Below are 142,714 nucleotides of genomic sequence, written 5' to 3' on the forward strand. Positions count from 1 at the left end.
GCCCGGGCAGGAAAGTCCATGAGACTTTCGCACTGTCCCTGAGTTCAAGCCCCAGGACTGGCAAAAATAAAAATAAAAAACAGGGCTGGGTAGGTGGCTTAGTGGGCTTAGTGGTAGAGTGCTTGCCTAGCATGCATGAAGCCCTGGGTTCGATTCCTCAGTACCATATATTCAGAAAAAGCCAGAAGTGATGCTGTGGCTCAAGTGGTAGAGTGTTAGCCTTAAACAAAAGAAGCTCAGGGACAATGCCCAGGCCTTGAGTTCAAGTGTCCCTTCCCCCCAAAAAAATTCAGCTTAGGACATGCCAACCAGCATCTACCTGTGCCTGGGAGCTGGACTAGAGGTTGCTTTCTGACCTGCAGGATGGCCCTGAAGATGGTTTACTTGTGGGGTTTGTGTGTGTGTGTGTGTGTTATTGTTGCTGAAGCCTCTGGAATCAACACTTACAAAAGCTAGGAGAAACTGTGGGTTGTAGAACGTGGGCCAGGGTTCACGTCTGAAGGTTAGATGGCTACCGGCTGTTTGGAGTCTCAAGAAAATGCATGCATCCAGGCAGTGACACATCCCCTTTTCTCTACCCCTGCCTGACCTTGCACTGGCTGTCTGAGGTTCCTGCTGGTGAGGGGAGCCCTCCAGTCCTCCCTACTGCTCCTCTGCATGCCCCACAGCCCAGGGAGGCACCTGAGGGTCAGAGAAAAAGAGCAAAACAAAACCACACAGCCAGGAGCTAATGGAGAAAGGCACAATTTATTGGTCTTGCAGACTGTGGCTCATGGAATTGAGGGGTATGTGTGTATCCTTCTACTCTAGCAGTTTCTGGGTTTAGTTTCCTATATTCACTCTTTTTTCTTTCTTGTTTCTTTTTGTTTGTTCGTTTTTTAAGACAGGGTCTCCCTCTATAGTTCAGGCTAGCCTGGAACTTGCTGTGAGGCCCAGGCTGGCCTTTTATGATCCTTCCACCTCAGCCTCCTGAGTGCTGGGATTACTTGCAGATGGAAACCACCATACCCAGCAAGAATTCTATTCTACCAACCTCACAACCCAACATCTCACAACATCACTAGTTAGTACTAGGATCCAAAGATATAGGGCTGAAAGTCATAGAGTACGGAGAGGAGGCTGAGTTATTTAAGAGCCTGAGTCCAGAGGCCTACGCTGGTTATCTGCCAGGCTAGAGGGTGACCAACAGTAGAAATCCTTCCTTCGTGGGACAGTGGTGCGGGGCTCCAGTCAGCCCGGGGCATGGCTGCATCCAGCACTGCACAGGGAGCCTGGGCCATTGGCCAGGGGCTTACAATCTCTCCAATGGGGAGTTGGAGCCTCCATGCAAGCAGATCCCTGTCCTCCACGTGGGCTGTGTTGGACCTCCAGGCCTTAGCTACAGCAGGTGGAATCAGGGACGCAGGACAGGGTCACTTGAGACTCTTCAGCCACCTCCAGCTGAGCCCCAGACTGGCGCCAGCACCACAAGTCCTCTTAATGCTTTGTCTACACCATCAGGACACACAGCCTTCTTGAGCTGGTGCTCCTGGCTGGCTAGAGCCTCAGCTCAACATCACGGTAGACAATGTCTGTAAAGTACTTTGCATTGCAATTGGCCCACAGTGAGCATGCCACTGATGTGGGCGAACGATTATTATTATTATTAATATTATTAATATTATTATTTCTATCTCCACCATCAGAGGGTTCTTCAGTTCTTTTCATCAACAGAGTGACTTGAACTGGCCTCTGAGGTCCCAAGTACCACATCTAAGCAGGGACCTGGGGGGCGCGGCTGTGCACTGCCTGGCTGGGGTGGTTTCCTTTTGGCCTCAACCCAGTGTCCAGTGTCCAGTGTCCAGCCAGCCAGCAAGCTCCTCGGCCCCACAGAAGCAGGGCCCTTCACAAAAAAAAAAAAAAGAAGAAGAAGAAGAAGAAAGCTTGCAGAGGAAGTCAGGTAGGAGGGGCCAGGAGGACCCGGGGGAGGCTCTGATTGGCTCCTGCTGCTCTTCTGGGTTCCGTGGCCGCTGCTCACAGAGGGCTTCACTGTAGGATGAGGAGAGAGAGGGGTGTTCAGAGCCTCATTCGACTAGGCGGCCTCCTACTACCAAAGACCCATGTTGTGGGCTGGGCAGACTCCCTTGGACATGAAAAGTCAGCCTATGCTGTTCTAAGTACTTTAAACATATACTTATCTATTTATTTATCATCAGTTGTGGGGCTTAAACTCTGAGCCTGGGCGCTACCCCTGAGCGAGCACTCTACCACTTGAGCCACAGTGCCACTTCTGGTTTTCTGGTGGTTAATTGGAGATAAGAGTCTCAAAGACTTTCTTGCCCAGGCTGGCTTGGAACTGCGATCTTCAGATCTCAGCCTCCTGAGTAGCTAGGATTACAGGCTAGAGTCATGGGTTTTGTCCCTGAGCTTTTTTGCTGGAGGCTAGTGCTCTATCACTGAGCCACAGTGGCATTTCTGGTTTTCTGGTAGTTAATTGAAGGTAAGAGTTTCACAGACTTTCCTGCATGGGCTGGCTTTGAACCATGATCCTCAGATCTCAGTCTCCTGAGTAGCTAAGATTACAGACCTGAGACACCAATGTGCAGCTCTTTAAACATATTCTAATTCATTTGCATGTTATTTGCAATTAATATGAAATTACTGGTAGCATAGATAACATATGAACTGAGAAATGCATAATTACATAAAAATGACAATATAGAGCTGGTTGCTCAGGTCTGTAATCTTAGCTACTCAGAAGGCTGAGATCTACAGGACCACGGTTCCAAGCCAGCCCAGGCAGAAAAGACCATGAGATTCTCATCTCCTTGAGCAAAGAAGATAGGCAAAGCTGGGCACTGAGGATTGAGGTTCAAAGCCAGCACTGGCAAGAAAATCTACGAGACTCTTATCTCCAATTAACTAGCAAAAAACCTTGAGCAAGAAAGACAAGCAAGGCGTGAAACCCTAAATTCAAATACCAATAACAGCCCAAAGAAAGACCTAAGTGTGAATGTGAAGTCCTAAGTTCAGGCCCTAATACAGGCACACACACAAAAATAGCTAGTATACAATAATAATACCAGATGTGATAATAATCCTAATTCTCCCCATAAATCTGTAAGACAGATACTATTAATAGCCCCATTTTACAGATAAATAAACTGAGGTTTAAGCCACAGAGTCAGGAAGAGCGCAGAAATTTAAATCCAATACAGCACTGGGGGTCTGTAGCTCAGTGTCTAATGTGCATAAAACCCTACGTTTGACCCCAGCAACTGGAAAGAAATGAACAAGTTTTTTTTGTTTTGTTTTTGCTTGTTTGTCAGTCACGGGGCTTAAACTCTGGCCCTGGGCGCTGTCCCTCAGCTCTTCAGCTCAAGGCGAGTCTTTACCATTTGAGCCACAGCACCACTTCTGGTTTTCTGGTAGTTCATTGGAGATCAGAATCTCAAGGACTTTCCTGCCTGGGCTGGCTTTGAACTGTGATCCTCAGATCTCCGCCTCCTGAGTAGCTAGGATGACAGTGTGAGCCACTCTTCTCCTTTTCTTTGTTCAGTGCTGGGTATTAAAGTCAGGATTTGAGCATGCTCAGCAGGAGCTCTGTCAGCACACTGCATGCCAGCTCCCAGAGTCTATTCTGAAGCATTTAGTTTTACTCAGATTTAAAAAACAAAAAAACAGGCTGGGAATGTGGCTCAGTGGTAGAGTGCTTGCCTAGCATGCATGAAGCCCTGGGTTCGATTTCTCAGTACCATATAAACAGAAAAAGCCAGAAGTGGTGCTGTGGCTCAAAGTGGAAGAGCACTAGCCTTGAGTGAAACAGCTCAGGGACAGCGCCCTGGCCCTGAGTTCAAGCCTCATAACTGGCCAAAATGAAAAAAAAAAAATCCATGGGGCTGGCAAAGTGTCTCAAGCAGTCAAGTGGCAGGACCCTGACTTCCAACCCCTCAGCAAATGAATCATAAATAATCTAGGCTCATTTCCTTCCAATTAGCCTCTTCCTTGGGGTCTGGTTCGGTCCCTCCTCAATCACAGCTTTTCAATCACAGTGCAGGCATTGTGAGGTCAATGCCCCTTGGGACAAATGGCCTGAGTTCAAATCCTGACTCCAAACCCAAGGACCACACATACATACACATGCATGCACATCTATGTTCACGCATTCGAACACACCTGCATGGCAGTCCTGCCAAGTACCGCATCTTCAGGCCGGTGCTTGTGGTGTGGGAGCTCTGTGTTGTCGCGGTAGTCACGGGCCTTGGAATGCTGCAGCTGCAGGACAGCCAGGCTCTTGGCGGGCAGTGGAGGCCGAGGCGCTGGGGTCGGGGTCCCCTGCTGGCTCATGTCTGACCTGGAAGGCTTGATGGGCCTCTTGGCTGGCACTGGGGCTTGGGAGACGGCTAGGGTCTTGGGCTTCCCTTGGTTCTTGTCCCCGCTGGTCATCCTGCCCTCAGTGGTAGAGGAGGAGCAGGTGAAGGAGCGGAGCCTGGGCGCAGGGCTGAGGAAGGGCGTGGGGGCTTGCTTGCTACCCTCCGTCTCCTGGGCTTTGGTGAGCAAGATGCTGGGTGATGCGATGCCAGGGTCTGGGCAGGGTGGAGGCTCTTTCGGCAGCATCTTGGAGGTCTCTTGCTCTTTCCTGGTTACCAGCTTAGGGAAAGAACTCACAGATCCATACAACGGGTTCTCAAACATCTCCGGCTTGGTGAGCTGCGGGTCCTCCTGCAGCTGAGTGTCAGTGGACCTAGAGCTGTGAGGAAGAGGAGGGAAGCGAGCAGGGAAGAAAGGTACTCAGAAGACTGGACGCGAGAAGTCAATGCTTCATGGGTCTGGGCTTTTAGCTTGGGCTGCTAAAAAGGTTCTGAACTAAACAGAGGCAGTGGTTGTGTAGATTGTATGTTTATTGTACATAGTAAATGTACAGAATGTACCAAATTGCTCATTATCTATGAATTGCGCCTCAATAACAGATTTGAACGTTGTAAGATAACTAAGAGGAAACAGTAGCGTGTGAGTCTGTGTCCTCACAGACAAACTCAGTTCTGGCCTGAGCCGTTTCCACAACAGTCCACACCAGAGTGAGGGGCCTTCGGTAGATGTCTTGTAGAAAGGAAAAGGTAAATTTACATGACACCCTATCCTCCATAAACAAGCTGGCCTGCCCTGTCCTCAGTGCTGACAGACCTCTCTTGTGGCTCTTCCAGGATACTCACAGCCATTTCTCTGCTCTCCCTGGCAATTCTGCTCAGCCCCTCACCTGCATGGATGCTCAAGGAACCAAAGCCTGGCAAAGGATGAGCGGCCATTGGCTCCCTATCAGCAAGCACTGTGCTATTCGAGGAGGTGGAGGGCAGATGCTCCTTCTGGCAAACCCGCAGCAAGCTGCCTATGTAGGAGATGCTCCCAAAGAAAGCAAAGCTGCCAGACCCCAGAGAACAAAACCTGTGATCGTGTAGCTGATTTTGGAGTAACATAGAACTCCTTCCAATGGCATAAAGTCCTCTCCTCAGAGGCCCTTGGGAATGTAGTTTCCTTCATCTCATTGAGTTCAGAGCAAGGGAGAACAAAAAGCAGATGGTGCAAAATCAAAGGACACTTGGCGAGCTGCAAGTACTGAGGAAACAAAGACCAGTGGCAGGAGAGAGATCCAGCTGATTGGTGGGTAGAGAAAGAACAGAATTCTTCCCGGAAACCCAAAGGAGATGGACATGGCCGTTTTTCTCCTGCCTCTGCTTTTTTCTGACTCATCACAATGCTGGCTTGCGGTAACTTCCTGTTGAGCAATTTATGAGAACAGGAAATGGGAGCAGTTTACTTTCTGGCCAATGGCATCATCTCCTGGAGCAGTGTTCTGGGTTCTGCTTATTGAAAGAATTCCATCTGAAGCACATGTGGGTTCCTGGTCCCCTGTCCAGCTATGACGCTCATTACTGAGGGGCTGTTGGGAAGTACTGCTCAGAATTGTCCTGTGGCTCAGAATTGTCCTGTGGGGCTCTAGGGACAGGGCAGGAAGTCCTCACACAGGTACAAAAGAGAAGAGAGGCATGGTGGTTTCCAGGAAGGCCAGCCCGAGGGGCATGCTGCAGGAGTTCACTGCAGCCTGAGGGGGATTTGCTCTGACTTTCTGGTAACACCTAGAAGCCATTGCATGATTAGAAATGTGAAAGCCTTGACATAGTTCTGGAAGGCAGCCCCCAGTCTCCAGTGGCCTCCTGCAGCCTGCCTGGATCCTTTGTAGATCTATACTTCTGTGGCAAGTGATTGAACACCAACCTTGGGCAAAATAGCTAAGTGATAGCACCCAGGTTCCGAGTTCAAGTCCCAGTACCAATACACACACACAAGTGGCACCAGTTAGAACATGTAAAGTTCCAACAGCAGGTCCCAGGTGCTAGCGGTGGACAGAGACCCAATCCCTTCCTCAAGGCTGCCATTCTGAAGGAAATAGCCAGGGGGCGCCCGTGAGCAGCAAAGGATTCTCACCTTGACTCCTGTGCTCTGGGGCAGAGACCCCTGTTTGCTGTGGAGGATGAAAACTTCTTGGGTGATAGGGGTGGTTGGGAGGGAGGGGTAAGGGGACCCTCTCCTCTCCCAGGCCCCAGGGAGGGGTCCTTGGGCTGCTGATCGTAGCTCCAGGCTGTGAGCTGTTGGTCAGGAGAAAGGCTCTGTTTCCCATGCAGGGGCTGCCCGAAGCGTCCCACACCCATGTAGTTGGGGTTGATGATCTCCGTGAAACCGGAGGCACCGCTTGGAGGGGCCCTGTGGGAGGAGGAAGAGGCAGCTCTTAGCACCAGCCTGAGGATGGGGTCCTCCCTGCGATCCCTCATGCAAATATGCATGAAATGCATGGACTATAGTAGTTGCTAAGGGCCAATAAGCTCCAGCCTTGGGCCAGGGGGAGGGAAAAAGGTCATGGACAAGGCAGCCATTGCCTCTGTTCTCAGGGAACTCACAGCAACCAAGTTCAGTGGCATTTCCACTGTGCTGAGGTTTGATTAACAGGAACAACAGGCAGGGTTAAGATAAGCAGGGCAGAAGGGGGTTGGATGTGGACATTTGAGGAGATGGTCCTTGAGCTGATTAGAAGGTACTCGGGCCGGCACTGGTGGCTCACGCCTGTAATCCTAGCTACTGCAGAGGCTGAGATCTGAGGATCGCCAGCTGGGGAAGGAAAGTCCATGGGCCTCTTATCTCCAATTAACCACCAGGAAAATCGGGAGTGGTGCTGTGGCTCAAAGTGGTAGAATATGGCTGGGAAGGTGGCTCAGTGGTAGAATGCTTGCCTAGCATGCGTGAAGCTGTGGGTTCGATTCCTCAGTACCACATACACAGAAAAAAGCCAGAAGTGGCACTGTGGCTCAAGTGGTAGAGTGCTAGCCTTGAGCAAAACAAGCTCAGGGACAGTGCCCAGGCTCTGAGTTCAAGTCCCAGGACTGGCAAAAAAAAAAAAAGTGGTAGAGTGCTAGCCATGAATGAAAAAGCTCAGGGATAGTACCCAGGCCTAGTTCATGCCCTACAACTGACCAAAAAAATAAAAGATACACAGAAAAGAGAGAAAGGAGGATGTTGTCACTAGTGGCTAAGAGCAAGCACGAGAGCCCAGAGGTAGAGGGGGCTCAGCCTGCCCAAGCTGATCTGAAGGCCAGCCATCCTACAGCAGAGTGGAAAGAGAAGCTGGCAGGAGGGGTGGTGGACAGGAGTGGGGTGGAAGGAGGGCATGGGTGGGCCCCATTGGGACTTGTCAGCCATCAGAATGGAGATGGTGGAGGTGCCAACAAGAGCTGGTAGTGGGGATGGTTAGCTTAGCCCTGTGGAGAAGGTCCAGACCCGGGTGAGGGAAACCCTCTCAGCCCCACACGTGCTGCATACCACCCCTGCACCACCAGTGGGACCAGCAACAGGAGCCGAGGCACAGGCTGGAAGGAATCCTCTGCAGCCCCATCTACCCGAGCAGACCGGTCCCACACTTGTCCAATACCCGCTTAAGAGGTAAGTGCTAGTTCTAATGCTAGTCTGCATATGGAAGAATTCATTCACCTCACAGAGCCTGCCTGTGGGACCTGACAGCAAGGCTGTCTTCCATGACAGGATAAGGGAGGATGACTGAGAGGGAGAATGTCAGCACCCAAGGCTGGGAGCAGGAGAGCTAAAATGGACCAGGGACTGGCTTAGAGATGGGAGACGCTGTGTACAACAGAGCTGAGGGCTGGAGGGACACGTGGCGTGGACATGGAAGAGAGGAAAGGGACAGGCTGGGCCTGTTTCCTGCTTGGCCTCTGCTCCATTAGTTGGCAAAGAATCTAGAATGCTTGTTGGCTTCATTCTGGAACTCAAGACCACACCAGCAAATTGAGGTGACCCTAGTATTGGGGACTGCAGCCCTTCAGATATCTATCTCTCTCTCTCTCTGTCTCCACACACACACACACACACACACACACACACACACACACACACACACACACACACACGCTTGCTGGTCCTAGAACTCTGGGCCTGGGTGTTGTCATTGAGCTGCTTTTCTTTTGTTCAAGGCAAGCGCTCTACCACTTGAGTCATAGTGCCACTTCCGCTTTGAGTAGTTTATTGGAGATAAGAGTCTCAAGGACTTTCCTGCCCTGACTGGCTTCAAACCGTGATACCCTGAGTAGCTCGGATTATAGGCACGAGCTACCAGCACCCAGAATATCACTGATCTTTAACATCCAGTCTCTGTCAAGGTGCACCTGGGTGCACCTTCCTCTGTATTTTTTCACTGTTAGTGATTTTTCATGGGGCTCCAGGGGCTGCTGATGCCCTGGGATCATGGATCCTTCTATTAGGTTATGGTAGGTTCCTAGGTGGGGGACTGCATCTGAGCTGCCTTGATTTCTCTACAGCCCAACCCGTAGTAGGTGTTCCATAAGACTTCTTTTTCCTCTGCTTTAGCTTCTTTGGGTTCTTCCTTACCTTCTCCTCCTCCCCCATGGCCATGCTAGTCTGCAGTGAATCCCGTGCCTTTCTCTCCCCTGGGCCCTACCCCACTCTACCTGCTGGGAGGCTCCCACTGCTTCACGGGGTCATGGCTGGTGAGGCTCTTCAGGCACTTGGTCCCACTGGACTCGTCTCGCTCCGTCTTTACAAAGTCTGGAAAAAAGGTCCAGAAAAGGGTACCTGAGGGCCAGGTCCCCAGAGTTTGGGCCAAGGGATGGCAAAGTAGTGTCTATTTGCAGACTGATGCTGGACAGTAATTAGTGGTACTGGGACAGAAATATTTTAAACAATACTCTAAAGCCTGAGAACTGTCAGGTTCAGCAATCGATTGGTTATGCCTGCCTGGGATCCAGCATTAGAAGAGTGAGCACTTGTGATCCATAGTTGTCATTTAATGTGAAGGTGGGTCAGGGTGCCCAAAATTCGCTCTTGTTTTTTTTCCCCCATTGTTCTAGAGAGAGTCTTGGTATGTAGTAGCCTTGAACTCAAGATCCTTCTGTTTCACATCTCCTGAGTGCTAGGATCACAGGGACATACCACTGTGTGTGCCTTTGATGGATCTTGTCTAAAAGGGATCTATTCTGAGACCACAGCAGAAAGAACCATCCATGGCTTGGCTGAGAGAAACCATTTACCTGTCCCTCATGCCGCTGTCTGTCAGGAGGGCAAAGAATGGGCTTGCTTACCATACAGCTTCTCTCTCTTCTTGCCCTGCGAGGTCTGCAGCTTGATTTCCCCTCGGAAGTGGCCCATCATCTCTCCGTGGTGGGTGAGAGACGTGTAGATGGGCATCTGAGTCTCTATAGCTTCCAAACGAAGGGCAATGCAGCCCTCACCTGCGGGGAGGGGAGATGACAGTCCCCATCAAGACCTGGCCACCAAGGACTGAGCTCTATGGCTGCAAGAGTCCTTTGAAACCATTGCACAGGCCAGGGGATTAGTTGGTAAACCCTCTGGACTGCACCTCAGCAATTGGGGCACACAGCTTAAACCTCACAGCAAAAGAAACTCTTGGTGGATTAGTCAATGTGAAAAGAAAAATGAAATCCGAGAAAAATCCATCAGCAAAACAGACTTAAATGCTAATCTGATTGCTCTAGGAGCGGCTAAAGTCCCAGGGTTTGGAACACTATAAACCTTGTTTCAACAAATAAGATGATAAGTTGAAAACTTTTGCAGAGGGCTGGGAAGGTGGCTCAGTGGTAGAGTGCTTGCCAAGTTATACATGAAGCCCTGGGTTCGATTCCTCAGTACCATATAAACAGAAAAGGCTGGAAGTGGCACTATGGCTCAAGTGATAGAATGCTAGCCTTGAGCAAAAGAAGCTCAGGGACAGTGCCAAGGTCATGAGTTCAAGCCCCAGGACTTGCAACACAAACAAACAAGCAAAAAGCAAAAGTAAAATGTAAACTGTCTGGAGTGGTGAGCAGCCATCTGGGAGAGGCTTACAGCTTTGTACTGTCAGCTAGGAACTGACTAGACATAAGAGAGGCACAACTCACAGAGGCCCTGTTTATTGTTGTTTTATTTGTGTGCTGGTCCTAGAGCTGGAACTCAGAGCCTGGGCACCGTCCCCTAGCATTTTCATTCAAGGCTGACGCTTATACAATCCTTGAGTCATAGCTCTACTTCTGGCTGTTGGCTGATTCATTGGAGATAAGCGTCATGTGACCCAGGCTGGCTTTCAACCTCAACCCTCAGATCTCAGCCTCCCCAGTAGCTAGGATGACAGGTGTGGAGCCAGACCTGGGTTCAGTGAAATGTGGCAAGGCACCTGACTTCTCTAGGCCTCAGTGCACTTGCTCATCTGTATAGGGAGCAGGACCTGCTTTGTAAGGCCTGGCCAGGATTAAATCAGTACCTGCCATGGATCTGACACATAGGAAAGGCTTACTAAGTAGAAGTCCATGGGGCAGGAATGATAAAGGTCCTTACAACAGTCTCCCAATGGGGCGGAGGAGAGGCAGGAGGGTGGGATGGGTTGGAGAGGCAGGAGGGTGGGATGGGGCGGAGCAGGTGGGTTCTCCCCAGGGTAGATGCTACCACCTCAGTCACTTCAGAAGCAGGTGTGGTACCTGTGGACACTTACCATAGGATTCATCACTGTCAGAGGACTTAATGCTAATCAGGATATGTTGGTCCAGTAGGTACTCAGGGTCAGAGATCATAGGCTTCAGCTGCAGAGAGGAGGCACTGGATTAGAGTCTACAGGGGCAAGCAAGCGAGGACACAGGTGGAGGGCCACTGGTCTCCACGGGGGAAATAAGTAGGATTAAAGATGTCCTTATCAACCAGACTCCAGTCTCTGCTCCTCAAGTGCCTGGTAGCAGGTGCACTTGCGTACTCTGCTGGCTCAAGTGGGGTTAACTTTCTGCTCTGTCCCCCACCACCCGAACCCCAGGCCTCCTATACTGGGCTGAGCAACTTAGCTGGGCTGACAGACACAGACCCCCAGGTTCCCAGGAGGAACCTCGAGGCACACACCAGCTCCTATGTGCTAGAGAAACTCAGGCCATTTTCCAGCCCCTCTACCACAGATGGGCTTCGGATCAGGCCACAAGCTGCTCTACGCTGTTTCTTCTCTTCCACACACTGGGGAAAGGCTCTGAGGTCATGTTTGGACATCAGGATGGATTTGGATTTGCACTTCCTCTGTTCCAGAGGGAATATCTGGAAATCGCTTGGGGACAATCTGGGTTTTGGGGACTGCAGAGTTCTGGGGAGTGGGGGTGGGGACAGCAGGAAGACAGGAGGCGCTGAGAGACTCCTGAGGGAGGGGAGGGGACAGCGGCAAGAGGAACAGCGGGACCTGGACGCCACCTCCCAATGTGTCTCCTGTGGCCGTGCTCTGTCCCAGCGTGAACATGGCCCAGGGACCAGCATGCTGGTGTCTCTGAACACCAAAGGAGGAAACACTAATTCAAGCCTTGTGTGGGAAAGGAAAACTAGAGGACAGGGTCCAGCTGGGTGGGGTGCAGACAGCTCGTGGGAGGCCAGAGTCTTGAGGATGTGGAGGTCTGACATGTCCCCAGTCAGAGCCATCCGAACAAGCTGAGCGCACAAGTAATTGGAATTGCACCCAGATCAGAGAATTCTAAAGCTCTGGCCTCTGTCTCTGCTCTTGAGAAAATATGGCCTCCTTACAGAGCAAGAGCTGGGTCGGGTCAATGCTTCACGGTAGCCTAGGAAGCCAACCCCACGAACCTGCCTATGACCCGTCCCAGCCCCAGGAGAGGCTGAGTCTTTCCACCCGAATACGGTTATCCTTTATTATTTTGGGCTGGTGAGACAGGCTTTGACTATGGAGCCCAGACCAGCCTCCTCCTGCCCCGCCTCCCCAGTGCCAAGCTTAGAGGCACACCCCACTACATCCAGCTTAAAGGCCATCCGTTAAAATTCACTTAAAGTGCTGGGTACTGGAGACTCAGGGCTATAATCCTAGCTACTCAGGAGGCTGAGCTCTGAGAACTGCAGTTCAAAGCCAGGCTGTCAGGAAAGTCCATGAGACTCTTATCTCCACTTAACCACCAAAAAGTTAAAGTGGCGCTGTGGCTCACATTGTAGAGTGAAAAAAATAAAAATAAAAAAGTGGAGGGGCAGCAACCAGGCCCTGAGATCAAGCACCAGTACCGACAGGAAAAGCAATCAAGGTAGGCCCGTTTCATTCTGGGTGGTACCTGTGAGTGAACATGGCAGGGGAGCCCCAGGGGAGCCTCTGAGCCCCCGCCTCTGGCGATGGGTCCCCCCACTTCCTTGTACCCCTTCAGTATGATGTGTAAAACAGTCTAGAGCACAACCTCCAGTGTCACAACGGAAAGCTGGTATTCAATGAAGACAAACCCAAACCCCACACTGCCAATTTAGCATTTCCAAAGCAGTTTAGGTAGAAAGCAACTTTTCTGCAAAACCACAACTGTGTTCTAGCAGAGGCCTGTGTCGATGTGGGCTACAGACAAGGACTTTGACCTTCACCAAGTGTGCTTACCTTTACTCGATCTCACAAGCCAGTGCTGAACAGGTAAATGGATGCTGAGAAGGGAATGGACTGTTTTGAGGCTGAGGTTTGGGTCTGTCACTACAAGTGTATGAGCACAATTGACTCTCTCCATGTTATACTTCGGTTTCCTTCTTTTCTTTTCTGTGTGTGTGTGTGTGTGTGTTGGTATTGAGGCTTGAACTCAGAGCCTAGGCGCTGTCCCTGCATTTTTTTTTTTTTTTTGCTCAAGGCTAGCACACAATCATCTGAGCCCCAGCTCTACTTCTGGCTTTTTTGGGGGGAGGTTAATTGGAGGTAAAAGTCTCACGGACTTTCCTGCCTGAGCTGGCTTGGAACTGCAATCCTCAGATCTCAGCCTCCTGAGTAGCTAGGTTTACAGGAGTGAGTCATCAGCACCTAGTTCCAGTCTCCATCTTTTGCAAAAGAATAGATGAGGTGAGTGCTGATCTGTCTAGGATCCATTAGGGTAGGGCTGGCAATGTCTAGGCCTGGCCCACACAACCATTTAGTCTGGTCCTACTACCAAGGTAAGCACAGACAGTGCTTGAAATCCAGTAAATCTAAAAGCTCCTTTCCGTCTTCTCTTCCTTCCTTAGTTGGTACCAAGAGACTTGAACTTAGAGCCCTGCATTCTTTTTTTTTTTTTTTTTTAGTCAGTCAAGGGACCTGGGCACTGATCTTCAGCTCTTCAGCTCAAGGCTAGAGTTCTACCACTTGAGCCACAGCGCCACTTCTGGCCTTTTCTGCTTATGTGGTGCTGAGGAATGGAACCCAGGGCCCCATGCCTGCAAGGCAAGCGCTCTACCACTGAGCCACCTTCTTAGTCTGAACCCTGCATTCTTGCTTGACATTTTTTTTTTTGGGGTCCAGTTGTGGGGCCTGAACTCTGGGCCTGGGCACTGTCCCTCAGCTCTTCAGCTCAAGGCTAGCACTCTACCACTTGAGCCACAGCATTACTTCTGGCTTTTTTTCTTTTTGCTTATGTGGTGCTGAGGAATCGAACCTAGGGCCTTATGCATGCAAGGCAAGCACTCTACCACTGAGCCACCTTCCCAGCCCTTGCTTGACATTTTTGCTCAAGGATGGTACTCTACCACTTGAACCACACTTCCCACATCTGGATTTTTGCTGGAGATAAAGTGTCTTGGCTATGTCTGCTTGGGTTGATTGCAAACCTCAACGATCAGATTTCAGCCTCTTAAAGTGGCTAAGATTACAGGCGTGAGCTACCAGCACCCAGTTTTCTCGGAGGTTTTATTTTCAAAGCAAAATTCAATAAACATAGTCTACAAATACTGTTATGAATATCCCAATGCCCGTGGCATTTGAAACTCCCCCCCCCCCCGCCCCGCCCCTCCTGCACTAGAGGAGAGGAGGAACATCAGGGTCTCTTATGGTCCTGTTGAAAAGCAGGCAGCAAGCCACCTTGGGAGCTAGTTCTGGGCCTCCTGTACAATGGTGCCTCCCTCTACTCTGGCCCAGCCTCAGCAGTGAATTACCTTGGGAAGGGTCTCATCAAACCTCACCACCAGCTCTCCTTCATGTCCCTCTTCATTCTCTCCTTCCTGACTCTTGACAAAACCTGTTGGAGGACAAGAAGAATAAGGATCTGATGCAAAAGACTCCCAGGGGTCCTCTTCCCTGAATGAAGCAAGATCTCTCCCCTCCTGCTAAGTCTTGGGGTGGAGGAAGGGCACCAGTAGCTCAGGCCTATATAATCCCAGCTACTCAGGAGGCTGAGATCTGAGGATCATGGTTTGAAGCCAGCTAGGGCAGTTTGTGAGAGTCTTATCTCCAACTAACCCCTAAAAACCTAGAAGTAGAGTAGTGGCTCAAGTGGTAGAGTGCTAGCCTTGACCCAAAAATGCTCTAGGATAGCACCCAGGCCCTGAGTTAAAGCTCAAGGACTGGCACGCGCACACATGCACAGACGCACGCGTGTGCACACACACACACACACACACACACACACACACACACACACACACACACAAAATCTTTGGGGGTTCTTTAATGCCATATAGGAATCAGGCTTGCTGGGGAATTCTGTGTTTGCGCCGGGGAAGGGGGTGGTGTTGGTGGAGGGGGATGGTCATTTGCCAATACTGTCTAATTATTTTTAGGAAAATCAAAGAAAGGCCTCGTTCTTTTCGGCTCCTCTTTGCAATAAACCAGGCCATGAAGAAGTCATCACATGGCAGGCAAGATTGGGAAGCTTGACAGCTTGTCCCAGCCACTCAAGATAGCAGCCTTTTGAAATTCTAATTTAAGCTTCCTAATGTGCTGTTTCCATAGAAATGTATGCAAATGTCTCCACCGTTTATTAAAAACACCCGCATGAAAACGTTTTCATCCTTTTTGGAACTGCTTTGACCCTGCCTGCTGGTTTTAGGGATTTGGTGGCAAAGGTTGTTCTACTCCCAGGACTGAGGCCAACTGAGTCAGAGAAGGAAGGGATGAAGGGACACAGCTCAGGGCGCTCCCCATTTCTGGAAGCTTCGTTCACATCCATGCCTCTGTCTGCAGAGGTGGCTTCTCCTCCCTGTACCTCTCCACACCATCCCAGTGAGAACTGGGAACTGTGGAGACTGAAGTACTATGCCCAGAAATGCTGTCCAGAGAGGGTGCTTCCTAAACACAGTGCGTGCTGAACACTGCTGGCTGAGAAGGTACTGTCCAACCCTGGATGCCGCAGGTCACCCGAAGAAGGGGCTGTGGGGTCAAAAGGGATGAGGCTCACAGCTCTGGGGTGTCCTCTTGCCTGTCCTCCTGCAACTCAATTCTTTTTGTGCCGGTCCTGGGGCTTGAACTTGGGGCCTAGGTGCTGTCCTTGAATTCTTGCTGCTCAAGGCTAGCACTTGATCACTTAAGCCACAACTCCACTTCTGGCTTTTTTGGTACTTAATTGGAGATAAATAAGAGTCTCACAGACTTGCCGGGAGCCGGTGGCTCATGTCTATAATCCTAGCTACTCAGGAGGCTGAGATCTGAGGAGCGCAGTTCAAAACCAGCCCAGGCAGAAAAGTCCGTGAGACTCTTATCTCTAATAAACCACTAGAAAACTGGAAGTGGTGCTGTGGCTCAAGTGGTAGAGCACTTGTCTTGAGCTGAAGAGCACAGGGACAGCGCCCAGGCCCAGAGTTCAAGCCCCACGACCGACAAAAAAAAAAAAAAATAGTCTCACAGACTTTTCTTGTTGGGGCTGGCTTCAAACTGTGATCCTCAGATCTCAGCCTTCTGACTAGCTAGGATTACAGGAGTGAACCACTGGTGCCCGGCCTGCAGCCCACTTCTATGGAGGCCCACCTTCGAGTCCTTTGCAGAAGGCAGAAATGGGGAGAGACACCATTTCCAAGAATGGTGGCCTTCCCTACCCAAAGGGCAGTTCAAGGGCAACTTACTCTCTAAGCAGCTCGAGTGGAACTCCAGGTAAAACTTGGTCTGGGATTTGGTCTTCAGCGTGGCACAGCACGCGATGAACTCGATCTGCCCTTGGCTGTTCACAGTGCCAGGCCCTGGAACAGGGGAGAATAGCAGTTCAACGGCACAGCCTGCCTGGAGAGGAAGCATCTTCTAGCAGTTTCTGTTTCCTCTCGGAGCTCACTGCCCTTGCTGAGCTGCTCCCAGGGTCTGAGGAAGGAGAGTCTTCGGGTGGAAGGAATTTTCCTTGAAGCAACGCTGCCTTGTCTCCCCCTCCCCGCCCCCGCCTCGGAGCGTACCCCATCGCTACAGCTTTTCTCATCAGCCACAGGCTGGCCAGGGGGAGCGGGTGAAAGGGTACAGTTACTTCAAGGAGCCAAGACCGGACCTCAGCTTCGCCACCGAAGCCACGTGACTTCCTCAGTGGTCTCCCCACTATCTTTGCTGTCTCCCTCTGTTCCGATAGAACCATCAGAAGCCTGTTCTGATGGAGAGTGTGTACAATGGCTCAGACATTCAACTCTGTCCAGTTCCTGAGTCCAGGTAGAAGAGGCATGGTTTTTATTTTTCTCCCCCCCCTTCCCCCCCCCCCCCCCCCAGTCATGGGGCTTGAACTCAGGGTCCAGGTGCTGTCCCTGAACTCTGAACACATTTTGCTCAAGGCTGGCACTCTACCACGTGGTGCTACAGCTCTACTTCTGGCTTGGGGTTGGTTAGTTGTAGATAAAAGTTTCACAGACTTTCCTGCCCGGGCTGGTTTCAAGCCGTAATCCACAGATCTCAGCCTCCTGAGTTGCTAGGTTACGGGTGTGAACCACCAGCACCTGGCTGGTCTTTCTCCGTAGGTATGGTCTTAACTAGTCCTCACTGGGCTCCAGAAACTCACTGGCAGTGCAGCTAACGTGCTGCATTGGGCAACCCAGCTAACTGGGTTAATTCAGGTGGTGCTCTTATAGGCGCCCATTCTCAAGCTGGCTTTAAACAAGTGTTCTGTCCTCTGTATTAATTCTAAGCCAGCCAAGAGTGAGAAGAAACATTTTCTTCCTCTTTCCCTTCAATTCTTCCTTCTTTCCTTTCTCCTTCCAAATACTAGAATAGCACCTGGGATGGCTTCTTCTCAAGCCAAGCTGGGCACCAGTGGCTCATGCCTGTAATCCTAGCTACTCAGGAGGCTGAGATCTGTAGATTGCAGTTCAAAGCCAGCCCAGACATTTAAATCCACGAGACTCTTATCTCCACTTAACTGCCAAAAAAAAAAAAAAAAAAGGCCAGAAATAGAGCTGTGCTCAGGTGATAGAACACAGCGAAGGGACAGTGCCCAGGATCTGAATTCAAGCCCCAGTACTGGCACATACACAAGCAACAAGAAAAATTCTCTGCACTGAAACTGAGGTGTCACCTGGACACGACATGATCTGATTTGATTGATACACTATGGACTTCCCAGAATGGTGGACCTTCTCCAAAACAAACAGCTGATTGCTACAACTGGAGACAAGTGTTCAAAGTCTTGTCACTGGGGGAAAGGCCACTTCTTACTGCTTACCGTTCTTGGAGACAAACTGGGAGGTGACTCCTGCCTCAAACGTGGCAAATACAGGGCTGTGGTCGCTGGTCATGATGTCACTGGTGCAGCCTGCAGGGCATGAAAAGCATTTCTGAGTAGGGATGGATTAGTTCTTCTAGTCAAGGCCTCGTTGGCAAACTCAGGGCCAGGGGCAGGCTGAGATCTACAGCTGGCAACTTTGAGACCAGGAAGCAAAGAAGTCTGAACTAGCCTGCTGGGTCACATGAGTTGGCACCACCACCCCGGCCACCCCCACATCTGAATGTCTCCTAACTGATGCAGAAGCAGCCCACCCCACAGGACAGGCTGTTTTAAGACACTGGCTTGCAAGATAGTTTATTAGGTAACAGTGGACAAAGCTGGGTCGGTAGCTCTAAGTCCCACATCCAGGACAGCCTGAGTTCCTAAGTTCTGGACTCCTTTTTCCTTTTTTTTCTTTTTGCTTATGTGGTGCTGGGGAATCGAACCCAGGGCCTCATGCATGCAAGGCAAGCGCTCTACCACTGAGCCACCTTCCCAGCCCCTGGACTCCCTTTTCTTTCCCATCTTCTTGCTTCCCTCCATTGCAAACTCATCAAATTGATACTTTGCCTTCAGGCATTTAAGGAAAATGCTGTCTCTTCGGCCTTCTCTTCATACTCTAAGCCTGGACCTCCATGAAGGATTTCAGCCTCATGGATGGGGGAATGGGGGGCTTTTCTCTGTGTCTCTGACGTCTCCTGGCTCTCTGGTGTGATGGAGGCAGGTCCTAGAGGCAGGACTCAGCAGCATCTGGGCAGGAGGATTTTGCTGTGACTAGCTCTGTGCCTGATGGGGAAGGGGACATGGGCATGGACAGCTCAAATGTGGGAGAGGAGAGGGAGGAGGCGGCAGGCAGAAGGTGGGAAGTAGGCATTTCAGAGTTGCAGGGTGGGTGATGTCTTGGCTGGGGCTGGGAGGGACGCTGCCATTCTGCACAGCTAAAGGTGTAGCGTGGGGTCACTTCTGGGAGTCTGAGCTCTAGAGCAGAGGGAATGAAGGGTGAATAGGCTAACCTGTCCCCCAGGTGGTTGCTCTGGTCCTTTCTGATAGCAGTGATGAAGAGATGGAAAATGGGGCTACCTTGTAGGACCACAGTTCTATGTAGGGATTTGCTGATCTCCAGAAATTATCTTAGAGGTTGTGAGTCCAAAGGTGACCTTTGAGTGGTGGCAAGATTTCCCTCTTCCACATCTCCTCACTCTGAGGGGTGAGATGGGGCTGGTGACCCAGATGGACAGGCCTAGGGTCATGAGCTGCCCGTCAGCAGCCCCTGAGCCATGTGTTGCGCATGTGTGATGCATCATGGGAGCAGAGCAGCCTTTCTTGCAGATACCAATGTCTGGGGATGTGCAATGCTTTAAATATATACTGTGATACTCAGTAAAAGCCTTTTTCTCCAAAAGTAATTTCACTTGGAATAGTTAAAATCTTACTCAGCAAGAACTGGGAACTTGTGCTAAAAGGTTCTTAAGAATAAACACACAAAACCTGTGGCTCACGCCTGTAATCCTAGCTACTCAGGAGGCTGAGATCTGAGGATCTCGGTTCAAAGCCAGCCCGGGCAGGAGAGACGGTGAGACTCCTATCTCCAATAAACCACCAGAAAACCAGAAGTGGCGCTGTAGCTCAAGTGGGAGAGTGCTCGCCTTGAGCTGAAGAGCTGAGGGACAGCGCCCAGGCCCAGAGTTCAAGCCCCACGACCGACAAAAAAAAAAAAAAATAAACACACAAGTCATTAAAAATTCCAGCTTCCTTTAGAGTTCAGGGTCAACAATGATTTCATTCTTCTTGTTTTTTTTTTAAATGATTGGTTGTGGGGCTTGAACTCTGGGCCCGGGCTCTGTCCCTCTTTAGCTCAAGGTGAGCACTCTACCACTTGAGCCACAGTGCCACTTCTGGCTTTCTGAGTGGTTTATTGGAGATAAGAGTCTGCTGCCTGGGCTGGCTTTGAATCGTGATCCTCAGATCTCAGCCTGCTGAGTAGCTAGGATTACAGGCGTAAGCCACCAGTGCCCAGCTTAACAATGATTTCTTAATTACCTTGAGAACTTATACCACAATCATTCACTTACAATGGAATGTTATGTCTTCCTCATCAACTTAACTCAGCCTGACTCTACACCTTCTCAAGTATATATGTGTTCACTGAGGACATGACTTCTCCTGTCCTAGCTGAATGTTCCCAGCCTTTGAAAGCCAGATCTAATATGGTTCTTCTCAAAAGAAATAATGTGCCACCTTTTCTTGGTACCAGTCCTGGTGCTTGAACTCAGGGCCTGGACACTGTCCCTGAGTTTCGGTGCTCAAGGCTAGTGCTCACTTTGAGCGATAATATGATTTCTGGCTTTTTGGTGATTAATTCAAACATCTCCCAAACAGGGCTCCTATCCCCATTGTGGCTCACGGTAAAGGGGGTGGAACAACTCTCTCAGGTCCTAAGGTCAGCACTGCAGAGCCCCCCCCGACCTTGCAGACAAGCACTCAGAAGCAGTCCTGACTCCGGCTCTCCCTCAGGGTCACTCACCGTAGGACTGACACACCACGTGCACCAGTGGGTAAGACTTCCAGAGCACACGGTCACACCAGGAGGGCAGGTTGTACTTCATCTGCAAATAAAAGTCATGGCTTTCTACAGTGCCTGCTACTTTAAAAAAGAGAGAAAGAGAGAGAAAGAATAAATAAATGGCACTGGTAGCTCATGCTATAATCCTTGCTACTCAGGAGGCTGAGATCTGAGGAGTGCAATTAGAAGCCAGCCAGGGCAGGAAAGTCCTGAGAGACTCATATCAAATTAACTACCAAAAAGCCAGAAGTGGAGCTGTGGCTCAAGTGGCTAGCCTTCAGGGACAGTGCCCAGGGCCCAAGTTCAAGCCCCAGTATTGGCATTAAAACAGAAAGGAAAAGATCAATTCGCTTTACTGTGTTCTGCACCAGGCTTCCCCATTGCTCAGTGTCTTGTCTATCTATCTTCTCTTTCTTTCTTTTTTTTTTTTTTTGCTTTGTATCGGTATTGGGACTTGAACTCAGGGCCTGGGTGCTGTCCCTGAGCTTTTCTTCTCAAGGCTAATGCTCTACCACTTGAACCATAGCTCTACTTCAGGCTTTTTGGAAGTTAGTTGGAGAGTGACTTTCCTGCTCAAGTTGGCTTCAAACTCCACCCTTTACATCCTTAGAGCTCAGCTTCCTCAGTTGCTATACGTGTGAGCCACCAGTGCCCAACTTTTCTCTTCTCCTCTTTTCTCTTTTCCTGTCTTCTCCTCTCCACTCCTGTTAATTGCCCTTCCCTTCTCTACTCTCTCCTTCCTCCCATTCTGTGTGTGTGTGTGTGTGTGTGTGTGTGTGTGTGTGTGTGTGTGTGTGTGTATTGGAGCTTGAATTTAGGGCCATCTCAACCAATGAAAGCTGGGCATGATGCTGTTATCACATCTACATGAGAAGCATAAATAGTAGGATCATGGTTTGGGCTAGCACAACACATAAATTCAAGACACCATTAGAAAACCAAGCACCAGAGGTTCATGTCTGTAATCCTAGCCAACCTTTTGAAACCAGCCTGGGCAGACAAGTCCACGGCACTCTTTCCTCTAATCAGCAAAAAAGCCAGAAGTGGAAGTATGGCTCAAATGAGCCACAGAAACAGCCTTGAGAGAGAGAGGAAAAAAAGCTAAGCAGGAGCACAAGGACTAGTGTGTAAGCCACGGTACCAGCACAGACGAAACAAAATAGAAAAAAAAAAGATAATCCAGAAATAGAGGCAGTGAAAAGGAATTGTGTGTGTGTGTGTGTGTGTTGTGGTGTGTGTGTGCGCGCACGCACACGGGTGTGTGTGCATGTGCTGTCCTAGTGCTTGAACTCAGGCTGATCCTGAGATTTTTTGGCTCAAGGCTAGTGCTCTACCAGCTGAGCCACAGTTCCACTTTCAGCTGCTTTTGGTGGCTAATTGGAGATAAGAATCTCACAGACGGCTGGGAAGGTGGCTCAGTGGTAGAGCACTTGCCTTGCATGCTCGAGGCCCTGGGTTCGATTCCTCAGCACCACATAAGAAAAAAGCCGGAAGTGGCGCTGTGGCTCAAGTGGTAGAGTGCTAGCCTTGAGCTGAAGAGCTGAGGGACAGCGCCCAGGCCCAGAGTTCAGGCCCCACGACCGGACCCCCTCCCCCTCCCCCCAAAAAAAAAAAAAAAAAAAGAATCTCACAGACTTTTCTGCCTGGGCTGTCTTCAAACCACAATCCTTAAATCTTGGCCTCCTGAGTAGCTAAGATTATAGGTATGAGCCACTGGTACCTGGCTTAGAGAACATTATTGAACAAATTTGTTAAATAAAGTGATTAGATTTTTTTTTTGATGGGTACTCTTATGTTTATAAGCAGGAAAGGAAGAACCTAAGGGAGTGAGGATATAGATTATGGAATGCTCTCTCCCAAATCTGAAAATCTAGCTTGACATTTTTGCTTTTTTGTGTGTCTTGGGTTTCAACTGCCTTCTGGGAAGTAAATAGTAAGGGTCATTATTAGCTTAGTTCTTAGTTCTGGGCAGCCAGGTTTTGTGTGTGACACAAGTCAACGTGCTATTATTACTATTTAATTTAAAATTCTCTTAATTTTTTTTCTGGTTCCAAGGTCTGAACTCAGGGGCTCATACTTGTTTGGCTAACACTCTACTACTTGAGCTATGTCTTCAGTCTGACTTTTTTGCTGGTTATTGCTGACATAGAATCTTCTGTTCAGATTGACTTCAAACTGCAATCCTCCAGATCTCAGCCTCTCTAATAACTACCATTACAGGCATGAGCCACTGTGCCTGGCTTCAACTTGTGATTTTTAAGTACTGTTCTTTCTGTTTTGTTGCTGTTGTGATGGAGGATGCTTTCATCTCTGGTCTTCCCCCCACCCCCTTCGGTCATGGAGCTTGAACTCTGGGCCTGGGGGCTGTCCCTCAGCTCTTCAGCTCAAGGAGAGCGCCCTACCACTTGAGCCACAGCGCCACTTCCAGTTTTCTGGTGGTTCATTGGAAATAAGAATCTCATGGCCTTTCCTTGCCCGGGCTGGCTTTGAACAGCAATCCTCCTAAGTAGCTAGGATTACAGGTGTGAGCTACTAGCGTCCGGCAATTCTCTGGAATTTTTTGAACAGACTCCTCAGGTGTGAGATGGGCAAAGGAAGTAAGGCCCGGATGGGGAGCGCTGGCTCTGAGACTCACCCCTGTGGCTTTCTGCTTTGTGTAGGCGTATTTGTCCCGAGTTAGCCTTTCAAATCGGTAGGTGGGCGCAAATGTGATCTCTTCCTCTTCTGAAAAAGACACACCTGGGTTCTAGTTTTGATTCCCAGACATCTACCCTCTCCTGAAGACCATCCTTGCCCCAGAAGGACATCTGGGAGGCAGCAAGATGGCTGGAAAGGGCTTAAGGAGAGGCTGTGTTCTCACCAAAGTGCAGGAAAACCTTCCGCTCCCTTCGCTCTGTAAGCAGCTGGTCATGGGCCAGCAGATCCGCAAACTGCTGCTGCTTGATCTTCTGGATGATGGCTTCTGCCTCCTGGAATGAGGACAGGCACAGTGGGGCTCTTCCTCCCTTTCTTCCTCCCTAGTGGGCCCGGATCTCTGCTGTAGCTCAGCCCTGGTCCCACCCAGGGCTGCTTCCTTGTGCTCAACCACTTCCCAAAGAAACCAGGAGAGCCGGGCACTGGAGGCTTACATTTGTAATCCCAGCTACTCAGAAAACTGAGGATCTCAGTTCCAAGCCAGTCGGGGCAGGAAAGTCCATGAGACCCTTTATCTCCAATTAAACAGCAAGAAGCCGGAAGTAGAGCTGTGGCTCAAGTGGTAGAGCACCAGCCTTAAGGGAAAAAACCAGGCATAATTGCAAGGTCTTGAGTTCAAGCTCCAGTATGGCAGACACCCCCCAAATAACTCACGCCCCCCAAAAAAAAATCTCTAGAGAGCACTATAGTTATTAATCTAATATCTTAGGGTTGGTCCAAATTTGCATGTGGACCTGTTAGCTTTCATACTGACTCTCTAGTATGGATTTTATTTTATTTTTTTGCCATTTGTGGGGCTTGAACTTGGCCTGGATGCTGTCCCTCAGCTCTTTTGCTCAAGGCTCGTGCTCTGCCATTTTGAGCCACAGCTCCACTTCCAGTTTTAGGGTGGTTAATTGGATCTAAGTCTCATGGATTTATAGCCTGGGCTGGCTTTGAACTGCAATCCTCAGATCTCAGCCTCCTGAGTATCCAGGATTACAGGTGTGAGCCACCAGTGCCCGGCTCTGTGAGGACAGGTGGGTGCCTGTGTGGCTGCACTGGAACAGAGGCCCCATCCCAAATCTCCTTCATCCTGGCTGTTCTGCCCAGACTATCGGATGTCGTAGTCTTGGAGTCCTCTCTCCTGCCGCTTCTGTGACCTCAAACGAGGCTCTGAGACTCTGCATGGGTGAGTGAGTGGCTGTGCTGTCCTTCCTCGGGGAGCCAGAAGGACCCTTCCCACCCGTCTTGGGAAGAAGGCATGGCTGGGCATCAGCTAGAGCCCACCCTCAGCCTCCAGAGAGCTGTGAGGATAGCCAGAGGAACAGAGGTGGTCGAGGGGTGTGGGTTAGGTGGGGAGATGGCCGGGGTGTCGGGGATGGTGCCCCTGGGCACCCCCAGATCTCCTTCCCTTCACAGAACTGCAATGGTAAAATGTGAGAGTCCTGCCCACCCCAGGAGGGGTGACACCGTCGGTCAATGCCAAGTCTCTGGGCAGAAGCAAGCATGTGGGTTGTAGATGCTTCCTGTGGTCCCGCCTGCCCATCCACCCTCAGGACCAGGAGTGGGCATCCAGCATCAGAGTCTTTCACTGGATGGTGAGTACACCACTCCCTTCTTACACCCGGCCTGGCTGGCTGAGATACCCAAGCAACAGTGTCTGGAGGACAGGCGTCTACCCCAGGCGCATGGGAAGTGGACAGAAGCAAGCTTAACAAGAGGAAGCAGCCCAGAGAGCTGCTGCCTTTTCCCAGCTCTGTGTCCGTATGTCTCCATGGCCGTCTGTCCTGAGCAGATTCCTACCAAGTCTCAGTCCCTGACTGCCGCAGCCCCAGGCGACGCCTCTTACGCAGGTGGGCAGCTCCACACGGTAGTTGAGGTCCCCAAGCCAGAAGAGGTGGGTGAAGCGGTGGGTGATGTTGAACGGACTCAGCTTCTTGTCTCCCAGGGCCAAGAACCGCAGGATGTTCATATAGTTCTGGTTTCGTCTAATTCAAGGGAAAAAGCAAGGTGTTGCTGGCACGCACCCCACCACAACAGGAAGCCAAGGGGTCGTGTGGGGAGGGGAAACTGAGATCTCTAGTCCCTCCCTAGTGACCACTTGAGTATGCCAGAGGGCAGGAAAGTGAGGCTTCTGAGAGCCAGAGCCTGAGCAGCAATGGCCCAGCAGGGAACTGGAACCAGAAGTGCCCCCATGGCTGACATCATGACTGGGCTGGGGGTGTGGGCTTTGATCTGTAAGATTTCCCTTTAGGAAGGGAGCAATCTCTAGGAGTTTGCTGGTGGAGTTGCCTGTGTTGAGAATATGGAAGTCCAGAAAGTTCCAGGCTAGGGCTGAAGGCATCAGGATGGGCAGGTAGAGAGGTAGGCAAGGTTACCTGGGCAAATGAATGTCTGCACGGGCTCTAGAAGGAATGACTCTATTACCTGAGTTTCTTTTCACTTCCAGAAGTCAGGTGGCTGTTAACAAACCCCAAGGAAGTGCCATTGAACATGAACGACACGCCCACGGCTCCCTTATTCCCTAAGGGAGGGAAGAGAAAGACGACTCAAAAAGACAAAACAAAACAGGCAAGGTCAGCATGCCATGGTAGCACAGGCCTGTAATCTGAGAACTGGAGAGACAAAGGGATCGTGAGTTCAACGCCAGTCTGGGCTCCCTAAGAAGGCTCTGTCTCCATTATGAAGGGATAACAAAGCAAAGGAAGGTGAAAAATAGTCATGGTATTAATAAGAAGGAGAGAAGCAGGCCGGGAAGGGAGAAGAAAGCAGTCACGCGGGTGGGGGTGACTGCAGATAGCCAGCAGCCTTGGACTTCTCCACAGGGCATAGGAAGGAAGATGCTGTCGCCCACTCTGGTCACCTCCCATTAGAGGAGGGAAGGGGAGAGGTCAGTGGCCACTGGGCCAAGCAGACAGGGGACGGAGAGCATCAAGGAAGATTAGGGAGGAGGTACCCCTGTCTGGCTGGACGCCCTCCTTCCTGGCTACCTCAGTGTTCTCAGTGAGAACATCGAAGACCCTCATTGAGATCATACCCTTCCTTCCCAGTATCTTGCTCTGTTCTAGACCAAGTGTGTTCCTTGGTCCAGCAGCAGCTCCAGGGAACTTGCTGGAAAGGTAAATACCAGACGACCAAACCAGAGATTGTGGGATCAAGAGTAGGTGCCTGGCAAACTCACGAAGGCAGGGGCGGGCAAATGCAGGCCACTGCCAACTCGAAGTGGGTTTTACATTTGTGTGTGTGTGTGTGTGTGTGTGTGTGTGTGTGTGTGTGTGTGTGTGTGTGTGCGCGCGCGCGCCACTATTGAGACTCACAGGGTCTGGGTTCTGTCCTTACCTTTTTCACTCAAGGCTGAGGCATTACCTCTACTTCTGGCCTTTTGCTGGTTAATTGGGGATAAGAGTCTCTTGGATTTGTCTGCACAGGCTGCGTTTGAACCATGATTTCGGTCTCCAGAGTAGATAGGATTACAAGTGTGAGCCACTGGTGTCAGGCAGGCTGTTACATTTTTAAATAGTTGGAGGAGAATCAAAAGAAAAGCAGTCTTAGCTGGGTACCAGTAGCTCATGCCTATAATCCTAGATACTCAGGAGGCTGAGATCTGAGGATCACAGTTCAAAGCCAGCCTGAGCAGGAAAGGCCATGAAACTCTTATCTCCAATAAACCACCAGAAGACAGGAAGTGGCGCTGCAACTCAAGTGGTAGAGCGCTAGCCTTGAGCTGAAGAGCTGAGGGACAGCGCCCAGGCCCAGAGTTCAAGCCCCACAACCGACAAAAATAGAAAAGCAGTCTTTCATAACGTAATAAAATGTAAAATTCTAGTTACTCAGGAGTCTGAGATCTGAGGATTGTGGGGCAGGAAAGTCCATGAAACTCTGACCTCCAACAACGGACTCAAAACACACACACAAAAGCTAGAAGTGGAGTTGTGGATCAAGTGGTAGAGTACTAACTCTGAGCAAAACTGCTCAGGGACAGCACTCAGGCCCTGAGTTCAAGCCCCAGGAACAGCACCAAAAAAAACAAATAAATAACACACACAGGACAAAAAGCCAGAAGGTGGATGCTGCTGGTGCCTCATGCCTATAATCCCAGCCACTTGGGAGGCTGAGCTGTGAGGATCACGGTTCTGAGCAAGGCTGGCAGAAAAGTCTATGCGACCTCAGGAGGAATGGAGACCTGGACAGTACACCAGCAATGGTGACCAGAGGAGGGGCTGGGATGCACTTCCAGCCCTCCCTTTCCTTTCCTGCCTTTTCTCCATGCAGGGCGGCTCTGGTGCTGCCTAACCAGGGCCTGAAGTGGGGTCCACCACTCATCCCCGGGCCTCAGGCAAGGTAAGGCATCGCCACAGCCCACTCCCACAGGTGCCTGTGGCAAACGACATAGGACCAATGGAACTTCAGCCACTCAGACTGGGCTAGGTCCACTCTCAGTGGACCTCGTGGTTCTTGGGGTATGGACTCGCGACCCTCCAAAGGTTGCAGAGTCTAGCCTCTGTGCAGGCCTCCTGAGAGGTCCCTAGACCTCCCCTTCAGCGGTGTCCTGTTTGCTCATAGGCTGTGGGTGAAATCCAGGCGAGCAGTGTTGAGAGCCCTGCAGGGAGTCTCTCTGCATGATAAGCTTGACTATCTCGCTGGAACATCTCTCAAGGCTATTTACAGAATCTGGTCTTTGCATCCTGCCCCAAACAAAGACCAGGTAGCTGCTATTGACCACCTTTTCACATTGCCCTAAGCAAGCATCCTGCAGCTGCTAGCCCAATGAAAAAGCTTCCTTATTCTAAGCATATAAATACCCCTGTGTGAAAAATAAAATTTGGCAGCTTGATCAGAATCCTTGTCTTGCTGTCCTTCTTCGTGTCTCTTGTCCCTTCATTCCTTCTCGCTTAGGTTCACCGCCCTCGTTGAAGTCCTGCGGGTCGGGACAACTGGCGCCCAACGTGGGGCACGAGCCTCTGACTGAGGAAGGAACGCCGTCCTCCGGGAAAACTTGGCCAAGTACAGTCCGAGATCGCCTCGACAGACCCCGCCGAGAGACAGATCCAGGAGGAGAGTGGGGACGGCGCATGGTGAGTGACCCACTATGGGACAAGCAATTCGTCACATGATCTATTTCTGTCAGACCTCAGGGAGGCCTTCAAGACACGAGGAACGCGGGTTAAGAAAAAGGATTTAGAATTATTTTTCTCATTCATAGAGGACTTGTGTCCTTGGTTCTCCTTTGAAGGAATCATAGATGCAAAAAGCTGGCAAAGAGTAGGAGATTGTTTAAAAGATTATTATGAAACCTTTGGTTCAGAAAAGGTTCCTGCTACGGCCTTTTCCTATTGGAATTTGATTAATGACATTTTAAAATGTTCTCTGTTTGATAGTGGAATTTTAAAACTTGTAAAAACAGGAGAGGAGGTTCTCCCACATGCCTCTAGGCCCCCCTCGGCTTGCCCATCAGTTGTATTAGATATGACTGCTGGTCAATTTACTGAAAATCCCTTCCTTTTGTGGCCCAGCCCTTCAAGGGGCCCACTACCCCTCCAGATCCAGATGTTTTTTCTCCCCCCCTTTTACCTAACCTGGCACCTTTACGCGAGACTCTTCAACATAGGCGAGAACACCTTCAACTTTTAAAAGAACTGCGGTCCCTTGATTATGAACTCCGCATACTGGCCTTGGCCGATACGCCAAAAACGCCTGATAAAATTAAGGTTAGATCAGGCCATCAATCAGTTCTCGCCTTTCCAGTAACTCGGAGCCAGACAGATAGGGCCTCAGAGGGTGAGGAGGATGAATCAGAAGAGGAGGAAAAGGAGGATGAAGAGCAGGATACTGGGGATGAAGAGGAACAACCCACCCAGGGAAAAGGCCAACAAGAGTATAAGAGGCTTAGCCTCCGGTTTGTTGAAAAGCTTAAAAATGCATGTGCCCAATATGGCCCGACTGCCCCTTATACGTTAGCCTTGTTAGAAAACCAAAGTGCGCGCTGGCTCACCCCTAATGATTGGAAGTTCCTGGCCCGCGCCACCCTTAGTGGGGGTGATTTTGTTTTATGGAATGCGGACTTTAAGGAACAATGTAGAGAGACCGCGCAAAAAAATTTGGCTAAAACATCTTCAAAAACCTGGACCTATACTAAACTTTTGGGTAATGCGCCCTTTGATACCAATGCTAAACAGGCACGCTTTCCTACTGGACTTTTGGCACAAATTCAAAACGCTGGCCTTTATGCTTGGAAGCGTCTCCCTCAAAAGGGATCGGCTACTACTTCCCTGGTAAAGGTTAGACAGGGGCCAGAGGAACCCTACAGTGACTTTGTCTCGCGGCTTAACTTGGCTGCAGAAAGGCTTCTTGGGCCAAGTGAAAGTGAAAGTGCCTTTGTTAAACATCTTGCCTTTGAAAATGCTAATCCGGCATGTCAAGATGTCCTCCGACCACATAAAAACTAGGGTGACCTCTCTGAGTTCGTCAGGCTTTGTGCTGGAGTAGGAACCGCTCACACTATGGGGCTCGCCATAGGTGCTGCCTTTACCAAGGCATTTCAAGGTTCAGTCCCCAGCTCGCATGCTTGCTTTAATTGTAAACAACCTGGTCACTTTGCACGTGAATGTCCCTTCGGCAAACAAAGCCAAGGGGCAATGCCCTCCCAAGCTACAGGTAGACCACTCCCTGCCACTCTTTGTCCCAAATGTGGTAAGGGCCAATGAATGTAGATCCAAAACAAATGCCCTTGGACAGCCCATTCTCTCTCGTTTTTCGGGAAACTTCCCTCGGGGCCAGCCCCTGGCCCCGACCATCCCCCAAGACAAGCCCAGGGGCAATAGGGTTTGTCCCCTCCCAAACTCCCAGTCCTACACAAGCCCCCCACCTCTCTCCGCAATTGCCTCCCTCCAGCGGGCAACCCCAGGCAGTGCAGGACTGGACCTCTGTGCCGCCACCGACACAGTACTAGACTCTATACAAGGACCTCAAATAATACCCACTGGGACCCTGGGACCCCCTCCGTCTCATATGTGTGCCCTTATTCTTGGAAGAGCCTCTGCTACCTTACAAGGTGGCCAAGTTTTTCCTGGTATTATTGATAATGATTATACAGGAGAAATAAAAATTTTGGCCACGGCCATTAATGGGATTGCAGCTATTCCAGCTGGAACTAGGCTTGCACAATTGATACTGCTCCCATTAAATTCAGGGGGTTCTTCCACTGCTCAGACCACACCGCGAGGAACTGCTTCTTTGGGGTCTTCTGATGCGTATTGGGTTCAGCCTATCACTCAAAAAAGACCCACCCTCACCCTGCGAATTGAAGGAAAGGAGTTTCAGGGAATTTTGGACACTGGTGCAGATGCCACAATTATTTCCCAAAAATATTGGCCACCAAGTTGGCCCCTTACCCCGTCCCTAACTGACCTTAAAGGCATAGGGCAGTCAAAAAACCCTTTGGTAAGCTCCAGGGTTCTTAATTGGACTGACAAAGAGGGCAATAAGGGAACTGTTACTCCTTTTGTTGTTCCTGACCTCCCTGTTAACCTATGGGGTCGGGATATCTTGACCCAGATGAAAGTTATCCTTGCTAGTCCCAATTCTGTGGTTACACATCAAATGCTCCGTATGGATTTTGTCCCTGGTACAGGTCTTGGGAAATCAGGAGAAGGAATCGTTGAGCCCATCCAAGCTACCCAAAAAACAGATAAACATGGGCTTGGGTATTCGGATTTTTAGTATCGGCCCCTGACCCTCCTGTGCCCCATGCAGATAAAATCATTTGGGAATCCCAAACGCCTGTGTGGGTGGATCAGTGGCCCCTTACCCAAGAAAAATTGGAGGCTGCCTCCATGTTAGTACAGGAACAGCTGGTGGCAGGCCATATAGAGCCCTCTACTTCACCATGGAATACTCCTATTTTTGTTATAAAGAAAAAATCAGGCAAATGGCGCCTTTTACAAGATCTACGCGCCGTTAATAAAGCTATGCGCCCAATGGGAGCTCTACAGCCAGGCATTCCCACACCGGTGGCTATTCCCAGGGATTATTACAAAATGGTTATTGATTTAAAAGATTGTTTTTTTACCATTCCCCTACATCCTGAGGACAGACCCTATTTTGCCTTTAGCCTTCCTCGCATTAACTTTCAAGGCCCCATGCAAAGATTTCAATGGAAGGTACTTCCTCAAGGTATGGCTAATAGCCCTAGCCTTTGTCAAAAATATGTTGCCCAGGCAGTGGACCCTGTGAGAAAACGATGGCAGCGCGTCTATATATTACATTATATGGATGACTTGTTGCTTGCTGCACCTGACACCCACGAACTTAGAAACTGCTATTTAGACCTTTATAAAGCCCTTACTGCCCTGGGACTACAGGTTGCCCCCGATAAAGTTCAAACACAGGATCCCTATACTTATTTGGGTCTAGAACTCCAAAATAATCAAATTCGGGTTCCTCAAATTCAACTTCGTTTAGACCATCTTCACACCCTTAATGATTTTCAAAAGCTGCTTGGAGATATTCAATGGCTTAGGCCATACCTAAGGTTGCCCACCAGCGTGCTTTTGCCTCTTAATGAGATTTTAAAAGGGGATTCTGACCCCTCCTCTCCTCGCAAGCTTACTCCCAATGCTCGAAATGCTTTAACCCAAGTTACTGAGGCCATTGCCCAGCAGTTTGTTACACAGATTTCCTATAATCTTCCTCTGGTCTTAATTATTTTACATACCCCTCATACACCCACAGGATTGTTTTGGCAACAGATTCTTCACTCCAATAATAAGGGCAGCCCCCTGCTTTGGGTCCATTTACCCACCACATCCCCCAAGGTTATTGCTGTTTACCCTGCCCAGGTAGCCTCTATCATTATCAAAGGTCGCTTGCTTTCTCGACAATATTTCGGTAAGGACCCTGATACCATTTTAATTCCATACACCAAAGACCAGACTCAATTTTTACTTCAGACTGGGGATGAATGGGGCATCGCCCTGTCAGGATTTTTAGGACTAATTGATAATCATCTCCCCAATGATCCCCTTTTACACTTCGCCCAGCTACATCCATTTGTTTTTCCCAAGGTTACTCAAAAGGCTCCCATTCCTCAAGCCCTCACTGTCTTTACAGATGGCTCAAGCAATGGCCGTGTGGCCTTTGTTGTTAACAACCATACCACCACCTTTGATGCCCCTTACCAATCAGCCCAGCTTGTGGAGTTATTTGCTATAACACAGGTTTTTATGACGTTTTTTGATAAGCCTATTAATATTTATACAGATAGTGCTTACATTGCTCATTCTGTTCCCTTGCTAGAAATTTCGCCCGCAATTAAAACTTCTTCCAATGCGGCATTTTTATTTACTCAGCTTCAACAGCTAATTCAGGCCAGGAGACATCCGTTTTTTCTGGGACACATTAGGGCACATTCTGATCTCCCTGGCCCTCTTACACAGGGTAACGCTCAAGCTGATGCGGCCACTCGTTCCATTTTTCCGGTTTTTGTTGGGTCTGTCCAAAAGGCTACAGAATTACATAATCTCCACCATCTAAACTCCCAGAGCCTTCGATTGCTTTGTAAAATTACTAGACAACAAGCACGGGAGATAGTAAAGGCATGCCCTGCCTGTGTTGTCTCCCTTCCTGTACAACATCTGGGTGTTAACCCCCGTGGACTGCTACCCAATCAAATCTGGCAAATGGATGTTACCCATTTTCCTGAATTTGGAAAAACAAGATATATACATGTCTCCATAGACACATTTAGCGGGTTTGTTTTTGCTTCACCACACTCAGGAGAAACTGCCAAAGATGTTCTCTCTCACCTTGTTCTAGCCTTTTCTGTAATGGGAAAACCAGCCCACATAAAGACAGACAATGGCCCAGCCTATACCAGTGCCAAGTTTAAACAGTTTTGTGCTATTTTCCAGATTTGTCATACTACTGGGATTCCCTATAACCCCCAAGGTCAGGGCATTGTAGAACGAGCCCACCACACCCTAAAAACCTGGCTTACTCGCCTCAAAGCCTCTGCCTTTTCATTTTCCACTCCTAGGGATCGCCTTAGTCACACATTGTTCGCCCTTAATTTTCTAACTCTAGACAATGAAGGCCACTCGGCAGCTGACAGGCATTGGCACCCATCTTCCAGTTCTGCCCGCCCGTCTGTCATGTGGCGAGACCCCCTTACAGGCAAATGGAAGGGCCCAGATCCTGTTCTTATCTGGGGGCGAGGTTCAGCCTGTATTTTAGATCAAGAACAAGCGGCCCCAAGGTGGCTGCCAGAACGCCTGATAAAACAGGTGAATGGCTTACCACAACCCAGGGGAAGCCTTCCCCCCGAGGATGATGCCTTTTCTCTTGCAGATGCAGCTAGAACTCCAGACATGGACCATCCTGTTTAAATTTATTAAATAACAGATTAATCTCTTGGCTTCTAAGCCCATACAGGTTCATCACCATCGCCTTGATATGGCAGACGCCTTGATATGGCAGACCGCAGCATCGAGATCTAGGATTGACCCCAGGCTTTTAATTAGTGTTTTGCCATGAGCTTGTTCCAGTGGGAAACAGCCCTCCCTTTTTTTTCTTATTTAGAAAACCCTCCTTATTCATAACTCCTGACCATTCAACGGGCAAGACCTATTGCCATAAGGGATAGGTTCGCCCCTCCTCCTATAGGCCCCTCCGCTTGGGGGAGGATGCACCTATGGGAGGAAGAAAAAATGCTCTAATCAAGGGTGCAGGTAAGACTGCAGGGGGATGGATCCGCGAGATCCCAAAACCCAAGACCCCTGAGTGGCAAGCTCTGGTGCATGACGGTTGGCATGCATACCCACAAGCCGTCTCCTCAAAAAACAGGCCAAGGCCTGTAAAATTCCCCTCCCCGAGTGAGGACGCTCGCTCGGAGCGGAGAAAAACCCTGGGCCCTTAGAGGAACAGAGCCTCTGTCACCCCCTCAAAAAGAGCACCAACAATTAATGGTCAATTTTCTAAATAAGAAAGGGGGAGATGTTGAGAGCCCTGCAGGGAGTCTCTCTGCATGATAAGCTTGACTATCTCGCTGGAACATCTCTCAAGGCTATTTACAGAATCTGGTCTTTGCATCCTGCCCCAAACAAAGACCAGGTAGCTGCTATTGACCACCTTTTCACATTGCCCTAAGCAAGCATCCTGCAGCTGCTAGCCCAATGAAAAAGCTTCCTTATTCTAAGCATATAAATACCCCTGTGTGAAAAATAAAATTTGGCAGCTTGATCAGAATCCTTGTCTTGCTGTCCTTCTTCGTGTCTCTTGTCCCTTCATTCCTTCTCGCTTAGGTTCACTGCCCTGGTTGAAGTCCTGCGGGTCGGGACAGAGCAGGGCTCCCGTTTTCCCCAAAACCAGCCTGGAGCTGGACTCCGGCATGCCATGGAGGTCACTGGAGGCGAGGCCTGGCTCAGGAGGTGAAGCAGAATTGTGCAATAGAAGGATTGAGCAAATGTGTGCAGTGGGGCAGGGGCTGCAGGGAGAGGCAGGAAGCCCAGGGAGGCATCAGCTGCAGACGAGGGGAAGTTCTGGGCTTAGAGGCCATGCCAACCCCACCGTTCCACTGCCACAGGAAGGAAGGAGGGCGAGCGGGTGTGGACACCCACTTTGAAGTTCATCAGCAAAAAAGTAGAAAGCTTGTCCCATTCCATTGTAGCAGCTGGCTTCCTGTGGGCTCGGGGACCCGGTCTTATCCTTAGCACTAATGACCAGGAACCACTGGCCTGGCTGAGACTCCACCCACAGCTCCACACATGTTCAGTCCCTCCAATGCACACACGCATGCACGTGTGTGCACACGCACACACACAGATGTGAGGCAGGGTCACACAGACTCACACAGACATAGACTCACAAGCACACACTCACAGTGAAAGGGGGCAAGGGGAGGGGGCGGAGGAATGGAGAGGAAGAGGGATTGAGAGACGGGGGAGAACAATGGAAAGGGTGGCGTTGAGCAAGCTGCATTGTGCTGGGCTGGGAAGGTGCTCAGTGGTGGAGCGCTTGCCTTGCATGCATGAAGCCCTAGGTTTGATTCCCCAGCACCACATAAGCAGAAAAGGCTGGAAGCGGTGCTGTGGCTCAAGTGGGTACAGTGCTAGCCTTGAGCAAAAGAAGCTCAGGGGCAGTGCCAGGCTCTGAGTTCAAGCCCCAGGACTAGCAAGGAAAAAATAAAAAGGTGCATTGTACTCACACGCTGAGATGTTGAATCAAAACCCCTGTCTACAACTACTTAGAGATAATTAAAGAATTAAAAAAAATCCTAAATGTAAGATCCAGGTGAACTTAATCAAAATAGAACATATTTGTGCTTCAAAAAACACAAAAACACACAGCCTCGCTAATTTCACAGTCAACCACACTCTGACGAGTCTACTCTTTCTTTTCTTTCCTTTTTTTTTTTCTTTTCTTTTTTCTTTTCTGTGTGTGTGTGTGTGTGTGTGTGTGTGTGTGTGTGTATCCTGGGGCTTAAACTTAGGGCTTGAACACTGACCCTGAGCTTTTTTGTTCAAGGTTAGAACTGTACCACTTGGGCCATAGCTCCACTTGTGGCTTTTTAGTGGCTAATTGGAGACGAGAGTCTCATCGGCTTCCCTGCCTGGGCTGGCTTTGAACTTTGATCCTCAGATCTCAGCCTCGTGAGCAGCTAGGATTATAGGCATGAACCACTGGCACCAGGCTCAGTCCACGCATTTCTACCTCCATTCTCTGAAGCAGCCTACTGCATCAGAGCTAGAATCAACATTTCCAATGTGGTCTACACCCAGCCTGGCATCTGACTCCTGTCCTAGTTTCTGGCTACTCAAATACTCAAAAGTGGGATCCCTAGACTGACCAACAGCAGTGCAGTCTCCTGGGAGTTTGCAGGACAAGGAGTCTTGGGCTCCACCTGAAACCTAATGAGTCACAGACAGGCAGGCAGGCAGGCAGAGAGACAGACAGACAGACAGACAGACAGACACACACACACATACACACACACACCCCAGGAGAAAGGTGAAGCAGAGCATGCTGGGAGAACATGCTCCCTCCCACTCACCCAGGGTGTTGGCGATGCCTGTCTTCACGTTGTCCGTGCAGATGTGGCTGATGCGGTTCTCATGCTCCGGCTTGGCTAGCACCACGATGCGGATGTTCCAGAGTGTGTGGATGGCCATCTGGCAGAGAGGAACATGTGACACTCAGCTGAGTTGGAGTGGTTGATGCCAGAGCACAACCCCAGCCCTCTGGGATGAGGAGCCCTGTCTGTGGTTGCTGGCCTTCGAGGGACTTCTAAAGATGCCCAGACACAGGATGAGGCATCTCAGAGGTGAGAGGCCTGGGCTACTGCTACTTCCATTATCTACAACAAGCCAGAGTGGGGAAGGGAGGGGGGATTTTTGGCAACAGCCCTTGGATCTAGATGCATCTTTCTGGTTTTTGAAGCTGGGGACCACTGTTTAATTTTTTTTTTTACTGGCCTTGAACTCAGGGCCTTGTCCTCTTGCTTGGCTGTTTTTGCTCAAGGCACTCTACTGCTTGAGTCACAGCTCCACTTCTGGCTTTTTGTTGGTTAACCGGAGATCAAGGTCTCTCAGGCTTTCCTGCCTGAGCTGGCTTTGAACCTCAATCCTCGGATCTCAGCCTCCTGAGAGGCTAGGAGTAATCGGAGTGAGCACCGGCACCCAGCTAGCCCCACGAGGTGGAGAGAGGATAGGCCGAGTGTGCCCTGGCCTCTGAGATGCTTCTGACCCAGCCCAGTGCTGTGGATCCCCTCTGTCTGTCCATCCGCCCATCTGTCTCAACCCCGCCCCGCCCCACCCCCTCCGTCTTCCCTGGGCTCACTGTTTTGAAGGTGATGCTGGTGATCTCTTGCAGGGAGTGTCGCAGGATCTCCAGCCACTCCTTCTCCCCCAGGGGGTCTTCCTGGGTGCCAATGACGTAGATGTCGTGGGGGATGTAGTCCGCCGAGTCGTCCCGCGTCTTCCCCTGCCCCTTGGAGAGAAACCAGGACGTGATCTTCTTGGGAGGGGGGGCGTTACCTTCAACAGCAAAACCCAACACCAAGTGAGTCAAAGGCACATCAGGTCGGCAGCGTCGGGGGATTCAACATGGGTTTTGTGGGGGGCGGGTAATGAAGGAAGGGGCCTTCGGAGGGGAGGGAGCCCCCTGCCCTTGTGTAAGAGGTCAGCCCTGCCATCTCTAACCAAAAGATCTCTGCTGGCAAAGGGTAGATGGAAAGCACCCTGTGCCACAGAATGGATTCTTGAGGCCAGGTGTAGAAGGAATCTGGAGATCAGGTGAGACCGAAAGGGCCAGAAGAGGACACAGGACCCCCACGACACGGGCTGGGGCTCTACTCCAGTGCTGCAGTGACCCTAAAACATATGGTCACAGCATGGCAAGCTGGGGGCAGGGGGTGAATGAAGGCTGATGCCCAGGAGTCCCTGGACCTCCCATCTCCTCCTGGAGCCTGGACCCTCAGCACTGCCCTTTTCTCTGTGTCCCCACCTTCCTCCAGCTTGACTCTGCCCAGGACAAAGTTAAATTGAACTTGAGATCCACGAGCAAGTCTTTGTGTGTGTGCCAGTACTGGGGCTTGAACTCTCAGGGTCTGGATGCTGTCCCAGAGCTTTTTTGCTCAAGCTGGAACTCTACCATTTAAGTCACAGTTCAACTTCTGTTCATTTGTTTGTTTTTCTTTTAGCTGCTTAATTAGAGAAGAGTCCCATAGACTTTCCTGCCCAGGCTGGATTCAAACCTCTAATCCTAGATTTCAGCCTCCTGTGTAGTAGGATTACAGGCGTGAGGCACTGGCACCTAACCCATAGGTAAGTCTTAGGTAAGTAGGCCTCATGCCTACTTAGATCTGCACCCAAGATTCAGATTAATGATATTTCTACCTTATTGTGTATTCCTAGTTGAATACTTAAATGAAATTTTGTTTAGCATAACAAAATCAGTACAATATACGTATTTAGCATATTAACCTATACTAGTAATAAATACTATACACACACATATATATGTATATATGTATGTAATATGTATATATCCCACTGCATATTTCTAGTTAAGTGCTTAAAATTATGTATTTAGTATATAAACTATATTAGAATACAATATATATTTGGTATTATATATAATTTGGAATCTATTTTCTTTCTAGCTAAAGACCTATACTAAAAACTACCTTGTTTGGGCTGGGAAGGTGGCTTAGTGGTAGAGTGCTTGCCTAGCATTCATGAAGCTAGATACCATAGAAACAGAAAAAGCTGGAAGTGGCTCTATGGCTCAGGTGGTAGAGTGCTTGCTAGTCTTGAGCAAAAGAAGCTCAGGGACAGTGCCCGGGCCCTGAGTTCAAGCCTAGGATTGGTAAAAACAACAACAACTACCTGGTTGGTAGGAAATTCAATTTTTTTTTTTGGGGGGGGGGGGGGGGGGTCCTATCGCGGGGCCTGAACTCTGGGCCTGGGCGCTGTCCCTCAGCTCTTCAGCTCCAGCCTAGCACTCTACCACTTTAGCCACAGCACCACTTCCGGCTTTTTTCTTTTTGCTTATGTGGTGCTGAGGAATCGAACCCAGGGCAAATGCTCTGCCACTGAGCCACCTTCCCAGCCTCGGAAATTCAATTTAATTTGTATCCTACATCCTATCTACCTGCCAACCTCAACCCCCCCCCCCCCCCCAGATAAGTCAGAGTGCACATGACCCCATCACCTACATATTCAGATTCCTCCTCCCCCCAAAAACCCCTCTCAGTTTGGACATGCAAAAAGTAGCACCAGCTACTTTTAGGGTCCAGAGCCTATTTTTCTTCTCATCTCAGGAGCAGGGTGGCATTCCCTAGAAAGGAGGCTAAGCAGATGGTCTGGAGGCTGGCTGGGGCTGGAAGAGGAGGGGAAAGGAAGGGAGAGGAGGAGAGGGGAGGGGAGGGACCAGTGGGAGGGGCGCAGGACCCACCCATGTTCCAGGTGCCGATGAAGATGGTGATCATGTCCGGCTCTGGCTGCTCCGAGTGCTTGTTCTTCATTTGCTGCAGGAGCTGGCAGAAACCTTCTCTCTTCTGGAGATGGAAGGACAGACGGGCTGAGGAAGGCCCTGCCTCCTGTCTGCCTATCACACGCTGCCAAGGCCTCGCCAGCTTCAAAGCACTGAGGGGACTGGCAACCAGTGCAGACACCCAGGTGGGCAATTGGAGACGTGGGCCTAAAGCCAGGAGGGGGGGCCTCCTGACCCGCCATGCCATCGCAAGGGCGAGACGTGAAGGAAACCAGAAACTGCACCAACACCCACCCCTGGCAGCACACCTGCCAATCCAGAAAAGCTCAGATGCAATCTTCACATCTTACTCACGTCTTACTGTGGACCATCCACGAACTAGTGCCAAAGCATTTTTAAAATTAAACAGGAAATGGAGGTATAGCTCAAGTGGTAGAGTGTCAGCCTTGAGCAAAAAAGCTAAGAGACCACCATACCCAGGCACTAAATTCAAGCCCACCCCAAAAAAATCTAGTGAGTACGAGGCCCCAAGTTCTTTTGGGGGGAGTGAGTTGTGGGGCTTGAACTCAGGGTCTGAGTTCAAGCTTTTGTGCTCCAGGCTAGTTCTCTACCACATTGAGCCACAGCTCCACTTCTAGTTTTCTGGTGGTTACTTAGAGATAGGAGTCTCACAGACTTTCCTGCCCAGGCTGGCTTTGAACCAGAATCATCTGACCTCAGCCTCCTGAGTAGCTAGGATCACAGGCGTGAGCCATCAGTGCCAACTGGAGTTCAGTCTTTGCCACTACTACTACCAGAAAAAAGAAAAACAAAAAAAAAGGTGGTTGACACTTACTTTAGAGTCAGCAAAGACATACTCCTTCCGTAAGGTCTTCTCCTTTTCTGTCTCCACCAAAATCACCAGCTTGTTCAGAAACTTCTGTGATTTGATGAGTTGTAGGACTAAAGGAAAACCATGTTGATGGATTTGTTTCCAAGTGGCAGGGTGTGTCCAGCCCCACCTCACCTAGCCCTTGCCTTCTCCTAGGCTGAGCCTTGGTCGGCTTCTAGGATGTCCTCCAGGATCCGTGCTATGCATTTTCCAGAATGAATTAGAGGTGGGGTGGCCAGAGACAGTGATCATGACCTAGCTTCTCATCTTTCTCCCTCGGCTCCCTTTTTCTGCTTTTTATTTACACTTAAATTTCAAAGTTTTACTCAATTATTAGTTTCACTGATTCTAAGCGTTATACTTTTACCACTTTTAAGTTTCGTACATGTATATATTAATGAGCATTGATCATATTTACCCTCCATTATTCCCCTTTTTCTCCTTTCCCTGGGGTATCTTTCCTCTTTCCTAATAGTTTCTCTTCTATTTTCTCTGTGTGTGTGTGTTGGTGTTGGGCCTTGAACTTAGGACCTAGGCACTGTCCCTGGACTTTTTGGTAAGGCTAGTGCTCTACTACTTGAGCCACAGCTCTACTTCAGGGTTTTTTGGTGCTTAATTGGATAAGAAATGTACTCATGGGGCTGGGAAGGTGGCTCAGTGGTAGAGCGCTTGCCTTGCATGCTCGAGACCCTGGGTTCGATTCCTCAGCACCACATAAGCAAAAAGAAAAAAGCCGGAAGTGGCGCTGTGGCTCAAGTGGTAGAGCGCTAGCCTTGAGCTGAAGAGCTGAGGGACAGCGCCCAGGCCCAGAGTTCAGGCCCCACGACTGGACCAAGAAAAAAAAATGTACTCGTTATCTTGCCCATGTAATTGTAACCCCTCTGTATGGTATTTTCACAATAAAATATATAAATAAATAAAATAAGTCTAGACTCCATATATGGAAGAAAACATGCTACTTGTCTTTCGTTGTCTTGGCTTATTTTGTTTAACATGATATTTTGTTTAACATGATATTTTGTTTAACATGATCTCCAGTTCTATGCATTTTCCTGTGAACAACTTTTCTTTTCTTTCTTCCTTTCTTTCATTTTTCTTTCTTTCTTTTTTTTTTTTGTTGGTCATGAGGCTTGAACTCTGGGCCTGAGCTCTTCAGCTCAAGTGGTAGAGCGCTAGCCTTCAGCTCAAGGCTAGCGCTCTACCACTTGAGCTACTGTGCCAGTTTTCTGGTGGTTTATTGGAGATAAGAGTTTCATGGATTTTCCTGTCCGGGCTTGCTTTGAACCGTGATCCTCAGATCTCAGCTTTCTGAGTAGCTAGGATTTGGCCACCAGCACCTGGCCAAATTTTCTTGTCTTTACCTTTTACCCTGCTGGTACTAGGGCTTTAACTCAGGGCAGGGGAACTGTCCCTTAACTTTTTCACTCAAGGCTGGTACTCTACCACTTGAGCTTTTTGGGGTTTAATTGGAGATGAGAGGTCTCCTACCTGGGCTAACTTTGAATTACATTCAGACCTCAGCCTCCTGGGTATATAGGATCAGGGGCACGAAGGCCGAATATCATATATTTGCTATATATGCCACATTTTCTTTATCCATTTATCTGCCAATGAGCATGTAGGCCAATTCCATAGTGTGGTCATTATGATTAGTATCATGAGAGACATGAATGTTTGGATGCTTGCATTGTTTGCTGCTTGTTTCTTCTGGGTAAATATCCAGAAGTGGTATAGCTGGATCATGTGTTGGCTTTAATGTTAGTGTTTTAAAGAACCTCCATACTGATTTCCAGGGTAGTTGCACTAATTGACAACTGTCCTAACCATATATAAAGGTTCCTTTTGTCCGGCATTAGTTCTTGTTTTCTTTCTTCTGACGGGGCAGTTTTAATTTGAATTTCTCTGATAGTTAAAGATGTTGGACAATACTTCATGCTTTTTATTGATCATTTATATTTGAGAGCTCTCTGGTCAATTCACTTACTCATTTATTGATTTATTTGTTCTTTTGATATGTTTGAGTTCTTTATATTCTGGTATTAATCCCATCAGATGAATAGCTGCCAGCATTCTATCTTTCTACTATAGTAATTGCTTCCTTTGCTGTGCGGAGGTTTGTTAACGATGGCAACTGCATTGGCCAGCTCTTGCTCATATTTTCTGAGCTATTACAATTGTCTTCAGAAAACCTTGTTGGTATTGATATTTAGCCCTATAATCCTAACCACCTAGGAGGCTGAGATTGGGAGGATTCAGCTTCAGGGCTGGTGCTCTATCACATGAGCCACAGATCCACTTGTGGTTTTGTTTTTCAGTAGTTAATTGGAGTTAAGCATCTCACAGATTTGTGGTTCAAAGGAGAACTCCTAGACTTAAAGGAATGTGATCCACTGGTACCTGGCTGATATAACCATCTTACAGATGGAATGAGGCACAGAGAGGCTAAGTAACTAGGCCAACAGGACTCAGCAGACAGGTTGCAGAGTCTGGATTTGAACCTGGTCAGTCTCAAACCACAGGGTGGAACACTTATCCACAGTCACCTCCCTCCCCCAAGATCTTAGCTCAACAACACTCAAGCCTGGCACTTCCGATCTTGCTTCACCGTTTCCCAAAGCCTGCCTGGCATCTGAGATAACATCTAAGCTGTCCAACACACCCCGCTCTCCAGCACTGGTTCCCCGCCCCGAGCTCCCCTCCGTGAGGGGGGGTCTGCACAGCTGTTCCTGCGGAGCGCTCTTTCCTCAGCCCTGGTCACTTCCACCTTGCGGTGGAGCTCATGTGCCTGTGGCTCAGAGGAGCCCTCAGTAGCTCAAACCACTGGAGTGATCCATTTACATGAACATGTCTTGGCCAGTCAAGGCACCATGATCAAAAGTGAGGTAAGAATGGGGGGACTGGGCTGAGCGCTGGTGGCTTGTCCCTGTCATCCTAGTTACTCAAGAGGCTGGGATCTGAGGATTGCAGTTTAAAGCCAGTGTAAGCAAGAAAGTCAGGGAGCCAAGGCTCAAGGGGCTGATCCCAAAGGTGTTGCTGGGGGCTGGGCTCTGTTCTGTATAGTTCTGTCCTCCTCCTCAGAGGAGACTGAGACCCAGAGAAGATAGTTTGGTCTGCATCTGGATCTATTGGCTATGCCAATTGGTAGCTATGAGCACCATGCTATTTGGGACAAGAACACACACACACACACACACACACACACACACACACACACATACACACACACACACGCATACACGCACACAGAGCACACACACAGAGCACAGAGCATAGCATGTACATATACAAAACTAGTGCTGGGGCAGGACATGCTAAGGTGACACGTACAATCATTTCTAGGGGTTCTACAGCAGGGAGAGAATTCAGGGAAGGCCCCAAGGTGACCTTGGGGTAGGGCAGGAATGGTGTAGCAAGGTGAGCTGGGGTTGTCCACAGTGCTGGAGTCTGGCCTGGCCTTTCCTGAGTCCGGCCCGGGCTGCTTATTCCATATGCCCTGCGGGGAATCAGGGCACAGGGCCTTACTTTTCTTGTGGCTGTAGAATTTGTCTTCAGACCCGTCCTTGGACTTCTTCACGATCAGTTTCCCGGACTCCACGTCCACTTTGAGGTGTATTTTCTGTGGAATTCCCAGAGACTCGGACTTCACCTTCACAGAGAAAGAGAGGCAGTCCAGTAACTTTGTGGGTGGGATTTTGTGACGCCAGCCCATGAGGCCCTTAGCATCCGGCTGGGCAACGCTGGACCAGTAGCCCAAGGGCCATTGAGCTGTCCCCCAGCCTCTCCCACTCACCCCACAGCCCCCAACATGCACACTCCAGTGTCCTCAAGAATGAAAGCCCAGTACTAGCGGCTCACAGCTGTCATTCTAGCTACCCAAGAGGCTGGGATCTGAGGATCATGGTTCCAAGCCCCAGCCTGGGCAGGAATTCTGGTGAGACTTTTCTCTCCAATAAACCTCTCAGAAAAAGCTAAAAGTGGCGCTGTGGCTCAAGTGGTAGAGTGCTAGCCTTGAGGCCAAAGAGGCTCAAGGACAGTGTCCAAGCCCTGAGTTCAAGCCCCAGAATCAGAAGAAAAAAAAAAAGCCAAGCAAGAGCACGAGGATTTGAGTTCAACATAGTGTCCACACGAGAGAGAGAGAGAGAGAGAGAGAGAGAGAGAGAGAGAGAGAGAGAGAAAATGGGTGGGCACCCACTATGTACCCCAGATGTTTTAAGCAGGTGGAGACAACAGATGAACCTCTGAGAAATAGTTCATTCATCGAGTCCTTTGACAACACATTCATTGGATGTGTCATCTTCTTCTAGAAAGAATTTGGGCCTTGTTACAACCACTAATTAAATATTTATGAATAATAATTGAAAAAAAGATACTTACATACTCAGAAAACAGAAATATGTCTTTTAGGGAATCATTTCAGGATAGAGGAAAGTTGGGGGTGGAGAGCTGGGATGTCTCATGCTATGTTTCTGAACGTGGGGCCAGGCTGGCTGGTTCGGGATTAAAGAGAGACACATTGCCACGCGCCGGGCAGAGAGGATCGCAGCCTGAGAGGAAAGCTTGAGCCAAACGGTTAGCAAGACCCCTACCTCAGCCAAGAAGTTGGATGCGGCCGTCAAGTCTGTAAATCTCAGCTACAAGGAGGTGTAGGTGGGAGGATCATGAATTTAATCCCCAGTAGAGAGATGAAGGAAAGAGGGAAGGGAGGGAAGGAGGGAAGGAGGGAGGGAGGAAGGAAGGAAGGAAGGAAGGAAGGAAGGAAGGAAGGAAGGAAGGAAGGAAGGAAGGAAGGGAGGGAGGGAAGGAGGGAGGAAGGGAGGGAGGGAGGGAGGGAAGGGTTTGAACACAGATCCTGGACTCTGTCCCTTAGCTTTTTTGCTCAAGGTTGGTGCTCTCCACTTGAGCCACAGCTCTAGTTTGAGCTGTGGTGGGTTTTTTTTGGTGGTTAATGGACAATCAGATTCTTAAGACTTTCCTGTAACTGTGATCCTCACATCTCAGCCTTCCTGAGAAGCTGGGATTGCAGGCATGCCCCCTTGCGCCTGATCATGAAGGGGACTTACAGAAGCCTCTAGGCTTTTCTTTTTCTTTCTCTCTGGGCCTGGGCGCTGTCCCTGAGCTCTTCAGTGCAAGGCTAGTGCTCTACCACTTGAGCCATAGCACCACTTCCAGCCTTTTCTGCTTATGTGGTGCTGAGGAATCGAACCCAGGGCCTCATGGATGTGAGGCCAGCACTCTACCACTGAGCCACCTTCCCAGTCCTTATTCTTTTCTTTTTTGGTTGGTCATGGGGTTTGAACTCTGGGCCTGGGCGCTGTCCCTCAGCTCTTCAGCTCAAGGCTAGCAGCTCTACCACTTGAGCCCCAGCACCACTTCCGGTTTTCTGGTGGTTGATTGGAGATGAGAGTCTCACAGACTTTCCTGCCCAGGGCTGGCTTTGAACCGTGATCCTCAGATCTCAGCTTCCTGAGTAGTTAGGATGACAGGTGTGAGCCGCCAGTGCCCAGCTCTAATGCCTCAATTCTAACATACTACCACCTTCCTAGCAAGGTGCTTCTGCCCACTGCCATCCTCCACCAGGGGACTTCAAAATCCCTTCTTCCACAGGCAGCAAGGTGGAGCCAGAGCAGGCCCTGCCGTCCCGCCCCACTTACCTCAAAGGTGACTGGGGGGATGAGGGAACGCCGGTGGGGGGCCTCCGAGCCCTCATGCAGTAAGGCCTTCACCTGTGGGTGGCAGGGAGGGGGTGAGAGGGTGCAGAGCCTGGGCCTGGCATTCTCCTTGCAGAGGGAACCCCAGCAAAGTCAAGAGGCGCCGCAGGGCCCCCCTCCGCTCCCCCAGCAGGTACCTTATCTTCAATGGAGGACAGCAGACCCATCAGTTGGCTGAGCTTGGCCACCATGGTGATGGGACTGGCCTCGCCTGGCGCCTGGAAGATGAAGATGGTGCCTCAGCTGAGTGCAAACCACAGGGAGGTGTCATGAGGAGCCCCCCACCCCCATGGCTCCTCATCCCATGCTCCCAGCAACTCCACGGGCACCACTACCATCCCCTGCACACGAGGACACCAGCCTCCCCATGTCTTCAGAGCCCAAAAAGCTCAGCGCTTCTTCCATCTAAATCCAACTCTACACGGCTTCCCCTGCTCCCACTCAGCTACTTAAAACTTCCGTGACGCTGGGCGCCAATGGCTCAGGCCTATAGTCTTAGCTACTCAGAAGGCTGAGATCCGAGGATGGAGGTTCAAAGCCAGCCTAGGTAAGAATGTCTGTGAGACTCTTTTTTTTTTTTTTTTGGTCTGGTTGTGGGGCCTGAACTCTGGGCATGGGCAGCTCACTTGAGCCACAGCGCCACTTCCAGCTTTTTTCTTTTTGCTTATGTGGTGCTGAGGAATCGAACCCAGGGCCTCATGCATGCAAGGCAAGCGCTCTACCACTGAGCCACCTTCCCAGACCCTGTCTGTGAGACTCTTATCTCCACGGAACCACCAAAAAGCTGGAAGTGGCACTGTAGCTCAAAGTGATAAGTGCTAACCTTGGGCAAATGAGCTCAGGAACAGCACCCAGGCCCTGAGATCAAGCCCTGGAGATAAGAGTCTCACAGACTTTCCTGCCCAGTGGCTTTGAACCATGATTCGCAGATTTCAGCCTCCCGAGTAGCTAGGATTACAGGCGTGAGCCACTGGTGCCTGGGCTGCCTTGGTGGTCACCTCTCTTTCCTCCGACTTCCCCTGAATTAGTGCATCTGTTCTGCTTCTACCACACACCCACTTTTACCGCTTAATCCCCCCCCCCCCCCACCAGCTGAAGGAAGAGCTCTGTGGAAACCCTGGCCCTTCTAGAAGGCCCCATGCGACCTGGTGCCCTCGCCCTGAGTCACGCTCAGCCTCATTTCAGATCCACTGTGAGTCACACACTGAGACTTGGATTCCACCTGGCGCCAACACTTCCCTGTGGCTCAGGTCTCAGACCCACCAAGAGCTGTCCCCAACTACTCCAGGGAAAAGCCACCAAGCCATCTCTGTCAATCCACCCTGCTCTGTCGCCACCACCCAGAGTCACGGCCTTCATTTATGAGCTGACCGTGTGCTTCCCTGGCTAGAACACGGCATGGTGAGGATTGAGCCTCAGAGCTCTGTGCTCAGCAGCGCAACCCGGGCGCTTGGAACAGGGGCCTGTGAAGATGCTTAGTGGAGTTGTTTGGTGGACACAGCGGCGCAGAGGCCTCAGGCCTTGTAAACATCTGCCTGGCGGTGGGTCTATGTTCTCAAGCATTTATTTATAGAAGACATGTCTGCCAGGCTGGGGCTGTGGCTGGGTAATGGAGTGATTACCTAGCACGCGTACTGAGTTCCACCAACAGCACAACAAACAAAAACGGTAAAAGAAAAGCACAGAAGCCAGGTGCACCGGTGGCTCATGCCTGTTATCCTAGCTACTCAGGAGGCTGAGACATGAGGATCACGGTTCAAAGCCAGCCTGGGCAGGAAAAGTCCGTGAGACTCTTATCTCCAATAAACCATTCAGAAAACCGGAAGTGGCGCTGTGGCTCAAGTGGTAGAGCACTGGCCTTGAGCTGAAGAGCTGAGGGACAGCGCCTAGGCCCAATGTTCAAGCCCCACAACCGACAAAAAAAGAAAAAAGAAAAAAAGAAAATCGCAGAATATCTACTCTATGGCAGAATTTGTCAATAAGACCCCATCCCTGAGGGAATGAGAGACTCAGACACATGTATGACTCATGAAGCAGAATGGAGAATTACATTACCAGGCTATACCTCCCCTCCCCACCCTCCCTTCCCTCCCCTCCCCTCCCCTCCCTCCCTTCCCCTCTCCTTTCTTTCTTTCTTTTGGCAGTACTATGTGTGAACACAGGGCCTCACTTGATTCACCTGCCTGGCAGTTTCGCCTTAATTATTTTCTAATAGGGTTTGGGGTTTATGGCAGGACTACTTGGGACAGCAGTCTTCTTACTTGTGGTTCCTGCAGAGCTGGGGAAACAGGTCTGTCCACCACACCCAGCTACTGGTTGAGATTGGACCTCTCAATTTTTTTTTTTTTTTTGCCTAGGCCAGCCTCAAATTGACATCCTCTCATTCTCTGCCTCCAGTATAGCTAGGATTATAGGTATGAGCCATGAGCACCCAGCTCTGCTGGCTTTCTTTTTGGTTGTTGGTGATTTTGTTTGATTTTGGTTGTTGCTATTTCTTTCTTTCTTTCTTTTCTTTTGTTGGTCGTGGGGCTTGAACTCTAGGTCTAGGCGCTGTCCTTCAGCTCTTCAGCTCAAGGTCAGTGCTCTACCACTTGAGCCACATCGCCACTTCCAGCTTTTTCTGCTTATGTGGTGCTGAGGAATCGAACCCTGGGCCTCATGAATGCAAGGCAAGCGCTCTACCACTGAGCCACCTTCCCAGCCACATTGTTGCTGTTTCTTTTAGAAGAGTCTTACTATGTAGACAAGGCTGGTCTTTAACTCCCGATCCTCCCACTTCAGCTTCCAGAGTGCAATTATGCTTTTTGCACCACCACAACTAGTTACTCTTGCTTTTTTTTTTTTTTTGGTTGGTCATGAGGCTTGAACTCTGGGCCTGGGCGCTGTCCCTCAGCTCTTCAGCTTAAGGCAAGCGCTCTACCACTTGAGCCACTTCTGGTTTTCTGGTGGTTAATTGGAGATAAGAGTCTCACTAACTTTCCTGCCTGGGCTGGTGTTGAACCACGATCCTCAGATCTCAGCCTCCTGAGTAGCTGGGATTAAAGGTGTGAGCCACTGGCGCCTGGCTTACTCTTGCTTTTGACCTCAATTTTCTACTTAGCTATTCTAAGTAGAGCAATTCTGCCATTACCATCTCCACTGTCATCTCTACCACCACCATTAATAGCATCAAAACTCTTACAACCAATACCACTGCCACCAGTATCACCACTACCAGTACCACCACCACCAGTATTATCATACCAATACCATCACCAATATCACCACCATCAATACTTCCACCTCATCAATACCATCACCAGTATTATCACACCAATACTGTCACCATCATCAATATCACCATCACTATCTCCACCTCAGTACTACCATCACCAATTCCACCACCACCAGGACCACCACACCGTACTCAGACTATCTCTCCTACCACCACCACCATCAGTACCATTGCCACCAGTATTACCACCACAAATACAACTATCATCTATACTACCACCGCCAGTACCATCACCACCACCATAACTAATATCACCACTACTAGTATCACTTCCATCAATGCTACCACCAGAACCACACCTGTAATCCCAGCTACTCAGGAGGCTGAGATCTGAGCATCAAGTTTAGCCCAGGCAGGAGAAGCCCATAAGACTCATCTCCAATTAACAAGCAAAAAATGTCAGCCTTGAGTGAAAAAGCCCAGGGACCGTACCCAAGCCCTGAGTTCAAGCCCCAGGACCAGCACAGAAAAACCAGAAAAAACTTGTCAGCATTGTCACCATTGTCACAAGCCACAATATCTCCATGTCCACCATGCACCAATGAAGGTGTTATTCCTCCCACCCCAAGTTCATGTGCTGGAAAACGAATCCCCTAAATGGTAGCTAGTGATTAGATTGCTTTGGTCTGGGAGCTGGATGAATCTGTGAGCAGGTTCTTAAGGAAATGGTTCTTTGCCTGCTAGCTCTCTCTGCAAAGGTAGCGCTGCGCTCTAGACCCTCCCGACTTCCACACCCACAGGCTGGAATAAACCTTTTTATTTGTTTATTTATTTATTTTTGATGCTGGTCCTGGAGCTTGAACTCAGGGCTTGGAACCTGTCCCTGAGCTTTCTTGCTCAAGGCTTAGCACTCTACTACTTGAGCCACAGCTCCTCTTCAGGTTTTTTGAGTCATTTATTAGAGATGAGAGTCTCCCAGATTCCATGATTCTCAGATCTCAGCCTCCTGAGTAGTGAGGATGACAGGCAGGAGCCACTGGTGCCCAGCTCAAGTCTCTATTCTTTATAACTCATGTGCTTGGGGTATTTTGTTACAGCCACAGCAAGGTACTGGATCACAGCCATACCATGCCCAAGGCCATTCCCATCCCTGGCACTCCCAACCACCTGCCACCATCTCACCATCTTAATGCCTAGCAGTGCCTTCTCTAACTACGGTGTAGTTTTTCCTTCCTCCGTAATAATCTTCACAATCTGCCTGCAGTTATTTTTTTTTTAAATTCCAACATGTTTTATTTGTGAATAAAGTCAAAGCGGGAAACTTGTTTCACAAATCTATAGGTAAATGCAAAGGACTAAGAACTGGCAATGTGAATGTGCAGAAACAAACCACGACTAGAGGAATGGCTCTATCAGAGAGCAAAGCCAACCGTTATTCATCAGGGAAGGTGCCTGCAGGAATGGACCCAGACGCAAGCAAAGGCAGAGCCGAAATGCTGCCTGCTGGCCAGTAGATGGGGCTGTTTTGAGGCAGGGGCACCTGAAATCACGCCTCTCCCCCTCTTTGGCTGTATGACTTTGGGGAGATCTGAGGGAATACTACAAAGCACCAAGGAAATGGCTGCCAAAGACGGAGTTCTTGGAACAAAGAGTTTACAGAAATATTGGAACTTTCCCTATCGTTCTGCATACGAATGGCAATGGCTGGAGAAATCCTTCCGAGCACAAGTTCACTTAAAATGCGCGGCTCCTCTAGTCTTCGTTTTGCTTCAGGAGAGCAGGAAACAGTGCTGACTGAGTTCACAGCTCGGGGATACCTGAGATGTACTGTTCAAAGTCTTGTTCGATGGCTCTGCTGGTGGCAAATTTGGGAGCATTTCTGGCTGTCTTAAGTGGAGGAGGCTAACGCATCCTATGGAGAGAGAGTGGGCTGTGTCCTGCGGTGCACGGCTGAGTCAGCCCCAACAAAGAACAGCCCAGGCCAAATGTCAGTGATACGGAGGCTCAGGGCACAATTCACAGCGCAGCCCGTTACTGTTGCTGGGTGGGTGGGTATGGGTGTCACATGGAGGACTTGAACTCCTGCTATTCCCTTTGCTTTCTCCCCCTGAACTCCAGTACTGGTTTTTGTTTTTTCTGTCATGGGGAACTCTGGGCCTGGGCGCTGTCCCTGAGCTCTTCAGCTGAAGGTGAGCGCTCTACCACTTGAGCCACAGCACCACCTCTAGTTTTCGGGTGGTTTATTGGAGATAAGAGTCTCATGAACTTTCCTGCATGGGCTGGCTTTGAACCGGGATCCTCACATCTCAGGCTCCTGAGTAGCTAGGATTACAGATGTGAGCCACCAGCACCCACCTCGGGCAGATATTCTTAACACTGAGTTATGCCTCCAGCCCTGATTTTTGATCCATTTATTTATTTATGTTGGTTCTGGGGCTTGAACTCTGGGCCTGGGCGCGGTCCCTCAGCTCTTCAGCTCAAGGCGAGCGCTCTACCACTTCTTTGCTCCTTATTTCTGAGATAGGGTCTTGGTTCCTGCCTGTGTGTGTGTGCTTCCAGGTAGCTAGGATAACATTACTGTGTTCAGCTCTTCCTTAAGAAAAAGGATCTCAAAAACTCTTTTTTCCAACCCGGCTAGTTAGCCTTGAACTTCAAGCTCAACTATCTCAGTCTCCAAAGTAACTAGGAAGACAAGCGTGAGCCCCTGGGGTCTGGTTTCCCTTTTGCTTTTTAGCTGCACCTTTAAAGGAGAAAGCAGGCTCCAGGGAAGGTAAACAAACCCTTTCTCACGTGCAGACCCCACCCCAGGCTCTCGCGGCCCACTGGCCAGCAATTATTTAGACTAAGCTTCATATTGTGCCCACCCAAAGCCCTTTCTCCCTACTGGGCTGGAAGTCCTCCCCCCCCTCCCACAGATGTCAGCACACGCCCAGCCATCCCCACCCCCTCAGTGTGGGACTTCCTGGCCAAAGCACAGGTGAGGAGATGAGGGGCGGAGCCAGATGGTGGTGGTGGTGGTGGTGGTGGTGAGTCAGCACTGAATTCAGTCCCGGGCTTCTTGCTTCTACTCCGCAGCCTGAGAATGCCTCTCTTGATCATGGATTTCAAAGGCACATCAAAAATGACAACCAGCGCTGGTGGGTCACACCTGTAATGCTAACTACTCAGGTGGCTCACAGCTAAGGAGCTCAGTTCAAAGGCAGCCCAGTGGGGAAAGCCCAGGTGATCCTTATCTCCAATCAACCACCCAAAAGCCAGAAGTGGAGCTGTGGCTGTAGGAGTGGAGTGCTAGCCTTGAGGGGGAAGCTCAGGGACAGCGCCCACGCCTGCGGGCAAGCCCTAGGACTGGCGCGGAAAAAGAAAAACCAAAAAAGACAATTAGTAGGCTTTGGTGGCTCACACCGGTAACTCTAGCTATCCAGGAGGCTGAGATCTGAGGATCCCAGTTCTAAGCTAGTCCAGGCAGATAAATCCAAGAGACTCTCACTTCCAATTAACCATCAAAGAGCTGGAAGTGGAAGTTTGGCTCAAGTTGTAAAGTGCCTGCCTGAAGTGGACAAATGCTAAGCAAGAGAGGCCCTGAATTCAAAGCTCTGGTACTGGCACAGGAGAGAGGGAGAGAGAGAATGACATTCTCAGCACGGTACTTAGAGCTGAATCCGTAATTTTAGCTTCTCAAGAGGCTGATATCTGAGGATCACAGTTTGGAGCCAGCCCAAGCAGATAAATCCAGGATACCTTTTTTTTTTTTTGGCTTGAACTCAGGGCCTGGACACTGTTCCTGCGCCTCTCTGCTCAAGGCTAGCACTCTACCATTTGAGCCCCAACGCCACTTCCAGAGGAATCGAACCCCGAACTTCTACCACTAAGCCATATTCCCAGCCCCAATCCTGGATACTTTTACCTACAATTAGCTAGCAAAACAATTGGCAGTGGAGGCGTGGCTCAAGTGAAAAACACCAAGCGAAAGCAGGAGGCCCTTAGTTCAAGAGCCAGTACCCCAAATAACAAACGACAACTACAAAACAACAACAAAACAACTCTCCCCAAATCTGTTTCCTTTCAAGACTCGGGGTCTGACGGGCTGAGGAACAAGACTCATTCACCACGCCATGTCTACTTGTGCCTCCGCCCTGTCTCTGTGGCTCTGTGGCACCTCTCAAGACAGACACTTTGTCCTCTGCCAGGTAGCTCCATTTTCCTGACAGCCGCAGGGCCATCTCTGGAGGGCTCCTCTCCTAGTGTACTTCAAAGATTTGGGGGTGTGGTCTTCCATTCAAACCAATTAAATTCTGCTATCTGCCAAGGCCCTTGTTTTGTCTATACTTGCTTTTACTTTCTTAGAAATTAATCCATCATTCACTTCAAAGAAAGCAAAAACAAAAATTTTCTTCATGAATTTTTTTTGGCAGTTATATAAATAGAACACAAATGTGTTTTTTTCTTGAAAAAAAAAATTAAACCACGGTGGAAGACCAAAATAGGCTGTCTCAAAATATTCTGTGGCATATTTCAGGATGGCTATTCAGAGAAACTGCAATCCTGCAAATAGCTGTGAAAAGCTGTAGAAGACATCTGTGGCCATCCCTATTAGGAAGATCAGAATCCAGCAGGAGAAGCTCTCGGCCATCCCCTCCCTCACCCGCCGTCTGGGAAGCTAGGAAGGCTGCACGGACAAGACACTTGGCAGGAGAGGCTTTAGCATGACCTTGAGCTTCTGGGCTCAGGGGGCCAGCCTAAGCCTCTTGAATAACCCGGATTACATGCATAGACCACACCACTTGGCTCGATTATTCTTTAGAAGGCGGCTATCTGACAGACCTGCAATCAGAAGGCCACCTTCCTTTCCAGGGCACTTCCTGTTTCTCCCTACATAACTTGCAAGTTCAAAGTGGTACCACCAAGATGAAATCCAAGCCCCCCCCCCCCGAGTCTTTTCTTTTGCCTAGAGGTGGTACAAAAACTTCAATATGGGGTCTTTCTTTGAGCCCCACAATTTGGGAGTCTCTCAAGAGTATTTGTGCAAATACTAAACATGAATGCCCTTTCTCCTCTTACCGAGCTATTGTTTGTTCCAGAGGTTTAAACTACGGAACCTATACACAGTGAAAGAAAAGATTTGTCAGGTGCCTCATGCCTTTAATCCTAACTATGCAGGAGGCTGAGATCTGGAGACTGTGATTTGAAGCCAGCGAAGGGCAGGGAAGTCCAGGAGACTCTTAATCTCCAATGAACTCTTCAGAAAAAGCCAAAAGTGGCGCTGTGGCTCAAGTGACAAAGCGCTAGCCTTGAACACATTACATTCCCTTTTCCTCAATCCCACACGGCCTCACTAGGTTCAGATCCTTCTGTCTTGGATGTGGAGGTATGGCTCAAGTGATAAGAGCTCCAGCTTTGAGTGGAAAAGCTCAAGGTCCTGAATTCAAGCCTCAGTACTGCACATACACTTGCCTTAAGCCTTCCATTAGTCTCCATGTTGTGGTAGCATTTGTTCTTTTCACTTGGCAAACATGCCTAGAAAAGTCATCTGGCTTGTTGGGGGTGGGGGGGGGGCTGCACACGCGATCCCTACCCCTTAGCTTTTTTTGGCTAAAGGCTGGTACTTTATCACCTGAGCCACAACTCCACGTTCAGCTTTTTGGTGGTTAATTGCAGATCAGAGTCTCACAGACTTTCCTTTCCAGGCTGGCTTTGAACCAGGGACCGAAGATCTTAACCTCCTGAGTAGCTAGGATTACAGGCGTGAGCCACCAGCGCACATAAGACTTCAAGAATCTATTCTTAAAGAATAACTTGACCTTTGGAAAAAGGCATGAAGGAAGGACACCTTCACCCTCCTCCCCTCTGCTCTGGTAGGGGAGCTTGAATCTAGACTTCTTGTAGTTTTCTTTCTGTTTCCGATGAGAAATGTTGGGACCGGGCCCGGCATTTTTCTTCTCATTCAACACTGAGGACTTTGATTGGCAGGTGTATAATTTGAAAAACTGATTTCTCAGATCTATAGCTGGCAGTGGGAAATGCCTTTTCCAGATGAGAAGGATGCAGGGGTCCCCACCCCACCCCAGCGTACCTGACACCCCAACAAACATGGGGGCCCGATGTACCTGACTCCCCAGCAAACATGGGGTGGGTGGTGCGCCCTCCCTCATCTCCCAATCATGGTGATGAATGTCACATTTCCAACCCCGAGACCCTTTACCTGAAGACGAGAGCGAAGACCTGGGGACAGCTGCTGGTCAAACAGCCTCTGTAGCGACTCCAGGGAAGGCAGAGTCCGGGTGACTTCCCTGCAGGTGAGGGGGGCCGGAGAGCAGCAAGGGTTAGTGAGGAGCGACCGACGGCGAGTCCCAGGCCGCACACGCCCCAGCAGGAGAGCTGGCCCACACCCGCCTGGCACGCAGGTGATCCTGCCTCCCGTAAGGACAAGCCCGGGCAAAGGTCAATCTGCTCAGCGCTTGGCCCACCCACCTACCCAGACCCCCACCGTTCCCCAGCCCTATCACACTACATTGGTGATGACCACAGCTCAGTTTACCTGGTTTGGCTTAGTGCCAGATTAAATTAAAATCTATAAGCACAAAACTTGGAAATCACTTAGGGATCCACGGATCCCAACCTTTGGTTTTTATAGCACACACACACACACACACACACACACACACACACACACACACACACACACACACAATGCAAATTTTTGGACTCCAGCCTCCAAATGGAATCTGCATTTTAAATAAAAGGCTTTCTGGGACTGGAGGGTTCCTGGAATTCCGATGCAAATCCTTTCTTAGCGCTTTGGGGGCAGGGCAGGGGCTTTTTCCATTGACAATGTCAATTCTAGGACTTGGATTCTTAGTCCACCCTCTTCTCTCTTTAAAATAAAAAAAAATTAAGTGGTTGCACGGGCAGGTTCAGTTCCGCAAGTCAGATGATGAGTGTAATGCATTTTGATCAATGTCACCCCCTTCCATCCTCCTCCTCCGCCTTTTCTCTCATCTCTTTCAAATATGATGAGTAATTTTGCATTTATTTGTCCACTTATTTCATCAAAATTGCTCATGGCTAGATGCCCGTAGCACACGCCTGTAATCCTAGCTTCTCAGGAGGCTTAGATCTGAGGATCGATGTTCAAAGTTAGCATGGGTACAAAAGCCTGTGAGACTCTTAACCAATCCACTGGAAGAAGGGAGAGGATTCGTGTCTTAAATGGTAGAGCCTTGAGAGAAAAAGCTAAATGACCTAGGCAGGTACCAGTGGCCCATGCCTGTCATCCTAGCTTCTCAGGAGGCTGAGATCTGAAGATGGTAGGTTAAAGCAGACCCTGGCAGGGAAGTCCATGAGACTTTTATTTACAATTAAACACCAACACCCCCGCCCCTCCCAAGAAGTAGAGCTGTGGCTCAAGTGGTAGATTACTAGCCTCCAGCAAAAACAAGAGCTCAGAGCCCAGGCCTTAGGTTCAAGACCCAGGACCAACATAAAAAAATGTTTTTTAAAAAATAAAAAACTAGGGCTGGGAAGGTGGCTCAGTGGTAGAGCGCTTGCCTTGCATGCATGAGGCCCTGGGTTCGATTCCTCAGCACCACATAAGCAGGAAAAAAGAAAAGGCCAGAAGTGGTGCTGTGGCTCAAGTGGTAGAGCGCTAGCCTTGAGCTGAAGAGCTGAGGGACAGCGCCCAGGCCCAGAGTTCTTGCCCCACGACTGGATCCCCTCCCCCCCAAAAAAATAAAAAATAAAAAAACTATAGCTCATGTCAGTACCAGAAGATGGCTGAATATGATGAGCTTAAGAACTGTCTTCTCATGGCTACAGGTGATGTGTAACAACTCTTTCTCTGATTTCTATCAGGGCTCTTTATTTAGCATACAGGGGTAGGAGTGTGGAACTCCTGGAGTTTGGGTCTAGGGTCTAAAACTGGTTTCAATGTACCAGTGACGGGCACACCAGGACTGTTCAGACATGCGGATCCAATGTCTTATCTGCATTTTTAAAAAATTTCTTTTTTTTCTCTGTGTGTGTGTGTGTGTGTGTGTGTATGTGTGCCAGTATCATGCTTTGAACTAATGGACTCCTGCTTGCTTGGCTTGTTTGCTCATGTCTGCTACTCTATTACTTGAGTCACTACTCCAGTCCAGCTTTTTTCTGGTTCTTTTGGAGATAGGATCTCATACATGTTTCTGCTGGGCCGGCCTCTACCTACCGTCTTCTCCATCCTCTAGATGTCACCTTCCTGGGTAGCTAGGATTACAGGCATGAGCCATTGGTGCCTGGTTCTCTTCTTTTTTGGCTGGTCCTGGGGCTTGAACTCAGGGCCTGGGCACTGTCCCTGAGTCTCTTTGTGCTTAAGGTTATAGCGCTTTACCACTTGAGCCACAGCACCAGTTCTGGCTTTTTCTGAGTAGTTTTGTTGGAGATAAGAGTCTTACAGGCTTTCTTATCTGGCTGACTTCAAACCATGAAGTCAGTCTCCTGAGTAGCTAGGATTACAGGCTTGAGCCACTGACCCCAGCTCTCTTCTTTTAATGTGAATAGCAGTAAACATTAATACTGATGACTACAACATGTCTGAAGCCTTGAATGTACCTGAATTTGTGGGGTGTGTGTGTGTGTGTGTGTGTGTGTGTGTGTGTGTATGCTGGTCCTGGGGCTTGAACTCAGGGCCCTGGGCTCTGTCCCTTAGCTTGAAAATTGCAGTCTGAAATCAGCCCAGGCAGGAAAGTAATTGAGAATCTTGCCCCCAATTAACCATCAAAAACTAGAAGTAGAGTTGTGGCTCAAGTGGTAGAGTGCCAGCCTTCAGTGAAAAAGCTAAAGGAGAGTGCCCAGGCCCTGAGTTCAAGCCCCAGTACTGTCAGGTATGCACACATGCATGTACACACACACACACACACACACACACACACACATACACACACACACTCCTCATCTTAGCCATGTTTTGGGTAATAGATACACCTTAAACCTGTTTTCTCAATACTTGATTGCTTATAAAATGATGAAGTGTTGCTAGAAATTCAAGATAGAGCCTCCAGATAAATACCAGGAGGCAACTCACTATTTTGGGTTTTCTCTACTGACATTTCCTACATGTGAAGTACTGAAGTTTTTACCTTCCTTTCTTATTTCTCCCTACATTTTTTTTTTTTTTTTTTTTGCCAGTGATAGGGCTTGAACTCAGGGCCTGGGCACTGTACTGGAGCTTTTTCCGCTCAAAGCTATTGCTTTACCACTTAAAGCTACAGCGCCACTTGTGGTTTGGGGGTGGTTAATTGGAGACAAGAGTCTCATGGACTTTCCTGCCCAGGCTGGTTTTGAACTGTGATCCTTAGATCTCAGCCTCCTGAGTAGCTAGGATTACAGGCATGAGCCACCAGAGCCTGGCTATTTCTCCCTACTTTACCTTGCTTTACTGAAAGAAATCCTTGTTAACCTTCTGCTTTATGAGATTTTTTTCCTGTTGTGAGATCCTTCAAAATGCTTTCCATCATGGAGCTCAGCCAAGTTTCTATGAATTTGTGAAAACTAAGAAGCTTGGGGTTCCCCTTAATTTTCTCTTCCTCCAGTGAACATTCTGGAGGCTGCCTCTGGGGAACTGGGAAAACTTTCCACGCCATGCTTTGTCTGTTTGGACCTTCCAGAGGTCGCACCATCCTCATCCTGTTCTCTAAAAGTCATTTCATTTCCCTCAAGATTCCCAATCAATTTCTATCCGCAGCAGGCACTGAAAAGCTGGTTTTGCTGAAATCTCAGGTCCATGTTTAGTGGAAATCGGGATGAAAGCTATGCATCACTGCTTCCATTTTGCATCTTCCTTTATGCTCAGTTTTTCCCTCCCCTGTAACTAATTTTGGGTTCCGGGAAGGACATCTTTACAACCCCAAGGAAAGGGACAGCTGGGCCCCCAAGGCTCAGATCACCTGTCAGGGGGCAGGGGCTCTGTGACGAGGACCGGCCTGACCATGAAGAAGACAAAGCAAAAGCAGCTTGCTGAGACCACTCCCTAGGACCACCCAAGCCACCTATGACCAGGGCCACAATAATTCTTAATAATTCCCACCCAAATGCTGCTTCTATTCAGACCTAAAGCAAGCCAGGCGCCGGTGACTCAACCCTGTAATCCTAGCTACTCAGGAAGCTGAGATCTGAGGAATGAGCGTTCAAACCAGACGTGGCAACAAATCAGTGAGACTCTGGTCTCCAACATGGCTCAAATGGTAGAGCAGCAGCCTTGAGAGGGCAAAGCTAAGCAAGATTGTAAGGTTTAGAGTCTAAGACACAGTATGAGCAAAAAAAACCCAAAACAAACCAAAAAAACCCTCTGGTGTTACATCAAGGACTTCTGACCCTCAGAACTTTTCCTTTGCTTTTTTCCCAAGATCTTTTGTCTCTTTTTTCATGTGTGTGTGTGTGTGTGTGTGCGTGCGCACGCGCGTGTGTGTGTGTGTGTGTGTGTGTGTGTGTGTGTGTGTGTGTGTGTGTGTGTGTGTGTAGGCCTGGGCACAGTCCCTCAGCTTTTTTTTTTGCTCAAGGCTGGCCTCCTACTACTTGAGCCACAGCTTCACTTCCAGATATTTGGTGATTAATTGGAGATAGGAATCTCATCGACTTTCGTGCCTGGGCTGTTTTTAAACCATGATCCTCCGATCTCAGCCTCCTGAGTAGCTAGGATTACAGGCCTGTCTAGGATCTTCTGAAATTTCACCTTTCAGTTAATCAAGTTTCCACACCTGGCTATCAGTTGCAGGAGGAATTTAGAATCTTGTGGTGCCTCTAATTCCAACATGAAGTTAACTGTTCAGTAAACACAGACACGAAACAGGCACCTGAGAAGCCGGCATGTGGGGGAAGCTGCTGTCAACATAGTAATGACTTTGGGAGGTGGCGTGGTTCTGAGGATGTCCAGGTAGCAGTGTGGTCCCGGGAGCTCAGCCAGGGTGAAGAAATGCCAGAGGACAGACTTAAAAACATATATCCTCCTCAATGAGAGTCTGGCAAAGATCAGGGCATGTCTGTCCAAGCAGAACAAAAGCTGGCTGTCAGCTGCCGTGAAATGATGCTTTACAGGGTCGTTTGTATATGTTTCCCCCGGCAATAAGAGCTTTATAACAGTATCAAATGGAACTACGTTTGCCATGGAGACCTATAAAAATGATCAGCATCCAACTGGCTATAAAAGAACATTCATTGAAAGCCAATTCAGCAGAATTAAGCCTGACCTGCCAATGATAACTGCTCAATTTGTCAAAAATTGTCAGATTTACCAAAGGCGCTGCTTTTAAGAGACTTTAAATGGAAAGTGGGATTTGATTACAGATGATGAAAAAGTTTCTTTTCTGCATACTAACTAAGTTCAGATTGATGGATAGAGCAGAAAAATTGACAAGAGACCTTTAAAACTGCGGAAAGTGGGCTGGGAAGGTGGCTCAGTGGTAGAGTGCTTGCCTCACATGCCTGAGGCCCTGAGTTCCATTCCTCAGTACCACATAAGCAGAAAAAACTGGAAGTGGTGCTGTAGCTCAAATGGTAGAGTGCTAGCCTAGAGCTGAAGAGCTGAGGGACAGAGCCCAGGCCCAGAGTTCAGGCCCTACAACTGACAAAAAAATAAATAAAAATGCGGAAAGTTACTGAAATACAAACCAACCCAGGTTGGAAAATTGCGCCCATGCACAGTGCTGTTTTCCCAACCAAAACAGATGCTTCCATTGTGATGGGTTTGCTTTGGCTCCCTGTGACTTCAGTGAGATGCTTTGGAATGTTATCTTCTCCCCGACCCCCAGGTTTTAAGTACTCAAATTTTATTTATTTATTTATTTTTATTTGCCAGTCCTGGCACTTGAACTCAGGGCCTGAGCACTGTCCCTGAGCTACTTTTGCTCAAGGCTAGCACTCTACCACTTGAACCACAGCACTACTTCCGGCTCTTTCTGTGTATGTGGTACTGAGGAATCGAACCCAGGACTTCATGCATGACAGTCAAGCACTCTACCATTAAGCCACATTCCCAGACCAGTACTCAAAATATTCTTAGCTAATTCCTCTGCTTTTGTACCATCTTATTTTTGGACTTCTAACCATTACAAGGTACTTAAGTTCTTCTTTTGGGGGGAGGGGCTCCTGGAACTTGAACTCTAGGTCCGGGTGCTGTCCTAAGCTCTTCTGCTCAAGGCTAGTGCTCTATCACTTGGGCCACAGATCCACTTCCAACTATTTCAGTGATTACTTGTAGATAAGAATCTCGTGGACTTTCCTTCCCTGGGCTGGCTTTGAACTGCGATCCTCAGATTTCAGACTCCTGAGTAGCTAGGATTATAGGCATGAGCCCCAGCACACAGCTTAAATTCATATTTCAGGTAACTGAAAAATTAAGAGTGAAATATCGAAACGATCTTTTTTTAAAATTCAGGTATTTTTCAACTGGACAGTCATGAGTTCAATAATGGAACATTGAAGTTTTGGTGAATCAACACTTTTTAAAGATAATTGTTGTTGTTAGGGACTTGGTAGCTCATGCCTATAACCCTGGATGAGGAGGCTGAGACCTGAGGGTTGAAAGGAAGTCCTTGAGACTCTTATCTCCAAGTAATCAGCAAAAACCAAGAAGTGGAGCTCAGGACTCAAGTGGTAGAGCACTAGCCTTGAGTTTAAAAAAAAAAAAAAGTGGACTTCAGTTTATTTCTTCTGGTGCCTATGTGCTGTTTGGAGGTGGGGGCTGCAGCGGGAAGGAAGACGGCAGCATTTGTCTAAAGGAGCATAGCCTTTAGAGCTATGAGGAGAAGAGGGCTGGCACCTTCCCAGAGCAACTGCTTTCAATTAACTGTAGCTAAAAATCAAAACAGACAGGGGCAGGCCAGTTCAGTGTTGGGGTGCTGGCCTAGCATGCACAGGCCCTGGGGCCTTGTGTTGGATTCCTGTATACACACACACACACAAACACACACACACACACACACACACACACACACACACACACACACACACGATCTCTAAGCTCCAGCCACTGCCCAATTACTGTGGGTGTAACAGAGACATTGAGACATTCCGGCCAGCCCGGGGTCACTCTAATGAGTGCTTTCTTTTGCTGTGGCGGTGGCGGACTTCCTCGCAGACCAGACCAGCCGTCACCCCCAGTTCCCACCCTCTCTGTCCCCTCGAGGCCTCGTTACCCATGCAGCTCCTTGCAGAGCAGCGAGGTCAGCTTCTTCAGGTGAGGAAGGCTGCTGGAGCCCGTCTTCACAAAGTCAGAGTCCAGGGCCAGCTGAGTGCTCAGATAATCTTGGATGGCTTTCAGATGCTCTTCTGGAAGCCTAGGGAATCAGAAGCAAAATAGAAGGCTGCTTTACCCATCTGTGCCTTTTGGTTACCACGGATGAGAGTGACGATACGTTTGAAGATGCTCAGCCTCTGGCTGAGGCGCGGAAAGTCCCCTCTGTCATACCGCAGGTGCAGGGGAGCAGGTCAGGCAAGATGAAGGGGTTGGGGGGAGAAAGGGTGACTGTCTCTCTTGGGACAGGCACCTTGAGTGCTACTGTGACCATTTGAGAGCTGGGAGCTGGTAGTCCTTTCAACAGGAGCCAAGCTAGTGGCTCACATCTGTAATCCCAGCTACTCAGGAAGCTGAGAGTCAAGGGTCAAGTTTCAAAGCTGGCCAGAGAAGACAAATTTGAGAGCTTCATCTCCAATTAGCCAGCAAAAAGCTGGAAGTGGAGGTGTGAATCAAGTGGCAGAGTGTCAGTGGAAAAGCTGATCAAGAGCATGTAGCCCGGAGTTCAAACCCTAGTACAGGCGTGTATGCATGAGCACACACACACACACACACACACACCACCACCACCACCACCACCACCAAAAATGCTGGGGAATGTGTTGTAGAACTATTTCCTTATCTCCAGGTCTTCTATAGGTAGAATCTGAGAGGTGGAGGCAGGATGTAGTCTGAGATAACAGATGGCATTGGTCCAAAGCCAACTCCAGATTCACAGAGCAAGGTTTCCCGGAGCACCCCTGCAGAGAGGTCTGTGTGATCAGTGACAGCTGGGAATGGGGTCTGACTTTACCCTCCCTGATCCCTTTGGAATGAGGCCAAAGGCAGGAATTGTTCTCTGTGGACAGTGGCCTGGCTGGAGGCGCAGCCGGTCAAGACCCGGCCATGACTGTCACTCAGAGTCTGCTAAGAGCTCTACATCCTATCTCCTGGCAGATTTTGGTCTGGGTAAATTTTTAGTTTTCTTCCTATAGTGATACCACTATTTCCTGGGCATAGCATTCCAGATACTTATTCTCATTTTCTTCTTTAATCCGCAGATCCGTTTTATGAGGCAGGTATTATCACGGTGTTTTTGTTTTGTTTTATGCTCATACTGGGGCTTGAACTCAGGACTGGGCACTGTCCCTTAGCTTTTTTTCACTCAAGAGTCTTAGCTCCACTTCGGGCTTTTTGCTGCTTATTTAAAGATCAGAGTCTTGTGGACTTTTCTGCCTGGACTGGCTTCAGATCCCAGCCTCCTGGGTAGCTAGGATTACAGGTGAGAGCCACCAGGCTTGGCTTTTTTTGTTTGTTGTTATTTTGAGACGTTTTCACTCACTATGTGTCCCAGGCTGGCTTGATGCTTGAGACCCTCCTGCCTCAGCTTCTTGAGTGCTGAGGTGACTAGCAGCATGAAATAGATGAGTCAGCATTGGGTACTTAGTCACGATACTAAACCAAATCATTAAAAACATTAGCTAAGTGGTTCAAGTGGTAGACTGCTAGCCTTGAGCAAAAAGGACTCAGGGGCAGCACGTAGGCCCTGAGTTCAAGCCCCAGAACCCGCACAATCAAACAAAAAACAAACATCAGCAAACAGTACACAGGGACTACAACCTGGGAACCCACATGAAAGCCAGTGGGGATGCTCAGATGTGAGAGGAGAGCCAATGAGGACGCCCAGATTGAGAGGAGAGCCAATGGGGATGTGAGAGGAGAGCCAATGGGGATGCCCAGATGTGAGAGGAGAGCCAATGGGAATGTGAGAGGAGAGCCAATGGGGATGCCCAGATGTGAGAGGAGAGCCAATGGGAATGTGAGAGGAGAGCCAATGGGGATGCCCAGATGTGAGAGGAGAGCCAATGGGGATGTGAGAGGAGAGCCAATGGGAATGTGAGAGGAGAGCCAATGGGATGTGAGAGGAGAGCCAATGGGGATGCCCAGATGTGAGAGGAGAGCCAATGAGGATGCCCAGATGTGAGAGGAGAGCCAATGGGAATGTGAGAGGAGAGCCAATGGGAATGTGAGAGGAGAGCCAATGAGGATGCCCAGATGTGAGAGGAGAGCCAATGGGGATGTGAGAGGAGAGCCAATGGGGACGCCCAGATGTGAGAGGAGAGCCAATGGGGATGCCCAGATGTGAGAGGAGAGCCAATGGGGATGCCCAGATGTGAGAGGAGAGCCAATGGGGATGCCCAGATGTGAGAGGAGAGCCAATGGGGATGCCCAGATGCAAGTAGCAAGCACTAGCTATTTTGGCAACTCGTGGCTTGTGAGTGTGGCCTGGTGCTTCCATTGTGAAGGTAAGGCAGCAGCCCTGGCACCTCAAATTAGTCTCAAGTTGGGAATGTGATGCCAACCTCACCACTGGGGACCTGGAGGCAGACAAGCTTTTCTCACACAGAACTCAAAACTGCTCTTTAATTATTAAATTGTAGAAGTGGCTGTGTCCTAAATTATTAATTTATCTAGCACATTCTGGTGAGTGATGGTATGCTAAGCAATGCGTTGGGCTCTGAGGATTGTTAAGACAATGAAGGTCCCTCTCAGGGGATAGCAGGCTATTGGCCAGGAGAGCTCAGGGCTCCAGAAGCTGCAGGACCTGGCCAGCATGAACAGAGGAGCAGTAGAGCTCTGGGGGGCCCAAACCCTGGAACAGCAACTCCAACCCTGGAGTAAAACTTACAAGGCAGCCAGGCACCGGTGGCTCACTCCTGTAATCTAGCCACTCAGGAAGCTGAGATCTAAGGGTCATGGTTTGAAGCCAATCTGGGCAGGACTCTTATCTCTAATATTCCACTCAGAAAAAAACAAACCAGAAGTGGCACTGTGGCCCAAGTGGTAGAGCACTAGCTTAGAGCACAAAGAGGCTCAGGGATAGCACCCTGGCCCTGAGTTCAAGCCCTGGGACCAGAAGACAAACAAAATTTAAGAGGCACTGGAATGGTTTCACTTCATGCCTCCTGCCCCATATGAATGAGTCCATGCTATGGAGAACTCATCATCGACACTAAGCTTGGACGCAGTCCTCGGCCCCATCTATGGGGACAAGGAAAGTGGCCAAGTCCATGCGGGACTCAGAGCAGGGGAAGGCGGTGCAGCTTGTGGGGGGAGGGCACAGGCAGTTTCTTGATTGGACAGCAGGACATGGTAAACCCCATAGAACCAGAGGTTATTTATGGAAAGACAAAATGCTATTTCCAGTTGCCAGTGGCTCATGCCTGTAATCCTCACTACTCAGGAGCCTGCGATCTGAGGATCATGGTTTGAATTCAGCCCGAGCAGGAAGTCTGTGAGAGTTTTATCTGCAATTAACACCAAAAAGTCTGGGAAGTGGAACTGTGGTTCAAGTGGTAGAGTGCTAGCCTTGGGCAAAACAAACAAGCAAACAAACAAAACCTAAGGGACAGCACCTGCTGTGTGTAATTCGTGTAGCTCTGCCTGGTCCCACAAGGGACTCAGGGCATTAGGCCCCTGGAATTCTGGGGCGTATCTGCACTAGATGAACCTCCCCCTGACATACGACGGGGTCTGACGGAGCGGGCACGAGCAGGACCATTTTGTGTCATGCAGGCGGAGTCGCCTGTGTGAGCTGCTCATGTGGACATGCGCACTGCGACCTCTCTTCCTGTGGGATTGGGACCGCTGGGCCGCAGCTCGGGGCAGGCAGTGCAGACCCTCATGGCACCCCCTCTGTGCAGTGGGGCTGCTTTATCTTATGCTTGTGACTTCAGGAGGGTCCCCATGACCAGCAAGGCTGGTCTAGGACGCAGGGGACAACATGAAGACCTGGTGATCGGCTGAGGCAAGAGAAGGCTTCCCTGGCCAAGGGGACAACTTGGAGGCTTCATGGAGGAGCTGAACTTGGTAGGTCGGTGACTAGAAAGAGGGGTGCCCTCCATGTCCCCTCAGGAAGAGCCTCTCCCCCTCCAGCTTCTCTGTGCTTTGGGCAAGCCAAGGGCTCTCTTGCCCCCTGGTTTTCTGTTGGGAAGAGGCAGACGCCATGTCTGGCCTGACGTAGCTCGGTGTCTTCAGCCCTTCACTGTGCTCCCCATTAATCCTCCACTGCCTAATCAATCGCTCATGCACCAAGCCCTCTCGGGAGTCCCCAATTGCGATGTCTTTTGGGGCACAGAGGACGTGTGTGTGTAGTTACAGGAGTGAGCAGGTGCCAGGATGAGGAAGATTCTCTAGCTGGGAGCATGGAAAGTGGGGTGGGGCTCCAGGAGGCTCCCTCCCTCCTCAGGGACTAGCTCCTCCTGTCCAAGGCTCACAGGGTCCCACGGATGCCCCTCAAGATGGCTAATATTCACGCTGGACCTCAGGGCTGTCAAGCTAGCAATGAATGACAAGTACACAACATGCATGTATGTTGGTATCTGGATACTTAAAGCTCTAGGGTCACATTTGTGTCAGCCCGAGTCCCCTGACTCCCAACACAGGCCCGGGTACACACACACACACACACACACACACACACACACACACACACACACACACACACACACACACACACATGATCTCTCTGCTCTCTGCCTCTTAGTGGCCAGCCCCTTGCCTGACTTGAAGCTGGGCATGGGAAGTGGACCACTGCTCTGAATTTCCCAGGCCCAACTTTGAAGGAACACTCCCTCTGCCTTGGACTTTGTTGAGAACACAGGAAAAAGCAAGTGCAGCCTTCCAGGGTGGTTGGCACTTAGGAAATGCTGTAGGACTGCCGGTGACCATGGATGGTGAGTGCCATCCACAAAAATGACAGTGGCCCTCTAAGCATAAAAGTGGTCTTGCACTGACAAAGGGAATGACTGAAAGAATTAATCTTATGATTGGGAAAACATTCTAAAACTTTAAGCAAGGAGCTAGGGGTGGTTCATTCATTCATTTGTTTGTATCTTGACAAAGTCTCACAGTGTAGTCCAGAATGGCCTCAAACTTGTGATCCTCCTGTCTTGGCCTCCTAAATGCTAGGATTACAAGCATGATTATAAGAAGATAGGTTTTTTTTTTTTCCCCCAAAGATGATGGACCACGAGTTAATGTATAAGGAGATCATAAACCTTACTAAGAGCTGGGCGCTGGTAACTCATGCCTGTAATCCTAGCTACTCGAGAGGCTGAGATCTGAGGATTGTGGTTCAAAGTCAGCCTGGGCAGAAAAGTCCCTATGAAACTCTTATCTCCCATTAACCACTTAAAAACCAGAAAGTGGAGCTGTGGCTCAAAGTGGTAGAGCACTAGCCTTGTGCAAAAGAGCTCAGAGACAGTGTCCAGATCCTGAGTTCAAGCGCCACAACCAACCAACCAACAAAAACAAAAACAAAAATCAAACCAAAAAACCAACACAGTAAGAAAAACATTAGATGTTAATAGAAAAGTAATCAAAGGACAAAATAACTTCAAGGGAGGTAATCATGGCTGAATAGAAAGAAATCATGTTCCACCTTGCTCTTAAGGAACGCAGCAGAGCTGGACGTGGCTGTCAAGTGCAGGATTGAAGTCATCACCCTCACGGTGGAAGTCAGTGTCCACCTTAGAGCCTGGACCTGGGTGCTGGGTACAGGCCTGAGGAATGCTCAGGTCCCCCTGCCCCCCAGCCAGACACTCACCCACTGGTGTCCATGCTCTGCAGCCGCTGAAACAGGGTCTCGGAGAGGCTGGGCCGGCTGACCTCGGTCCCTCGGGGGGTCTCGGCTAGAGGAGGAGGCTCCTTGGCTTCGCAGGGACCGCAGGGACCAGCAGGTGGAGGGAGATTTCTAGGTGGCAGCTCCGGCGGGGACATGACACTCTCTACCCAAGACAGTGGCAGATGCCCTTGGTGAGGAGGTGGCTGCATAACCCCACCTCCAAATGCCACCACAGCACCATGAAGTCCCGCCCACCAACTTCCAGGACCCCATTTGGACCCCATGGTTCCTCCCCTCCCCACTTCCTCCCAGACTCCCTGATTAGACAGGTTGCTTCTTGCGGTAGACTTGGTTTCCTGATCCCCAAATGGGGGGCCTCCCTCTATGTCTGTCTCATTGCGGAGTTTAAACAACCCTTTCTTGGTCAGTTGGCCTCTCCAGGCCCGGGGATAGAGGGACCTTCAGAGCAGGGCCCCAGGACAGGCCTGGCTCTCAGGGACTCAGGTAAGTACCTCACATGAGCCTGAGTCCTCTCGCTCTGCACCCTCCCCCCAGTCTCTGCCCTCCAGTCTCTCTCCCCTCACACCCTTGGAGACAAATTTAAAAAGTGAGAGGGTCCCCTTGTGCACACACACACACACACACACACACACACACACACACACGGCTGCTGGGGCTTGAACTCAGGGACTTATGTTCTGGTTTAGCTTTTTTACTCAAGGCTGGTGCTCTACCTCTTGAATACATGTCTACTTCTTGCTTTTTGCTAGTCAATTGGAGATGAGAGTTTCATGGACTTTCCTGCCCATGCAGATCTCAGCTTCCTGAGTGGGTAGGATTCCAGGCATGAGCCACCAGCATTCAACTTGAAATGTTAAATGATCAACGTGAACTAACATGAACTAGTCTGAAGGACAGGCCCCTTGCCCATGCCTTTCAGGTGGGCATTCTATCACTGAGCCAGGCCTGGAGCCCTTTGCTCATCCTTTTTTTTTTGGTTGGTCGTGGGGCCTGAACTCTGGGCCTGGGCGCTGTCCCTCAGCTCTTCAGCTCAAGGCGAATGCTCTACCACTTGATCCACAGCGCCACTTCCGGCTTTTTCTGCTTATGTGTGCTGAGGAATTGAACCCAGGGCCTCATGCATGCAAGGCAAGCACTCTACCACTGAGCCACCTTCCCAGCCCCTTGCTCATCCTTTGTAGCTCCCTTTCCTGCACATGCCACAAGTAGGCAAAGGTTCTGAGTCCTCAAGTCTAGGACTCCCTGCCCAGATCCCTTCCCACTCCCAGCCCTCAGCCACGGCTCTCTCTGAGTACTTTTTTTGAGCCAGTCCTGGCTCAGGGCCTGGGCACTGCCCCTGAGCTTTTTTTTTTTTTTCTCAACCACTTGAGCCACAGCTTCACATCTGGCCTTTCGGTGGCTAATTGGAGATTCAAGAGTCTCATAAACTTTCCTGCCCCGGCTGGCTTCAAACTGGGATCTTCAGATCTCAGCTTCCTGAGTTGCTAGGATTATAGGCGTGAGCCACCAGCACCTGGCGGGACTTTCTTTTGGATGGACTGACATTTTACTTCTCTCCCTCTAGGTTTTTAAAGATACTTTTGAGTCTGTGTTGAACCCCAGGAAGTATAACCTCTTGAGAAGACCTGGGTGGAATTAGCCACCTTGGACCAGGGGTGGGGGGGGGGGGGGTGAGAGGGTGGATGTCCCGTTGCTCTGGGTCCTGTTGACCACTGGGAATCGCATTTGGGGAAGTGAAGCTAGCAATCATGCGACCGGGCTTTCCTTTCCAGTCGGAACAGGAAGTGTGTCAGGACTTCCAGACAGCATCCCGGGGCGTGGCCAGCCAGGGAGGTGTCTGCGGTGGGGAGGTGGGAGGTGGGGGGGGGGGGGGGGATGTGAGGAGAGCACCTGCCGGACATCGCTCCCGGGTCTGGGCCCAGGCCCAGGCCGCCCTGTGGCCCTGGGTGGCACAGCTGGGGCATGCGCAGATGATCACCGATTTGCACGTGGCTCAGCCATCACTGAGCCCCAAGGACTCCTCTTACTCAGACTAAAGTTGGCAAGTAGGGCATGGTCTACCTGGGTCCCCTGGAGCTGTAGCCCCTCTGGCTCCTCCACCAGGACTGGGCAGGGGGAGCTTCTCCAATCTGTCCTCTAATAGGCAGTTATGAGCTGGGCAGCCACCGGGAGGGTAGGGAGAGGGCTGGTGAACCACCCGCCTCCCAACTAGCCCAGGAGAGACAGACAAAGAAGCCTTGCACACACCCAGCCATGGCCCACCAAGGACAGGCAGGGTCCAGGCCAGCACTAGGGAAGAGTCCTGAGCAGCTGAGAGGTTCAACAAGGGTAGCCTGAGGTTTTCTGCTAAGAATTGACCTTTGCCCTGGGAGCTATGCCTGTCATCCTAGCTACTCAGGAGTCTAAGATCTCAGGATCATGGTTCAAAGCTAGCCTGAGCAGGAAAGTAGTCCATGAGACTCTTATCTCCAATTAACCACCAAAAAGCCAGAAATAGGGGGTTGAGAAGGTGGCTTAGTGGTAGAGTGCTTGGCTAGCATGCATGAAGCCCTGGGTTCCATTCCTCAGTACCACACAAAGAGAACAAGCCGGAAGTGGTGCTGTTGCTCAAGTGATAGAGTGCTAGCCTTGAGCACAAAGAGGCTCAAGGACAATGCCCAGGCCCTGAGTTCAAGCTCCAGGATCAGCAAAAAAAAAAGCCCAGAGTGGACCTGTGGCTCAAGTGATAGAATGCCTGCGTTGAACCAAAAAGCTCAGGGACAGCTCCCAGACCCTGAGTTCAACCTAAATACTTGTGTGCATGTGTGTGTGCATGCATGCACGTGCACACACACACATATACACATACACACCCCACACACAAGAATTAACCTTTGAGAGGAGAGGAGAGTGTTTCCAGGACATCTCTGTTTGGGCACAACTTTGTCGGTGTGGCTTGTCAGCTGGGTTTGGCTGCATGGTGTTTGGGGCAAGCTGTGCCTTGTCTGTATCTCGGGACTGTATTTATCTTTGCCAATATTCTTTTAGTGGCTGAGTGTTTTTCTCCCCACACTGTCCCCATTCCTTTTCTTTTGGCGGGGGGGGGGGGCCGGGAACGACAGATCTTGCTGTGTCCCCCACACTGGCCTAGAACTTGAGATTCTCCTGCTTCAGCCTCCCAGGCTGCTGAGGTTAGAGTCACCGCACCCAGCTTTGTCCCCCTTGTCCTTCTGCTTCCATTCGAGGATCTCCTCCGTTGTGCTCACAGTGAAATTATAATGAGAACGTAGTGGCTGCTTATATACTGCTCTCTCCATACCAGACTCTGGGGCAACATTTGTACCACCCCCCCCCCCTTCCATGCTGGTACTGAGGCTTGAACTCAGGGCCTGGCATAGTCTCTTAGCTCCCCTCCTCCCTCCCCTCAAGGCTAGCCTCTTGTGATATCCTAAAGAGTTACTGCAACCCCTCTTTAAAGGGAGACTGTGGTTCAGACAGGGCGTGTAATTTTCCCGAAGTCACAAAGCCATGAAGACAGACAGGAATTCCAAACTTTTGTTAGCCAATGTCTTGCCCTCTCTCCAGCAGATCCGGAACTCTCTAGAAGTCTACAATGTGGAACGTAGAGGGCTAGACTGCAGAGGCACCCCCTCCCCGCCCCTCCTACCCGTGTCTTCCTCCGGGTCTTCTGCTGGGTCCTCCTCTTCCAGCGGTACGGGGTACTGTAGGTGGGTCACCAGCCCCATATTTTCCTTCTTGTAGAACTCGATGAGCTGGTCCAGCTTCGTGAAGAACCTCATGGGGACGCCTTCCGAGGCCTGAGGACCAGACACACTGGGCTGTCAGCTGCCTTGGAATATCATTGAGCCGGGGAGGCTGGGAGCGACTGACTGCAGACCTGAGAAAGCCCCGGGCTCTCCGCCCACACCTCACAGCCTCACATCCTGCCAGAGGGCTGTTGTTCCAAAGACTGTGTGGAGCGAGGGCAAGGATGACATTATCCCAAAAGAAATGTACTCATTGGGGCTGGGAAGGTGGCTCAGTGGTAGGGCGCTTGCCTTGCATGCATGAGGCCCTGAGTTCGGTCCCTCAGCACCACATAAGCAGAAAAAGCTGGGAGTGGCGCTGTGGCTCAAGTGGTAGAGCGCTAGCCTTGAGCTGAAGAGCTGAGGGACAGCACCCAGGCCCAGAGTTCAGGCCCCACGACCGGACACCCCCCCCAAAAAAAAAGAAATGTACTCATTATTGACTTATGTAACTAACCTTCCTGTACGTCACCTTTATAACAATTAACAAAAAAAAACATGCTGTCTTTTTGTTAAAAAGATGGAAAAGTTTTTCTTTTTTTTGGCTAATTAAAATATTTATTTCTGATGGCAAGAGTTAGAAATTCAGATTCTTTTTTTTTTTTTTTAAATAAGAATAAATCACATGGGGCTGGAAAGGTGGCTCAGTGGTAGAGTGCTTGCCTTGCATGCATGAGGCCCTGGGTTCAATTCCTCAGCACCACATAAGCAAAAAGGGGAAAAAAAAGCCGGAAGTGGCACTGTGGCTCAAGTGGTAGAGTGCTAGCCTTGAGCTGAAGAGCTGAGGGACAGCGCTCAGGCCCAGAGTTCAGGCCCACGACCGACAAAAAAAATAAGAAATAAAACTAATAAAAAATAAATAAAAATGAATCACAGGGGTGGGGATTTAGCTCAGAGGAGGAACACTTGCCTGGCAAGGGCAAGGCCCTGAGTTCAGACTCAGCGCTGAAAAACAACATGAAACAAAACAAAAGGTAAATCACGCGTAACCACACTCTCAAGAGATCTGTTTTCAATGTTTTAGCAGTGTTTTTCTAGGGTATGTGTATGTGTGAGTGTGTGTGTTCTCACACACAAGTGTGCTTGGTGGGGAAAGTTATTTTTGCCTCCTCACCATCAAGACCAGTTCTGAAAATTATTATTTTCCTTGGTGCTGAGGATTGAGCCCAGGGCCTCTAAAAGGCAGTGTAGATCCTTCCTTCCTTCCTTCTTGCCTGCTTGCCTTCCTTCCTTCCTTTCTTCCTTCCTTCCTTCCTTCCTTCCCTCCTTCCTTCCTTCCTTCCTTCCTTCCTTCCTTCCTTCCTTCCTTCCTTCCTTCCTTCCTTCCTTCCTTCCCTCCTTCCTTCCTTCCTTTACTGGGGATGGAACCCAAGGTTTTGCCCATGCTAAGCAAATACTCCTGAGCTACTTCTCTGGCCCTTGTGTGTATGTGGGGGTGGGGGTGAGGGAGGGGTAGTAGTGGTGTGGGGTGTCTCTGGGGCTTGAGCTCAGGGCCTTGTGCTCTTGCTTGTTTTTGTTTTGTTTTTTGTTTTGCATAAGACTGGAGATCTACTACTTGAGTCATATTTCCACTCCCAGCTTTTTTTCTGGTTTATGGGAGATAAGACTCTTCTGATTTGTCTTCCAGGGTTGGCTTTGAACTGTGATCCTAAGATCTCAGTCTCCTGAGTAGCTAAGATTGCAGATTTGTGCCATCACACCTAATTTATAATTCAGTTCTTATCTAAGCCCAGAAAATGTTCTAAGCTGCATGGAAACCCTATCTTGTTTCGAGTTCTGCTGTTTATGAAGGAATCCCTCCTGGCTCTTCTAATGCTCCGTGGCCAGGCCTCCTTCCCCCAAGTCCTGGGGCTCAAGCAGGAAAGTGGAGGTCCTTCAGCAGCCCCTAGCCCAAGCAGACCATATCTTCACGTAGGCTCTGTCCCTGCTGGCAGAAGACAGGGGCAATGGATCAAGTTGTGTGTAGGTAATAGAATGAGAGCCATGGTACTCCTCCTCTGGGTCTTCCCTGACCTTGCGTGAAGGTAACACCCCTGGCCACCAACCACAGAGGCCACCTGACCCTTTTTTTTTGTTTTTGTTTTTGGTGCTGTTACTGAGGTTTAAGCTCAGAGCTCTGAGCTTTGTGGCTCAAGGCTGGTGCCACAGCTCTACTTCTGGCTTTTTTCCTAGTTCATTGGAGATAGGAGTCTCTGGGACTTGCCTGCTCAGACTGGCTTTGACCTGCAATGCTCAGATCTCAGCATCTTGAGAAGCTAAGATTACAGTGGTGCACCACAAGCACCGACCACACCCACCATCGTAACAATACCTTCCATATCAAGCTTTGAATGTGAAGGTCAGCATCTAACTTCTCTGCTTCCTTCTGAAGGGAATAAGAGCCACCATTTGTGGCAAAGAAAGCTAAAGGGGCTCTTTGCCTCTATCTGTCTTCATTTGTCAGCTTGTCTCTCTGTCCCTCCAAGTGTATCGTGCCTGGGGGCCTATGTGCGTGTGTGTGTGTGTGTGTGTGTGTGTGGTGTGTCTGTGTTTGCATGGATGGCTTAAGCTATTCAGTAAATTTACAGAGTGATTAACAAAAGGTTTTGCATATTCTCTTTGATCGTTTCCCTTGTTTTCACAAAGCCCACACTAGCAATCTCAAGCCTGGGTAACTAGAAATATCTAAGCAGAAGCTGAGTTTTCTAAATAGGAACATCAGTAAGTTCAGAAGCAAACATGAGCTGAACAAGAAAATGAGTCTGACACAGTGCAAAGCCTCTGCGCTGGAATCGGTTAAAGCAGTGGTGAGTAAATGTCACCACACCAAAGCATTTCCAGCTAATGGACGACTCGCTGTTAGATGTGTGGAAAGGGCCAGAAACCCAAGCTACAGGACACTAACGATCTAGCATGTTCAATTTCAAAGATGTGAAATACGAAAAGACAAACAACTTACAATTGACCAGTGCTGTGAACTGGGCCAGAGAAGTAAGAGGCGATCTGCAAGCGAGGCAGGCTCAGAATGCTGTACACCCCCTCCCCTCCTAGTTCTATCTAGGAGAGGACTAAGTGTGGTCTCCCTCTAGCACCTCCTGGGGGTAATTCCTGGTCTGCTTGCAGAAAAAGTGGGCCAGTTCTAACCAAAGTGAGTCACCAAGTGCCTCAGAACCCCTTACATCCCCAGCCTGAGCTGCACAACAAATGCCTACCTAAGGCTTCATGCATATGCACTGCACCTCCTACACATACTTAAAACCGTGGATGGCCACCTTGTATGTGCGCAGTCTGCGCATGTACAGAAAATCTGCCTGCTTAGCAGGGCACCCGTGGCTCACACCTGTCATCCTAGCTACTCAGGAGACTGAGAGCTGAGGATCGTGGTTCAAAGCCAGCCCAGGCAGGAAAGTCCGTGAGATTCCTCCTTTTCTCTGGGGTCAGCCTACCATCATTACCATGAACTCCTCCCATGGGTTTTAAAGCCTAGAAAGCTAGAATTCTTTACCTTGAGCCATTTAGCTGGGACTTAATCTATCCTTGAACAGTCTTCTCTCCTTCCTTTCTCTCTAACAAACTTGCTTTGCCAGTTTACATTTGTTGGGAACACTGGGAATCTGGTATCTACACCTCTGGGACCCCCCCCCCCCACCCCCAGGTAACCCCTCTGCAAGGCTGCAGAGCCATTACTGATGGCCAGGAAAGCTTGGAGGCCAGAGACTGGAGGACCAGGGTTGCTGGCGGTGGACCTGGCTCCCAGGAAGATAGGGGATGCAGGGTTGTGTTCAAACCTCCAGGAGGGTGAAGCAGCCTGTCTGAACAGGTGGGCTGGGCAGAGAATGGCTACCCAGAGGCACTCTGAGGAGCGAAGCCTTGTGCCATCTCCAGGTTCTATGGCCTGGGGTGCGCCCTCCTTCACTCCAGTGTTAGAAACTTAATCATGCTTCTTTGGAGGCTGAGGTCTGAGGATCACAGCTGGAAGCCAGCTAGGGTAGGAAAGTTCATGAGACTTTTAATCTACAGTGGAGCTGTGGCTCAAGTGGTGGAAGACCAACTAGCCTTGAATGAAAAAGCTAAGGAACAGAAGAGCCCAGCCCCTGCGGTCCAGCTCTAATATAGGAGCAACAGAAGAAAGAGGAAGGAAGGGAGGAAGGAAGGAAGGAAGGAAGTGAGGGAGGGAGGGAGGGAGTGATAAAGGAAGGAAGAAAGAAAGAAAAAGGAAGAAAGAGAAAGGAAAAGAGTAAAAGGAAGAGAAAAAGAGAATGAGAGAAAAAGAAAAAGGAAGGGAGGAAGGAAGATAGAGGGAGGAAGGAAGATGGAGGAAGGAAGTAAAAAGAAAGAAAGAACTAACTGCTTCCTTCAAAATTAATAGTATTTAAGGTGGGGACTCTGTGTGTGTGTGTGTGTGTGTGTGTGTGTGTGTGTGTGTGTGTGTGCGTGTGTGTGTTTGGCACTGGTTCTGAGATGCTGTCCCTGAACTTTTTTGCTCAAAGCTAATGCTGTACCAGTTGGGCCACAACTCCATTTCCTGTTTTCTGTTGTTTAATTGGAGATAAGAAGCTCATTGACTTTACTGCCAAGCTGGCTTTTAACCTCAGTGTTTGGCAGTGTTTGGATCTCAGCTTTCTGAGTAGCTAGTATTACAGGTATGAGCCACTGGAACAGGGTTCAAAGCCAGTCCAGGCAGGAAAGTCCCTGAGACTCTTATCTCTAGTTAACCATAAAAAGCTGGAAGTGGTGCTGTGGCTCAAGTGGTAGAGTGCCATCCTCGAGCACAAAAGGTGGGCCTTGAGTTCAAGCCCCAGGACTGGCACAAAAAAAACATTTTTTTTTTTTTTTTTTGGACCCAGGTTAAAATTCACAGATTCTAGAGGAAATTGGGGAGGAGAAAGGCAGGGATTACAGAAGCTGTGGGGCTGCCCACACCGGGCCAGGGTGAGGAGCATGCTCTAGACCCGTGGGTGGGAGCCTCCATCCGGGCAGTACAGGAAGGAGCAGCCCTCCCCCCGCCCCACGCCTGCACCTGTCACCCTTAAGCTGGGCCTGAAAAGCGCTGTATCAAGGGCAGTGCGCCCAGCAGGCCAGGCCCGTGAGAGGCTGGGTCTGCCTACGGGGCAGCCATGCGTAGCCCTACCCTCTACGTGCATCCACCAAAGGTGCTGGTTTTATTCTTGCTGGTCCTGGGGCTTGAACTCAGGGCCTGGACACTGTCCCTGAGCTTCTGTGCTCAAGGCTAGTCCTCTACCACTTGAGCCCAGGAGAACGGAGTGGAGAGCATGAACTCAGAGGTGGCACAGCCCTCCTGAGCTTGGCAGAGGGGAGCGGCTACCTCGCTCCAAGTAGAACACAGGGAAAGGCTGTACTGGAGCCCAAAGAGGGCACCAAACGCAGGGGAGCCCTCCATGGAGCTAGAGCAGTAGATCCTCTGCTGCAGGTCCTCTACCTGACAGCTTCAAGCCAGGGGATGAGGGAGCAAATGGGAATAGAGGGAAATAGAAGCAGAGCCAATCAAGTTGCAGCCCTCCAAGGGGCAGTGGCAGTCACATGGCCTGGGGGCGGGGGGGGGGGGGAGGGGTGGGCTCAGATCAGGGGTGGCATCTGCCACACTTCCCACCAGGAGGGGACAGGTTTGGATGCCTCCCTGTCCAGCCTGCCCCACATTGTTCCCCAAAAGACATGCCAAGTCATTTTGAAACAGAGAAGGAGCTCCTGAAGGCTGGAGATGCTGCTAATCTGAGCCCTGAGTGAGCTGTTACTCTGGGGGGGGGGGGGGGGGGGAATGGGGTGGGACCAGGGCTGTTGGGGACATTTCTGCTCTGCAGAGTCTCACTGGCTTATCAGGGACAAATTACTTCTCTCCTTCAGCAGGCAAGTTACTCATGTGACAGCCTGGTTGTGAAAATCAAATCAAATCAAAACAAACCCAAACAGCAGAATTTTCTACTTCAAATATACTTGGTAGTGTAGGATGTCCCACACGCAGAGAAGATTTTTTTTTTAAAGGCAAACCAATAGGCTGGATATTAATTTATGATCAGAGATGGACACTGGCCTCTCATGCTGTAGTCCTAGCTTCTCAGGAGGTTGGGATGGGAGGATGGCTGTTCAAAGCCAGCCCAGGCAGACTCTTAATCTCCCACTAACAGCCAAAGAGAGCTGGGAATGGAAGTGTGGCTCTAGTGGTAGAGTGCCAGCTTTTAGCAAAAAAGTCAAGCAAGGGGCCTGGGCATTAGTGCTCATGCGTGTAATCCTAGCTACTCAGGAGGCTGAGGTCTGAGAATCAAGGTTTGAAGACAATTTGGGCAGGAAAGTCTATGAGACTCCAATTAACTACCAAAAAGCCAGAATGCTGCTGTGGCTCAAGGTGGTAGAGCGCTAGCCTTGAGCACAAAAGGTGAGGGACAGCGCCCAGGACCTGGGTTCAAGCCCAAAGAGTGGCACATGTGCATGCATGTGTGTGTGGACACACACACACACACACACACACACAGCTCAGAACTCAATATCACACAGAAAACAAAAGAGATAGGATCTACTTCTGACTATGAAACAAAATACCATCTCTTCTGCAGCCTCCTTTTAACGTCTCTGGGCCTATGGCAAGTTCCCTGCCATTTCCAGAAGGTCTTTTCTACCAGGCATTGGCAAGACAGTAGCTCAGCTTAGATTCCACTGCTCTCATTGCCTCAGGGTCTAGTATCTGTGCCCGTCTCCCTCAGAGGCTCCCAGGGCCTCGAAGAGAAGGGACATTATTAGGCTCAGCCTTGAGGTCCCCAGGTTTTCTCACAGAAGAAGCTGGTTGGAAATAAGCAAGGTTGAGAGATGCACATTGTACAAAACATACCTTACAATTGACATGTGGATTGTCAAAGCTGGATCTGTGTGTGTGTGTGTGTGTGTGTGTGTGTGTGTGTGTGTGTGTGTGTGTGTGTGTGACCTGGGGCTTGAACTCAGGGCCTGAGTGCTGTCCCTGAGCTTTGGTCTGCTCAAGGCTAGTGCTCTACCACAGCTCCACTTCCAGCTTTTTTGGTAGCTAGTTGGAGATAAGAGTCTCATGGACTTTCTTCCCCAGGCTGGCTTCAAACTGCAATCCTCAGATCTTAGCCTCCAGAGTAGCTAGGATTACAGACATGAGCCTCCAGTGCCTTGTTCAAGCTGGATCTTGCAAGGAGCAACCTCCCCCCCCCACCCCCAACCAACCGCCCCAGGGGTCAGGGTCTCTAAGACAAAGGACAGCTGGTGTCCAAACCATGGGCAGCTCAGTTCTGCGCACCCTGAGAATGGTTGTGTTGCTTGTTCCAGTTCCAGGGCTGACTCTAATGCCCGCCACAGCAGCAGGAGGTGGCCACGTGGATTGAGCAGGTCAGAGCTCTGGCTGGGCTAAATCTTCCCAGGCAGTAATTTTAACTCCAGCACTGTCTGCCTTCTGTAAATGCAGAACTGAAATAGAACTAGCCCTGAGGGCGGAAGTTGGCCAGGAGCAGAGCAGGAACTGTGGAATGCCAGGCAGTCCCTCCTGAAAGTCCTGCCAGCTATGGTTTTAAATAAAAAAGGTTAGAACCAGGCACCGGTGGCTCACATCTATAATCCTAGCTACTCAGGAGGCTGACACCTGAGGATTGAGGCTCAAAGCCTGAGAGAGGCTTATCTCCAATTAATCAGCAAAAAGCTGGAAGTGGAGTTGTGGCTCGAGTGGTAGAGCAACAGCCTTGAGGAAAAAAGCCATGCAAGAATTTGAGGTCCTGAGTTCAAGGCCCCAGTACCAACACATAAATACACATACACATACACACACAACTTAATCACTATGAAAGTTTTATACATGATGGCAAGGTATTAAGAAGAAAGTTCATGCCTGTAATCCTAGCTACTCAAGAGGCTGAGATCTGAGGATCACAATTTGAAACCAGCCCAGGGAAGGAAGGTCTGGGAGACTCTTCTCTCCAGTTTTAAAAGCTGGAAGTGGAGTTATGGCTCAAGTGGTAGAACACTAGTTTTGAGCAAAAGTAGCTCAGAGATAGCACCCAGGCCTTGAGTTCAAACCCCCAGACAGGCACAAAAAAGAAAATAAAGAAAAAGAAGAAAAGAAAAAACAAAGTAAGAAGACCTGTTTATTATCCTGCCACACCAAAGCTCATTGCAAGTTCAGTGGGACCGCACAGATCTCAAGCAGGGGTGGAAATACTCTGTTGGCAGCTATGAACGGCTGTGGGGTGACTGCACAGATCTCAAGCAGGGGTGGAAATACTCTGTTGGCAGCTATGAACGGCTGTGGGGTGACTGAGGCGACCATGTCTATTTCTGCTCCTCAGGGAGGTCACCTGGCTCTGGGAAAGCTGTTGAAGGTGAAACTGGCACACGCTGGATCTCGCCCCACTCCAGAGGTCCATGAATGCAGCCACACCTATGAGTAGAGTGCCACACGGGCTGGGAAGGATGCGGGCGCGGGGTGGGGGTGGGGGAGGGCAGCACTAAGCCTTGGGGGGGTGGGGGTGGGGGAGGGCACTAAGCCTTCGGGCTCTGGAAGCTCTCACCTCCCCTGCTGCCCTGCTCCACGCCAAGGCTCCGCCCTAAGCCGCTCAGCGGAGGCTCAGGCTGGACACCTGCCATCCTCGCCACCGCCGCCACCACCCGTCTGTCAGGCTCTCACTGTGGGCTGGGCCCACATCTGTCCAGGCCTCTGCCTCTACCCTGGCCCATCTCTGCCAGCCCCTCCAATGTTTTATTTCCCCTCCTTCCTGAGGACCCTTCTCAAGCTTTAGCAACCTCCTGCCCTCAAACCTCTTCCTGAAAGTCATGGACCCTTTGCAAAGGGGGAAGAAAGTGGAAGGGGAAAATTGGGCCTTTGGATATTTGGCAGAGGTTGGATCTTTAAGAGTGATTTTGCCAGGCACTGATGGCACATGCCTATAATCAGCTACTCAGGAGGATGAGATCTGAGGATCATGGTTCAAAGCCAGCCTGGGTAAGAAAGTCTGGGAGACTCTTATTTCCAATCAGCTATCGGAAAACCAGAAAGGGAGCTGTGGCTTAAAGTGGTAGGGTGCTAGCCTTGAGCAAAAGAAGCTCAGGGACAGCACCCAGGCCTGAGTTCAAGCCCCATGACTACCCCTCTCCCCCCAAAAAAAGTGATTTTGAGCCACTAAGGGCAATTGAGAGCGTGTTCAAAGTTAACTATCGCGCCGTGCGTCTCCTGACATGAGCACAAGTTGTACAGCACAGCACTATTTCTGGTCAGTCCTGCAGAAAGTTCACTCAAAGTGGTAATCTCCAGACACTCCAAGACAGCCTGTTCCCCCAAAATGTCTAGGTCAGGAAAGACTAGGAACTGTGCCCAGCTCAGGGACAATAAAGGAGATCACACACACACACACACACATATTTCACATATATATATATAAATATAAACATAAGACTCTGTGTGGAATGCTGGTTTAGGGAAGGGAAGTCATATGTAACTTTCACAATACATAAGTAATAGATGTAGATTTTCCTATTGAGATTGCCAAAGAAATTTGAATAGAGCCAAAGGAAAGGATGAACCAACGTTAACTTCCTGGTTTTGATGCCAAATGTGATTTGGGGGAGAGTCCTTATGACATAGGAGAGAAACACTGAAATGGGGTGTTGTCGGGAGCTTACTCTCCAATAACTCTGAGAAGCAATAGTGGTGCCATAATGGAATGAGACCCTTACTAGCTGCTGAAATGCTCAAGGAGGAAAGCAAGGGAAGGGCACCGAGGGCCTCTTTGTACAATGCTTGAAATTATTTTAAAATAAACAAGTTAACGACAACAAAAAAGAGACAACTTTTTTCTTAATTGGAGTGGTGTTATAGAAACACTTTTTGGGAAGGTTTCTTAGAATCAGTTCAGGTAGCTTAGCTCTTTTCGTTTAATCAGTGAGCACTGGAACATGTAACATACAAACATGCACATGTACACACAGATGCAAACACACATACAAACATGCACACATGAACACACCTGCAAACACATAGGCAGTGCACACACAGACGTGCATGCACACAAAGCACAGACAGACTCATATATATATATATATATATATATATATATATATATATATATATATACACACACACACAAACACACATGAACACATGCAAATACATGTGGATTGAGAAGAGTTTAAAAGGGGTCCTATCTTAAAGTATTATTTTTTTTTAATCAAATAAAACCATTTTAGATGTATGTACTCCTACAGGCTTTTGTGCAAAATCTGCAGATCCCTTGGCAATATCTAAGCTACTTGGAGACTAAGACAAATGCACCATGGGTAGAAAATAGAACCCCAGAGAGTCAGTGGGACCAGGCAGTGGGAGGAGGCAGGAGGGCGGCAGCAGGCAGCAGCCACAGGCAGGCGAGCGAGCAGCCAGCGCAGCGAGCGTCTGGAGGAGTGCAGGTCTCTCGTCTCCCCTGCGGTGCAGTCTGATTGCCCAGAACAAGGGCAGCACTTGCTCCAGCCATGCAGGTAGTGGGCTAGAGCTGGAGCCTCAGGTGCTATGAGCAGTTGTGTGGAGCTGGGCTCCTGGAACATCCAGTGTTTGTGAGCAAGGCTATCTTGTTTGTAAGCTAATGGCTGGGGGAAGGTGGTAGAGGAACAGGCCTGGGCCTCGCTCTGTCCTCTGTTCTGAACTAGATTTTGCTTCAGCCAAAGCCTGATGGATGGCATGACCCTTGGGAAAATTTTGTAGGTCTCTGGGTGGGAGCAAAGGCTCGGGCTGGGCGAGAGGCCGCCCCATCTGCAACATGTACACCGGGCAGGCCTGTGGGTCGGGGGCTGTGGCAGCTGGCAGCAGAGCCCTGGGCTGGCACAGGGACCTGGGTGCTCCTGGAACAGGAGGCAGAGGAAGCATCTTCAAGGTCTTCCCCGTCAGAGATCTGATGCTGCGCTCTTCAGCTTTCCTTTTGCCTGCTTTTGGGAAGACTCCCTGGACCGATTTGACATAGGCTCTGCCTTGTGTCCAGGCGTCCCTGAACTTGCTTCTCCACCAAATTCCCACCTCTCGGGCTGTCCTGTCCTCCACCCTCCAATGCCAGCACCTGCCAGCCAGAGTGCCAGGTCCCCTCTTGGACACGGTGTGCACGTGGGCTCCTTCAGCTTGCTCCTCATGGGAAGCGAGGACCCTGAAGGCCCCAAATCTCTGCCCCGCACTTGTCCATATCTGGTGTGCATGTGTGCGTGGTGGGGGAGTCGAGCTCTCTTCCAAGCCTCGGCAGCTTAGGACGTGCTCTGAGCCCTCCTCTGAGGTCTGGGATGGTGTCACTGAAGGGAGAGCAAGGGGACTGATGTGGCAGTGCCGTCCTCCAGGGTATGGCCTGGGTGTTTGCAGTCAAACCATCCTCTGGGAACCCCAGATCTACAATGATGTCTGAAACTGGGTCACCAGAGTCACATCTGGCAATTAGATGTGCGCCAATGACACGCACAGTCATTCAACACCCATGGGAGAGCTTCAGTGTCTCCCCAAGAGGCCATACGTGCCTGGCAGAAGCTGGCGGAGGAGCAGGGAGGGGGGGAGACCTGCACCCTGTGACAGGGCTTGGAAAGCCCTTGTACTGGAATGTCGGGAGTCAGCCCTGTGCCGCATCATGCTGTGCTTGGCCAACACGATGTGGGTAAAGGGTTCAGTTAGGAGCTGTTGCCTCTCCCGGGCGCCTGAGATCTGCGGCCAGGAGAGAAGGCTGGGAAGCCTCGGTCCTTCAGCCTGGGCCAGGGAGGGATGAGGAACTGCCCCACAACTTGACCCGCAAAGCCTGGCATGCAGCCTGGTCCAGCAGAGGGTCCTTGAAAGATGGGCCCAACCACAGCAGAAATCAACAGTAAGAACTTCAACACACACTGTTGTATGGTGTGTGTGTGTGTGTGTGTGTGCGTGTGCGCGTGAGTGCGCGTGCTCACACGCACATGCCAACACTGGGCTTGAACTCTAGGCCTTGTGCTCTCTTTTTTTTTTTTTCTCAAGGCTGACACTCTACCACTTCTATATTGGCTTTTGGGGGTGGTTAATTAGAGAAAAGGGCCTCACAGACTTTTCTGCCTGGGCTGACTTTGAACTGCAATCCTCAGATCTCAGCCTCCCGAACAGCTAGGATTATAGGCGTGAGCATTAGCATCCAGCTGTTGCCTGATTTTTTTTTTTTTTTTTTTTCAGTTGTGAGTCTTCAACTCTGGGCCTGGGTGCTGTGCCCAAGGTTCTTTAGCTCAAGGCTAGTGCTCTACCACTTGAGCCACAGTGCCACTTCTGGCTATTTCTGAGAAGTTTATTGGAGGTACAAGTCTTATAGACTTATGGACTGGCTTTGAGTTGCAATGCTGGGATCTCAGCCTCCTGAGTAGCTAGGCTTACAGGTATGAGCCACTGGCGCCTAAAACTAATGTTTTAAAACACAACTGTAAGTTAAAAATCTCTACTCTACCATCAAGTAGCTGTGTTCTCTGGCACAGGACAGGGAACTCTATTAACTATTAACTCCATTAACTCTTTTAACTGAACATTGATTGCTACATCAATTTTCTCTAAGACCTACTTAGTTCAAGAGGTGAGAGTGCTTGCTGTCAGCCGGGGGCATGGAATCACAGAGTAGCCACCATGCTAATGCCGTGCCAACACTGTTCAGGTGAATAAACCGAAGCTCAGAGGAGTGGAATGTTTTCCCCTGATCACAAGTTAAGAGGAGAGGCAAGTGAAAAAAAAATATCCTTCCCAAAGGTGATATAAAGAATAGGCAAGCCGGACACTGGTGGTTCACTCTTGTATTCTAGCTACTCAGGAGTCTGAGATTCAGATGACCATGGGTCTAAGCTAGGCAAGGCAGAGACTGTCTCCCAAGTAACTAGCAAAAAGTTGGACTGGAAGCATGGTTCAAGTGGTAGACCAACAGCCAAACAAGCAAGCTGAGCCAGCAAGCCAAGCAAGTTTGAGGATCTGAATTAAAAAAAAAAACAAAAACCCAATACTGGCAAAAAAGAAACGCCCAAAGGAATCAGTAAAACTAAAGTTACTTCAAAACAGGGTTTGGGGAATGTACGGGCTGTAAGTATTATTGAGCTGTCTGCCAGAAACAGGCTGGTGGCAGGCCCCCGGACTCAAGGGTGTGAGTTATGCCAGCTCTTGTGGTTTCTGACCCTGGTTCATATGGGCTCAATCCCAAATCTTCAGGAAGCCCTCCAGCAGGTTGTTCAATCTGGCCGCTCCGGTGGAATCCACGGCCTGGGCAGTTCACTGCAGAAATCGGCAGATGCTGCAAATCGGGGCCCTGTTTTCCTCCCCAGAGAACTGATTATCAGACGCTTGCAGGCTTGGGGCCTAGTGAGGGACATTCAGCATGGCAACAGAATCAGGATGGGCCTCCTGACCATGCCCACCTTCCCCTGGACGCCCCCGTCTCTAGAAAGCAACTTTGGATCAGGAAAAAGAACAGTGGAGGACACTCTCGGCTTTTTTGTTGATTCATTGGAGATAAAGGTCTCACGGACATTCCTGCCCAAGCTGGCTTCAAACCATGATCCTCAGATCTCAGCCTCCTGAGTAGCTAGGATGACAGGCGTGAGCTGCGGGCACCTGGCTGAGACCTGGTTTGTGAGGAGTTGGGGGACCACAGGGCTCACTGAAGAAAGCATTTTCCTATCAGAGGAAAACAGGAAGCTTCAGCGTGCTTTGACGGGCAGGTGGGGTTGTCTGCGGCCCAGAGATGCCAGAAAGGGGCAGAACAATGTGTTCTGGTTGGCAAGCTGAATGTGGGCTGTTCACATGTGGCCCTGTGGCTTTGCAGCGGGATCACCCCAGACCTCTGGGGAAGCAGCTCTGTTTCGGGGGCAGAAGCCAGGCAGCTTGGCTAGGCACCAGCTCTCAGGGGAACCGAAAGTCCCTGCTGCTTCCAAAAACAGAGGCGCCGCTGCACCCTCAGACAAAGGCCAGGCGGAGAAAGGGGCTGCGATTGTAGGAAGAGAATGCTGGGCAAGAGAGATGAATCTGCTGTGTGGGCGCCGGCGGCTCACACCTGTAATCCTAGCTACTCAGGAGATCTGAGGTCTGAGGAACGGAGCTCAAAGCCAGCCTGGGGCAGGAAGACGCCATGAGGCTCTTTATCTCTAATTAACCAGCAAAATGTCTGAAATGGAGCTGGGGCTTAGGTGGTAGAGTGCCAGCCTTGAGTGAAAAAGCTAGGGGACAGTGCTCAGGCCCTGAGTACAAACCTCAGTACCATCACACACACACACACACACACACACACACACACACACACACACCCCTAAACCTAGTAGATGAGAGTCACCTTTTTGTCTCACAAATGACATCATTGCTTGTTGTACGTGATGGAGACGGGAGGTCAGTTGCCCAGGGTAGGTGGGCTGGTGATGTAAATGGGGTAATGCACTGGGGGGGGGGTGGACTGCCCACACCTGAGAGAAATGTCCCACACAACTGAGGAAGGTTCTTCTCAGCCCCACTTACATCGTCCTGGGGTGATGTAGGTCTAAGGAGATGGGAGCGTCTCACTTTTCTAGGGAAGTTGGAAATTCTAGCTTATGATGCAAATCTTCCTGGATTTTAAAAATTCTCCAAGCTGGGCACCACTAGCTCATGCTGATAATTCTAGCTACTCAGAGGTCCGAGATCGGAGGATCACAATTCAAAGCCAGCTTGAGCAGAGAAGTCTATAAGGCTCTTACCTTTTAAATAACTAGACGCAGAGCTGTAGTTCAAGTGGAAGAGCACCAGCTTCAAGCAAAAAAACTATGGGACAGTGCCTAGGCCCTGAGTTCAAGAAACAGTACTGGCACACATAGAAAGAATGTCAAGGGTAAACAGGGCACTAAATCTAACATAGATACGACTAACATGTGATGGTTAATTTAATATAGGTAGATTTTGACCAAGCATTGTGACATTAATTTCTGAGTTTTTAAGAAGTCCCTGGAGCATAGTGTTGGAGGTGTTGTTTGGTAGAACATCTCCTGAGAGAAAGCATTAGGTACCAAGTTCGAGCCCCGGTCTCAGATCAAAAAAAAAAAAAAAAAGAAGTACCTGGAGCCAGGTGCCAGTGGTTTGTGCCAGGAAGACTAGCGTTTTAGTGGCAAGTATGGTGCGAGCCAGACGCAGCATGGCCTCCTGGAAGGCTGGTGTAGGTTAGACTGACTTCCTCCTCCTCCCCCTTCCCCTCCTCCCCCTCCTCACCTGCTGAGAGGGGGCTCTGCTGAAGAGCTGGATGCAAGGATGCTCTCAGATAGAGACACCAGGCAGAGTGCATCATGGGAGAGGGATCTCAACTCTCAACTGGAGGGGGAGGGGCAAGAAGCAGAGGAAGGGCTGGGGTGAGTAGGAGGTCTAGCCTGACAGAACCAGATCTTCAAACAGACCAGGTGGAGGGCCCGGGTTCTGGGAGGGCACATCCCAGGACAGATTTCTGCCCTGTTTTTTACTTTTCGCATGTCTCATTTTGTTTTGAATCATGCTCTTTTTGCTTTAGTTTGTTTTTAGATAGGGTCTTGTGCTTTTGCCCAGGTGGGCTCAGACTATGATCCTCCTAGATCCACTTCCCAAATAGTTGGGGATTGCAGGCCTGAGCTTCGGTGCCCAGCTCAGATTTCTGCCTTGTTTAGTAACACGTTAAAATATGGTTGGAGTAGGCTGTCTGCGTGTGTGAAAATAGAGTGATGAGACCGGTTGGAATTGTGGTAAGAAGGGAGTATAGGGTAATGGAGAGTGAGGATGCTCACGCATGGAGACGTGTTGCTGTCCGGCCCTGATCACTCACCCAGCATGAGCCTAACCCCAGAGGCAGCCCACGTGGACGAAAGTGGCTCACATCCCTACCCACCACAGGCTTCCCCGCTTCCTGCCTGCTTCCTCTTCCTCCTCCATCCCTTCCCTCAGCAATTTCATACCTTGTCTTTGATTTGCAGCTTCCTTCTGGAGAAACCTCAGAGATAAGAAGCAAGAACCTAAGATGGACTTTGCCACCCGTGTGCATTCCAGCAGCACAAGGCCTGTCAGAACAACCCGAGCACACCCTCCATCCTCCTCCCAGTAAGCTGCATAGGAAGGGACCAATGCGCTGTCTTCGTTAGTGTGCAAGACCATAGGCCCAGAGAAGCCAAAAGGGTGAATTCAAAAATGATGGTAACTAGAGAGAGAATTAAGGAAGAGAACCCCCCAGAAAGTGTAATTTTCACAGGCACCTGCAAACTGTAGTTAGGAAATGCCACAGTCAGAGATGAACCTTTTTGCAAAAGAGACAGGACTATATCACCTCCAAAGATGTAAAAGCCAGGTGTCTGTGGCTCACGCCCCTAATCCCAACCTACTCAGGAGGCTGAGATCTTAGGATTGGAGTGTGGTTCAAGTGGTAGAGTGCCAGCCTTGGGTAAAAAAGCTAAGTGAGTGTGAAGCCATGAGTTCAAGCGCCAATACCGGCACCTACACATACATAAAAGACCAGGGGATCTAAATACATAGAAAGAGAAGTCACAATCTCAAATATAAGAACTCGGTAGGGCTTTGGAATTTTGCTTTTAGTTTTTGTTTGCTTTGGTGCTGGGATCAAAGTTGTTATCTATCATTGAGCTACACAAATCCTGACCTCCCCAGCCTGACCCTCAATGATCTAAAGATATCTATTTAATTAATTAATTTATTTTTGTTGGTCGTGGGGCTTGAACTCTGGGCTTGGGCGCTGTCCCTGCATTCTTCAGCTCAAGCGAGCGCTCTACTGCTTGAGTCACAGCGCCACTTCCGATTTTCTAGTGGTTTATTGGAGATAAGAGTCTCAGGGACTTTCCTGCCGGGGCTGACTTTGAACTACTGTCCTCAGATCTCAGCCTCCTGAGTAGCTAGGATTATAGGCGTAAGCCATGGGTGCCCAGCCAAAGATATCTATTATCTTCAAATCAATCTGTAAATAGAATGTAATGACATTATATCCCAACAGGGATTTTCAGGGAACTTGACAAATATGTTATAAAATCCAACTTGAAAAAAAAAATGCATGCAGACCACAGAACAAGAAACCGTAAGTTAGTCACCGGATAGAAAGCACAATAAAACCAAAGCATAGTAAACTATAGAACAAACAAAGACAAGGGGGCTTGGCAGGTGTCAAGGGACATGGGGTGAGAGGGTCCCCAGGAAGCACAGAGCCCTTAAACAAAATGATTTAGCTGAATCTACAGCAAAAATATATATCCTTAGCCAGGCACTAGTGGCTCACACCTGTAATCCTAGCTACTCGGGAGGCTGAGATCTGAGGATTGCCGTTGAAAGCCAGACTGACAAGAAAGTCCATGAGACGTTTATCTCCAATGATCCAGCAGAAAGCTGGACGTGGAGCTTCAGGCTAAGTGGTGGAGAGCTAGCCCTCAGCAAAAACAGGCCCTGAATTCAAGCCCTGGACAGATGTGTGAATACATACACACACACACACACACACACACACACATACACACACACACACAAATAAAAGCATCTTTCAGCCTAGTCTTATTTCCTTCCCCAAGAAAGCTTGTGAATGCACACAAGAGCATGTTGGGGCCTTGTGTATGATTGTCTTTTGTAATAATAACAGCACAAAGGAAAAGTCTACACCACCAGCTGTTATTTTATGTCTACTGACACACAAGTGCGACAAGAAATCCTAGGCACCAGTGGCTGGAGTTTGTAATCCTAGCTATGCCGGAGGCTGAGATCTGAGCATTGTGGTTCAAAGCTAGCTCTGGATTAAAAAAAAAATCCACAAGGAAGTGGTGCTGTGGCTCAAGTGGTAGAGCGCTCGCCTTGAGTTGAAGAGCTCAGGGACCGCGCCCAGGCCCAGAGTTCAAGCCCCATGACTGACCTCCCACCCCCCCGAAAAAAATCCATGAGACTCTTATTTCTAAGTAACCAGAGGTGCAAGCGTGGCTCAAGTGGTGGAGCATTAGCTAGGAAAGTAAGTTCAAGCCCCAGTAGCAGGAAAGAGAAAAAAAAAAGCAAGACTGAATCTAAAAAATAATCTAAAGTGAAAAGGGCTGTGGCAGAGTGCTTGCCACGAGGCCCTGAGTTCAAACCATAGCACCTCAAAAAAGTAGACAGATGATCTTCAGGCCTGTGCCCTGGAGGGCATCAGGTTCTAAAAATAACCAGGGAGGAAGCTTACAGCGCGGCTCAGCAGTACTGAGCCCTGCCGCACAAGCACAAGGTCCTCAGTTCAAACCCAGTACTGCCAACCCCCACCCCCCACCATGTTCATATAGAATAAGAAGGCCTCCTGCCCAGTTGTTGCCTCGTTGGGTTTAAATTCAGCACACACATACTTTTCTGAGAGAAAGGTGTATAGGGAGTATGGGAAATAAAAACTGATTTTTGAAAACCCCACTTTAAAATGATCTTAGGGGCACGGGTTTCCTTTGGCAGTGACGGGGGCGGCAGGAACTGGACAGAGGTGGAGTTGCATCAAATGGCAAAGGCCACAGGACCTCTCACTGCTCACCTGTCTGTGGCGTTTAACAAAGTGGCTGATTTTGTTATGTGAACTGCGCCTCCATTAGAAAACCTCTCTTCTATTGGCAGATGGAGAGTCTGGGTTCTCTGTCAGCTCCAGGGCCTGTGTGGGGGCCCTCCCAAAAGAGGTTCTTCTTCTAAGAAGGTGTGGCTAAAGCTAGACCCAGAGCAGCAGCAGCGGAGCTGGGGTGGGGGCCAGACTCAAAAGCAGTACATGGCATTCGTTTTGTTTTGTTTTGAGCCAGTCCTGGGGCTTCAACTCAAGTCCTGGTTGTTGACCCTGAGCTTTTTGTTGCTCAAGGCTAGCACTCTACCACCTGAGACACAGCACCATTTCTGGCTTTTTTGGTAAATTAGTGTAGACAAGAGTCTCACAGATTTTTCTGCCTGGTCTGGCTTAGAACTGTGATCCTCTGAGCATAGCCTCCTGAGTAGCTGGGATTACAGGCGTGAGCCACCAGTGCCTGTATCAGGAGCATCTCTAATCTGAAAACTCCAAACCTGAAGTGCTCCAAAATCCAAGCCTTTCTGAGTCCCTATAGAACACCCTGAGTGGGCAATTTCCACACCTGATCTGGGGTAATGGGTCACCATCAAACATAGGCATAGTGAAAACAGTGTATGGAATTATCTCAAGCTGGGTGAAAAGGCAGACACGAAGCATAGTGAATTTTATAGTTATTGATATATTATTATATATCAATATATATGTCAATATGTCAGTGGCAAGTGATGCTGGGAATTGAGTCCAGGGCTTTGGGCATACTATGAAAGTGCTGTATGACTGAGCCACACCCCCAACCCCTACATTTATTAATACTATCAATAATACTATTATGAATACTTTATTAATACTCTCACTAATTTTTTGTGCTGCTACTATGGCTTGAGCTCAGGGCCTCACACTTGTTCTGCTTGCATGTTCATGGTTGGTGCTCTACTACTTGCATCAGGCCTCCAGTATGGCTTTTTGCTGGCTACTTGGATATGGAGTCTCTCAGATTCTCCTGCCCCAGCTGACTTCAACACACAATCCTCAGATCTCAGCCTACTGAGTAGCTAGGATTACAGGTGTGAGCTACCAGAACTGGGTGCTTAATAATTCCTAAAAGGTGTCACATTGCCCAGTTCACTCCTGTTGGCCACTCACTATTATCAATAAGTTCTTAGCTGAGTGCTGGTGGCTCACACCTCTAATCCTAGCTACTCAGGAGGCTGAGATCTGAGGATCATGGTTCAAAGCTAGACCAGGCAGGAAAATCCTTGACACTCTTGCCTCCAATTAACCACCAGAAAACCAGAAGTGGCATGTTAGTCAAAGTGGTAGAGAGCTAGTCTTGATCAAAAGAGCTCAGGGACAGTACCCAGGCCCTGAGTTCAAGCCCCATGAATGAAAGAAACAACAACAAACAAACAACAACAACAACAAAAACCCACCCAAAAGCCAAAAGCAAATTCTTCCAACTCTCCCTGACTCAAAGCTGGAAAACTGCCAACCTTCAGCAAATTCCTGTGCGAGCACTCAACACTCAGAAAATCTTGCACATTATTTTTACGATGCCAAATACATGACTGATTCTAAAGTTACAGTGTGGAGAAATGCATTCACATGAACAGTTTTCCCCGAAGGAAAGCGTGCCTCAGTGCAGAGGGTTTACCTCTGGTTCAGGTTTGGCTTGGATGTTCTTACCTTCCCTGCTTACTACTGAATGGAAAAGAAGGGCAGAAAGTAAATATCCACCTGCAATCATCTTTCTCAGTCCAGAGAAAATGGAAAAGGTCAGCCAGGCCCCAGTGGTTCACGCCTGTAATCCTAGCGACTCAGAAGGCTGGGAGCTGAGGATCTCAGTTCAAAGCCAGCCCAGGGAGAAAACTCCATGAGACTCTTATTGCCCATGAATCAGCAAAATACTGAAATACTGGAAGTAGAGTTTGGCTCAAGTGGTAAGAGCACCAGCCTTAAATGAAAAAGCTAAAGGAGAGTGCTCAGGGCTGGAGTTCAAGCCCCCAAACTGGCACACACACACACACACACACACACACACACACACAAAGTGGTCCTTATTCACACACACACACACACACACACACACACACACACACACACACACAAAGTGGTCCTTATTCACACACACACACACACACACATACACACACACACACACACACACACACACACAAAGTGGTCCTTATTTTTTTCTTTTGAAAAGACTGGGGTTGGAACTCAGGGCCTTGAACTTGCTAGATGGGTACTCTTCCACTTGAGCCACACCTCCAGTCCAGCATTTTACTGGAGTCTGGGAAACTTTTCTGCCCAGGCTGACCTCAAACCATAATCCTCCAGATCTTAGCCTCCCGTGTAGATAGGATTATAGGCATGAGTCATTGGTGCCTGGCTAAAATGGCCTTTTCCTTCTGCTACATGCAATTAGGGAAGCTCATCTCTTTTACTGTCTCCATTTCCCTTTACCCAAGAGAAACTCTTCTCTTTAAGATGAACCTGGAAAGGGGGTGGGGGGCGGGGATTAACTCAGTGGTAGAGCACTTGCTTAGCATGTGCAAGGCTCTGGATTTCATTCCTGGCACCACTGGACAAGAAAAATCCAGCTTGTTTTAAACTACAACCCGTGAAGAATTTACCCATCCTTCTTTTGTCTCTGCTTGGATAGATGAGGTTTATAATTCTACAGGCTGCCCAATACTAAAGGCCTGCACTAATGTTTCTATTTCAAAAGTTTTCAGCGTTCCAGTGAGCTGAGAATTCCAGAAACCTCTATTTGCCCATCGCTGGGAGCCTATGGCATGGAGCGTTTTAGTGACATGTCTCCTTCTGGCTTGCTGCTTTTCCTTTTGTGGAACTCTGGGGAGCGGGGGGGGGGGGGGGGGGAAGGGGGGGAGGATCTGGGACAGTCGCAGAGGCATTGCCAAAGGGAGCTGCAGCCTGGGGTGGTTCTCTGATTAGCTCTGCAATGTCTCCTCGCCCCCAACATTGTAGCCCAGGTCCCAGCACCGGGCAGCATGATGGCTCTGCAGTTGGGGAGGGAGGGGATCCCCAAGGCCCCACATCAGCAAGCTTTGTCAGTGCCCTTAGGGAAGAGCCACAAATGTTAGCACAGGGAAGGACTCCAGCCCATTCCCTCATTTAGAGCTGGAGGCAAAGGGTTGGCTCATGTCACAAACTCCCCCCAGTCGCCTGATCATTAGCAAATGTCTCCCAGGAGCTTTTAGGTGGCAGCTGCTTCTCCTAGAGCTGCAGACATAATGGGGTGTGAGACAGGCAAGGCCTGGGCTCTCCTGGGAGTTCTGGCGATGGCAGCCGAGACACAGGCCAGCGCGTTCCTGCCCGCCCTCTACAGGGGCCACAGGGCCCCACATCTCCTTCTACTTGAAGGGAACTGCTTGGCTGTGGGAGTTTCCTGGAATACCTCTACTTCAACACATGTGGAGCTGCTAGCATGAGTTCAAGCCTGGGCAACGAAGCAAAGATCTGTCTGAAAGAATAAAAACTCGTGTGTGTGTGTGTGTGTGTGTCTGTCTGTCTGTCTGTCTGTCTGTCTGTCTGTGTCTGTGTGTGTGTCTGTCTGTGTGTGCGCTGGTAGGTTTGAACTCAAGGCCTGGGAACTATCCCTTTGTTTTTCTTCTCAGGGCTGGTGCTTTACCACTCAGTCATACCCCATTCTGATTTTTGTTTTTTGTTTTTCGGTGGTTATAATTGGAGATAAGTGTCCCACCGAGTTTCCTGGCTAAGCTGACTTTGAATCACGATCCTCAGATCTCAGCCTCCTGTGTAGGTAGGACGACAGGCGGGAGCCACCAGCGCCCAATGTTTCTGTATGCTTTAGGGGCCAGCAGCCTGAATCCCCTCTTTCAATATTTACTGTCTTCTCATTCCCAAGTGAAAGGAAGCCCAAGAGTAGATAATAAAGAAGTCAGTGATAAAGGATACAAAGTTGAGCAGCCGCAAGTGTCCCAAAGAAAATAAAGGAGGGTCAGTAAGGGCTCCCAGAGTGACAGGCGGAGGTGTTTGTATGCAGTGATCGGGCCAGATTCCTCAGGAGAAGATGTTTTCTTCCAGGGAAAAGCTTGTTCTATCTAGAACAACTTTAAGGGGCTCCTGATCTCTAAGGATGTAGCTGAGACAAGAAAGGAAATCATTCTGCAAAAAGCCAGGACTCAAGAGGCCACCCCTGGTCACGGAGATTGCTGCTGTATTGATTGGTTTCCGTGCTTTTCTGGTTAGAGTCAGAAGAATATTGAGCCCAAGGGTGCTTGTCACAGGGAATGAGACACGTCAGTAGGCAGGAGAGTTGACGAGGCAGATCCGCACGGCGAAGGGAAGGGGACAGCTGGGGGCTGTTCGTGCCCGACCTTGGTTTGTTGACTTTTGGTGCAGTAAAACTTTGATGTTCAATTTAAAACGTACAACTTCTGCTTGGAAATTCCCCTAGGAGGGCCCAGACATTGGTGTCTAAGGGTGCTTTTCAGCTGCACTGAATAGAAAACACTAACTCAACTACACGAATAAAAAAGGAATGGACTGTCTCAGAACAGGAAGGGATGAGGTGCCCAGGCTGGGTGAATTCAGTGGGGTCTTCTAGGACCCACGCTCACCTTTTCTATCTGTTGTGTCATGTCTGTACCTTGGCCTCACTCTGCAGATACTCATGATTACAAGATGTCGGCAGTAGCTATTGCTATCACAGCCTACGACAACTTCCAAAGGTTGAAAAGGAGCTGTTTCCTCTGTGCATTAATTTCTACGACAAAGACGTGACTAGAAGCCCCTGTCACCCCTCAGTTACAGTTGCATCCCATTCCCCACCACACAATGCGAGTTTACAGCAGCCTTGTGTTACTTGGAGCAACAAAGGAAGGAAACGGGCCTGCTATCTAGGGCAAGATGGGCCAGAAGATTCTGGAACGTGGGGAAGCAGGCACAAGATGGCTGTGGGGGAGGCAGAGAAGATGGAGATAGAGATAACAACTAGCATGAATACTCTTTCCAGATTTCTCCAGAAATCCCAGGGAAGAATTCTCCTTTAGCTGCACAAGAGAAAAGGGGTGGAATGGGGGATGTGTGCGTGGTCCCAGGAGCATGGAGGGTGCCCCAGATGGCTAGAGAATGCGGGGAGACTTGGCCTTCTTGGGGTGCCAGGTTAGAAATCAGATGAGCTGGAACAAAATGCATTTTGAGTCAACAAAAGATCAGCAGTTTGCAAAGCAAACCAGCGGAACACAGTCAAGACATTATCAATGGAGGAAGAACGACATGATGAAAACGAAAAGGAATCCCACCAGTTTCAAGGCAGAAAAAGTCAAAATCTGTTTCCTCAGAGTGGGGGCGGGGGGGGTAGGGCATACAGGGCAGGCCCTGGATTTGTGGTTGGGACTTTGTAACTCTGAATTCCCAAAGGTGGTGGAACAATACCTCTGTAGTATGTTGAGGGAAGAAAACCAAGTATTTTAGAGTCCTCAAATTTCCTCCCTCCTTCCTTCCCTCCTTCCTTCCTTCATTTCCCCCTCTCTCTCTTTCTTTGTCTCTGTCTGTCTATCTGTCTGTCTCTCTTTCTTTGTGCTGGTATTAAGAGCTTGAACTTGGGGGCCTGGGCACTGTCCCTTAGGTTTGTTTTTTTTGCCCAAGGTTGGTGCTCTCCCACTTGAACCACAGTTCCACTTCTAGTTTTTGGCTGATTCATTGGAGTTAAAAGTCTCTTGGACTTTCCTGCTTGGTCTGGCTTTGAAATGAGATTTCAAATTTCAATGTCCGGCATGAGGCACTGGTGCCGGCTCTCAGACTCTGTTTCTAACATAAAAACAACTGCAAGGTATTTTGAGATATTCCAAGGCTTAGAGAACAGATCTGTCTGCAAGCTGCAGTAGACAAAGTATAAATAAAAGAATAAAAATGAAGGCTCCTAGAAAGTGGCAGTCATATCCTCAAGTGACCCCGTCAGGCCTGTGGACTCCTTAGATGGTTAGGGGTGCTGGCTGAGCTGGCTTTGGTGGCCTGAGCCCATTCACTGTGCTCCTTGTGCAACTTCAGGAAGTGAGTGTCCAAGCCACATCCTTTGCCCGGTGGCTCAGACAGAATCTTTATTTCATTGGGTGCCCACACTGAACAATGACAGCTACCACTCACTTCCTGGGCTTAATAACAATGGCTCAACGGCTCACCCGCCCAGAGGCTTGTGTGATGGAATGCCTTCTAGAAGGTTCTTTTATTTCTCTTGAAGCCAGACTGCCGGCCACAGACAGTCATGAGTCCCATCTGTGGAGCTCATAGATCGCTCTAGCCACTTGGTTTTTCCTCCTCATTAGGAAGGAGTATCATAAAAGCATAGACTCAAACCTGTAGGTGCTGCTGTTGTCAGCCCAGCTACCATGTCAACCTCAAGACAGGAAGTCACAGAGATTGTCCATCGCTAGGCTAGGATGAGGGTCCATCCTCTGCTTTCTCTTGTTTTGGTAGGACAGCTATCAGGAACAGGGCTAGAGAGGTGCAGGATGGAGCCATGGGCCCTGTTCGCTTCAGTTGTGATGCCAGCGTGGGGCAGCTCTTGGGGACGCATCTGGAGGGTCATTCCTCCCTTGGTCGGGCTGCAGCTGTCCATCAGGAAGACTTGTCCCGCCTCAGCCAATTCTTGGGTTCTCAGGGAGCAGAGTCACTTCACAGGCAGCCGCCCAAGAGCTCACGGTGCAGTCAGCAGCCCGAGATGGGTGCCACTTCCTTGCGGGGAGGGTCACTTCCCTTTCCAGCAGGAAAGGAGCCTGGGCTGTACAAGAAACTCCAGTCCGGGTGTGGGAACCTGGGGCCTCAGGGGCTGAGCATCCTGATTTACTGTGGCCTCACAGCACTCAGAATATGGAGGATGGTGAGGCAGGCTCCAGTCTAGAAGGTTCTCCAGGTCCTTTATAACTTCTCTCCCATGTTATCTGGTCTTAGGGGCGCTGCCAGCATGGAATCCACAGCCCAGAGAACAAAGCTAAGGGAGGTTGATCTCCGCAGAATTCACCCCTACCCCAGCACCCCTGGGCACTGCCTAGAATCTTCTAGAACATCTTGTCTTCCTCCTCTTCCACTGCCTGTTTTCTCTGCTGTCTCCTTACTCTACAGTATTTCTTTCCTTCTGTTAAAACTGCCCCCACCCAACCCACAGCCTTCCTCTTTCTTTGACTTTTCTTCCTCCTTTATCTTTCCCTTTCCCCCCTGCCAGATCTCTTGCCTTCTTTCCTCTTTCACGACTGCCTTTCTCCTCCTCTTTTCCTTTCATTTTCTTCCATTTTCCCTTTTCTCCCTCACTCCACATTGTGTGGAATTGGTTTATGCTCATGGTGGACACGCCAGCTGTTTCTTCTCGTCTTACAAGGAATGAGGATATAAGGCCACACCGGTGGGCAGGCAGAACCCCCTGCCGGGTACAGATTCTGCCTCTACTGTCTTACAGAATCCTGACCACAGTGAACAGCCAGGTACCATTTGTGTCCAAATATCATCTCCAGTTGCATGAAGGAGAAGGGTGAAGCTGGCCGACATCAATGCCCTGGCTCCCATTCCCTGGGCAGAGTCTTGAGTGCTCAACCAGGCGTGGGCAGGGGCTGGAGACCTGGCTGTGAGCCCAACACCTGCAGGTCTCAGCCACATTCACGTACAAGACAGAAGAATTGGATAAAGTTCTAGTCTGCGTCCTTTTCTCCCGTCTCTGACCACAAAGTCTATAAAATAGAGAGAGAAGCGACTCTGGGTGTTGGGGTGACATCCCCTTGGCCAGGGGGGCCATCACGGACAGTGGGGTATCTATCGGCTGAGTTTGGAAAGAGCAACGATGAGGTGGCTCTTTGGTTTGAACAAGATGCCCTGCGTTCCTTGAGGAGGTAGGCTAACCGAAGCTCTCGGTGCTTCGTTTGGCAATGTTTCAGACCAGCTGCTTCTTTGAGGGAGTCTCATATTCTATCATCATGAAGAGGCTCAGGTGTAAGGAATGAGTTATTCAGAAACCATGGCTAAGTTCAGGGAAGTGTGAGGTTTTCTCTTAATGTGAAAAGAGGAACTTGAGTTAAAATAAGCATCAATCAATAACTGCCAGACTTCCTCAGAAGACTCTGGCTTGCCTGAATAAGGTTGGGCCTTACATGTGCTCCCCAGTGAATGTCTGCTATCATTTATTTTAAGAGGTATATTTATATAGGAAGGTAGGTACATACAGGGGGAAACTTCCTCAGACACACCTAGGTTCATGGCTCCCTGGTCTTCAGATACCTGGTATTTGACACCAAGGAGGACATAGGGTAGTATAAGGTCAGGAACAAATATGTCCAGAATGGCCACATCGGTTTCATGAGATTACCCACCCATAGCCCAGGGGGTAATGACCCCAGTGTTAGGTGGGCAAGCACTCTCTTCCAGTGGCCACATCTCACACAGACCAGAGGCCTCTGAGTGGCCCAGGCAGAGACAGCCCTTAGAGGCTGAGCCAATCAGACTTCCTCTGGGGACTGTGGCCTGGGAAGGGGGCCTGCCAGGAGAGGAAGCCCAAAGAGCTGAGTCACAGAGGTGGCACCCAGGCCCCCAGCCGGGCTCCGGAGTAGCCTTTGCATCTCTACTCCGCAGATCTCCACCGAGTGCCCTGCCTGTTCTGTGAGTTAGTCAGAGGGAGTTTCTGCTCCTTGCAGTCCCTAAAGCCGGTGACACTTTTTGGGGTCACAGGAAGCCACCGCAGAAAGGGTGTGAAGTCTTGAAGGGCACAGACTCCAGACAGAAAGCCTGGGGGTACAAACCCTACACAGAAGCCACAGAGTCATGCTGTTTCCACTCACGCTTATAGTTTTTCTTCACTTTGAAGGAATAAAAGAAACCACAAGGGGGAAAATGATCAAAGACGCTGACCAACTTTTAACTTAAGAGAGTTGCGACTCTCCTGAGAAAACCACCTGCAGATGACACCAACCCAGCCAGGAACGTTCACACAGGCCTACAACGGGACTCCATGATACAAGCCAGTGAGGCCTGCTGCCTGCCCTGAGCAGGCCCACCCTAGACCAACCAGCGACATCCTTAGCAAGCCAGGAGCTCCCATCAGAGAAAACATTCTGATAACAAACAACTGTCCTACTCAGGCGTGCTCATTCCTGTCCAGGCCAAGACCAGGGTGGCTAGCCTCAGCCTTCTAGTGGATCCTCTTAGATGCGCTGTGGGTGTGCAGGGGAGGATGGCGATGCCAGCCTACAGCCAACCTTGCCTCAACTTTGGCAGATCTGAGCAGTAGAATGAATACCTCCCCACGCCCTCCCCAGAAGGCAACCCCATGACAATGAGTCTGGGTTAAGCTTTTTAGGGTTCACCCTTTGGACCAAGAGGCCATTTCTTCTCACCCTCATAAATAAGTCATCCGAAAAGACATTCCACTCAACACACTGAACCTACTTCTCCCTCGTGTGTGTGTGTGTGTGCGTGTGCGTGTGTTTGCGCGCGCTCCACAGGCCCACTTCTAGCTTTTTGGTAGTAGAGTGGAGTTTCACAGACTTTTCTACCTGTGCTGGCTTCAAACCGTGATCCTCACATCTCAGCCTCCTAGTGCTTAGGATTACAGGTATGAGCCCACAGTGCCTGGCCTAGCCTCTCTCCCTGAACACATAGCTGGGGATCTTTTCTCCAGTGACCCGTGTGTGCTCAGCCCCTCCAGTGCCTGTATTTACCACTTCTTCTTAAAAAAGAAATAATTCCCTTCAAGCTTTAGAAGGGGCAGCTATGCCCTGCCTCCCTCCACCCACTTCCAACTTGCTTTTCCACTAAACCCTGTGTCCTTCTGTGACACCCTGTCCCTGGGGACCTGTCTGTCCTGCTGCTCTGCTCAGATGGGGGTATAAAATGGTTCCTTCACCCTCCTCCAAATCGAGATGAGCACCTCCTTTCTTCCAAATAGCATTCCTGGCTTCCACATCATTCAATGAGATCACACAAAGTCCCATGCTTAGGGTGGTCTTACATGGGTGCAGCTGGCTTTTCTTTTCTGAATTTGATTGCACATTTACTTTTGCCCATTTAGACCTTGTATGGTCTAAATGAGCACCAGAGCTGGGCAAAAGAAAGCTCTTTAAGTTGAAAGGCACCATCTTGTGCTAACCCCTGGACTTCCTTTGTGCTTATCTGAGTCACTTAGGAAGAAAGGAGCTCAGCCAACCCTCCCCACATGTTTTTCTTACATCTCTGGACAGACTTTTTTGCCATTATGCCCTGAGATCCAAGGGTGCAAGTCAGGTGCTGGTGGCCCAGATGCCAGGCGACTCAGGGCATATGCTTCCCTTTCTTCTTCCTCCTTTTCATTCTTTCTCTGCCAGCAGAAGCTCAAGCCAAGTTCCGACATGTAGGCTGATAAAGGACTCACCTGAACAGTGAACTTGTCATCTTCATTGGGCAGAATTCTGTAAGTGTAAACGCAGTTCCGGTACCTGAAATAGAGCAACGACTTCATTAGACCCCACTTGGGACAATCCGGTTTCCCTGTGACCGAGAGCACAAACCCCCTCTGACCCAGCTTGAGGAGTCTGTGCACAAAGTCTGTAAATGTCAGAGTCGACAGTGTGGAATCGGAGCTGAGCCCTGACATCCAACAGTCTTGGCTAGAGCTCACTGAGAGCATCAGGAAAGCCCAGCGGGGCCGTCTGGATGGAGCCAAGATTCACTTCAGAGCCTCACAGCCATGGCTTCTGATCTAAACATGTCTGCCATCTGGACTCACTTCCTCAACTGTTAGTTGCCATATTGGCCCACAGAATAGAGCCACAGGGGGTGTCAGGAGAAGAGAGATGACTCTCAGGCATGGAGAAAGGGTCTCAGGCCAGCCCCGAGGGACCACACCGGCCACCGCCAGGTACCTCAGGGCCTCCCTCCAACCGAATGTCTCCCCTTCCTCCTCCTCCCCACCCCACACGTGGCCTCCCCTCTTGGCCACCTTGCCTCACAGCCCCTTCTCCCCGAGGCTGGCCGCTATCCCTTGGGAGACTCAGATTGGCCCACTAGCTGGTGGGTGATCCATGAGGATGTTTCCAGCAAGGCACCCAGATTTCCTTCTCTTTCTAGAAGTTCAGTGTGTCCACAGTGAGAGGGGGAGGATGAGGTTCATTCTACTTTTCTAGAACCGGTGAGACGAGGCGTTTCTAAGTCTGAGGACCTCGTGAGAGGGACACCCTGGTGGGAGGCCCCCATCCCACCCAGAGCCTGGCAGCCACAATGGCCCAAGAAGCCCCCCCGCCCCCCTTCACCCCATCACACCCTCGGCTGAGCCCAGCAGGCTGGGAACAGTTTGGACCTTATTCTCTTCTTGAAGGCCACTGGCCTGTCCTCCCGCCCACAGTGAAAATCTCTCCTACTTCCTCTACTTGGGGTTCCCATGAACCTTGAAAACCCTCCTGTCCCTCAGTGCAGGGACCAGGCTTGCAGTAACGCTTCCTTCTAGAAGTTTCGTTTAGCCCCTCTTGTGTGCCAGATACTTCACCAAGTGTTTACATGAACTAAAGTTGACAGATTGCACTTCAGTTGAGAAAAGATTAGAATCACCCAGAAAGATATAAAATGGAAAATAACTGTTTCCTTTCTAGTTGTGTAAGTCCTAAACTCATGTTTTTAAAATACTCCCATTTATTCAATCTTTAAACACACACACACACACACACACACACACACACACACATCTCTTTGTGGGTATGTATGTGCTGGTACTACGGTTTGAAATCCGGACTATGTGCTCTCATATGACTTTCTCATTCAAGGCTGGTGCTTTACCACTTGAGCCACACCTTCACTCTTTTTGGTGGTTAATTAGACATAGGTGTGTCACAGACTTTTCTGTCCAGGCTGGCTTTGAATCAGGATGATCAGATCTCTACCTTCTGAGTAGCTAGGCTTAGAGGCATGAGCCACTGGCACCCAGCTGTGCAGATTATATATGAATATGGGTCATGGGGCTTGAACTCAGGGCCTGGGTGCTGTCCCTGACCTCTTTGTTGAAGTCTAGTCCTCAACCATGCTGAGCCACAGCTCCACTTCGAGTTTTCTGGTGATTAGTTGGATATAAGAGTCTCGTGGATTTTCCTGCCTGGGCTGGCTCTGAACTGTGATCCTCAGATCTCAGCCTCCTACGTAGCTAGGATTACAGGTGTGAGTCACCAGTGCCTGGCATGCATATTTTAAAGTGCATTTAAAGTCATATTAAATATGCTGCTCTGAAATTTTTTTTTGTAATACTGAGATTTGAACTCAGTCTTTTGAGCTTTACTTTTTTCTCACTAAAAAGAAAACAATCTTAGAGGTTATTTCATGTCCACTGAGCGAGATGGTTTATTACCATCCTCATCGTGAGGATAACATGATCATATATCTGACCAGACCGAGCTGATGAAAGGTAGTTACTTTTAGCTTTTTGCTGTTAGACATAATGGTGCATTGAACACCTCTGTTGCTTCATCCTTGTGTCCTGGGTGAATTTATAGCTTTAGCTTTCTTATCAGTAGAACGGAGATGGCAGTAAAGCCCTTTGTGCAGACTAAGTACGGGTATGCAGGGAGAATCTTCAGAACAGAAACTGGGCTTGCTGGATACCACGTGGGCTGACACCATGAGCGTCACCAGATCACCAAGACTCAGAGAGGCCGAAAGATGCCGGCATTTGATATACCGCGAGATAATTGCAGTCGCCATTTGGGGACATTTGTCATGTGTCACCTCTAACCGGATATGAAAGTGCCTACTTTGCCTGCCAACTGGTCAGTATCGGGCCTTTTCATCTTTGCCCATCTAAGAAGTGGAAGAAAAAGAATCCCTTGCTTTCATTCGCTTTTCCCAATGAGAAAGGCTCATCACGAGCTCCTGCTTAGTTGCTGTTGCTTCTTTTTCTTGTAAATTCCTGCTCATGTCTTTCTCTCTGTGTGTGTCATCTTTTGCTTACTTATAAGATTGGGACCTCTGCAACATTGTGGAGTTATTGAATAGGATTTGTTAAGGTTTCTTGTCCTTGTTTTTTTTTTTTTTTTTTAGCAGTGTAGAAGTTTTACACTTTGATGTCGCTGGTTTTACAATCTTTTATTTCATGGCTTTGACTCAATGAGGGCTGAAAGGAAGGCTGGGGGAAATTCACCTCCATTTATCCCTCTACACGATGCTCCCCAGATCTACCCTTCTATCCCCTGTTGGATCTCCAGAGTCAGAACAATACAACAATTGGCTAACACTAGAGACAGCAAGGAGGAATCTCTGCTCCAGACCTCTCTCCTTCCAGAGAGGTCTCTGGGAGACTGAGAACCCCCCCCCCCCACCAAAACCCCTTTACTCCACTTCGTGGCTCACAACCTCAACCCTCTTTTGGGGATACCTGGAGATGAACTCAGAGACAAGCACCGCCCTGCTGTGGGTTTTTTTTTTTCTCTCTCTCTCTCTCTGTCTCTCTCTCTCTCTGTCTCTGTCTCTCTCTCTCTGAACTCCTGCACTTCCTTCCACACACCAGGGAGGGAGGAGGGGAAGGGAAGCTACTCCAGGCTTGCAGACAGGAAGAACGAGCAAGGAGTCATAGCACACACACAGAAGAGCCCCTCTAGTTAGAGCAAGTGCAGCCTGCCTGGCTTCCAGATGGATGACCAGACACATGGAAACCAACAGTCTCATACTGCTGAGAGAGCCCAGAATCAAAAACTAGGACAAGCTGAGCGCTGGTGGCTCACGCCTGTAATCCTAGCTACTCAGGAGGCTGAGATCTGAGGATCGTAGTTCAAAGCCAGCCCAGGCAGGAAAGTCTGTGAGACAGCTTATCTCCAATTAAACCATCAGCAAACCATAAGTGGGGCTGTGGCTCAAAGTGGTTAGAGCACTAGGTTTGAGCAAAAGAGATCAGGGACAGTGCCCAGGCTCTGAGTTCAAGCCCCATGGCTGCCCCCACCCCCCAAAAAAGAAAGAAAGATAAAAGCTAGTACAATAGAAGACTCCCTGTAGGAAGGAAGATCTCAGCCCATGCTGATTAGCTGCTGGGCGTGAGGTGGGGAGGAGACAGAGTGCTGAACACTGGGGAATCAGTTTAGACCTCCTGCAGCACGGGACTACCACCCCTGGGACAGCAGAGGTCTGAAACTGTATTCCAAGGGTTGCTGGCCTTTCTGCAGGGAACCTGCCCCTCCCCCACCAACAGCTGACCTCATCCTGGCCCACCACACACCCACGTGTGCACACACATAGCATACAGGTATGCACAGGCGTGTATAAGAACACGGCTCACACGCATAACATGCTTGTGGATAGTAGGAGTCACATACATACAGATAAACATGCATGCCTACATCCACGTGCGTTTTCATACAGCACGCACACACATACATGCATTTGTACGCCACGCATGCATCACAAACACAAAATTTCACAGGCAACATGCTTAACAGGAGCTGGGGTGTAGCTCAGTGGTTGTGTGTTTCCTAGCCTGCCGGAGGCCTTGGGTTCTACTACCCTAGAACTACAAATAAATAGCACTGAAGATGTTTAAGCAAAGACTGCATCAGAATCATGATGGTAATTGAGACCACATGCTCCTGGCTCTTCAAGGGGGCAAAGGGGGCCACACTAGCTCTCTGGGGGTGACTGGGTCCTAATTTGCAGTGCCAGACTCTCAGTGCCTGGCCTCTACTCTGAGACTGGGCCACATTTCAGGGTAATTGTGCCAAGGATATTCCCATGGAGTCTCTAGGTCAGAATGACAGAACCTGGTTTTGCTACCGGATGGCATTGTCCATCCTCACTCAAGGGGCTTAGAGCAGAGAGCCCACCTGACTCCTTCTGTGGGTGTGGGGTGAAGGAGAGGAGGCAGAAAAGCTTCCTTTGTGGGGGGTAGACATTGCCGGTCAAGCCTGATGTAGCGCTAGACATTTTATTCTAAGATAAGAGGGCAATGAGAGGAGGAGGAAGCAGGCTGCATGTTGGATTTATTCTCTTAGATAAATAGCACCATTTCTGTACAACTATTCCTAGCCAGACCAAACACCCCCCACCATGTTGGGAAGTATCCTCCTCTCCCCCCTCCCTCAGCGCCCCACAGACAGACGGGAAATCTCACATGATAGTCCCACCGCCTCCTTAGTGCTTCGTCTCACTCTGCTTATCTGTTTACTGCTCTTAAACCTTTCGTGAACCTTGCTCTCTGTGGTTTCTGATTTCTCATGTGCGCTTGGCATGTGTTTTCTCTTTGCGGTGGCTAAATGTGGCATACTTCTGGACCAGATGGGGTGTGAGGTAGTCCGGATGAGGTGGGCTGGAAAGTCTGCCTTCAAAAAGCCATTAGGGCCAACAGGGAAATAAGAGAAAATAAAGACTTTCCACCACCAATGACCCCAAGCTAAAGAATCTCAGTGAGAGAGGGCTACCATCCATGAATGAACAGAAGTCATAAGTTGCTAACTTGCCCTTCCCCACAGGACAGACACAGCAGGAGGTCAGCAGGTGGGAGGTAGAGGTGAGGCGGGCAGGGCATCCTACCAGAGCAGCACAGAGACTCGGCCGTCACCTCTTCCTGTAGCCACAGGAAGCAAAGACCCAAGAATGATCTCACAACTGCTGCACCACGGCCTCATTACTTGCCCAACTGCCAGCTGGATCTTGGATGTGGGTTCTCACATCCCCATCCCCGATGGCCATCTTATTTGGTAAGAGAATTTGGGAGAAACCCACTCCCATCTCTAAAAGAGATGAGGTTTCCTACAATCACCAGATGTATCTAAAAAGAACGATACCACCTTCCTTCTTTCCTTCCTTCCTTCGCTTCTTCTTTCCTTCCTTCCTTCCTTCCTTCCTTCCTTCCTTCCTTCCTTCCTTCCTTCCTTCCTTCCTTCCTACATTTGTTCTTTCTCTCTCTTGAATAGTGTCTCACTGTGTAATTCAGGCTGGCCTCACACTGGCAATCTTCCTGCCTCAGTTCTCCCAGGTGCTCAGATCACAGGTGTACACCGCCATGCCTGGCTCAAAGCACCATTTTTTCTAAGAATTCAAAGAACAATCTCCATCTTAAAGAGCATAATTGTTCAAAAAGGCAATAGGGAGAAGTGTGACTTGAGAACTCTGTAAGATGTAAGAGCCCACTGTGTGTCTGAAAGTGCAAAAGGCAGTTGTGACACAAAGGGAACCAATCAGTCAGAGTCTGACACTGCCAGGCATAGAGCAGAATCCAAGGTGGAGGCAGAAGACAACAACTCATATCCTGGAGAAAGTTAAGGAAGAGGAAGACCAATCTGAGAAAAATGAACAAGAAGAAAAGATGAAGAGGTTTTTCACATGAGAGGGAAAAAACAGATCTCTGCCTTCTAACATGCAACCGGGGTTCTTGAAAAGGTAGAGATAATTTTAAAGAATATATAAAATAAATACCAGCCCAGGCATGTAGCTTAGTGGTAGTGTCACTCGCCTTGGGCTTGATCTTCAGTATTGCAAAAATAAAATAAAGTATATTTATATATGCAAAAATAGATAAACCTCTGATCAGTAGGAAGGAAAGAAACAAGCACCTAGTTAGCTGGAAGTCTCTGTTTTGTCCTCTCTGTACCCCCATTCCCCCTCCCCCACCCCCAGCTCGATCACTCTCTACCCTTTTCAGCCTACCCTGTGCCTGGGAAGCTGAGTTCCAGAGGTCATTTCACCCTGTGCCGGCCAATGGGAGGCCCCCACAGGGGGAGAGGAGGAAGAGATGGGCCTATGTCTCCTTGACTCCACCCTGCCGCTGTGGATGGGCAGAGGCTGAGTTCCTCCTCAGGAGGCCACAGCTGAGCCAGATGGCCCTTTCTCAGTTGTAGCAGTGCCTGGCTGTGGGGCTGGCTGTGGGGGCCGGCCTCCTCGCCGTGGATGGAGGCTGACCTCTCAGCCTGCAAGTCCCAGGCTGCTTCACCTTCTTCCTCTTTCCACTGCTTTTTTGTTTTGTTTTGTTTTGTTTTGTTTTTTGATGGTCCTGGGGCTTGAACTCTGGGCCTGGGCACTCTTCCCTGCGCCTCTCTGTGCTCAAGGCTAGCTCTCTACCACTGGAGCCACAACACCACTTCTGGTTTCTGGTGGTTCATTGGAAATAAGAGTCTTGTGGACCTTCCTGCCCAAGATGGCTTTGAACTGCCATCCTCAGATCTCAGCCTCCTGAGTAGCTAGGATTACAGACATGATCTACCATCGCCTGACTCCACTGCTTTTATATATGCTACCTACTTCCTGTTGAGATCCTGGCTACTACACACAAAATTGGAAATGAAGAAATATAGCAGCAGTGATAAAATCTCCTTTTCATCATAATAGAACATGATGCACAGGGGGAAGGTGGCTCAGTGGTAGAGCGCTTGCCTCGCATGCATGAGGCCCTGGGTTCAATTCCTCAGCACCACATAAGCAAAAAGAGCTGGAAGTGGCACTATGGCTTAAGTGGTAGAGTGCTAGCCTTGAGCTGAAGAGCTGAGGGACAGCGCCCAGGGCCAGAGTTCAGGCCCCATGACCGGACCCGCCAAAAAAAAACCAAAAAAAAAAACCCCAAAAAATTCATTGCAATCAAGGATAGTTAATTTTCTCAGGAAGCTGAGCCATGGTGTGTGTAGTTCAGGCTCCATGACGGGCAAAAAAAAAAAAAAATCATTGGTCCATCCTTTGACCTACAAAAAGCAACAATTAAGTTTCATGTAGCTTTATACTATGTGCCCAACACTGGGCCCATCAAGTCTATGGGATTGTCGTGAGACTTCTTAAGGTAACATTTGCTTTTCCCAGTGGTCCCTGTTGTATCATTCAGAACTACTGGCAATATAATAAGTTATGAAGCCGGAATAATTTGTAAGTATTTGGAAGACCACACATGATTATATTCTGCAAATGACATGACTAAGATTATTCAGTAAGAAGCAACTAGGAAATAATTGGAAATAAGGAGTCAGGGTGAAGGGCCATAATGAAAAAGGCATTTATAAAATTCCCTGGAGGTTACTGGTTAGGAAGAACCAGTAACTACGAGGGAAAATGTATCATTCACAATGGCAACAAAGGTCAGAAATGATCATAACAAGACATGCAAATCTATATGAAAAAAAGTTACAAAATTGATATCAGAGACTATTTACCATACTGCTAAGAAGCAGCTAGTTACTCAAATATATTATGTGGTTTGCTCAAAAAAGCATTAAAAAATAATAGGAGAATCCGAAAATAACATCTTGTAAGGCTGTGATGGTACATTTGTAATGATGTTGATGAAAGTATTCATGGTATACAGGTAAGAAAGGCTTCGGATTGTAAGACTTAATATGTGGTGGGCACTGGTGATTCATGTCTGCAATCCTAACTATTCAGGAGGCTGAGAACTGAGGATCACAGTTCAAAGCCCGACAACAGAAAAGTCAGTTAAGGGTTTTATCTCTAATAAGCCAATGAAAACAAAGCCAACCACCACCAATGACAGAACCAGAAGTTACTCAAGTGGTAGAGTGCCAGCCCTGAGTGAAAAAGTTCAAGTCCCAGTTTCAGCACATACGCACAAAAAAGACCTAATGTGTAATTAAAAGGAAGAACCACAAAGGAAAACAGAGTAAGTTATTGAGTAAGCGGTTTTAAGAGAGACAGTTACCCCATAAACAGGCGTACAAATCTTAATCATACGCCATTCACTCAGTTCCAGTGAGATTAAAGGGTTTAATGTAAAACACAAGGACAGAAACAAAAACAACAGACCATAACCCCTCCATTGTTTTTGCCCAGTGCCATGCTAAGCCCCAGATATACATTTTTCTCTCAGTCCATCCAACAATTCTACACACAGGTGTTCTTAGCGTGGTTTTCAGATGAGGAGAGGAGGCTGGGGTCTGGTGGAATTAAATGAGCTACTCTCGATTCTTGTCTCTTCATCCAGGTTTAATAGGTACCAAGGCTCTGTCCTACTCCTCTTGCCTTCCACCAGAGGAAACAAGTGAGTATCTTCGCTTTGAAAAGCACAGAGAGAACTCACAAGAGAAAAAGATAGACCTTACGAAACTTTAGACTTTGCATGTCAAGAAATAAAGTTTAGGCCGGATGTGGTGGCTTACACCTGTAATCCTAATTGCTTGGGAAGCATAGATCAGTAGGATCAAGATGAGCTTGGGAAAAAATATTCAGGAGAAACCCTGTGAGCCAAAATAAACCTTTTCTCTTTTAAGTTTAAAAAAAAATCATAGAACTTTAGGAGACTCCCCTCAACCAATAAAAATGCGGGATGCAGGGGTGTACCTGTCATCCTAACTATGTGGAAATCATAAATTGGAAAATTAAAGTCTAGAAAGGCTGGACATATCCGCAAGAGACCTTATCTGAAAAAAATAACTAAAGCAAAATGGCTGGAGGTGTGACTCAAGTGGTAGACTATCTGCTTAGCAAGCACAGGGCCTTGCAATCAAACCCTAATACTGCCAAAATGAACTAAATAAATGAGGTTCAAAGGCAAACCATAGTGGAAATATTTGCAACAAATATAAACAACTCATTCAAGAAGATAACAGAAAGTCTACAGTTTGAATTTTTTTTTAAAAAGGCAAACAAAACAAACTGCCCAGGTATGGGTGGCTCACGCCTGTAATCCTAGCTACTCAGGAGGCTGAGATCTGAGGATCACAGTTTAATGTTGGCCCGGGAAAGAAAGTCCCTGAGACTCCTATTTCCAGTTAACCACCTGAAAGCCAGAAGTGGAGCTATGGTTCAAGTGGTAGAGCACTAGCCTTAAGCAAAAAAGCTCAGAGATAGTATGTAGGCCTTGAGTTCAAGCCCTAAGGCTGGTGCGCGCACGTGCGCGCGCGCGCACACACACACACACACACACACACACACACACACACACACACACACACAGTATAGGATGGGGGTACTGAAATGTGGCAAGAACTTTTTTGTACTGCTTGCTGGAGCACAGATTTCTGGCAAGCAATTTTCCATTTTGTGTCAGGTGGCTGAAAAATGTTCCTGTCCTTTGAGCTCGTGTTTGTTTGTTTTCCTGGGTCTGGGGCTTGAAATCAGGGCCTGGGCCCTGTCCCTGAGCCTCTTTGTGCTCAAGGCTAGTGCTCTACCACTCACTACTTCTGACTTTTTCTGGGTAGTTTATTGGAGATAAGTCTCACCAACTTTCCTGCCCAGGCTGGCTTTGAATAGCAATCTTCAGATCTTAGCCTCCTGGATAGTTTGGATTACAGGTGTGTGTCTCCAGGTACTGGCTGAGCCAGTAAATTTACTCCTGGAATCAATAACCAGTGTGTGTGTGTGTGTGTGTGTGTGTGTGTGTGTGTGTGTGTGTGTGAGTAATTCTGCCCAATGCCCTTCATCACTGTCCTATTTACAGCACTGAGCCATTGTGGATAACTTACATATCTGACCAGATCAGAATCATTTTGCAAAGCACAGCATGTCATGTAATACCAATCAAATGTGATGTTTAAGAAGGAATTCTAATCAACAGAAAAATGCTTAGACTCCCAGAAACCCTGGATTAAAATATGATTTGCTATTGCATGTACATATATGGACACATAAAATGGAGGCTCCATGCATAGATAAATGCAGACATGGAGAGAAAGAGAGGCTGAGCCAACAAGTTACCAAGGCTTCTGCTCAGCTCTCAGGGATTGCACGGTGAGTTTTCTGCTTTGCACTTTGTACTTTAAGCTTCAAGCCATTTCTTAAATGCTACCCGAAAGACTGTTTATCATCAGGTGAAGCTACATTGTCACTACTTGCTGCCGTTCCTGCCCTTCCCATAATCGTCTCTTCTCTGATTGGCTCAGCTGATTTTTAGGGACTCAACCCTTCACTGTTTTGTTTTTTGGTTGTTGGTTTTTGTTTTGGGGTTGTTTTTGTTTTGTTTTTGGTTGACTTTTAGATAAGACTCTCATGGACTTTCCTGCCCAGGCTGGCTTCAAACATGATCCTCAGATCTCAGCCTCCTGAAGAGCTAGGATTACAGGTGTGAGCCACCAGCACTTGGGAGCATCATAGTTTTCTAGTTAGTAGGGACAACTGGTGTGCCCCTGCAGCATGATTGACTGCAGGGTGATAAACCGGACTGGGTTCCCGGAAAATCTTTCCCTTGTGTTTCACACCTCTTCTCCACCTTCCCACCTTCTCCCACAAGGCAGGGCGTGCCACAGCTGTGAATACAAGTGCTCCTAGCCCTTTCTGGAACACTCTGCGCCCTGGTTAGCTTTTTCATAGTTGCAGCACTTGAACCTCCTCAGCATCTTCCTCTTAGATTGGAACGAGAGTCATGAGTTGTTACAATCATTTCTTCTTAGCTTCAACTTCACTTTCTCTAGTCTGTTTGGCTGTTCTGTCTTCAGAGCGTCCAGACCCCTCCCTGCCCCAGGCTTCGGGCGCTCGGCCCTGGTCTAGCAGCTACCACACCACTTGTGCGTCACTCACTCACGTCCTCTTCCTGCCTCGATCTCTTTGAACACTTCCTCTGAGGAGGCCCCACATGACAGCTCAGTGTCTCCCGGAGGCCTGCAGGAAGTCCCTGAAGTCACACTGGCTGGGCTGGCCTCCCTCCTGTCTTGGAATTTTCTAACCAGATGAGTCTTACGCTCCTCTGCTTCTCAAAAGTTGCTACTTGCTTTTTTAGTTCATGAAAAGTCATGGCCAGCAGTATTTTTATCTATGCAAAGCATCCCGTGGGCTCCTGGCAGATGCACAGCCTTAGCTTATGTGTTACCCCACCCCCACCCCATCTATTCACTCGGTAATCCAGTGTTTCACCTGTGCAGAGTCTCGGGATAGACAGTTCTCCAAATATGATACAAAACGGCCACGAAGCATGTAAAAAGATAAAATTCAGCCTGGTTAAGCGCTAGAAGAATGCTAATAAAACCACAATAAGCAACAGGCTGTGTGGGTGGCTCCTGCTACTCAGGAGGCTGAGATCTGAGGATTGCAGTTCAAAGCCAGCCTGTGCAGGAAAGACCGTGAAACTCATCTCCAATTAATCACCAAATCCCCCAGAAGTGGAGGTGCAGCTCAAGTGATCAAATGCTACCTTGAGCACAAAAGCTCAGGGATGTGCCCAGGCCCTAAGGACAAGCCCCAGGACTGACACCAGAAACAACCAGATGTCTCTTGTGGCTGTAATCAAAAGATGGACAAGTGTTGGCTGGGGTGCGGTGGGGGAGCAGAGTCCTCTCATGGAGCTGTGTCAGCCATGCTGCCCTCAGGGACAAAAGTCTAGCAGTTCCTCCAAACATTTAGACACAAAATGACCTGTGACCCAGCAAATCTACTCCTAGCTATACCCCCTAGGCAGGTGCAAGCACACGTCCTCATAAAGACTTGCCACGGATCCCACGGCAGCTTTAATTAGAACAGCCAGAGAGTTGGAAGTGACCCGATCCTTGTCCCTCCGCTGCTGAAGGGCTGCACACGTGGGAGACATACAATGGGGGAGACCCCAAAGGATGATCCAAGTGACCCCACAAATTGACCTTGAACACATTACGCTCCGTGAACCAGTCCAAAGACCATGTGCTAAATAAAGAATTCTACATAGACATAATGCCCAGAAGAGGCAAATCCTTAGAGAAAGAACTGCAGCTGTTTCTAGGCCTGGCAGAGGGGAAAGGGGGTGACTGCCAGAGGGTATACCGGGGAGCTTTGTGAGAAATTGTCAGCACTCTGAAGTTCTAGGGGTGTTTGCTGTATGCCATTGTGATTGTACTAAAGGCCAGTGAATGGTAGACTAGTACATGAAGGGTGATTTTTATGGCATGTGAGTTATACCTCAGTTTAAAAAACAGTCACCCAAAACGGGGCACTGGTGGCTCACACCTGTAATCCTTGTTACTGCGATCTGAGGATCGCAGGTTTAAAGACAGTCTGAGCAGGAAAGTCTGTGTGAGACTCTTATCTCCAACTAACGACCAAGGAGCCGGAAGTAGAGCTGTGGCTCAGGTGTTAAAGTGCCAGCCTTGAGGAAAAAAAAAAAAAAAGCTAAAGGAGAGTACCCTGACCCTGAGTTCAACCTCAAAACCAGCACAAAACAAAACAAAACATTAACCCAGTGAAAAGGCGTCACAATGCTCTTTTCAACAGGCAAGATGCAGGGTGTTCAGGAAAGCTTGCATCTCCTCCCCCACCCCCACCCATAAGTCTCATGGGTCAGATCTAGCCAGCCTCAGAGCCTAGACCCTCAGGATTTCACAGCATGGCATGAACCGGGGTAGGTAATAGCAGCTCTGTTGGAAGGATCTCACCTTGTAATGATGCAGGGCCTCATATCCCAGGGAGATGGGGATCATTCAGTCAAGACACTGCTGGCATTTTTTTTTTTTTTTCGGTTGGTTGTGGGGCTTGAACTCAGGGCCTGGGTACTGTCCCTCAGCTCTTAGCTCAAGGTGAGTGTCTACCACTTGAGCTACAGCGCCACATAGAGCTCTCCTATGACCCAGCAATCCCACTTTTGGGCATTTACCGAAATGATCACAAACAAGACTATACTAAAGCAACCAACACAACTATGTTTACTGCAGCATTATTTACCATGGTTAAGATATGGAACCAACTCAGATGCCCCTCCGTAGATGAATGGATCAAGAAAATGTGACACACACACACACACACACACACACACACACACACACACACACACGATGGAATTCTATGCCTCCATCAGAAAGAATGCCATCTCCCCATTTCTTAGGAAATGCAAAGACTTGGAAAAAATTATATTAAGTGAAGTAAGCCAGGCTCAAAGAAACATAGGTCCCATGGTTTCCCTTATTTGCAACAACTAGTATATGTCTGAGACAAGCAGAAAAGGTCAAAAGCTATGTACATATGACCAGATAAGAGGATGTTAAGCGAAATGAACCCCAAGATAGGGACACAAGTGTTTTTTTCTTTCTTGCTACTGTTTCTAATGTATTTATAATGTACCATGTAAATTTTTTGTTGCTTTGTATGTTCCTCCCCCACGGTATAACCCCTGTTTTCACTGTATTTAATGTTGGTGTCCTGCATCTTGTATATATACTTTTCTCATTGGGGGAGGGGAAGGGAAAAAACAAAATGCTTAAATAGGGATAGTGGTTGACCCATTGTAACAATGAGAGGTACAAGACGCTATGTTGAAAAATGAACTTTACAATTTAGGCAGCGGGGGGAGGGAAGCAGGGGTGGGGGGGTAGATGAATGTAGTTGGGGAGGTGGGGAGGGAAGGGATGGAGGGGAGAAACAAAGGAGGAGGTAACAATGCTTGATAGGAAATGTACTCATTACCTTACTCGTGTAACTGTCATCTCTCTGTACACTAGTTTTTACAATAAAAAATGTATAAAAAAAGACACTGCTGGCTCACACCTCTAATCTTAGTTACTAGGGAGGCTGAGATTGGAAGGATCGTGGTTCCAGGCCGGCTTAGGCAGAAACATGCAACAGACTCCATCTCTGTGGAGAGAAGCTGGACACATTGGCGCTCAAGCCTGTGATCTCGATGAGGACGAGAAACGTGCAAGTAGGCAGACTGCAGCTCAGGCACAGGCCTGGCCGGAAGTGAGACCCTATCTTAAAAATAATCAGTGAAAAACAAGGCGGGAGGTGCAGCTCAGCGTCTCACGCCAGCTTAGCAACACGAGGCCCTAAGTCCAATCCCCCAGTACTACCAAAAGAAAAAAGTGTTCCATCAATTAAATCTATTGAAATCGTCTTCAGAAGGGGAAGTGGGGTGGGGGAGAATGATGGGGTGAAGTTGATTGAGCTGTGTTGTATGCATTCGTGGAACTGTCAATGAACCCCTCCCCCCCCCCCCCCACACTAATACATGCTAATAATAAAGATGGCGGCTGTCTTTTGCTAAGCATCAGATAGGCACACATTGGAAAGGCACCAAAGCCACGTGTGGCAAATTTCAGGAGCTCGTGGGCCTCTGGCTCTGGCTCCTGCCTGTGCCAGCATTCTCCCTGGTTACTGCCCACACTGAGTGTGGAAAACACCGCCTCTTTTCATTTGCAAAACAAAGCTATTGAGAGCCATGTGAATTTTCCAGAAGCTTTGGAAGGATGTTGGAACAAGAGAGAAGGTAACCCACCGCTCATGCTATAGGTCCTGGCTGACATCTTTGCTGGCCATTTCTGTCCTGCTGGTGTCTCCTCTGACAGAACTCTGGTGGCTCACACCTGTAATCCTCGCTACTTTGGAAGCTGAGATCTGCGGATCATGGTTCAAAGCCAGCCGGGGCAGGAAAGTCCATGACTCTTATCTCCAATTAAGCACCAAAAAAATCTAGAAGTGGAGCCATGGCTCAAGTGGTAGAGCTCTAGCTTTGAGCAACAAAGCTCAGGAACAGAACTTAGTTCTGCTCCTGAGTTCAAGCCTCAGAACTGGCAAAACCAAAACCAAGTGCCTTCTCTGTAGTGTTCTGTGCCACCGCCATCTTGCTGACTTCGCTGTCTTTCCTTCCAGAAACCATGCAAGTATCGGCCCCACCACTTGTTCATCCTACAAATCTGGTATGTTCCATAACTGCTCTGTGTCTCAGTTTCCTCGGCTGGAAGGTGCTGATGGTAGTATATCCTCTGAAGGTCATCGTGGACATAAATTGAGGAGTGTGTGTGTGTGTGTGTGTGTGTGTGTGCACATGTGCACGTATATGTGCTAGTGTGCTGGGACTTGGAATCAAGGCTAGTGACAACCCTTAGCTTTTAATCCTCAAAGCTGGCACTCTACCACTTAAGCCACATCTCCACTGCTGGCTTTTTTTGCTGGCTAACTGGAGATAAGAGTCTCATGGATTTTCCTGTCCTGGCTGGCTTCAAACAGCAATCCTCAGATCTCAGCCTTCTGAGCGGCTAGGATTATAGGCGTCGGCCACTGGCACGGGCCTATCAGAGTTGTTCATATGTGTGAGGATTATGGATCTGGTCCAGGGTGAGCACTCATGCCTTCATTGTTACCCAGAGCCAGCCGCGGCCACCTGGTTAGAAAAGCAGCCTTGGGGCCTGTTCTCCTTCCAAACGCTTGCCGTGAGATTGCTTCCTAGCAGGCAGAACGACTCCTCTGCAGGGAATGCTGGCAAGAAATGTCCTTCTGTGTCTTTTTTTGTTTTTTCTGCTGTACCACCAAGTCCAGGGCTGTCTGACATTGAGTGGCTGGGAAAGAACTTGACCTGATGGTTCCTGGACAGCTGTGGAGGCCACGTGTGGACAGAGACCCAGCCGGCTTCCCTGCCCAGCTGGCAGACCCTCTATTCCAAGCCAAGGCAGACACACGTCTCCCTGTCCCCTAGTGGAGTCCAGCTCTCTAGGGAGTGGCTGGGTGGGAGAGCCACCCAAATGGGCAGCTCCATCCTGGGTGGTGGCCAGCTGACCCACTTGCATGTGGGCTGGTACAGTGCTGACAATGCTGGGCCAGGCTTCCAGGATGACCTGCGCAGCCTGAGTGAGGGGAGACCACTGTGCTGATCCACCCCCAGCGCCACCATCTCCCCCACACCACACTGCACAGACAGGTCCATGCTGGGACCTGGAGCTGGGTTGACCCTGGGGAGGCCTGGGGGAGGCCGAGTGAAGAGGACAGGAGACCTCATGCTCAGCCGGGCGCCGGTGGCTCACGTCTGTCATGCTAGCTACTCAGGAAGCTGAGATCCGAAGATCGTGGTTCAAAGCCAGCCCCAGGCAGGAAAGTCTGTGAGATTCTGATCTTCAATGAGCCACCAGAAAACCAGAAGTGGCGCTGTGGCTCAAGTGGTAGAGCGCTCATCTTGAGCTGAAGAGCTGAGGACAGCGCCCAGGCCCAGAGTTCAATCCCCATAACCGAAAACAACAACAAAAACAAAAACCTCATGCTCTCCAGCCCCTGCTGTGAGAGGGCAGAACTGGAGTGTGACCAGGGGGTCCTGCACTGGGGTCTCCCCACAGCAGATACCCTGCCCCATAAAGCAGGGCTTTCTGCACAGTGGAGGAGAGAGCAAAGCGTCCCTGGTTGGTGGCAGGTGACGGGGCTGAGCTCTCCAGAGGAAATGCAGGGCAGGGTGTGGGTCTCCTCGGTCACGTGGGTAGTGGGGAGGGCAGCCTTGGCTTTCCGTGTCCTCCTGCCTCCTCCCCAGAGAAATCTTCTCACAACATCCAGCCTCACCTGACAAGGCCGCACACTTCCCAGACCTCCAGACACATTCAAACCAGCTGTGGGTGGCCCTGCCCGCGCCCCCCTCACTCCCCAGAGGGGACAGGAGAGGAAGTTCAGAAACTCCAGCCCCTTGAGGCCCCCTGAGGCCTGGGGGGGGGGCGGTGCCGGGATCCTTCTCCACATGGCTATTTCCAGAGCCGATAGGTGAGCCATGGTGGCTCCTTTCTCAGGGTCCCCAACAGGGCTCTGCCCGCTTAGACTTCAGTTCGCTCACAGCTGGGAGTCGGAGAGACCCCATCCCCATCGGCATCTGCATGCCAGGGCATATCAACGCCCAGCCAGAGGGCTGCTGCTGAAGCAGGCTGGCACAGAGCCCGGCCGGCTCTTGGCACTGGGCCAGCTCAACAGTCACCCTTGGCCAGAATCCCACTGGGCCAGAAGAGAAAATCTAGGGCTACCTGGAGATGCTGAAGATGCCTCCGGCCCTCTTTCAGGGCCCCTCTTGTGGGGCCACCTACAACTCGGATCTCCAGAGTGGTCAGCCAGCTGAGAGCCAGGAGAGGGGTCTCTAGTACCAGGCTAAACCCCCTTCCTTCCCTGGCTCCTAACCTACTTAAGGGCCAGTTTGCCTAGGGTCAAGACAGGGTGGGCAGCAGAGCTGGTGGGAGCCGATGACCTTGGCTTTGACTGTCATCACTCACTTCACCTGTCTGAGACTCAGTTGCCTCCTCTACAGGGCCAGACGGATGTGTGCGTGCTCGGGGTGGTTTTGAGGGTGAAAACAGACCAACCGATGCTCAGCATATCCGGGCGTGAGTCAGGGCTCAGAGCGGGGCTGTGGTCAGCAGCCCACTTCCCTCCTGCCTGAGAGAGCAGGCCTGGCTCTTCGGAGAGATGCCACCTGAGACGTGGGAAGGGTCACACGCTTTCTGACTGGGCCCGAGGCCCAAGTGGGACGTGGTTATAGACCACAGGACTGCAGGAATGAGGGTCTCCCTCCTATATCACCACCACGGGGTGTTGGAAAAGAGCCTTCAGCCAGGTCTGGTTCCTCTGTTTAGACAACTGGCTCATTCAAACACACAGCCGCAGGCGGGGCTGCCAGGGTGGGGAGCCGCTGGGAGGGAGACAGCCAGTGGGTGGGGACAGACTGAGCGAGAAAGGACCCATACAGGAGGTGACAGTGCCTTCCTCTGTCCTCAACTGGTATGCAAAGTTGAGGTGAACGGAAAGTCCTTTCTTGACTAAACTCCAGCAAGACTCTTGGGTCCCCAAATAGAGACTTACGCCAGACCCCAAAGCCTGGACACCAGAAGAATGTCCTCTTGCCATTGTTGTACGTCTCTGGGCACTGTCATCAGTGAGCTGGGCACCTTTGAGCGACCCTTGCACTGACTGAGCTGCTTCTAATTCCCCCTTCTCCCGATCCACTTGTGAGCCCTGGGCGTCCATCCAGCTCAAAGAGCCCAGATCCTCCCTTTTCCTCCTTCTGGAGCCCCAGGAAGCCCCTGGCACCGCAGCTTCTAGAGATCTGGGTGTGGGCCAGGCCTGGAGGGGTTCTGAGAGCTCCAGCACTTGCTACAGATGAGCATCAAGGTTCTCGGTTGGGCAAGATTGGCCTTGGTAGGGCTCTAGACTAAACAGGGTGGTGTGTGTGTGTGTGTGTGTGTGTGTGTGTGTGTGTGTAAACAGGTCAGGCCACGCACCCGTGATCAAGAACAATCCAGCCCAGTAGTAGGCCCCTTGCCAATCGCCAGCTACTCTCCCTCAGGATCACCCCTCCTTGGTGGCAGTGCCCAGGGCAATGGCTGGGAGGAGAGTCGTGTACTTACAGCACGCAGAGAGCATAGGCCCGGGGGATGGACTCGCTGGCCCGCACGAGGAAGCTGCCATCCTTGCCTGCCCTGGAGAGCAGTTCCTCTGCCTTGGAGCGGGTGATGTTGCCATGGTTCCAGCCAAGGACCATGATGGGCGTGGGCCTCTTGGGCCAGATGGACCACCACCCGTAAGCCCCTCACACCACCGAGGGCAGCGACGTGCCCCACGCCAGGCCGCTGCCTGACCCCTCTCGGTTGCTTCTCAGCTGCTGCCACCAGCTTAACTGACTGACTTCCTGTTTCAGGCGCTCAGGGAGGGAAAGGAAGCTGAGCTGCACAGAACTTCCTGATTACAGAAACCGGGGAGGGGGGCGGTGTCCCCACCTTCCCACCCGGCCCAGCCACTGCTGGCCGGGCCCTCCTGCTCACTCCTAGCCCTTGTCTTGTCTTCTTGTTCATTGCAGTCTCCAGAAGCTTCCAACATCTACAGCAGTCCTGCCTGGTTCGAGGATTAGCCCTGAGTGGGTGAGGCAGAGATGAGTCAAAGAAAGTTGCCATCCGGAGGCCTAGGTGGAGGCCCACGTGAAACGGCCGTGCCCTGAGCCTTCTGGTCCACTTCCACGACTCTGAGCCTTCTGGTCCACTTCCACGACTCTGAGCCTTCTGGTCCACTTCCACGACTCTGAGCCTTCTGGTCCACTTCCACGACTCTGAGCCTTCTGGTCCACTTCCACGACTCTGAGCCTTCTGGTCCACTTCCACGACTCTGAGCCTTCTGGTCCACTTCCACGACTCTGAGCCTTCTGGTCCACTTCCACGACTCTGAGCCTTCTGGTCCACTTCCACGACTCTGAGCCTTCTGGTCCACTTCCACGACTCTGAGCCTTCTGGTCCACTTCCACGACTCTGAGCCTTCTGGTCCACTTCCACGACTCTGAGCCTTCTGGTCCACTTCCACGACTCTGAGCCTTCTGGTCCACTTCCACGACTCTGAGCCTTCTGGTCCACTTCCACGACTCTGAGCCTTCTGGTCCACTTCCACGACTCTGAGCCTTCTGGTCCACTTCCACGACTCACTCTGAGCCTTCTGGTCCACTTCCACGACTCTGAGCCTTCTGGTCCACTTCCACGACTCTGAGCCTTCTGGTCCACTTCCACGACTCACTCTGAGCCTTCTGGTCCACTTCCACGACTCTGAGCCTTCTGGTCCACTTCCACGACTCTGAGCCTTCTGGTCCACTTCCACGACTCTGAGCCTTCTGGTCCACTTCCACGACTCACTCTGAGCCTTCTGGTCCACTTCCACGACTCTGAGCCTTCTGGTCCACTTCCACGACTCTGAGCCTTCTGGTCCACTTCCACGACTCTGAGCCTTCTGGTCCACTTCCACGACTCTGAGCCTTCTGGTCCACTTCCACGACTCTGAGCCTTCTGGTCCACTTCCACGACTCTGAGCCTTCTGGTCCACTTCCACGACTCTGAGCCTTCTGGTCCACTTCCACGACTCTGAGCCTTCTGGTCCACTTCCACGACTCTGAGCCTTCTGGTCCACTTCCACGACTCTGAGCCTTCTGGTCCACTTCCACGACTCTGTGTCTTCATTCAGATTAAGGTCTGTCTCCAGAGCAGGGCATGATGGGATGCATCCAGACCCCACCATCCCTGTGTTGGGAGAGTTTTGTGGCTGCCCCCTCCTGACTGTGCCAAGAGCCCGGGGACAGTTCTGTGTCTCAGTTACGTGCCTCCTGGAACAGCCTGTCCTCCTTTCCTGTACCTGGCTGACCCACGCAGGGAGCCTGGGCAGCTGGACTCGTCCATCTCTCCCCAGCGCAGACTGGGGCTTCCTCTGGGCCTCTCCTGGGCATACAGGAAACCAGCCTCAGGGAAGGACTCACGGACAAGTGAGCCACTCGATCAAGGACAAGGATTGTTCCAGAGTCCTGCGTTCCTGCGTTGTGATAGTCTCAAGCGACCGGTCAGACCTGGGCACATCTGTCCAGTGCACAAAGGCCACCCGCAGAGTTCTGAGGGCTGCAGGGTGGACCCTGTCCCCTGAGACCCCGGAGCTGGCTGTCCTTAGCCCTTGATCAGCCCTGGCCCGTGGCAGAAGCCATGGCCCCAGGACGTGAGTGCTACCCCACAGATAGACATCGGCCCCATCCAGCCGGCGGAGCTCCAGCAAGTCCCTTATCTCTCTCAGCCTGGGTTTCCTCTTCTCTAACTCGAGAGATGTGGCTCTGGAGCAAACTCCAGTGTGTGGAGCTGTGCTGTGGTCACTCCGGAATAAACCCCTATGCCCCCACCCACAGCAGAGCGCCCTCCACGGGGGTCCCTGGCCAGGCCCTGTGCCAGGCGGGGGGACAAGAATTGGGTCCCGTATGTTGTCCTTCTCTAGCCAGCTGGCCCCCAAAGGTAGCTCTGCAGGAAGCCCAGTGTGGAGGCCCTCATGTCTGCCCCGTGCCTCGGTGTCCCTCTCCTGCCCTGTCATGTGCCGCCTGCTCGTTCCCCACAGCTCTGCTGACCGTCAGCCGCAAAGCCTCCAGGGACCATCAGCAGGCACCATTTGCAGTCTTCACCAGTTTTTAAGTTCTCTTGATTTAAATTGAGAGACACAGAGTCTTGCTCTGTTGCCCAGGCTGGCTTGGAACATGCTAGGTATTCCAGGCTGGCCTCAAACTTGCGATCTTCATGCCTGAGCCTCCTGAGTGCTTGGATTGCAAGTGTGTGCTACTATGCCTGGTTTAATCCTGGTTCTTATGGGCAAGATGCCTCCTACAGAAACATTCCCTTCACCCCTCCCCCCCCTCAGCTTTCCACCCCTTCTTCCCTGCCCCCATTTCCACTCTCTTTACTTTCCAGCTCAGTGAGGTGGCCTGGCACGTACATAACACAGGTATGATTCATGGGGACAGAGGCTTCTAGGCATGTTTTTTTTGTCAGTCCTGGGGTTTGAACTCAGAGCCAGAGCATTGTCCCTGAATTTCTTTTGCTCAAGACTAGTACTCTGCCATTTGAGTCACAGCGCCACTTCTGGCTTTTTTCTGTGTATGTGATACTGAGGAATCGAACCCAGGGCTTCATGCATGCTAGGCAAGCACTCTATCACTAAGCCACCTTCCCAGCCTGCTTCTGGGCCTTTTAAGGCCCATTGCTATGCTCACTTCCTACCCTACCCACATGCCTGTGTCATGAACATGGGTGGCTTTCTTGTCTCCTGTTCCTACCTTCCACTTCCAGAAAACCCCCAACAGCGTTGCTCTAATGGTAGGTAAAGCCTAGGTCATGGGGGGGAGGGGGAGGAAGAGGCAGAGCAGGATCCTTGTCTATTTCAATAATTTAATGGACATATGTTATAAAGTCCATGGAACCATATGAGGTACAGTGACTGGGCAGCGAAGATCTATAGTAATGGCAGGGCACGAGGTCAATCCACGAATACTGGACATCCAGTCGGCCTGCACTGGTTCTCATGAGGTCTCTGCCCTGTCTTCTCCTTCTGGCTCAGCCGCCATGTCCTCATGGTTTTTTCGTCATCAAATGCACCGTCCTGGCTGGCTCTGTGTCCCTGCAGAGTTGAGGGCAGCAGGCTGGTGGCATTCACAACCCACAACTCTGCCGAGCCCACGGCCCTGAGATCACGTGAACCTTTGCCTTCTGCGCTTCTCTGACGCCATGAATTCACTGGTAGCTCCACGCCACCCAGAATATGACCTCCCACAACACCCTCCAAGGTTGCTCCTTCGCCTTGTGGACAGCCATTAAAGCGTATTCTACCTGGAGCAGGCAAGAAAAGGTGAATCATAATTTGTGAGCCTCTAATATTCAGTTTGTCACTGTGAACTATAGCGCTTGCACATAGAACACACGTTGTCCAGGCATAGTTGCTTGTTAGGCCTTATCACTGCATTCCTAGATTTCCACCTCGTGTACCATGGCTGGCGGTTCGCTGGCTTCCCACACAAGGGCAACCCCATTCTTCAGGAATGCTCATTCCGGACTTGGCATGACGTTAGGCCCCTCAGCACAGGGTGCTGACCGGAACATCCGTGGCTATCTGACACCCGGAACCTTCACAGTGGGGAGAGGGGCGACCCGGAGCACAGAGGATGAAGGACACCCACCATCATCCCAGCCGTCCTCAGCGCTCAGCCCTGCTCGGGAGTGACCTGCTCCCCCGCTGCTCCCCAGGCGCCATACTCCACCTCCCGGGATGATCTCATAGGGTGAGTCGGTCTCCGTGCTCCTGGAGGCAGCTGGGTAACTGCACGTGTGGGGCAGAGATTTTGGAAAGCAGCTGAGAGGGAGAATAAGGTCAGGGCTCGTGTGGACTCAGGGCTAGACCAAAGGGGACCCGCCCCATGGCACTGCCAGCCATGGTCCGTCCCTGGCCCTGGAGGGAGATGGAAATTTCTTGGGAATCTGGGGTGGTCTGGCAGGCCTCAGTCATGGGCACTGGGCCACCTCTGAAAGCACCAGGCAGAACAGACAGAGCTGTGTTAAGAGTAAGTTTCCTTTGCAGGCTTTACACACACCCCGTGTGTGTGTGTGTGTGTGTGTGTGTGTGTGTGTGTGTGTGTGTGTGTGTGTGTGTGTGTGTGTGTGTGTGTAGTACAGTCATGTACTCCTTAACAAGTTCCAGGGGGAAAAAAAGTACCATTAGGTGATTTTGTCACCTGGTTTTCTGGACAACAAACCTGAACACGTACCGCATACAATACGGCAGTGCACAGGCTGTGCAAAGGCCCCGGGCTTCTCACGGTGCCTGATCGTATAGGACTTCACTTTGCAGTCTGCCACATCTCCCCCAAAGCCAGACTGTAAGCCCAGTTTTAAGATCCTTACCTGGCCGTCCTGGAGCAAAACCGCCCTTCCAGGCGTGAATTCCAGAACCATCAGGTTTTGTTTCTGCTGGAGATGAACTGTGACACACGGATCCACAGTTCCCTCCTAAGAGTTTCCAGGAATCCTTCAGCTACAGAAGTGACACCTGACAACAGCGAGGAGCCATGTGAGCAATGACCGCGGCCCAAAGGGGGCTTCGTAGGCTTATAAGGGAGCTGGAAAGTGGTCCCAGGCTTTCCGACAGCACGACATGATCGTCTCTCCCAGGAGGGGGCTGATGCTGGTGCAAACAATTGCACGCAGGCCATGTGAACATGCGCAGCACAGAGCACCTCATAATGACCACAACTGCCCTACTGGTCTCTGCATTTGCTATCATTATTTTATTTGTTTTTTTGGTTTTTTTTTGGTTGGTCTTGGGCTTGAACTCTGGGCCTGGACGCTGACCCTGCGCTCTTCAGCTCAAGGCCAGTGCTCTGCTGCTTAAACCATAGCACCACTTCCGGTTTTCTAGTGGTTTATTGGAGATAAGAGTCTCACAGACTTTCCTGCCCGGACTGGCTTTGAACCGTGATCCTCAGATCTCAGCCTCCTGAGTAGCTAGGATTATAGGAGTGAGCCACCGGTGCTTGGCTGCTATCATTATTTTATAGTGCATGCACTCTGCTTATAAAACAGCCTCTCTTGCTGTCTCTCTGTTTTCTCTTTTTTCTGTCTCTTTATCTGCCTCTCCTTCTTTTTTCTTTTTTCTCATTTTCTTTGTTCTCTCTCTCTCCTTCCTTCCTTCCCTTCTTCCTTCCTTCCATCCTTCCTTCCCTTCTTCCTTCCTCCATTCCATCCTTCCTTCCTTCTTTCCCTTCTTCCTTCCCTTCTTCCTTCCTTCCTTCCTTCCTTCCCTTCTTCCTTCCATTCTTCCTTCCCTTCTTCCTTCCTTCCTTCCCTTCTTCCTTCCATCCTTCCTTCCCTTCTTCCTTCCTTCCTTCCCTTCTTCCTTCCATCCTTCCTTCCCTTCTTCCTTCCTTCCTTCCCTTCTTCCTTCCTTCCTTCCTTCCCTTCTTCCTTCCTTCCTTCCTTCCTTCCGTCCTTCCTTCCTTCCTTCTCTTCAGCACTAGGGTTTAAACTCAGGGTCCTGCCCTTGCCAGGCAGGTGCTCCACCACTTGAGCCATCCATACGACCCTCAATCCTCCCACTTTTCTTCTCACTGCATCTCTTGGCTACCTTATTTTCTCTTGTGCTCGATTTAATCTCATATTGTTTTGTTCATCGTGGCTCTAGGACCCATAGGCTATTGCGCACAGCCTAGGTGTGTAACGGACCACATTCTATGCTCACGTAAGCATGTCCTATAACATTTGCACAATGACAGATGCATACCCTCTTAGATAAGCAGCATCTGACTGCACACATAGATCTGATTGGCTCTGTTTCTCTGGATGATTCCAACTAATCAAATGAGCGTGTGCTGGCCTGTGACACTGGGATGCTGCTCCCTAGCTGGTGTAATCAGGAGTGAATGTCCCTTTACCCAACACCTGAGAAAAACCTATCTTGCTCTGGAGAAGTGAGAGGTGGAGGTAATCATGCAGCGAGCCTCCAGTGGCTAAGACCTTCCATCCCAGTGCAGGGAGTCTGGAGCAGGCTTCAGCCTCTGCTTCCTGCTTCCTAACAGCAAGACGGTCCTTATGGAAACCCAGGCAGGACTGGGTGCCTTGCACTTGGCATCTGTTTGTCTTCCTCTTCCCCATTAGCCCCTCCCAACTCCAAAGCCACCATGAGGAGTAGGAGCAGAAGATGGGTCCCAGCCCCTGGTGACAAGCCCACACACTGACCCACCTGGAGATGTGGTGCCCAGCTTGCACACTAATGGAGATGGGGAACCCCGGTTGCTGGTCAGGAAGGCAGGAGACCTCCCCTCCTCGGTTCCTCCATCCAGCTCTGTCTCTCCCTCTGTCCACACCCCCAGCATCCCTTCCCAGTTGTTTTTCCTGAGTTCTGTCAGGACACCTGGCTCTCCTGATGGTGCATCCATTCCCCTCCCCCCCCCCACCTCCCACCCCCCCCCCCCCGCCATTTCTGCCGCCGGCATCTGTGGAGCAGCCTTCTGGATCACTCAGGCACTGAGATAGATGGCCGTCAGAGTCAGTCCGTGGAGTGACACTCTGGCCTTCCCCAGCCTTTCAGTGGGCCTCTGGGCCTTGGCTTCCAGGGCTTCTAGCACCAGGAAGTTGGGAGGCATGGGGGGGCGGGGAAGGGGGGAATCTCAATTTGCCCAGTTTCCCCTCTATGCTTTGAAGAACTCTTTTCTGCAGAGCTGGAATTACACATGCAAGAGCAAGGCCAGGCTGCACCCCAGCTCTGACACTAACGTCAAGCATCTCCAAGGCTCAGTTTGTATCTGCCAAGAGGTGATGGAGGATGTGACCTTACATAATACCTAACAGGCCCCCATCAGGACCGGAGCCTTGCCGCTCCAGACCACCAGGGGGCGCCTTGAACTCTGGCCTCCATCTGTGAACAGAGGGCTTGTGTCATGCATGCACTCTATAACATCAAGAATGCCAAGAGTCTGGCCATGAGCAGCTCTGCCCTGACACCAAAGATGCCAGAAAAGCCACTGGATTGAAATGGTGGCAAGAAGAAGTAGAATAAAATGTGAGGGGAGCTAGCTGAGGGAGAGACAGAGCCACAACTTGTGTCAAGACATGGGGAAATACTTATAATACAATAACTAAATGCAAAAGGGAACCAATTTGAGACACATTATGATTCCAATTATGGAAAAAACCTCCATCCCAGAAAAATGCGATGAAGAGAGTGAGTCAGGTGGATGGATTTCCTTTCCTGACCACGTATTATTTTTATAGTAATAAAGCTTTAAACAAAGGACAGTCCAGTTTGGGATGGTATGTATTGAATTCTGTTGCAAGGGCTTGGCTTTGTGTGGGTGACTGGTTGCACCCCAGAAAAACAATTCACCCAGTCCCGACAAATATCTCTTGAAATTCCTAAGGAAGAGGCTGATTTTTGGAAAAACCTTTTGTATGTGTGTGCTGGCTCAGGGCCTGGACACTGTCCGTTAGCTTTTTTGCTCAAGGCTGGCACTCTACTGCTTCAGTCACAACTCTACTAGCTGTTTGGTGTTTAACTGGAGATAAGAATCTTATGGGTTTTCCTGCCTGGGATGACTTTGAGCCCTGATCCTCAGATCTCAAACTTCTGAGTAGCTGAGATTATAAGCAAGAGCCACCAAGCTGAAATCTTTCCTTTTCATCAGGAACTACTACATGCAGGCCATAGATTGCAGTGCAGAGCAAATGCTCCTGGAAACCTGTACTCTATCTCCTTTTTTTCCATGGACAACATTTTATGTGATGTCCTATAACTTTCTGTGAGTATACATTATTTATGTATTTTTGTCAGTCATGGGGCTTGAACTCTGGGCCTGGGCGCTGTCCCTCAGCTCTTCAGCTCAAGGTGAGCGCTCTACCACTAGAGCCACAGCGCCACTTCTGGTTTCCTAGTGATTAACTGGAGGTAAGTGTTTCATGGACTTTCCTGCCCAGGCTGACTTTGAACCAGGATCCTCAGATCTCAGCTTCCTGAGCAGCTAAGATTATAGGCGTGAGCCACCAATGCCCGGCTACAACATTATTTTTTTGCAAGCTCTGTCTTCCTTCCTTCACTTCCCTTCCTTAATTCCAATAAATGTATATACAATACCAGGATACCAAAATCAAATACAATAACAGAGGATATACCATATGGGGAAGAACATACAAAAGAAACAAAAAAAAAATCACATAGTACATTAAAAACAACTTTCTCCTTTTCTCCCTGTTGGGCACCTTGCTTTTTTCACTTAATGATATTTATGAACATTTCACAAAGGTACTTTTATTTTTTTGCCATCTTCTGCTTTCTTTTAGAGACACAGCCTATTTATTGTCTGTCATTACATAATGCACTTTTCCCACCTCCTATTGAGGAACGTTTAGATTGTTTCCAGTTTCTAGTCAGTATTTCTGTAAGAAAAGTCCCTAGCCGAGAACTGGGAGTCCAGTGTTTGAGTTTTGTCTAATTCCGCGCACTGTCTTTTGTGGTAGTTGCACCGATGTGTCCCCCTGTGGTGGCGCCTTGGCCTTCCCATTTCCTTAGACCTAGAGGACAATTAGGGGGCGTCCAACTTCAAGAGATGAATTACTGCTCTACTTTGGATCATGGCTGTGCTCTGAGGGTCACAGGTCAAAGGCTCAATCTCGAGCCCACGGTGCAGCGGGATGCGGCTGCGGTCCACTGGAAGGTAGTTAGGACAGATGCGTTTGGTGATATTGGGGCCCTCCCCTCTCCCATTCTCTCTTTGCTTTAAGAGAGAGAGGGGTAGGGTAGGGCTTTCCAGGCGAGGCCTCCTGAGTGAACAGCTCTGCATCATGCTCTGTCTGGACGTGCTGTCATGACAAGCCCAAAGAATCAGGGTGAAGTGACTGTGAACCGAGGCTTCGGAGACCACGAGGCAGAACAGACCTTTCTTCCTTATACACTGGTTATCGCTGGCATTTCATCACACTGAAGGAAAGCTGACTAACATACCCACCTTAAGAAACACTTGCTTTTCACTTTAAAAATTATTACCATAAAGGTGATATGGGGGGGAGAGGGGGGAGGGAGGCATTACAGTTACATAAGTCAGGTAAAGAGAACATTTCCTTTTTTTTGCTTTTTTGTCTTGGTCACTTGCAGGGTCTGGACGCTGTCCCTGAGCTCGTTTGCCCAAGGCTAGTGCTCTACCACGTTGAGCCACAGCTCCACTTGCCGTTTTTGAGTGGTTAATTGGAGATGAGTCATGGAGACTTTCTGCCCAGGCTGGCTTCAAACTGTGATTCTCAGACCTCAGCCTCCTGAGTAGTTAGGATTGCAGGCGTGAGCCCCTGGCACAGGCTAAGGTGCATTGCTTGTTGGACAGTGTCACCGCTTCCTCACGCACTCCCAGTTTTTCCCTCCTGTTCCCACCTGCAAGTTGTATATAGTTCATCTTCCACAGAGTATCTGGTGTCACTGCTGCGTTGGTTCAGCCTCTGCCCTTCCAGTTCTGTGCCCCCCTCACCCTCCCAGAGACAGATTAAACCAGCGAACGAGGCAAAAAGAACAATGGAAATAACCTCTTGTTTCCATTTCCCGGAGTTTATTTTGATAAATATTATGTTGTAGGATAGAAGCACGTGGGCACGGCGCCTCTGTTCCTCTCCGATGGGACTCCTCCTTTGGTCTCACTGCGTGTGAATGCTGGAGTCCTGTAGAATTATCAGGACCCAGTGTTGAAACAGATTTTTTACCAACAGGCCTGGGAGGCTGTTTCAAAAGAATTCTTGACTTCTACCACTTAGTATGTAGTGAAGAAAGAAGTCTGCCTTGCATTTCTGTTATGATTTGTATTTTTTAAGGAAGTGCACAATCCACTTTCTAGAAAGCGACCTGTGTGTGTCTCTTGCTCTGCACAAAAGAGATTGACCTGACATACTCTTGGAAGTGTTCGCCGCATCTTTGTTTTCCTGAGCCCATAGCTGGCCTGTGAAGCAAGCAACATGCCAGGCTGCGGTGTAAACTTCTAGACACAACAGCTTTCCATCCTGAGACTCACCCAACCGGGGTCCTGAGTTTGAGCTTAGCCGTGGGGGGGTTGGGGGGGCGAGGGTCATCCCACGACATCTGCCAGGCTGCCACGCCCACACCAGCGTCCCTGCTCCTACCTGCCCGCCTCCCACCTCCCTCCCCGCCCCGCCTCCCACCTCCCTCCCCGCCCCTGCACTTGCCAAGCGTGAATCACCACAACCTGCCTTGTCAGGCGCTTCCTTACCACCTTCCCTGCCAGCAGCCACTGGCTTTCCATGGTGCCTGCGTGCCACATCCTCCCGACTTCACTTTCCATTCCTCTTCACCTCCTCAGCCAGGATTCTCCTAAAACAGATGCCACCCCCCCCCCCCCACACGCAGTGTTGCTTCCAACTTGGTTCCCTCTGCCTCTCCTCCCTAGACTCACCCCTCCACCTCTCCTCTCCCCTCCTCTCCCATGCGCCCCCCAGCCTCCTGCTGGCTGGGTGCTAGGTTGGCCTGATTATATGCTGACCCGTTGATTAGCCCCACACACCCACACCAGGGCTGGTTCTCCGCTCCTCTGGGCTGTTCCAATCTCGCAGGTTGCTGGAGGCACACATCAGTCTGCCAGCTGCCAGTTCTTCTCTGTGCCCCCTCCACCCTGCACAGCAGGCAGAGCCTCTCACCCTGTGACGTGCAGGGTCCTCTGTGCCCCCTCTCGCCCCCTGACACCTGGCAGGCGGTGGGCACCTGTCTTAACTCAGGCCACATAACAAATTCCACGGGCTGGGTGGCATTCATCTCCAACTGTTCCCGGGCTGAACACCCAAGTTTGCTGGCTGGGACAGCTTCCCAGAGCTTCTTGCCTCCTGGAGGTTCGCCCTCTCCCCTCTCCCCACTCCTTCCCCCATCCTAGATGCGGAATAAAAATTAAAAGCCAACCTGCGCGAGATCCTGAGGCTTGGCTGTAAATATGAAAGGCCTCCTCCCAGGCCCGTGAAGTAGAAACCTCTAGCTGGGCACTTGGAGACACCTGCCTGTAATCCTAGCTGCTCAGAAGGCTGAAGTCTGGAAGGCCAGAGTTCAAAGCCAGAGTGGATTGATACTCCATTTCCAACCTAACCTGCAAAAAGCCAAAGTAGAGCAGTAGCTCAACCTTCAGCAAACAAGCTGAAGGCCCTGAGTTCAAACCTTGGGGTAGCCACAAGGGTAGAGAGAGGGAGGGGAGAGAAAGAGATAGGGAGGGAGGGAGAGAGGGAGAGAGAGAAAGGAAGAGAGGGAGAAGGGGGAGAGAGAGACCCACAGATGGTAGAGATGGAGCCTGGGTCCCACCGAGAGCCCAAAACTAGTCAAGACAGGAGTGCAGCTCTGCCCCTGCCTCGCCCTTCCTGCCAGATGTTGCCCTGTCTCCCCTCTTCACTGGAGGCCTTTCTGAATAAATTGTCCTCAGCCAGGGCCCCACCATTTCCCATGTGGCTGGGACTATTCTCTTCTACTGTGCCACCAACACCTCCAAGCCCCCCCCTCCCTCCACCCCCCCCCCCCCCCGTGGTCTTCATCTCACCCATTGGTCACCAAGGGGACCCTGCCGGCCTCTCCCTCCCTCCCACTCTTCCTGTCTCCTTCACGCCTGTGCCTTCCTCTCTTACCATCCTATCCCGGATGCCGTACTTGGCCTTTCCCTCAGTTATTCCCACTCTGGGAGGGATTCCGTCTCTAGCTGTGGCCTCTGAAGTGTGTTTTTTAACTTTTTATTTTATTTTTTGTCAGTCATGCGGCTTGAACTCTGGGCCCGGGTGCTGCCCCCCAGCTCTTCAGCTCAAGATGAGCGCTTTACTGTTGTAAGATAAATCATCCCAGAAGCCACATCTTAAAATATAGAATATTGGAGTTTTATTATACAGTTAACAGGAGGCAGGCCGCCAGTTGTTACAAAGGCCTGCAGCATGCAGGAAACATGCTAAAGAGGAAAGAAATAACAAGAACAATACCAACAAGCCAATTCAGCTCCAGTGGAGAGCTGAATTGGGACTCCATGATGACTGGAGACAGCCAGGAGACAGGACACAGGACACGATCACAGAGACACACGTGGCATGGAGTCCCATGGCTAGGCTGGTCCGGGCCTAAACAGGTGGGCACAGGGGGCAGATCCTCAGGAAATTCCCAGCCCCAGGCACTAGACTGACAGATTCAGTAACCTATCAGCCAAGTGCCTGCCCCTGCCTCCAGGGGTCCAAGCACGCCCATTACCTGGGAGGCAGGTGATGGGGTGGGGGTGGAGGTGGGTTCCTTCCCCCAGCATGAAGACAAGATGCCAGACCCTAAAATCCACCTTGTGGCCAATATGGAGCCGGCCAGACCTGGCCTCCTTCCAGTTTCTGGCGGTTTATTGGAGATGAGTGTGACTTTGAATCGTGATCCTCAGATCTCAGTTTCCTGAGTAATTAGGATTACAGATGTGAGCCACTGGCACCCAGCTGGGTTTTTGTTTTGTTTTATTATTCATTTATTTATTTATTTATTTTGGGTCCAGTCATGGGGCCTGAACTCTGGGCCTGGGCGCTGTCCCTCAGCTCTTCAGCTCAAGGCTAGCGCTCTACCACTCGAGCCACAGCGCCACTTCCGGCTTTTTTCTTTTTGCTTATGTGGTGCTGAGGAATCGAACCCAGGGCCTCAGGCATGCAAGGCAAGCGCTCTACCACTGAGCCCCCTTCCCAGCCCCTTTGTTTTGTTTTATTTTGCTGGTCTGGGGCTTGAACTCAAGGCTTGGCTGCTGCCCTTATGCTATTTGGCTCAAGGCTCGTGCACTATCACTAGAGCTACAGCTCCACTTCTGGCTTTTTTGCTGGTTCATGGGAGATAAGAGTCTCACAGACCTTCCTGCCTGAGCTGGCCTTGGACTGTGGTCCTCAGATCTCAGTGCCATGAGTAGCTAGGGTTACAGGCGAGAGCCACAGGTGCTGAGCACAAGTCTTTTTTTTTTTTTTTTTTTTTTGTCGGTCGTGGGGCTTGAACTCTGGGCCTGGGCGCTGTCCCTCAGCTCTTCAGCTCAAGGCGAGCGCTCTACCACTTGAGCTACAGCGCCACTTCCGGTTTTCTGGTGGTTTATTGGAGATAGGAGTCTCACGGTCTCTCCTGCCCGGGCTGGCTTTGAACTGCCATCCTCAGATCTCAGCCTCCTGAGTAGCTAGGATTACAGGCGTGAGCCACCAGCGCCCGGCTACAAGTCTTTAATCTAGCCTTGACTTCATTCTGGCACTCTCCACACTTCCTGCCGTCTCTGTGAATAATCCCATCGGTGCTGACATGCGCTCATCTCCCTTTCCCACCTTTACACTGAAAACTTGTTCCACATGCATCGCCCACTCGGATGATTGCCACCAAACAGCAATCTTCCAAGCCCCGGCCCCTCCCTCACCACCCACGTCCAGGGACCACTTCCTCCCATCCCCGGCGGGGATGCCGAGGGCCTGGCCTGCGGCCCTGGCCTGCCTCCCTTGCGTCACCGTCACCGTCCCTGAGCTATTTCAAGAGGACCTTCCCTAGCTCTCCCGCCCCCAAGACTCCTTCCCACCCCACTCACAGCTCTCAACTCTGTTCTTTATCTTTGCAGAATGCAAATGTAAGGCAGCCACCTGGCCACATCCAACTCCTGCTGGGTCTGGCCCCTGCAAGTCTGGGGGGAGCTCCTCTAGCTCCATCCCTTCCCAGCCTTTCCAGAACTACCCACCTCCCTCACACGCCCCAGCCTCCCATACTGCTGAGTCAGCACCTTACAGAGGTACTTGCTCACAGATTCAGTGGACTTGTTGTGACTTCCAGAGATGGGGGAGGGATGAACCCCAGGCACGCAGGTGGGGGTGGGGCTGTTGGTTCCCTCCCACGTGGCACAGATTGCAGGAGTCTTTAGTGCACGTCTGCTAGTTGGATTAACTGAGAGAGAGGAAAAAAAAGATCCTATGTAGTTAGTGGATTGGAATCTAGAGCCTCATGGAAAACCAAGCGGTCCGGATGTTAGGAAGCCACACTCAGAATAGTCTAGAAGAAGGGAAGTGCTCCACTCGACAGGGCCAGGTAACGGTCACCACGTGGGCAGCTTCTGGGCTCCTTGCACCACGGGGAGGGCCTGTATGCCTCCACCCTGGAAAGTGAAGGAAGGAGAAAGAGGCGGAAGTCAGGGGCTGAGACTTGAACTTCTGGATTGTGGGACTTCCCGCCACTCACCCAGCTTCCCAGGCCTCAGTTTGAACATTTGACAAAGGCAAGTTATGCCCAGGACAGAAAAAAAAAAAAAAAAAAAGCCTGGCTAGGCAATTCAGTCCAGGCAAAGCCCCCCAGCCGCCTAGAGGGTCCACATCCTTCACCCTGGCCTTGAGCGGTAATTCAAGTGCAGGCCTCTAGACATCCCATTGCCAGTGGCAACTGCCCCAGGGAGACTTGCATGTGAACCTTGGGACTGACTAGATCCCAGACGTGCGCAATGCGACAACCAATCAGAGCACAGAGAGGTTGTGTGTGCAGACACTGATTGGGTCTGGAGACTGACAGCGTCCACAGGCTGTCCAATGAGCTCTCGCCCTGAGACGCCTCATCAACCCCAGCACCATGCACCCTGGGAAGCCTCTCCCTGCAAGAGCTGTGCTTATCTTTTTCTTCAATAAATCTTTGCCATTTTGCTTCCCCTTCCCCACCCATGGACCCATTCTTCAAGACTGTAGAGACAGAGGATGCAATCTAGGTGATGCAGTTTTTCAATATCATTTGGATACTGTGATTCTGACACTTTGCCTATTTGTCTACTTCTGGTCTGTTTTAGGGGTGGTGGAGAGTGAGGAGGTTGGTGTCAGTCCTGGAGCTTAAATTCAAGGCCTAAATGCTGTCCCTAAGTTTTGTTTTGTTTTGTTTTTTTGGCTCAAGACTAGTACTCTATTACTTGAGCCACAGATCCACTTCTGGCTTTCTTCTGGTTAACTGGAGATCAGAGGTTTATGGACTTCACTGCCAGCCTGGCTTCAGACCATGACCCTCAGATCTCAGCCTCCTGAGTAGCTAGGATTACAAGCATGATCCAGCCGTGCCCAGTTTTACCTCTGCTGTTTTTTTTTCTGGATTATAAACCACACCAAGAAGAGATTATTAACCAGGGATTAGGAATGAAAGAATTCAGTCAATATTTCTGGGAACTCAGATGTTTAGAAGTATTTTAAAATAACCATTGCAGGTTACTTTTTAAACTCATAATGGGGAGCTATGCTTTATATTCACAAAGAGCACATCTCAAGAGATCTAATGTGTACCTTTTCCTCCAAATGATTCTTTTACTGCCAAATGATTCCATTTATAGAAATAAATAATCCCAAGTAAAGACCAGGATTTACTCACAAAGATGTTTCAACCTTAGTGTTATTTAGAACAGAAAAACACTAAACATTGAATGGTTAAGTAATTCATGGTGTGACATATTACCTTCTGTGGGCAGATCACATGGAGAAAATGAGGAAAGAAAGCTCTTTCGCACTTCAATTTTGCAGCATGCTTATTAATTGATTAATTGATTGTGCTAGTATTGAGGCTTGAGCTCAGGGCCTGGGTGCTATCCCTTTGTGTGTGTGTGTGTGTGTGTGTGTGTGTGTGTGTGTGTGTGTGTGTTCTGGTACTGGTGCTTGGTCACAGGGCCTGGGGCTTTGTTTCTGAGCTTTTTTGCTTCAAGACTACCATTCTACCACTTGAACCACAGCTTGACTTCTGGCTTTTTGGTGTTTGGAGATGAGCATTTCACTTTCCTGCCTGGGCTGGCATTGAACTGCAATCCTCAGATCTCAGCCTCCTGAGTAGATAAGATTGCAGGTATGAGCCACAGGCATCCAGTTTGTCCCTTAGCTTTTTCACTCATGGCTAGCCTCTACCACTTGAGCCACAGTTCCATTTCTGTTTCTGTTGTTATTTTTGATAGTTAATTGGAGATAAGAGCCTTATAGACTTTTTTGCTCAGGTTGTCTTGAAACCATAATCCTCAGATCTCAGCCTCCTAAGTAGCTGGGATTACAGGCATGAGCCACAGTACTTGGTACAGGCTGATCTTAGATTGGGAGGTGAAGGAAATACTACAGGTGAAAGACCAGAAGAAAACATGGGCAGTGGGATTCTGGGTGATATTTTTTCCCCCTAATTCGTTGTACCTCCAAGTGTTTGGCACTTTTCCCTTTGAAATCCTTTCTAGAAGCTGCATAAAAATGGAACTTGAAAAAGTGATTTCTTGCCAAAAGTACAGTCAGCTTTCTCGCCTCTTCTTGGAGCAGCGCTTTTAACTCCTGGCTCCCTTCCTGCCATCACTGGGGTGAGCCGTGGGTGGTCGGCTGGTTGCTGCACTGAGTTTTCAGGACGCAGGGCAGGGCCTCTGAGCACTGACGTCTCCAGCTCTGTCTCCTTCAGTCACTGCTGCCTTAGACTGTCGACATGAGAGGGCAAATCTGTACCTTAGGTCTTTTGGTTTTGTTTTTGGTGTGGAATGAGACTTCAACTCAGGGCCTGGCTGACCTCCGTCCCTTAGAGCTTTTTGCTCAAGGCTGGCAGGCTGCAACTTGAACCACAGCCCCATTTCTGGCTTTTTGCTATTAATTGGAGGGAAGAGGCTCAGACTTTTCTACCTGGGTTGGCTTTGAACTGCAGTCCTCGATCTCTGCCTCCTGAGTTGCTCAGATTGCTGATGGGAGCCTCCAGCACCTGGCATGTATTTCAATTCTTGATACTGTTCGTGTCCACAGAGCAGGGCTGACAGCCAAGCCACCATCACCGCCTCCTCTGGTGAGGAGATGGCGGAAGGGCAGAGTGACCTGTGGCTCGGAGCTATAGGACATTTCCAGGAGGGACTGAGTACAAGAATCCAGCCAGGGGTCTGTTTAGAAGGCACAATTTCATGGCATGAATCAACGAGCAGAGTGATCACTGAGAGAGAAGAGGCCAGGGGCAGGAACTCTTTTTTCATGAGAGTATGTCAGTGTGCACCAGTGTGCACGTGCATGTATGCGCAAACAACATGCATGTGTGATGAGTGTGAGCACACATGTGTGTACATTTGTGCATGGATCTGCATGTATAGAAGCATGCACGTGGGCATGTTCATTTGTGCACTAGTTCTATGTATATACAAACATGTGTATATATGCACGCACATTTGTGCATGTATCTGCATATACCCAAGCATAAGTGTGTGTGCAAATACCTTTGTGTACACATACATGCATGTATATAGGCATCTGCACATACATTTGTGCAAGTCCATGTGTGTAAACATGTGTGCATGCACGTGGGCATTTGTGTACATCTCTATTGCATGTGAATGTATGTACATGTGTGTCCATTGGTGTACACATGAGTGCATATATGAGTGCATTTTGTGCACACATATCTGTTGATGCAAGCATGTGTATACACATGCTCTTGTACAAGCATTTGCATCAAACATAAGTGTATAAGTGTGCATTTGTGCATGCATGTATTGTGTTGTAATGTACGTGCATGTATTTGTGCCCATGTGACTGCATGTATGCTCATGTGCATGCACACACAAGCATTTTGTGCACACATGTCTGCATCACACACTGCGGCTGTGTCTGTTCACATATTATGAGTACATGTGCACCATACATGTGTGTGTGCATGTGTGGCTGTGGGATGATTACTGGTTTTTAGGGGGGAGGAATAACTGGCATGGCTGGGTTAGTTCCATCAGAAGATGACTCTGGAAGTCTCATTCTCTACCTCGACAAATTTCAGACAGTTCCTACTGTCAGGCTGACGTCATGTCGGCTCACACCAAGGTCTCCACATAGCAGATAACTGCTGGCTTAGAGCAGATCACCATCTCCTCTCACAGTCTGGAAGGGCGAAAGCCCACACTCGGCCTCCCGGGGCCAGAGTGGAGGTGAGTCCGCAGGGGCAGGCTCCCCACAGGCTGTGGGCAGATCCCTTCCTTGCTCTTCTGCATCTGCAGCTGCATTCCATGCCTTTCGTGACTCTGGCCACCCCCACCCTCCTCAAAGCCAGCCCACAGAAGCTGGCTGCATGGAGCCCATGTGTCCTCCTTGTCCAGTCCTCACTTCCTCTGCCTCCACTCACAAGCATGCATGTGTTTACCTGTGTGTCCCACCGGATTAACTCAGTGCCAAACGCAAGCTTCGACTAGTCGCGGCTACACAGTCTCTTTGCCATGGAAGGTGCCATTCCCAGCTTTCAGTGATCACAAGGTGGGCCTCTTTGTCAGGGCCCTGCTCCCCTCCCCAGTGGCAGATACCCCAGGGACGTGTCCCCTCCCAGGCTTCCCATTGCCCTCCTCGGTGGCTTCCACACCACAGGGGAAGATTAAAGATGGTGTCTGAGGAGAGAGGTGGGCAGTAGCAGCCCTCCATCCCAAATCTGTGAGAAGCAGGACCCCCAAGCCCTCCCACGGATGTGGAACTAAACACCTAGTAGCTCTGTGTGTGTGTGTGTGTGAAAAGCGGCACCGGACTCACACCGCCCAGCATCGCCCAGCAGTGTTGTACAAGCAGGACCTGGTGCTGTGGGCCGCCATCCTGAGCTCCAGAGGCCTAACTACTTCTCAACCTTGTCAACCAGCCGTCTGGGCATGCGCACACATTCTCTGCAGTTACTCCTTGATTTGTGGAAGCGGGTTTCAGGAAAAGTGAGGGAAGGAAGGGACAGCTAGGTCTTTGTATCAATCAGTGTGTACACGCTTCCTTTATATTTTATTTTAAGTAGTTGTGCAAAGGGGTTTCATGTCAACAAGTCAGATGATGAATACCGTGCACCTTGATCAATGTCGCCCCTTCCCTCGTTCTCCCCTAGCTTTCCCAGACCCATTCATACCCTTAAGTTACGTAGTTAACTCATCACATAATGTATGTACACTGAATGTAATGACTGGGTTTGCCTGCTCTTCCTCCATTTGTCTGTCTCCACCCCCCTCCTGTTTTCCTCCCTCCCCTGTACATATGTTTCTAGGACACAGATTTGTTACAGTAAAAATTATCCTGCTAAATGTTTCCTAAATTGGATCCTAAAACAGATGAAGAGTGTTCCTGGAAAATCTTGGGAAATTTGAAGAATCCAGAGTTTGGTTAATAGGAAGGTTAATGTTCATGGTAGGTAGCATCTTCGCTTTGATGAATAGGCGGTAGTTATCAGAGGAGACCTTAGCATCAGGGCTAAGAGAACACTTTGTTCTGTCTTCGCTATTTTTCTGTAAATCTAAAAATCTTCCCAAACATAAAATTTATTAAAAATTGCATTCCAAGATTTTAAAAAAAAACAATAGAATACAATGCTGTCAAACTTGAGCCAGAGCCTCACCCCTGTACTCCTAGCTCCTCAGGAGGCTGCGATCGGAAGATCACAGTTCAAAGCCAGTCCAGGCAGGAAAGTCCATGAGATTCTTATCTCCAAATAAGCACAAAAAAACAAAATTGGAGCTGTGGTTCAACTGGTAGAGCCTTGAGCACCAAAGCTCAGGGACAGCACCCAGGCCCTGAGTTCAAACCCCAGCACCACATACATATGCACAAAAAGTTAACACACAAAAAATGATAAACTAGTAAATCCACTAGTCAATTTAGCTTTAATTTTAATTTAATTTTTTTTTCTTTTGGTCATGAGCTCTTCAACTCAAGGCAAGCACTCTACCACTGCTCCACCTCCGGTTTTCTGGTGGTTTATTGGAGATAAGTTTCACAGCTTTTCCTGCCCGGGCTGGCTTTGAACCGTGATCCTCAGATCTTAGTCTCCTGAGTAGCTAGGATTACAGGCGTGAGCCACTGGCACCCAGCTTTCTATTTAACTTTTAATGTTTAACTTTGGTGCCAATATTGGAGCTTGAACTCAGGGCCTGGGCACTGTCTTGAGCTTCTTTGGCTCAAAGTGAGTACTCTGCCACTTGAGCCGCAGCTCCACTTCTGGCTTTTTTGGTGTTTAATTGGAGATAAAGAATCTCACAGACTTTCCTGCCTGGTATAGCTTTGAATCGCAATCCTCAGATCACAGCCTCTTGAGTAGCTAGGATTACAGGCGTGTGCCGCGGACCGGGTTCTGTTGGGACAACGGAGGATAGCTAGGGGAGGAACCTGGAATAGGATGGGGAGATGGCAAACAGACAACTCACACACATTAGGAGTGGATGCTGAGTGCTGAGTGCGATTTAATGCAGAGGATAACAAACTTTTATAACAGAAGTCTTCATAAGAAAGGGGCAAAAGGTTACACAATCTTGCTGCAAGGCTTCGTTCTTGGATGGTCACCAGCTGGTCGCCTGAAAGAGCAAAAGTTTACACAATCTTGCTGCAGGGCTTCATTCTTAGGTGGTCACCAGCTGGTCGCCTGAAAGGCACTTGTTTCCGGCTTATCTCTAAGAAATATAATGGGTTTCGACGTTTGTCACCAACTAACCATTACCTTATTTCTTTAGAGGCCTTAATTATCCCATAAGATTTTTCCTGTTCCTTCTTTAATAGTAAGGTCACGGAGGCCTAGATCTAGCAAGTCTCAGTAAATGAGAGTACCAGGAAGTTCTTTCTCCTAAGTAGTTATCTCAGCAATTGCCATGCATTCCTTCTGTTCTAGCCGCGCCTACAGCTTCTTGTAAATTTCTTACAATTCCTTCTGCTGGAGTGACTTTGTGAAACCCCCAATACTTTTATATTTGCTTATGACTTGTCTACTAGCCTCCATAAGAGGGGTTGCAGGGTAGCACTTAACTCTGGTGAGTTGGTCATATTTTTGAGACACTCATCAGATATTGGAGTCGTCAACACTCTTAAGAAAGAGCTTTGAATAAGGGAACGTTGACAATGAGTAAGCACAATGAACAGCAGAAACAGTAAAAGATTAATAGGCACTCTTATGAGGAAAAGAAAGGCAGAAACACATCTTTCCCAGGGACTTGCCAGCCTTTTTCCAGGAGTAGGCCTCTTAGAAGCCCTATTCTCCAAGGTAGACTTCCGTGAAGTCCCAAAACTTGGAGATAGGTTTCTGTAAAGCCCCATTCTCTGAGGTAGACTTCAGTGAAGTCCCAAAACTCAGAGATAGGTCTCTGAAGCCCCTATCTTGGTCTGATAGATGGTTTCCTATGCTAAGCAGACTCCACTGGAGTCGGCGTGGCAGGCGTGAGCCACCAGCACCTGGCTTAGCTTTTAGTTTTTATTGAGGTATAACATACAAGCAATAAAGTACACAAATTATTCCAGTTGGTGAAATACTGCACATGGAATTACTAGGCCAGGGATCACACAATTTAACATCTCCAGCACCTAGAAATGTCTTTTTTGCCATCTCTCAGCGATGGCTCCCCACGCCAGTAGCCACTATCCAAATTGAAGTTCCAATTAGTTTTGTCCAGTTTTGAACCTGATGAAAGTAGAAAGTGTGTACACTAGCGTCAAGTATTGTACCATGTTGGCTGCTTACATTCAGCATAAAGTCTGAAAACATCTTTGCTCCTATGTTGAGGAGTAGGTTATTCTTTCCTGTTGTATAATATTCCAGTTGAACAAATATTCCTTAATTGAATTGCCTATTCTATTTTTTTTAATGGGCATGCATGGTTTTCTAAGTTGAATGTTTTTACAGGTAAAGCTGCTGGAGTTACTTGTATGCGCCTTTAGCAGATATGTGGCTGGATATTTCTCGAGTGTCTACTTCAGAGGGGAGTTACCGCATGGGAAGAGCTCAAATGTTCACTTTTAGGAAATCCTCCAAACAGCTTTCTGAACTGCTTGTCCCAGTGACTCTTCCTATAGAAATGCATGCGAGTTCTAAGGGCTCCTCCTCCTTGCCAACACTTGCTACAGCCAGCCTTTTCCTTTAACCATTCTGGTGGACAGACGTCTCCTACTTCTAATCTGCATTTTCCTAATGATTCTGAATGTTTTCTTTCCACGCATTTAGCAGCCTTTATGATATTCTCTTTTGTGAAATGCTGATTCAAGCCCTTTGACATTTTTTAAAAATTGGATTGTCTTTTTTGTTGTTGATTTGTGGGTACTCTTGCTATATTTTATTTATTTTTGGGGGGAATCCGGTCGTGGGGCCTGAACTCTGGGCCTGGACGCTGTCCCTCAGCTCTTCAGCTCAAGGCTAGCACTCTACCACTTGAGCCACAGTGCCACTTCCGGCTTTTTTCTTTTTGCTTATGTGGTGCTGAGGAGTCGAACCCAGGGCCTCATGCATGCAAGGCAAGCGCTCTACCACTGAGCCACCTTCCCAGCCCCTTGTCCCGACCCGCAGGACTTCAACGAGGGCAGTGAACCTAAGCGAGAAGGAATGAAGGGACAAGAGACACGAAGAAGGACAGCAAGACAAGGATTCTGATCAAGCTGCCAAATTTTATTTTTCACACAGGGGTCTTTATATGCTTAGAATAAGGAAGATTTTTCATTGGCTGTAGCAGCTGCAGGATATTTGCTTAGGGCAATGTGAAAAGGTGGTTGATAGCAGCTACCTGGTCTTTGTTTGGGGCAGGATGAAAAGACCAGATTCTGTAAGTAGCCTTGAGAGATGTTCCAGCGAGATAGTCAAGCTTATCATGCAGAGAGACTCCCTGCAGGGCTCTCGACACCCCTCTTGCTATATTTTAGAAACCAGTCTTTTTCAGATATATGTATTACAAGTTTCTTTTCTCCATTGATGATTTTTATTTCACCTGTACTGCTATCAACTTGAATCAGTTGTTGCTCTTTTAAATGAATTTTTATTAGCATTCATTAGCTGCACTGGGGGGGAGGTAGTTTCATTGTGGCATAACCACACACACATACAATGTATCTCAATCAAATGGACCTGCACCATTATTCTCCCCACCCCCACCCCTTAAAACAATGTCACCTGTTTCATTGTTCTATTTTCATATATGCAGACGAATTCCTTCCATCACATTCAGCCTCACTCACCCTCCTATTTGTTGGTCCTCCCTCCCCATTTGTAGGTGTGCATAATTGTGCCGAGTGTTTTGCAGACATGCCTATACAATATGTTAATCAATCAGAATAACCCCTTCCTATTGCTTCCCTCCCTCCCAATCAACAGTTTTCATTGAGATTCCCTTTGCCATCTTCTAACATAGCTGCAATCTATTTTGAAATTATTCCACCTATTTCTTTTTTTCTCTTCTCTCACCTTGATCTAAATCAGAAGACTTTGGAATTTTCACATGCCCAGACCTAGAAGGAATCTAGAGAT

General features: G+C 49.6%; 1 protein-coding gene across 2 annotated transcripts; it reads right to left on the minus strand.

Annotated features, from left to right (window-relative positions):
- Positions 1-909: 909 nt before the first annotated feature.
- On the minus strand, positions 910-119,331 carry Inpp5d (inositol polyphosphate-5-phosphatase D). Of its 2 annotated transcripts, XM_042679056.1 has the most exons (28): positions 119,068-119,331; positions 100,506-100,569; positions 71,510-71,660; positions 69,925-70,017; positions 67,825-68,005; positions 62,140-62,280; positions 55,176-55,263; positions 45,900-45,980; positions 45,706-45,777; positions 43,577-43,700; positions 40,019-40,125; positions 39,145-39,247; positions 37,027-37,223; positions 36,242-36,359; positions 25,624-25,720; positions 25,046-25,184; positions 23,381-23,489; positions 23,156-23,244; positions 20,482-20,563; positions 17,916-18,005; positions 16,351-16,464; positions 14,449-14,531; positions 11,042-11,129; positions 9,639-9,788; positions 9,009-9,105; positions 6,463-6,738; positions 4,156-4,729; positions 910-2,028 (listed from the first exon to the last, which is right to left on the minus strand). In XM_042679056.1, the coding sequence occupies exons 1-28, from the start codon at positions 119,199-119,201 to the stop codon at positions 2,026-2,028; spliced, it is 3,645 nt and encodes a 1,214-aa protein (XP_042534990.1). In that variant the 5' UTR covers positions 119,202-119,331; the 3' UTR covers positions 910-2,025. The 2 variants fall into 2 exon arrangements, with proteins under 2 accessions (XP_042534990.1, XP_042534991.1); XM_042679057.1 differs by lacking the exon at positions 69,925-70,017.
- Between the last annotated feature and the right edge of the window lie 23,383 nt (positions 119,332-142,714).

This window comes from Dipodomys spectabilis, unplaced genomic scaffold, assembly GCF_019054845.1.
Source record: "Dipodomys spectabilis isolate Male_0828 unplaced genomic scaffold, ASM1905484v1 ptg000051l, whole genome shotgun sequence".
NCBI classification, from domain to species: domain Eukaryota; kingdom Metazoa; phylum Chordata; class Mammalia; order Rodentia; family Heteromyidae; genus Dipodomys; species Dipodomys spectabilis.

Coding starts and splice junctions, on each gene's coding strand:
- Inpp5d (XM_042679056.1), bottom strand. CDS start 119,201: ATGGTCCTTGGCTGGAACCATGGCAACATCACCCGCTCCAAGGCAGAG. Junction 100,570..119,067: donor GCCTATGCTCTCTGCGTGCT/GTAAGTACACGA, acceptor GCTCTATTTCAG/GTACCGGAACTGCGTTTACA. Junction 43,701..45,705: donor TCCCCCCAGTCACCTTTGAG/GTAAGTGGGGCG, acceptor TTCTCTGTGAAG/GTGAAGTCCGAGTCTCTGGG.